Source organism: Trifolium pratense, linkage group LG5 (assembly GCF_020283565.1).
Source record: "Trifolium pratense cultivar HEN17-A07 linkage group LG5, ARS_RC_1.1, whole genome shotgun sequence".
NCBI lineage: Eukaryota > Viridiplantae > Streptophyta > Magnoliopsida > Fabales > Fabaceae > Trifolium > Trifolium pratense.
Genome location: NC_060063.1, coordinates 1,201,122 through 1,344,907, shown reverse-complemented (window position 1 = coordinate 1,344,907; position 143,786 = coordinate 1,201,122). Strand labels below are relative to the sequence as shown.

Below are 143,786 nucleotides of genomic sequence, written 5' to 3'. Positions count from 1 at the left end.
TCAAAATAACTTGTAACTTGTAAGAATAATGCAAATCATTAAATTGTGACAATTTTTTGGAACAGAGAGAGTATTTGAAAACAATTACTACTTGATAACTGACATATATTAAAAAATTAAAAATAATAATGAAAGTTTAAGATAGAAAATTGTTACATAAAATTAATCAAAGAAATTACAGCCGATGATGAACATAAAAATAAATCATGGTTCTATAAAGCAGTAGCTTCAACTCCATTAACAAGATCTCCGACAAAGAATATGGTGGCATGGTAGTAGGAACTAGGAAGAAGAAGGAGAAAAGAGAGGAAGAGATGGATAAAGGTGTAGAGATAGGTGATGGTAATAAAGACTGAGGTTTGGGGGTTTTATGGACAAGTTTTCGGGTGCAGAAATGTGTGCAGAAGAAAGTAGAGAAGAGAGAGGGAAAGGGAGTATAGTGTAAAATCAGATGTGAACTTTTGAAGGAGGTGTCACTTCTCATATTTCTTTCAACTTTTTCAAAGCATTCATATAAATAAATTGTAAATACAAGAGGACAAGACCAACTAAGATTGAATCTCGGTACAACGTTACAAGCATTATTAATTATAATTATAACAAGCATTAATATAATTTTTATACTAGTAGCTTAATATAATTTTTTTTGTTTAATTAAATTGCACTTTTGACCCTATATGTTTAAGAAAGTTGTGATTTTGGTCTCATATGTTTTAAGATAGCAATTTTGGTCCTCTATATTTACCTCATTTTACAAAAGGTCAATTTTAACCAAATAAATGCTAATGTGACAAGTCATTAAGTGACTCAACTACCGTCTTTTTATTTTTGTCACTTGTAATTTGAAAAAAAAAAAAAAGAGTCACAGGTTCTACTTCTCGGTTGCAAAATCACAGTGTCATCCATGTGAAATTCACTACCAATCCAAACATATTGTGAATGAATACCATCTCCTCCTGGTGCTAAAACTTTGGATCTTCCTCCCAAATTCAAGTTCAAAAAGACCAAAACCAAAGACCATGTCCTCCCAAATCCATCACTCAATTAGTTTATGACAATGAATATAACTAATACATGCTAGATGATCTCCCTCCTTTTCAATGAATATGAAATTACCATCGAACACTCGAAGTAAATCACCATACAGAAGAAGTGACTCTCCCTTTCCTTTTTTTTTTCTTTCTTAAAATTATAATTGACAAAATAAAGCTATTAAAAAAAATTGACAAAAAAGCTGATGTGGCAGTTGGGTCACTTAAGTGACTTGCCACATCAGTATTGACTTAGTCAAAATTGACCTTTTACAAAAAGGGGTAAACATAAAGGGTCAAAACTGCTATTTTAAAATATAGGGGGTCAAAATCACAACTTTCTAAAACATAGAGGGTCAAAAGTGCAATTTAGCCTAATTTTTATTATTAAGGCTCTGTTTGATAAGAGAGAGAAACAAAAACATGAAAACTAATGTATGTACTTGGCATTTCCGTGTTTTTATTTCTCTCTTATATTTTTCTCTCCTACCAAACAGATCCTATACTAGTTTACTAATTTATACTCCATACGTCCCTTAATATAAGTCCCCTTTACAATTTTTCACGATTATTAAGAAAAGTTTGTAGTCTAATAAATGTGTACTTTTTGAGTATTACAATTATTATACTGTCCTTTGTGAAAAGATGTATTTGTAGTTAACTTTACGTATTTTAATGCAAAGTAAAATTATGTTTGGAAAAGTAATAATAAATATGTCTAGGGAATTGAAAAGAGACTTATATTTAGGGACAATTTTTTTCTTTGAAAGAATGCTTATAATTAGGGACGAATGAAGTAAATTTTTTTAGGTGAGTTACCAGCAGTAAATTTTTCTTTAGTCAATCAATGTTTTTACTTTTTAGTCCATATTTTTAATCAAACTCTTGTATATTTTCACATTTTTTAATAATTTTTTGTATTAATGTTTATAATATTATAAAAATATCTCCGATAAAAATTTATAATTTTTAACGTAAGATTAACTATTTATGAATTTTTATGTAAAACAAACTAAAAAATCCATATTTAATTCATCTCTTGGTAAAAAAAAATAACTTTCGTAAGAGAGATTCATATAATGTACTAAACACGACCGCAAAAAAAAATTAAAATTTAGAATGATATGCACGAGATGAATGAAAAGTTGGGATTAAAATCACAGACGGAAAAAAATTTAGGTACTAAAAAGTGTAAAAAAAATCTTTAGAGACTAAAAACAAAATTCTGGAAAATTATACGAACCAAAAACATATTTAACTATAAAAAACTAAAAAATTCATATTTAATTCATCACTTGTTAAAAAAAATTTAAACTTTTGTAAGAGAGATTCATATAATGTACTAAACACGACCGCATGAAAAAAAATTAAATTTCGAATGATATGCACGGGTTGAATGAAAAGTATGGATTAAAAACACTGACGAAAAAAACTTTAGAGATTAAAAAGTGCGGAAAAAATCTTCAGGACTTAAAAACAAAATTCTGAAAAACGATACTGTCCAAAAACTTATTTAACCCAAAGAATTACTCCCTCCGTTCAAAAATAAATGACCTATTTTTGACACTGTGTACTATTTATATGATATATTTGACCATATTTTTCTATTAATATATAAATGCAAATATTAGCATATGGGATCTTTTTTGATTTGTTTCGATAAGTATTTTCAAAATATATAATTTTTATAATTTTAATATTTTATAATTTAAATTATTAACGATTAAAGTTGTACATTATCAAATGCGACAATGGTAAATTAAGTCATTTATTTTGGGACGAAAGAAGTACAATAAACAATTTTAGAGGGATGATAAGATAGCTTTGATATGGAGTAGATATCAACCGTGAATACTGAAGCTTCACTAGGTCACCAATTTACCATTATTATAGACTACTAGACTAGACTAGTTGTATTTTAGAGAAAAAAAAAAGTAAAAGAAGGATGAGACTTGTGAATGAGAGTGTCAGAAATTGCTTTGATAACATAAAAAATGTAATAGACAAAGCAAATTTTTATGCTGCCAAATAAATGACAATGCAAATTACTCCCACAGTATTAAAATGTGAAAAATGCTATACACTACAGTGTGTTTTTGGGAAGTGACACTAATTAAATATATTAATATTAATTTTTTTAAAAAAATTGTGAATACTTGAAGAAATCTTATGGATACTCGTTAACATTTTCAAAGAAAAATTACACACAATTTCATTAATGGTATGAGAAATCTCTAACTTGGTATACTGTAGCATTCAAACTTTTAAAAAGATCAAGTTAACCAACCCCATTTGAGTCCAATAAAATTTAAGAGATTCATCTTTATAATTATAAGAAGAGATTCCAATTTAGGAAAACAAAAGTATAAGAAAAAAATACAATTTCTTTTTTTAACACAATGTGATTGGACAATTTCTTTTGGTCTGACCGATTGAAGTGAAAGGACTCTGGCATAGGCATAGCTTCCAGCCGGAGATTTTGAAGCTACAATACAAAGATACGTAATACTCTAATTACTAGTACCTGACAAGACAAGATTGATATAGGGAATGAATTCTCTCAAGTGTAATCGACATTCGAGAAAATAAAGTGTGATCTCTCACCACACAAGACTTAATGGCCGCAACCATAAAAAATCCTTTACCAATCAAGCCAACAAACAGAGAAAAATCGGTTACTAAAAATTAGAGCCGAGCATCCGTCGTATTCTAGTTAAAAATCGGCAAATCAATAAAAATTGCAACATCTTAATTTGAATCCAATTACGATAGTCTACATCTTCGATTTATTTGGATATAGTGGATAGTTTATGTAATAACTAATAAAAATTAATTGTAAAAAAAAAACTAATAAAAATTAGTTACATAAAGTAAATTTAGTGAAATAAAAATTTGTTTGAAGGGTACTATTACACTCAAATCTATTTATTTAAATTATTTTTAAATAGAATTAACATATATTAGTATGGAAAATTAGCAAACCCCAAAAATTGTATATTTTAAAATTACTCATCGAGATAAATCCAACAATGTCTTATATAATAATATTTGTATTTATATATTAGTAAAAGAATATATTGTTGAAGTTAATTTTTTTTTTGAAGAATATATCGTTAAAGTTGATTATTTGAATAGTGCGAATAAAAGAAATAGATAATTTATTTTGGGATAAAATAAGTATGGAAAATGCTTGTTATCGCGAAAAGCTTTTCACGACATAATCACGAAGTGGTTATTTATTGAGTACTTGCATTTTAGTGGGCGGTAGATGGGGTCAAAGCATACTTCTTTTTTTGGTACATCCAAAGCATACTTCATGAAGACAAGTTTATGAGTTGAGTATTTTTTTATTAAGAATAAATTTGATTTTTACAATTTTCTGAGATGATCGGGTCTCAAACTCCGGCTTCCTACATATATAATACAATATCGTATATCAACTGAAATAAGTTCACGGAATGTTCTGTTACTTAATTTTAGTTTTGAATAATTTTAGTCTCTGTTGTTAAATCAACATGTCGTTACTTTTATCTTACACTTTTGGCTTTTAATAAAATTATATTTTTTTTGGTTGATAAACGAAATGAAAAAATCATTGAAAACTCACACACAAAGTGGAGTGACCGGGATTGACGTCCGACACTAGCAATTTCAACATTTCTGCCAGTTGAATTAAGATTTGTGGACTAATAAAATTATATTTAATTCATTTTTTTTTTTGACAATATATATCATCCAATTTTTTTTACAAAAGAAATCATCCATATTTAACCTTGTATTGTATGTATTATGCAACTTCCGTATATTATGCAGAAACGTGTATTTTGATTGGTGCGCCTATTGTCGTGATGAATTCGTGATATTTGAATTCGCTGTAAATAGCAATGCTGAATAAGTATTGTATTAAATTTATTTTTTTTTGACACATATTGTATTAAATATATGTAATTTATTTTGGGACAAAATAAATATCGAATGGTTTGAGCTAATAGTGAAAAGAGTTTTACTAGGTTTGATCTAGTAGTGAGGGAATTTAGTAGTATGTTATAGATTATAAGTTAGATTAACAGCTCATTGTAAACAAAAAAAAATAATTAAGAAGTAAATGTCGGTTCAAGTCCTCGCGAAAGTGAAAAATATTAATACTAACATTAAAACTTTGTATCAAGTTGATCCATTTGAGTTCCATAAAATTTTAAATTAATCTCTGTAATTACAATATGTGGATTCCTATATTTACGAAAAAAAATCTAAGAAAAAAATATGATTTCTTTTTTAACCCAACTCATATAACCCAATTGAGCATAACTCAATTGTTTGTATATTGAAGAAGTCCACCAATTTACAGCTATAATGCCATAAGCTAATTCTCTCCATCAAATAAGATCACATCAACACAATAGGGACAACAATAAAATATATGAATATTATTGCAATAGACAAACAAACATATCTTATTATTAACTTCTTGAAGAACAAGAATAAAATTAAATCACAAATTTTGTAACATCAAATAAATGGGACAAAAAACCAAAAAGACAAAAACACATACAATTTGAGGGCTAGCTTGCCATTCCATTATGTTTGAATGAACAATAAGTTTCACAAAATTACAATAACATCGTAATTTTTTAAAGCTCCATAGTATAATTTCCATAAAAATCGTAGCGGCTGACTTACCATGATTGTGCTATTTTCACCGTAAATTCAAACATACATTAATCTTCTCATTCTTAGTATTGTGCCTTAAAACATTCAGGAGGCAATTGTCCATTAAATCTTTTGGTATCACTACAATAATTATAGATCATATAATTATCCCTAACCCAATTCATCTGACCCAATTGAGCATAACTCAATTGTTTGTATATTGGAGAAGTCCACCAATTTGAAGCTATATTTGAAGCACATTGATTAATACTCACTTCTCCATGCCATTTGCATGCTCTTGCCCTAAAATGATTAAATTTGGCAATAAATGGTGCATTAGTCCAATTTGTCTTAATAAGTCCACCTCTTGTTGCCCAATCACCAGCATTCCATAAACTTGTATAAACCCTCATTCCTTGCTTGTTTGGGTATGCAATTCCCTCATTTTCATAGTTTCTGAACACCCTAATTGGTATGCTATCAATATACCACCTGAGATAAATGATATATACAAAATTAGAATGATGGATGTAACCAATATTATTTTAGAGAAACAAAAATAGATCAGGGAAGGTACATCCTATGTCGTTGTTACATAGGATGTACTAAGAAGTTTGTTGGCAAAAAAAGTAATTTGTGCCAATATTTAAAGAGGATCCTATAAAAAGGAATATACAAATTTTTTAAGATGAACGGTCAATTGTAGTATAGTTGTGAAAATCAGCACTTGGATCATGCTTTTCTATCCTCGCGGACGAACTATGGATTAAAAGGATAGTATAGTTGTGAATAATTAACTTTTACTATGAGTAGAATTTAGTATTATATCAACTTACACAATTTCAGTGGGGTTCCAATGGATAGTATAGTTGTGAAAATCAGCACTTGGGTCAAACCAAAGGTAAAATTGTTCCTCCCTATTTCCATTTCCTTGTGTGAATAAATTTGTATGAATAATGTAAGGTTGTCCTGAAATATTTCCTAAGAATTCAAAATCTATTTCATCATGTTGACTTCCTGTGGAGGATAGCTGCACAATTTTTTGTCAAATGAAATATTAGCATTCTTTTTTACCTTATGTACAATCTCATTTTCAAATTTTTATTGATAGAATCTAATGATGTTAGGGTGCATTTTGTTAACTTAAAAAAGTGGTTTTAATGGTAATTTAATTAAAATAGTAAAAGTTATTTTAAATACATCTTTTTATAAATTAAAATAGTGAATTTGACATCTGTTCTGGACTGGGCCAAAGCTGGCCCAATCACTTCCTGCCCGACATTTGGGGCACAACCTAATAAGGGAAGGCTTCCCAGACACGTCAGCCAATGACGTGTCCTCCCCGACATAACGTATAGGCAGCACGTTGAACACGTGCTCATCTATCCACGCATGTTGATCCATTCAACCACGCCTTCGTCAATGAGCTTATCCATTACCCGCGAATAGTGGAACGACTCCAACCAAGATAGAGGCGAATAACCGCCTCCCCTACGATACAGGGACTATCTTGGCAGTTGAGTCTATTTGGCCGGTTATTCCAGCCCAATAGACCAACCTTTGGCCCAGCGCCGGGGGCAACTATATAAGCTCTCCTAGACAGGAGAGTCAGGTATTCTGAATCATTCTACTCTCTACTTTCTCTCTCTTCTCTCTTGTATCTCTTGTTCTCTTTGCTGACTTAGGCATCAGAGCACCTACAGGTACAAACCCCCCCTCCGGTGGACGATTTGCTCAACGGACCAGCCATCAACCTCTTCTGATCATCAGATTAGATCAACATCCAATAACCTAAATATTCATGTTGGAAATTTTCACTTATTAAAAATCACAATTTTTTAGAAAACATATTTCTCAAAAATGATTTTTTTTTTGCGAAAAGCTATTTAAAATAGCTTTGTTTTTAGAGATTTCTTGAAATTTTATGATCCGAAAAAAATTATAGTAAAATGAAGAAATAGTTAAAATGATATTTTAAGAGAAACTATTTAAACCAATTTTTTATTTAAACTTTTATAAAAAAAATTAACAAAAATATAACCCACTATAAAAATCATTTTTTTTATTTAAAAAAAGGTAACACAAGCGAGCCATTTTTCTAATGGATATTTACAATTTTATTGGAAGAAAGAAAAAAAAATGGAGTTAATTGGATTTGCTTTGTAGTTGAACTTACATAGTAGGCTGTAACTGTTCCTGCAGAATCACCTGGCACGAATTTGATGTGCGATTCAAAGGTTCCAAATAAGAACGGTTTCTTTGTTTGAGCTGCAGATCCTGAAATTTAAGTGCAAAACCATATATTACTTGTTAATTAAGATGACACCAAGATGAATGAATATATTTTTTAAACAAAAAATGGGGAAGAGAAAAATATATTTTTAATCAAAGCTGTGTTAATGATTATTGGCTTAATTAGTTAAATGGTCCCTTAAAGACATTTTAGGTTTTACAATGGTCCCTTAAAGGAAAAAGAAGGTCTGAATTGGTCCCTTAAAGACATATGCCTTAACCATATTGGTCCCTTCCGTCTAATTTTCACGGAAAACGTTAACTTGTGATGACGTGGCAAGTCAAGGAAAGTTTTTTTTTTTTTTTTTTTTTTGCAGATCTTCATCTTCTTCCTTCCCCTTTTTCACCATTTTTGCATATCTCGCATCATCATCTTCACATAAATCACATTCCAATACTCCGATTCCAATTCATTCTAATTCCATACCGATTTCTGTTTTTTATTTATTTAATTGCTTTTATAATCAAAGTTTGAATTTGAATGTTAATCAGAGTTTTGATTTTAACTTTTAAGCAACTCCTATGAATCTAGATCCGAAAAATCAAAGTTTGATTTTTAATGTCAATCAAAAGTTTGATTTTAGGCAACTGCCATGAACCCCATGAACTCAGATCCGAAAAATCAAACTTTGAATTTTAACAACCCCGTGAATCCAAAACTTCTGGATTTTATGTTTTTTTTTTTTTAAGAAGCAAAATTTATTATCAAGGGAGGTGGAAAAGACACAAATACATGAAGGCTACAGCTGCATACCAAAAACTAACTACCCAAACAGCAACACAGTAGCCCGAAAATAGAGCAAAACAAATCTGCAGTAGCAGAGAAAGGGGAAAAAAACCAGCAAAAACCAAACCCCTCCGCGCATGCACCATTTCATTTTGTTGTTTATGTGTTTTTTGTGTTTTTCTGGATTTATTTGATGAATTTATGAACATGATGATGAAAATGAAGAACAAGATAAAGGAAGAAGATGAAGAAATAGAAAAGAAAATTAGTTGGTAATGGTGCACCATTAGATATGGTGGACATTCAAAATTTAATATTGTTTTTCAATAAGATCAAACGGCTTAAATTAAGAGATTTATTGAGATCTATGGTGGACCAAATGTAATGTTAGTCCACCTAATACATTTTGTGTTAAAAACTGACGGAAGGGACCATTGTGACTAACAATCATATAGTTAAGGGATCAAAGTGAACCTTTTTTTCTTTAAGAGACTAATATGAAACCTAAATCTCGTCTCTTAAAATTACATGGTCAAACTTTTATTATTGACCAACTATAGATTGTATGTTGTTTAGATTTGTCATATATTTTTTTGTCAAGTAGTCTAGTGGCTAGAGTCTCACACATTTAAATGTGAAGAATTGTGGAATCCGGGGTTCGAATCCCGGCCACTCCAATAATGTCCATGATAACTATCATTTGCGCTACACTTACAGGACTAAATTTGTTTGTGGTATTTATACTCGAAAGTAATTTAATTTTTTTTACAAACGAAAGTAAATTATTTTAGGTAACTATTTTATTGGTGCAAAATATTCAACGATTTTTTTGATGATTAATTTTTGTCAAAAAACTTAGTTGCCACCTTTAATGGGATCTTCCCTCACAACTACACTTTTTCTTCCATGAAGTTTTGAGTTGTGGATGAATTTTTTTTGGCAAATCCGGTAGATATTTCACAATAATATAATGGTTGCAAAAAAATGTCACTAATAAGATGGTCACTCAAATTTCATGATAGAAATTAGCTATTGGCAAATCCGGTAGAAACTTCACACTAATATGATGGTTGCCAAAAATAAAAACCTTTCATCAATATTAATTAGAAAAATATTGAAACATACTAATAAATTTTCCATTGACAAATCTATATCAAAGGTGGTTGCCAAAAATTAGTTATTGGAAATTCTACTTCACATTATGGTGGCCAAAAAAAAAAACTTCACTCATTAAAAGATCATGCTTGCAACTAAAAGTTATTTTCCTAACCAAAACATCGAACTTAAGTAGTTAATGAGCTTCCATTAGGACGAATCGTTCAGGAGAATCTGAGTTCATTCCTGGTAGGAATAGTTCTTCGCCAGACTTTATTTATCTTGCAGCCGAACTCTGGATTACCAGAGCTCTTTCCCCAAGAACCAGAGGTTAATTAAATTTTTTTTTTATCATATTTAGTGATAAGCTTTTCTCTTACCAAAATGCATATTAACAAAAGGATTATCTAATTAATTTTGATGCAAATTATAAGTACATATAATTGATTTATATACCTGAAGATTTATCCAACACAAGTTGGAGATCATCACCCTGAAGTAATGCATGTTGAGCACCCCAAGTAATATGCATGCTTTTGGAAAAAGAGGCATCTACTAGGACAATGCTAGGTAGCACAATAGCAAAGAAGAACAAAGTAATCAATTTTTCAAAATTTGCCATGTTTATAATTACCTTGATTAATTATATAACCTTTGCTTGTATAAATTTGATGTTTTATATATGGACTTGAAAAATTAGGATTGGATGGTTTTGCTTTTGGTTTGTAGTGTCTTTATATAGGACTAATAATGTGACAAACTTTGTATGAAGAACTAATTCCGCGTTAAATAAATATTTTAAAATATTTAATTATTTTGCTGTCACGTATATTTGACCTTTTTATTGAATTTGATAATTCTAAAACCTATTATTTGAAAGTGAGAGCCATTAAAATTTATGTCAACTAAATCAAAGTTTTTTAATCATGTAGTTAGAATTCGATCTAAGGAAAGAATCTGAGAAATAATTTTTTTAGCCACTCAAAGTGTATTTGTGGAAGACTATTTGAGGATACAATCAGTTTTTTTAAGTTAAAACCTTTCATCTATGTAATTGCGAAGTTTTGGGTTCAAAGTCAAATAAAAATGCTCAGTCTAATAGTAATAATATTGATATTGTCAATCGAGCTTTATAGATGTTAAAAATAATTTTTAATGCTTGTGTAAGTTATATTGAAAATATTTTGCTTAGATTATACCAAAAATGAAAAGTTATTTTGATTAAATTTTGAAAAATATATAATTTTTAACCGAAAAGTGGTCACATATATTTTATCCATGACTCTTGCATATGAAAAAAAATTCGGTTGAAAGGAAAGAACTCATTCTATGTATCCCACTTCCACATATTTCTCGACGGAGATTAATTACCACTAAACAACGATGAAAACTTTCTTCTTTTAATATGATAACATAAAAAGAAAAAAAAAATGCAAAATCACTTTTTATGAGTTTTTTAGTGTCTGATAAAACCAAAGGTAATCCTATTTGACGCATTGTCGGCCATTAAATGTGGGGACACCTCTTTCAACCGAAATTCAAACATTAATTTGTTACATTGCAGAAGTCTGCTCGTCTTCAAGACCCAATATATGTGGGTAAAATAATTTTTTATGATTTTAAGTAAACATAAAATAACTTATTTTTTTACACAAAATAACTTTTGTATCAAAATAACTATTTTAAAAGTCTTTAAAAAACAGTTTTTAAATTATTTTGTATCAAAATCACATTAAATAAAATTATGATTTTGACAAAAGTTATAATTTTAAAAAATTAAAATATCATTGTAATTTTATCAGAACCCTAAATAGAGGAAAATATTAAGGTGGTCACAATCTTTTTACTCACATCATTTAATCGCACACACAAAAAATGCATATAATTTATTTATTTTAAATGTACATATTATTTAATTATTTTCTAAGCATATTTATGTGACCAAATTATTGTCACCACCTAAATCTTTCACCTGGCTAAAGATAAAGGTTTTGAAAGTTGGGTGATGGTGGTGAGACTTGGCTGGAACGCGGAGAGAGAAAAAGAGAGTAGAATGTCGTGTGAAGGACTATGAAATAAGATGAATGAATTATCCTTAATTCCTTACAGCTTTAAGTGATTACTAGAAATAAATAATTTCATACAGCAACGTGCACACCTGATTGAGGAGAAAGCATTGGACTAGTTGTCAGATTCATATATTAGACAAATATTTGTTAGATTAAAATTAGACCATTTTTTAGCCACTAAATTTGGTCGGACAAATATTTGCATTTTTGGTCCTTATCTTTATTTTATGTTTTAAGTTGGTCCCTTATTTTTTAAAAGTTTTAAATTAGTCCCTTATCTTTTCTATAGGTTTCACGTTGGTCCTCCCGTCAAATTTTTCACTGTTACCGTTAAATTTGGACACGTGGTAAACATAAATCACAATTGGAAAAGATGACACGTGTCTAAATTTAACGGTAATAGTGAAAAGTTTAACGGGAAGGACCAACTTGAAACCTGCAGAAAAGATAAGGGACCTACTTAAAAAATTTAAAAGATAAGGGATCAACTTAAAACATAAAATAAAGATAATAGAGTAAAAGTGTAATTAAGCGACTATTTAAATTTCAATATAATTTAATATATACTTAAATCCTAATCCTAATCCTAATCAATCAAACGAACTTTTCCTCCGGATCTGCATCGTTGACGAACTTAGCCACTGTGTGAATCAGTAATTTACCAAAGTTGGTTTGCCAATTCAATCAAACGAACAACGCAACAAGATGGCAAAACAGACACCGCACTAAGAGACTGGACAACAATCACCAAGACGGAACAACGAAATCAAAAAAAAAAAAAAAAGAAGACAAAGGGAAATCCTAATATATGTTAAAATCACTTATTTAAATTAAATCAAATAGAAAAAAAATGCAAAGAGCTGATTTCAGATTAAAAAGAAAAACCCAAAATCATCTGAAAGAATATGAATAAACTTAAAGAGAAGAAATAACCTATCTCTCTAAAAATTAGGGCCGACTGTTATTTTTTGCAACTTGGTGTTCGTAAGAAACATACATGAAACATGCAATAAAATAAAGCATAGATGAAGCTATATAAAAATCATCGATGCGAAATATTTCTTAGAAAAATTGCATTATGAGTTATTCTTTTAAGAACATAGTTACATCATGTGCATGCAAGTGCAATTAGCCCAAAGTGTTTTTCGTGTGATATCAAAGCTAAAGATAAATCAGAACAAAAACATCATTAGTTAGAATTCAATCTTTCGCACCCCTAAATATTCTCGGCTACCCCTTAAAATAATCAAATTAACCCTCTCTCTTTCTATGATACAAGTGTTTTTTCGCACTATAAGTAGCGAATGTCAATATTTTTAGCTCAAATCTACCCCTTAAAATGAAAAAATCATGAAAAACGGAGTTCGCATTCTAGAAACGAACTCAGTTGGACTTTGCTATCTAGAAAGCGAACCCAACTGCAGTTTGCTTTCTAGAAAAGCGAACTCTTTCCCCCCAATTTTTGCTATTTACACACTCGCTTTATAAGTAGTGAGAATCGTAAATTCGAAATATCGGGGGGGGGGGGGGGTGCACATGTATGGCGGGGGGGCCAAAAGTAGGATTCCATTAGTTATGATTGGAATCGGGACAGATCTATATTAGTAATTGTTAAGGCCTAGTGTGGCCATGGCCACACCAAAACTTGGCTAGTCCACTAGAGTTAGGTCAAATTTATCTCTACAAAGACTACAATTCACGAGTTGGCTGCCTTGAAGACAAGTTGTCCAAAACTAAACTCTATAAAATCTTACCTATTTTGATTTAAAAGTCTTAATTGTATATTTGGTCCCTTATGTTTATTTTAGGTTTTAAATTGATCCCTTATGTTTCAAAAGTTTCAAGTTGGTCTTTTATGTTTATTTTAGGTTTCAAGTTGGTCCCTTATGTTTTAAATGTTTCAAGTTGGTCCCTCAGTTTTAAAAACTTGAATTAGTTAGTTCCTATTTAATCATTTTTATAGGACATACTAATTTAAATTTGAGAAACTTGAGGGACCAATTTGAAATATTTAAAAATTTGAGGGAGCAACTTGAAACTTTTAAAATATAAGGGACCAATTTAAAACAAAATAAACATAAGGGACCAACTTAAAATCTAAAATAAACATTATTGACCAAATATACAATTAAGCCAACTTAAAAGTGTACCACCTCTTAGCTTACTGAGATCTGACTCATTATATAACACAATATTTTTGCATCATTTCTACATACATGACCAAGTCCAATTATTAGGTTAATGCCCATCATATTATTGGGTTAATAGTCATAGCCACGGATACCCGCCTAAACCCTACATGCTTTAACGGAGAAAACTCGAGTTGATTGAGTTTGAGTTTAAATTTTTCCGATTTCAAAAGACGAGGTTAGGACAGGTAATAAGGAAATTGGTATCCACCCCAGTTGTTTCACATCCACCATCAACATGAGAGAAAAAAAAAAGAAAAAGAAAATTATAAAAATGTAGGAGATGGATTGAATGGTGGATATATAACAATCGAGGAAAATTGAGGAAATTCCAATGGAGAGAATTCATTCTCGAGTTTGAGGTTAAATTTTTTATGTTCGCTTAAAATTGGGATGAGTTTGGAAAAACCCAGACTTTATGGGTTTGATGGTGGGGAGGGCAAAAACCGCACCGCCCCGCACCATTGCCAATTGCCATGTCTAAACTGACTGCCTATCATCACAACATCTTCATCTTCTACCTCTCAACTTGACATCACCATCGACTCGATAGTCGAAATTCATACGAGCAAAACCCTAAACCCTCCTTGAACGTGTTTTCTCAATTCCTTTCCTCAAACTCACACTGCACCCATCTTATTTCGTTTTCAAAACCTAAATTTGTCTCTATCCAACGATAATCGAAATTCTTTCGTATTTCCCCTTCTTCTGTTAAGCGCATTATTTATGGCTTCTTCTTCGGTAATCACTCCCGAAGATGTTTTGGAATCGCTTATGAACGACGGAACAATTGATGCCCTCAGATTGAAGATCATCAACCAGCTCAAAGCCAATGTACTTTCCACACCGATTTTTATTCCTTTTTTTTTTTTCATTCTCTTTTAATTGGTTTACAAATTCTTGTTAAATGTTTGCAGGAGGAATTGAAGAGTACTACTATAAAAATGGCTGAACAGAGTAAGGTTCTCAACACACCTGGGGCTGAGAAACAGACTAAAAGAGAACTCTTTGACGCCCTTCGCCAAGAACTCGAGTAAGTTATAGTACATTATTAGCTTTATATTTCTGTTTTGAATTTTGGTCTGTTGCACATTGTTTGATAGAGTGTAGAAAGAAGATATCTGAAACCATCTTATACACTTTTGGCTTTCTAGAACCAGAGGCCGAAAGCTTTTAAAAAGAGTTCAAAAGGTCTAGCATAGTAATGTTGTGTCGCCTGGGTCGATGAATGTAGTTTTTCAAAGATTGAGTTTTGCTATACAAAAAGGTTTAGCGGCGCAGCTTGTTGTCCGTCTACCTTTTGTTCATATGTAATTATTATAATATATATATATATATATATATATATATATATATATATATATATATATATATATATATAAGGCTCACAAATTGTTTTGGAAACTATTTTTAAATATCTTATACCGGGCTGAAAGTACAAAAAACTATTTCTGTAACATGTTTGCTTTCTCAGCCACTCAACCCCATGAATATAGCAAAATATAGATTAAATCTGTGTGCTTAGGATAAATCTAATTCCAACTTTATAACTTGAGGGAAATGAAACTATAAGAATGTTCTATATGATCACTAAGTTTCCATGCTTGATCATGCATGGCGTATTTCTTTGGCTAGGTAATGTCTTGGCCGACTGATCATATCAAGGATTGTTGTATTTTTATTTTTTTGAAATGGATGTTAATATTGTTAGTACTTTGTTGAGAGCGGTGGGTATTGGACCCTCGACCCACTTATCACTCAACTCCTTAAGTCCTCACCCAAACCACCAAGCCAACCGAATATCCCCTTCTAGGATTGTTATCTTGATTATGCACTCTCAGAAGTAAAACTATACTGTGTTTAATATCTACAGTTTATTCTTTGCTATTGATTTCAGTTTGCCTCTATGCATCTACCCCATAGAACGAAGTAGAGTTCTAAACCTCCCATCAATAATATTTTCATGCTCTTAACCATCTTGCTGAAAATTTGAAGGATCTGTGGTGGTGCTTGACCGATACAATTGAGGGGACCAAAATAATCTTGTGTAGACACTGGTTGAAACCTTCATGAAAGCTAGGCATACTGTGTTCAATTCATTGAAATGTTATTTTGGTAGCAAATGTGCAATTATTTCCTGGTGTTAACTTCTGTCCAATGGAAATGCAAAAAATAGTTAACAAGGAATCAATATCGTGTCATGTTTTGCACATAAATCGACAAAATATTTGCATGAAGTGAGCTATTTTGTACAAACATAATATTTATAAATGTACACAACTAATGCGCCAATAAAAACATGGGAATGGCAAACATAATATTTAATGACTGGTACCTGAATACAACACACCCAATTTTACCTTTTACTATTTTAATGTGTCTTTACTTTGTATCCCTCCCAACCTGAAAAAAAACAACTTAAGCCAAATGCAAATCTGCCTGGCACACCAAATAAAACCCATCTTCTCCAGCTAGGGCTTGCTTGTAACTTAAAAGCAAGCTTGTAACCAACCATGTGCAATTTTTTTGCTATATTTACTGTTTCGTCCATTTGCGGAACTACTCTCTTTACTCTTTCTATGAACATATCTAGACTATGCTGTGCCTTGTATCTAGACTACTTAGAACTTAGATAAAAGGATGCTTCAAAACCCCTTCTTTTATTTAGAATTTTTTTATCTATATACTTTCACAGCCATTAAACCTCTTTATCTGTAATAATAATAGTCTGGGTAGAGATTCTAATTAAATACAAATCAAATCCTGTTAAATAAGTTTATCCTAATAATAATAGATAAATGGCAAAGTAGGATGAACAGTTTACTTGCTGCCATATGATTATCATTAAGATGTAAGAATAAATCATATTCCAGTCCTCCAAAGGTATAAGTGTCATGAAAATCATTATTCCTTATAAAAACAACGGCATTGAGGAACTAAGTTAATATTGATTGTTTTTTGGTTAGAAAATGGTGATTTTTTTAGTGATGTGTCACTTTCTAAGATTTTTTACTTTACTCTGTAGTTTCTGCCTCATATATTGGTTTTGCATACCGGAAAGTAGAAGATACTTGTTTGTATGTGTTTAACTCTCGATAAGCAGGCCTCCTTGGTAATTATGGTAGTACTAGTACCTCTTAAATTTTTGTGGCTAGTGCGCACTTCTTGAAATGAATTATTATAATAAAATAGACGTGCACTGAAAGGTTTGAGTTGTACTATGCATTTTTGGATCATTATGATAGGTCTGAATTGGTAGTCTGGATAGTTGATCACATGGTCACCAGAAAAACGAGTGCATTGCGTGAAATCATTTTCAGTTTTTTTAATGTCTACTTCGTTATGTTTCTTACTAGATGCTTGATGTGGGTCTGTATCATAGAAGAATTGTCCGAAGTCGTTAGTTCTGATTAGATTTTATCTTCACAAATATCAAATTATTTACTTTTTGCTGGAATTCTGGTTTCCTGGCTTTTTCTGATATCCCTGCCTATTTCATGCAGAGCTTCTGTACTTGAGAAAGCTTCAAAATCAGTTTGGGATTTAATTTTAGACAACAATGGCCTGGGAAAGGAGATAAGTGAGACAGTTGAAAGAGTGTTTTGCCGATTGAGTGGCCAGGAACCTCCTTTATTTCCGCTTCTAAATGGAGAACCACAACCTGATAAGGAGGCTGACAGCAGAAAAGAAAAAGGTAAAGGAAAGCAGAAAGAAAATGAGAATACAAGTTTGATCACTCCATTGAAGAAAAGAAGCTTCAGTGAAGTGAATTCGGATTGTGCAGATGAAACTACCACCAGGACCTCCGATCCTGCAGCAATATCAGAAGGTTCTGGCAAATCGCCTTTATTGATTTCAAAGACTTGACAAGTGAGTTCAACAAGTGGTGTAATGGAAGTGATCGCATCTGGTAAATATATTGTAGCAATTGTAGGACTTCACTGGAATTTTAATTTTAATATTTGAATTTACTCTTCTCTTCTTTTTTGTATTCGTCAAAACTTTTTCTCTTCTCAAGTCAAAAAACTAAACGGTTACTTGAGGAAAAAGACCAGAAAAAACAAAAACTAGGTACTCATATAAGTCAAAAAAACTAAAGGGCTTGATTGAAGTAAGTAGCATGAGTACGGCAAACAAACAAGCTTTTTGTGGTGACTCTTGGGGAAAGGATTCCGTGCAACCACTGGACATTCCAGCCATCCAAAATATAGTAAAAGAAAAAAGTTAGAGGGATGAACTTTAATAATTGAGATTAACACTTGACCGTATCTTGTCGAAGATCCACTGGAGAGGATCCATTTCTTAACTTGTGAGCAAACACGAGTGACGTTGGGAGGAAGGATGTGTCTCATTTTATGGTATAAAATGATTGAGCTTCTAGTTCATTGTTCCTTTAGTTTTCTAGAACAGAGCTAGAGAGCTTCTAGAAACATGTTTTTGAAAGTGTCGTCGTGATGCTTTTCCTCATCCTACCTTATTCTTCTCCCGTCCTCATCCCACCACCACCACCATCACCACCAGTAGAGCAAAAATCAAAATCAATCGATCATTGGTTCGATTATAAAAAAAAAATCGATCATTGGTTCTGGCAGGCCCTAAAAACTCTTGAGATTTCCTCAGGCTTTCTTCAAGCACTTATATATGTCATAAATTCGTGTGTGAAGCGCATGATTCAAAAGCATAGCTTGCATGCTTCGGCCTCAATTCCTATAGAGTTAATTTCGTAATTTAAGTTGTTATCTATGGATAAGGTATATAGTTAAGTTCGGTGGTGGCGGAGGTGGGAGGAGGAGGGATGAGGACGGGAGGAGGAGGTGGGATGAGGACTCGAGAGAAGAAGGTGGGATAAGGAGACTTGTGAAAAGTATCATTGCGGCTTTCAACATGTTTTCTACTAGAAGCTTTGTTAAGTAGTGTGAAAAGTATCACTTTTTTGTGTTTGTTTGCAGTACTCACGTCCCTCCAGTGTGCTTCAGTCAAACTCTCCAATCAATCTAAAACACGTGTCAAGCTCTCCAAGAAAAAATAGGTTTTTTTTTTCTTCACTTATATGGATTTTTTGTCCCTTTATGTTCTCCGTTTTTTGGAAAATCATAAGATACCTAAAAAAATATTGGAAACCTAAGATGGTGATCCATAGAATTCAAACCAGATAAATGAATCAAGTGGATTGAAGCTGCAAGGAAGGAAGAGGAGTGAGTGGAAATCAATCAGAAATTGATTTTTTTGACATTTTCACAAGTATAAATAATTTTTTTAAATCAAGAATAATAATTGTGATTAAGCATATATATAAATCTTCAATATTTATTGTATCGATGACGTTTTAATGGGTATAATGTAACGCCCCAAAATTTAGAACTATTTCTTTTATTGAAATTTAGTTAATTTTAATTATTTTGATATGCTAATTAATTAATGAGAATTTAGAGCACATGAGACGAGATAGTAAAATTAAATAATTTAGTTATAATGGAAAACTCAAGAGGATGCGTTCGAACTCTTTAACAACATAGAACACGAATTCCGATCACACAAGAGCACACAAATACAACAATATAATCATAACATAAGAATTCAATTCGACATAACATAAACAATAACAACTCGCATAGCAGCAAAGAAAAGGAAAGACCACACCCACATTATTAAAACTCACAAACTTAGATGATAGTTAAATCCCTTACTTGGATTTGCGGTGAACTCCCATGAGTTTTGGTCTTTCCCCTTTTTCCTTCCTATGTCTCTATGTTTGGTGACTCTCTCTTTCATCTCTTCACTTGTTTTCTAATTTTCTATTTTGGTAAATTCGTGGGCAATCCTAATTTGTCACAACAACTTAGGTCAATTTCTCTCCAAGTTATAAAAATTCTGTTTTTATTTCTAATTATTTATTATTTACTCCTCTTATTTAATTTATTTACTAAAGATCCTCTAATTATAACTAAATTATTTAATTTTACTATCTCGTCTCCTCTACTCTAAATTCCCTTTAATTAATTAGCACATCAAAATAATTAAAATTAACTAAATTTCAATAATGGAAATAGTTCTAAATTTCGGGACGTTATATAAAAGTTCTATCTTGTTTGAGTTACTATTTCATATTTTAGTCACCCATAGAGAAAAAAAATTCAAACATGGCCAAAAACATGGCCTTGACCTCTGAATCAAACATTGATAAATGGATTATATATATAATATATATAAGCCAAAATGTACAAGACCAAAAAGTTGCTCCACACCTACACTACACTAACATTGAGTTAAAAAAAAGATAAATAATGATTTTGGTCCCAACAGTTTTTGTGCTGCAAATTAACTTTACATTACTAATAGTTACATCAAAAATATTCTGTACATTAAAACAATTAAAAAAAACTACAATTCAATTACCTAAAAAATATACATATGTAACACAAAACTAAGTAAAAGTTTTGGGTAGTTTTCCAAAAAAAATACTATCAAAAAATATTTGTCAGTGCTTCAAGATGTTTGAATCATCTACACCTGCTGTATTATGCATCACAATGCGAAAATCATTACATCCGAGAAAAAACAAATTCTAAATTTATTTCTCTCCCTTTCTTAGATCTAATGATTCTGCGGCGTGCTATGCATAATCATTTCACTCAAAAATCTCTACTGGATGTGAACCCACATTCCCTTGCTAGGCACGCCACGGTGAACTACATAGAGTATGTAATATCCAGGAGGAGCATGTTGAGCAATCGGCGCCAATGATTCGATACTAAAAACCCCTTGCATATTTTTGAACATACCTCTTGTCTTGACAACTACAAGTCTTTGACTCATACTAAACCCATGAGTAGTAAAAGGTGGAAAATACATAGTAACCTTAATGTCATTCATAACTAACTCATTAGTAGTATTCACATCTTGAATTCTAAATAATGTCTCAAATCTATGACCATGCCTGAAATTTTTTGATGAATATATTTCATCAATTACTGGTCTAAATTGATCATAATTTGCATCCAAATAAGGTGGAGAAAATCCTTCAACTCTAGTCTCAGTTGGAAATCTATCTACATCTTTATATGTATCATGAGTGTTACTTCCAGCTACCCAAATTTTTCCATTAGGTAATAATGCTGAAGTTGAATGATACATTCTTGATATTTGTGATGGTTTCAATTCCTTAAACCTTTGACCTTGTGGTTTTTCTGGATAATATAATACTGGTGTTAGGTTTGGAGCATCAGCATCCCACCATCCAGCTGTTCCTTTTTGTGCACCATTGATGAATAAAAGTTGTCCATTAGGGAGGATTAGACAATCTCCCATTGTTCTTCCTGATGGCATGTATTCCTTTTCCCATTTTGGGATTGTATCTGTGATTACCATCCTGTTTTTAATGAAAACAAATATATAGTTATAATCTAAGAAACACCGCAACAAACACAAACATCAGAATTCAGACACATCGATATTGATAATAATTTAATTTGAGAAAATTACATGATCAGAATGTAATTATACATGTCAGTGTTTTTACAATCAGACACAGAACATACATTTGATCAGAAGTGTCAGTATTACAAATGTTATAATAAAAAAATGTCTGTCCTTAGGCGGGATATCAAGTTTTTTAAAAAATAATAATGTAGTAATGTAAAGAATTTAATAGATTTGTATATACAAGTCTTCGTTAAGAATAATTTAAATTTATTAGAGAAGTTCTATTTTGAATGAAAAGTAAGTGAATTCTATGATGCGCAAGTGAGATATGTATCATGCATAAGTTAATTTTTACTATTGGATCAATAAGTTTCACCATTATATCAGATTAGATACGATGATGATACTTATTGATCGATTCGAAAACATTAGTATATAATTTACACCAGAGATACAAAATTTCTATACTATATATAAATCAATCTATATGATATGTAAAATATTGGTTAAGGAAGATTGATTTTCAATTAATACCTGTTACAATCATTGAGAGCAGGATTGTAATATTTCTTTTGTTCAGCCATAAAGAAAGCATCAGGAGCGTTGCCACCACAAACAATGACCTCAGCCTTGACTACCGGATTTTTGTCGTCAGCGGTAGCTAGATTTATAGGGAGGATGGCAGACATGCCGGAAGCCGGATAATTTCGGGAACCTCCGATAAGGATCGGATAGGTTCGGACAATTTTATTTGTGGTAGGGTTAAGGAGTAACGAACGATTATTCGAGAAAATGAAAAGGTTTCCATCAGTTGAGAGATGAACAAAAGGATAAAGATTGTTTTCATCAATGTCAGAAGTTTCATAAAGGAATGGGAAGAAGTAGGGTTTTGTAGGTCTTTGGCCTTCTTGTCTTGGGATGTATTCATAGCTAAAGGCTCTACGTCCTCCTACTACAATGAATTCTCCAGTTGGAAGGATTACTTGAGTTCCATACCTATTGAAACAACAATAAAACAATGAAGCAACATTAAGTTTTATACATGCATCAAATCATATCATATTTTATCTCTTAAAATATGAGAGGAGATCCTCTTCAGGGCAATTTATCTTCAGCGCCATCTCAGCCACTCATTTCATTTTTGCAGTGGTCAAATTACTAAAAAAATTGGATGGGGGAGATCTAAACTGAGCTGCCTCTTGTGTGTAAATTGCGCCGTATAGGGACGGAGCCATAAATTTAGCTTAAGGGAGACCGAGTTTAAAAATATAAGTTAGTAAAAAAAAATAAATTTTGAAAGCATGATATATATACCAAATTGTAAGATAAATTTAAAGCTAATATTGTGAATCGCATTTTATAGACCATTTTTTTAAGTCGAACTTTTTGGCCTTTATTTTTATATGTATATTGTAATTTTGGTTTTAATTTATGCACTTTGCTATAAAAATTGCGACTTTTTACATCATAAAAGGCGAGTTCTAATCTCAAAAAAGATTTTTTTATTGTATTCATTATTAATTGGGGCAATAAATCACCTTTTTTGGTACAAAAATACTAGTATTTTTAGTTGGAAAAACATATGCTGAGAACAAATATACACCAAATATAAAAAAGAGCCAAAAATTTGAATAAAAAAAAGATCATTTTTATGAGTTTAATAAAATAGGGGGATCAAAAGTAAAATTAAGTCAATAATATAATAACATAGTAGTATCAAAAAAATATTCAAAAATATTTAGGGGGGACCATGACCTCTATTGGTCTCTCTTCTAGCTCCGTCCCTGGTGCCGTAGAGGATTTTGTCTCTAAAATATCTACATGGTGTAATGTAATTAGATGAACGTGTGAAATACTTTTGCACGGAGAAGGCGAGAATGCTTAACAATTAAATTTATTTTTGTCATTTGGTTCTATTTTTTGAGTTTTTTTCCTTTAGTTTTTGGACTATTGCTTATATTCCTTAAATTTTTATATTGGATTTATTTTTCGATTATATATTGATTGATTTTGCCATTTAAAAAAATAAAAATAAAAATCAATTTAATGGTACCGTTGTACTATCATGTCATTACTATTGGGTCATTTAAAACACACTTCATTTGTTCAATTTTACGTGTAAAAGGTTAAGAATCTTACATTAAAACGATAATATCTGAAAACAAGTTTTTAAGTATAAACATTTTTTTTTTTACAAATCGATGTTGTAACGATGAGTTAGACACAATATTAAAATTGTAATAGTATATGTACATACCATCTATCTTCATTCATTGCACCATTATATTCCCTCCAATCACAGTTGTTGTTGCCATTGCAAGCAGGACCACCATAGTATCTAATGGTTCTTATTCCATCTAGGAAACCACCAACACTTACGAGGGTCCCATCAGGTGCAAGCCCTCCACATGAGCACCATGGGTCTGCCGTTACCTGCACCACAGATTTCAACTCATCACATTTGTGGGCCTCCAAGATCAAATTGGATTCCATGCCACATTTCAGGCATTTGGGAGATTGCTAGTTGTTCGATAAAGATCAGACAATCTAAAAAACAAAGTTTATCCTTTATTTTATATTTCAAAATGCCACATTTGAATATAGTATCTGATCTCGATTAAACGACAATCAATGTTCTGAATGTGTGAATGCGACAAATTCCAATTGCAAAGTAGCCATACCCCTCTAATATGGTATAGCTACGATAAAAATGTCGCATTCACGCATTTGAGAGATTGTTAACTGTTCAATAAAGATCAGACAATCTAAAAAACAAAGTTTATATTTTATAATTCAAAATACCAAACTTGAATATAGAATACTGTTCGATTTCAATCAGATGACAATCGATGTTCTAAATGCGTGAATGCGTCAAATTCTAACGGCAAGGGAGCCATATCCCTCTAATATGCTATACCTATTTAATACTCACATGTTAAGGATATTTTATGTGTGTGTTTTTTATAACGAGGTTTTTCCATGAGTTCATTATGCTAGAGGTAATTTCGAGACACTGTCAGACATGAAATATGGAGGTTTTTTTCCATAATTCAAACTATTTTAATTTTTATAGTACTAAATAAAAATATATTCAACCAATAAATGACACCAACCTTGAGTGCCCTAGCTTGATTTGTAGCAAGATCATATTCCATTGAATGAGCAAAACAATCAATTTTATTTTCTTTTGTCCTATCATCTATGAAAGGAACACATGGTACCCCAGGTGGATATAAGAGTCTAGAGAGACGATAAATTGTAGCATCATATACAATAACTTTATTTGTTGGTATCAAATTAATTTGCATGGCAGATACACCTGAATTTTGTGAAAGCACCTCCCAACTTCCAATAGAATTTATATCAATATCAGGCTTTGCTATTCCTTGGTTTTGTGGATCAATTGGAATATCAAACTTTGGTTTATTTCTTTTTATTTTAGCTTCCACACCAAAGAACATTGATGTGATAATCACAATTGTAACAATCAAAATAACTTTGTGACATATTGTCATTTTTTGTGATGATTTTTTTTCAGCGTCTTTGATTATGCTCATAAAGACATAAGAGTTTTTGTCATGTCTAGTTAATTTATGTGTTTTAGGTTTGGTTTATGTGTAATAAACCTTTCATTTGGGCTTTAACATAGCCATTGATTGGATTAGACATTTGCTTAAATATAGGAAATTGATATTTTCGCCTTGTTTATTGGAGAGCCCCCCTTAATTTTCTGTTTAGGGAATTCTAGTATAAAGAATAGAAGGCTTTTTGATTTTGTGACAAAAACAATATGCACCTTCCAATTCATGTGGCAAATGTATAATGTATAGCTAGCCATATACATCAAACAATATTTGATAGCTACAAAGTATGCATAACATTGGAACCCACTTACTTCGTGGAGATCAATTAAGGGGGACTAATTGATTTTTTTTTAAAACTCGGTATCCGATCCAAAGACGGACTAATTCGTGGAGATCAATCTCACCGCCTACTTGCGGGGCCATTTAGCCAACTCGACTATACCAACCCAAGAGGATTTAAGGGAGAGTAATTGTTGATATACTTAGTGTATGTTTGGTTTCAATTCTGGAGCATCCAGAATTGATTCTGGACGTGTAGAATTGATTCTGACTTGTTTGGTTTCTCAAAAGTAGAATTGATTCTGCCTCCAGAATTGATTCTACTTGAAGCTAGAAATCGTAGCTTCTGATTCTAGAATTGATTTTTACACTCAAATTTTTTGTTCAACTCACTTTTTCATGAATATATCCAAACATAAACCACTTCAGCTTAAAATCAATTTTGGCCAGAATCAATTTTACAGAATCAATTCTGCCAAAATCAATTCTCTCCGCCGCAGAACCAAACACACGCTTAGTTCTTTAAAAGTCTTTTATTTTTGGGTACAAAGTTGTTTAATAGTCTTTATTTGCTTTAATGTATTTTTGGCTTTACTTAAGACATGTGAAAGTATAGGAAGGTCGTGGGGCAGACTATATATATATATATATATATGAAGGGCATTCACATTTTAGGTAGTGAACTGGGTGAAAGTATTCGCATTATAAGTAGCGAACACTATTTTATTTTCAAATTAATGTTATTTTGTCTGGAGGGCGTGACAAGTGCAAACATTGGAGTTGGGTAAAAAAAAACTACCACTTGCTATATACACAGTGAACTAAATTCACTATCTAAATAGTAAGATGAGTATATTTTAGTCATTTTAAGAGGCGCGTGAGAATCGGTGGTGCGCAAAAAATAACTCTTCTATTTTAGGCCTAATAATTTGTACGGAGAAATATGTATTTTTTTTATATTAAAATAATTAGGCCTCATTTTTTTTAGTGGAAAATTTGATTTATTTTCCTTTCTCAATTCACCCCTTCATGTACTATTGGGTTTGGGCCTTGGAGTATAGAGAATATGGTGTTGGTCCAAATTGATAATAAGCTAAAATATCATATTAAATTTTCATATTGAGTCAAACTTATATCGTTAATTACAAAATTAGTTCTAAAATTAAAATACTGGAATTAAATAAAAATTTTCAGCCAAAATAAAAGGAGTTTAATTGATATGCACCGACGGTGTAAAATAGTTTTACACAATCGTCCAATAAACAACTACCATTTTGCCATGTCATATCAAGAAAGTGGGGTGAAATGAGGTGATGTGGCGGAAAATATTGTTGGTATTGATTGACAGTGTAAAATTATTTTACACCATCGGTGTATTTAAATTAAATCCAAATAGAGTTTAAAGACTACGCACCGTCAGTGTAAATTAATTTTACATTGACAACCAATAAGAATGAAGGATTCTTCCACATCATATTAAGAAATTGAGGTTTAGTGGGGTGATGTGGCTGAAAACATAGTTGATATTGGTTGACAGTGTAATTTTACACTGTCAGTGCATATTCTTTTTTCTCGAATATATATATTAACCAAAAAGTCTCGTTTGCACAAAACGTGCCGAAAAGACCGGAAAAGATTATAAAATGTTAAAACCAAGTAACAACATGAAAGGCTAGATTGAAGCTAGATTGATGTTCAATGTCTTCAACCACCGACAAGAATATAATTTAACCTTGTCCAACAGTTGAGGTAGAAAACACTTTGAATTTCTAAAGGGTCTCTGATTTCTTTCACTTCATACAACCCACACACATAAGAGCCAAATGAGTTGCAAAAAAGATCGACGCTTACGAAGACCGCCTGATGAGTAAGTAAATTGAGTAAAATGGTCTGATAAATTTTGTGAGTCTACCGATGAGAAGCCAATCCACGATCGAATTAGCGATTAAAAGGAATCAAAATAAGTACAAGAGAGAAATAAGTGCTGAGCTGATTCAACAACTTCGCAGAAAAAAAAAACAATGATAAACCGATTCAAACTTATACTCTTAAGTACCGTTGAACCAATTTATTATTGGAAAATAAAATACTCTCTAATTCTTTCATTATTAAATTTGTTGGTGGAATGTACATTCTATATTTTCTGTATCTAAACAGTCCATAGTAATCAAGGAGCTACGCCCCTAAAAAATGTATTTTGTTTTAATATTCTTCTAATCCTATGATTTTTATGTATTATGTAAGATATTTGTGTTGGATTCATTTTGCTAAAACAAATATATTAGTAAGATGTTGGACCAGATGTCGCAACATGTGGGAACAACATCTGGGTACTCTGTTTTCACGTCATTAAGTGTTTTATTTTTGCGCGCAATATTTTGAGATATGGTTGAAGAATTGTTTTGTGCTAACTTATACACCAAGACACACGTGGTTTTGGAATCTTCAGAAGACGGTTTACATGGTTACTTGTTCCTTAAGATTTGCATAAAATATTAAGGAATAAAATATTTGATTTTAAAATATAAAAGATTTGTTTGAAGGATAAACTCCCGCTTGCTTGTGCGCCAAGATACGAGTCGTTCTTTTAAAGTGAGAAATTTTAGGATTGTAACTAGCTGTCAATAGAGCTGTCAAAATGGGTTGGGCTATTGGGCCGGCCTATTAGGCCTATCGGGCCAGACCTTATCGGGCCAGACTTTAGCGGGCCGGGCCTTATCGGGCCAGACCTTATCGGGCCAGGCTTTTTCATGGGCCGTCATGGGCCGGCCCATGGGCTTCTGGGCCGGCCCCTTAAAAAATTTAAAAAATATTTTAAAAAACTCTATAATTTTTTTATTGTTATATTTTGATCCTATTTTTACGCATAAATTATATATAATCTTTTTTATTAGTTTTGTCGTTTTATTATTTTTTTTAAAACAAATTATCGTTTTATTGTTATTATTTGTGTTTTGTTCCTATCTATAATCTGTTTTATTCATATTTCTAAGCATATCATGTTTTTATTGTATTTATCTTATATTCTTTCTATATTTTTTTGTTGTGAAATTACAATGAAGGATATAAAACTTGGAATATAGTTAAAACTACTAAGGATAAATTAGTAACTTTGGTAGTAATTAATTTGATTATATTAGAAGTAGATATAAAATACTGAGATACGAGGTGGAAATCTATACCTATGTATAAAGAGGATACAAAAAAATTTGGTGTGAACTTTTCATAATAACAACAATACCCTTAATTTTTTTTTTGGGCAGCAAAAAACTTTTATTAACAAACTCACCATAACATAATACGCGTCTTTTTTTTTAGCTGTAAAAATCTTTTATTAACAAACTCACCAAAACATAAGGCAAAATAGAAAATGTGGATCACACAAACTGACACTGGCCGCTAATAATAATAATAATAATAATATGACAAAAAACTTTTTGGAGTGAATATTCAGTTACTCTTTCACTTGGAAATGTTCTTGATCCAACATCAAAGTTGAACTTTTTGACATTTTGCTTTAAGAAACTTTACCCAAGTAATTATGAAGACAAAATTAAAAAAGTGAAGGATGGTTTGCTTGATCTCTTTGATGCATATAAACAAGACATGGTTCCAGCAAGCTCATCTTTAGCTAGTTCATCAAGAAACACTCATTCTCACTCAATTGACCAACCATTGAAGAATACATCGTTTATGAAGGTAAGGTTTATAAATTGTTTTAAATCCTTATGAAAGTACTTATTTCTACTATTGTAAGTCAGATACTTATTTCTACTATTGTAAGTCAGATAGTTAAAAGTTTAAATAATAGTAAATGTGTTAATTCTATAATTAAAGTCTAATTAGTAGTAAATGTATCAAATAAGTGTTGTGTTGGTGTCATTAATATGTTAATATGTTTCCCTTAGAAAAATCAAAATAAAAGTTACTATAAGTTAATTCTCATGTACCAAAAAAAAAGAAGAGTTAATTCTACTGTTGTATTTATTTCTACTGTTGTTGTTAAATAATTGTTGTGTTGCCTTCTTAGTACTTCTTGCATTTTTTTTCTTCATGAATGAGGCTGATTATATTCTATTTAAGTTTAATTTAAATATTTTTCGTATGTCTAATTCTAGGAATACCGTCAAGAAAAGATACAACAGATCTCAAATGATGGTAAGTCTGAACTTGAAATATACTTGGATGAAAAGTGTCTTCTGGATGATGATGTGGATATTCTTCAATATTGGAAGTCAAATAGTATTCGATTTCCTCAACTTGCAATAATGGCGTGTGACATTTTAAGCATCCCAATCACAACGGTGGCTTCTGAATCTTCTTTTAGTATCGGAGGCCGTATCTTAAATAAGTATAGGAATTGCTTACTCCCAGAAACTGTGCAAGCTCTCATTTGTACACGTAATTGGTTGCATGATTTTAAGGAAATCAGACCTTCTGGTAAGTTTAATTAATAATCTTTTTGTTTTATTTGCAATTTGCTTTTTAGTTGTTGACTTATCAAGTTATCGTGTATTATGAATTGCAGATATACCAGAAGTCGAGGAGATACCATTGTATGAAAAATCAAGTGTTCAAGAAGAGACTAAGGCCGAGAAGTTATTTAATTTATAATTTACGTTATGCATTTTAAATTGTTAGGTTAAAAGTTTAGTTTGTGATGTAAGCTTGAAATTTATTAGCTTTGAGGGTGCACTTTGTGAATTTATTATCTTTTGACTTTTGCGTGGATATTTTGCATTATTTATTATCTCATAAAATCATGATACCCATTTTATTTTATGAATACTAATTTGTGTGTCATTCATACATTTTTTTAAAAAAATTCTGCTTTTGTCAAAAAAAAAATGCTAAAAAATAAAATAAAATTAATGGGCCGGCCCATCGGGCCATGTAGGCTTTTGTTTATCGGGCCGGACATAACGGGCCGGGCCATAATGTTAACGGGCCGGGCCAGGCCAGACCCTTTAAATGTTCGGGCCTCCCCGGGCCGGGCCGGGCCAGACCAGGCCGGCCCATTTGACAGCTCTAGCTGTCAACAAAAGATATGAAACAAATATATTTTGATTTAATCCAAATTAACTCAAGGAAATTTGCGATGGCCAGCTGTGTTCTGTTGAAGCGCAAAGCCCGTGAAGTTCGTATTATATAAAGGAAAACACATAACCTATTTTACTCACTGAAATCGTCGTTCACAAATTGAGTATTTAGGGTTTTAGACTTTCAATTGTTCATTGTTAATTGTGGGCCTCTCTAGTATCACCTTGATGCTTTTGTAGGACTGTGTTTTATTGAGTTGTATCTTGTGAATCGCTCCTAAGCTTTGAAGTACGAAGTTGATTTGTTTCTCGGAGTGTATCTCCATACTGATTGTTATCGTTTGTAATCACGGGTTGTGTGATTGAGGAGAGTGAGATGAGATCTCATATCTAGGAGTTCCTAGGTAGAAGTTAACACGAGTAGTGGTTATGTGAGAAGTCGTAAACGGGAGTGTTTGCTGAGGGCTTTGAACAAACATTATCATAGTGGATTTCTTCCTGACTTGGTAGCCTCCAGAGTAGGTGACGTTGCACCGAACTGGGTTAACAAATAATCCGTGTTATTTATTTTCCTGTTGTTTATTGTTTTTATTGTTCATAGTGTTATGTCGGTCAGGTGTTGTGACATGTGTTGGAACATCGTGTGAAACATCTGTCTACAGTGTGTCAGAATTTCATATTATACATAAGATAATTACACGTGAACAAAAGGTAGATGGACAATAAGTTGTGCCGATAAACTTTTATGTATAGCAGTAGTACTCAATGTTTGAAAAACTACATCTATAGACCTATGCGACAAATTACTATGCATGATCCTTTGAACCCTTTTTAGAAGGTCTACAGCCTTTGGTGCTAGAAAGCTAAAAGTGTCAAATGCAAATGGTATAAAAACGTGTTGATTGTCGGAACACGTTTTCTCATGTTTAATCATTTTGCTTGAAGCCGCTTTGAGGGTTGCCTGTCAAACAGTAAAATCTCCGACTCTCAGTCCCACAAATGGAAAAACTCCAGTCAAATCTACACAAACATGTTTCCCTCCTACCCATCCTATGATTATATTTGGATGAATGAATATTTTGAGGCAATGAAATTTTTTATGGTAATTTAAATCTTTTTAAGTAATATTTATTGTTTCAATGATAAATTTTTAAAAAATTCTGAAATATTCTGTGAAGTTAAATTTATGGAATTTCAAGAATTCTTGCATATTTTATCAGTTTTTTGTGAATCCAATAGATTACATTCTTCGTTAGTTTATGGTCATTTGGATACTCATTTGTAATCTAGATTTTAGATGGTTAGAATATCCTTACATTTTTTCAGATACAACATAGTATAATTTGGACTAATTGTTCTTTTTGGAACAACAAAGATTAATTATATAGTACAAGTAGCCACTGCAGTAAAAAAAAAAAAAAAGAAAGTACAAAATCAACATAGCTCTTTTGCAACCCTTCTGCTCCAATCTATTTCCTGTAAGGAAGGTTTTAAAATGTGACAATGTACGTTATCCAGTGAGACCAACGACAAACCAAACCGAACGTTTATTCGACTCCACTCTGCCGCTATGTTAGTTTGGATGCTATGGAACAATTGGAATGACGCTCACGAAATGGGACGCAACTTAGGATTCAAGGCTCAACATCTTTGGGAAGAATGGTTTTCGATACAACATGTGCAGCAAGGTAGACATACCAAATAGCAGAAGCAGCAAATGAATTGGCAGAAACCGAGTCTTGGATGGTATATGTTGTGAATTCGGATTGAATCACACCAATAATCCTTGATGTGTGGAGCAAATCGAATAAGCAATCAAAACGTGGAAATAGCAATAATAATCACGAACAAAATATAAGCAATAAAACTGTAAAGAACACGAAGCAATTGTTTACCCAGTTCAGTCAAAACCGACCTACTCTGGGGGAGAGAGCCACTCTCCGTTCCACTATCAATGAAAAGCTTGATTACAACGAGATTCACTACAAAAGATTTGCAAGAATTAGACTTCAACCCTAATTCTACCCTTTTCCCAAATCTCTTCCCGTGACCAAGAGATTTCAATGATAAGTGATTACAAGATGAAAGAATCAACACCCAAAACCTAGAGATGAACCAAGAGTAACCCTCTTAACCCTAGCCGCCGTTTTGGTGAAAGAAACCCTCAAAACTTGCTCTGAAAAAACAGAAAACGTGACCCTTTAAATACCCTGCAGCGATTTCTGCCTGAGGCACAGCTTTTTCCGCCTGAGGCGTAATTTCCGCCTGAGGCACCAAGATTTCCGCCTGGGGCGGCAAAACAGTGAGCCCCCTTTTTCCTGCTTCAAATTTCGCCCGGGGCACAGGTTTTTCGCCCGGGGCGGAAAACAGCAGACTAGTGTTGTTTTTTCTTCACGTTTTCAAGGCAAATTTGCAACAATCTCCACCTTGCCTTTAAAACGATGGTGATGCCAATTTCCCATCAACCACCGTGTTGCTCTCTCCACTTGTTTACACCATACCCTCTTCGGCCCCCGGAGTCTACCTCTCCGTACTCCCGAAAAATGCCTGCCTCCAATTGCCCTTGGATTTTTAGGACAATACACAAGCTAAACCATACCCTCTTCAAACCCCGGATTGTAGCTTTCCGTACTCTTGAAGATATGCTTGCCTCCAACCAACCTTGGAATTTTTAGGTGGTTTCACAAGCTGCAACCTCAAACTCTCCTTGTGTCCAACTACCTCCAGCAGTCTAACAAGTTACCAAGCTTGATCACCGTTGCTTCCACACAAGGTCTCCATAGCCATACCACTTTGGTATACCTCCACCTCAAACTGAGATTCCTCCACCAAAGCCTTAAACCGGTATATCCACTATGTCTTCCACCTTGTAACTGAGTATTCTTACCACCGCCTCTCCAGGCTGATGTTGAGTATTATTTCACCGCATCTCCAGGCCGATGTTGAGTATTATTACCACCGCCTCTCCAGGCTGATGTTGAGTATTATTACCACCGCCTCTCCAGGCTGATCAGCAAGCTATGAGTGTCAACTGGTGACTATGAGTGCTCCCGCACTCTCATAGCCTTCCTCCTCATCAACGGCAACATGAGCTGACGAACTACCGCTGCCCCTTCTCTGAGGACAGTCCTTCTTGAAGTGACCCGGATCCTGACAATAGAAGCATCTGAACTTGCCACCATTATCACCTTTTGGCCTAGACTTTGATCCATATTTCTTCCCCTTTCCTCTACCGTCGTTCTCACTTCTATCCCTCATCACATTTAACCCTTCCGCACTATCATCAACCCTCAAGTCTCTCAACTTTGTCAACTCCTTGGTCCTCAAAGCCGATTGAACTTCATCCAATGTGATAGTACCTTCTTTGCCATAAAGCAACGCATCCTTGAGATTTTCAAGTGATTTGGGTAAAGCACACAACAAATGAAAGGCCTTGTCCTCGTCTTCCAAATTCACGTCAATGTTCGCCAAGTCGTCAATGATCTTGTTGAACTCTGAAAGTTGCTCCACCACAGGCTTGTTCTCCACCATTCGAAAGAAAAACAACCGTTCTTTCAAACACTGCTTATGTGCCAAAGACTTCGTCATATACAACGCATCCAGCTTGGTCCACATAGCCGCCACAGTTTTTTCTTTAGCTACTTCCCTCAACACATTATCCGCGAGGCACAAGATAATGACACTCAATGCCTTATCATTCATCTCGCTCTTTTCTGCGTTGGAGAGAGTATTTGGCATATTCGATATGCCCAACAATGCTTCAACACACTTTTGTTGTGTTAATATTGCCCGTACCTTCACCTTCCACAAACCGAAGTCATTTTTACCGGTGAACTTCTCAATCTCCCACTTAGAACCCATGATACTTAATTCGTTTGATCCTTTGCCCCATGGTGGGCGCCAATTGTTGTGAATTCTTTAATAATCACACCAATAATTTTTGATGTGTGGAGCAAATCGAATAAGCAATCAAAACGTGGAAATAGCAATAATAATCACGAACAAAATATAAGCAATAAAACTGTAAAGAACACGAAGCAATTGTTTACCCAGTTCAGTCAAAACCGACCTACTCTGGGGGAGAGAGCCACTCTCCGTTCCACTATCAATGAAAAGCTTGATTACAACGAGATTCACTACAAAAGATTTGCAAGAATTAGACTTCAACCCTAATTCTACCCTTTTCCCAAATCTTTTCCGCCTGTGGCACAGCTTTTTCCGCCTGAGGCGTAATTTCCGCCCGAGGCACTAAGATTTCCGCCTGGGGCGGCAAAACAGTGAGCCCCCTTTTTCCTGCTTCAAATTTTGCCCGGGGCACAGGTTTTTCGCCCGGGGCGGAAAACAGCAGACTAGTGTTGTTTTTTCTTCACGTTTTCAAGGCAAATTTGCAACAGTATAAGTGTAATGTTGATGCGGGATTCCACAAAGAGCTTAATAAGACCGGCACATAATGGTATTTACATGATCACATGGGTCGGTTCGTACTAGCAGAAACTACTTGGATGGATGGAAGTTGCCCCATATGATAGAAGGGGAGTCCATAGCCTTACTAGAAGCATTGATGACATTGGTGGATGCAACTCATCATTTATATGTTGGTAATTCCGAGTTTTGCTCTCTTATATGTAGTATTAATAATATATTGCTATGTAATCCAAATTTCATGGTTAAGTTTATTAAGCGGCAAACGAACAATGTTGCTCATACACTTGCTAGGGCGGCTTTGTCTTGACCTCGTCGCTGTATTTTTGAAACGAGGTCTGGATCAAGGGGAACGTAACTATACCACAATAAAATTTGAATATTGGCTAAGTGTATAAAAGTATATGCACAAAATACTTTTTTATGAGCTAATAATAACATGCATCCAATTTAATATTGGCTAAGTAAATATGAAGTATGTTCTCAATTCTAACTTCTTTCATATAAAATATCAACTCCTTCACACTTTTGCACATTATTGAAGATAAACTAATGCTTATAAAAAAATAAATAAAAAATTTAAAAAAGAAGATATCTTACCACTTTTGCACATTAACGAATATAAACTCATGCTTATCAAAAGATAAATAAAAAATTGAAAAAAGAAGATATATTCATGATTCTGCACACTAACTAACGTAAATTTTTTGCATTGTTTTTTCATGCAAATTGCAATATGAATCAATCTATATATATTTTTCAATACACATTGAAACTTCAATTAAAAACAAACACACTGACTTGTTCACTGTGCAAGCTTTTGCAATTCTTAATTAATTGTAAATAAAAGCATTACAATTACTAGAATCACCACTCTTTTCTATAATGGAAGATCAAAGAGCTAATCTTAGCTCCAAATCTGGTTCTTGATTATCACTTGATTCTGAGTTTTGACTGCTTGTGGAACCACTTCTATGCTTCTTTGTATCTATGTATTGTGAGTCCTAATCATATAGAATCAAATTTAATGAATGTTATTTGAATTTATAGGCACACTTTTTGAAGCTAGATATATTATTTATGTGTTTTATATATGATCGAGATATAAAATACTGTCTCCGGTCTTTTTTTTATAATAAACAACTTATTTTTTAAATTTTTTAAATAATTGATATATTTTATCTATAATAGATCAAATATATCAGTTATTCAATGAACCTAAAAAATTAACTGTTTCTTATAAAAAGAAGGCAGTACTAAAAAAATTGAAATAGTGACGGAAATAGAGTTAGAAAAGGACAAAATTCATCTCTGATTTTGCTGAAAATTAGAGACATCAAATTTGTAGACGAACTTTATATTTTTTGTCTCTATTTTTATTTTTCAATTTTTTTCTTCTAGTAGTAGCACTTAAAATGAATCCTTACATATAGGCTAAGTAATGGTTTAGTTGTGTTGGATTGAACAATGGCATTGGGATGTTCCCATGATCTGAATTCAGATAAAGAATTGAAACATATAAGTAAGAAATTCATCGTGAAAAATCATTGTATATATAGAAAAAGATTAGAAGAAACAAAAGTCATTATGATTAAGTCAAATTAACACATTTTGCTTTGATCATCAATGACAAAGGAACTATAATTGGGATGGAAAATTTTAAGTACCTTGTTGAATCAATTGGTTGAGAATCTCCAAATGCAATGGATGATCCTTCATATTGAGGTAGGCCCATCTACGCAAGAAACAACTTTTTAATGGCTATGTGTGAATTAACTCACTAAGATGTTATGCAAAGATACAATCTCGGTCATGGTTAACAGCGAGTTGAAATACACGGAACAAAATGTCTGTCAATATAGGTTTTACGGTCTCTACCTAAAAATTTTCGACCTTTATCAACAGAATTTCGCTGTCGCTATATGTCAAGTTTCTTGTAGTGATCGGATAATGTATCTTTGTAATCCTTTCAATTTTACTTTGATGATATTTCTATTCAGCTAGTATAAACCACATGATAGATTTCTTATATCTCTTAGGGTTAGTACTACACTAGCACTTTCAAATTCAACCAATATAGACCCATGAGAAATATAGTTCAGATCCAAAAACAATATTTTTAGGGTTATTGGATATGCTATATAAACTTTTGAATTAGATAATTAAGATGATAAATATCATGTCATTTCATATATATTACTACAAAGGAAAGAAAAATCAAGGGTTAGAAAAATAGTTACCTTGATTGGCTTTGGGGACTAGCAAAATAAATATACTGTTTTTGTAGTTATAGTAATTAGTACTAATTAAGAATAACACATATATAGTACTAATTATGAAAATATGTGCAAAACTACTCATCACAAAAGAATGAAAAAGGAAATATATAGTACCATTAAAAGCATAAATAAAAATTGGGATCCAAGAAAAAGCAAAAAATTATACATACCATAATGTTTGGTTGAAATCCATGTGATGTTGTATATGATGTAGATGAAGATGAATAAGAAAAAGAAGACGATGGTATTGATGAATATGGTGTTTGTATTCTTGGATCTTCCTACATAAGATCATCAAGAACAAATTAATTAAAATTCCATGAAATTAATGAATTCAACAAATCCAAGTAAAAAATAATAATTGTGAGCAAAATATACAAATAACTAAAAAATAATTTATAATAAAATTTCTAGACTATGTAGTTTGATTTTAGCAAAGGGAGAGAGAGAGAGAGAGAGAGAGAGAGAGAGAGAGGGAGAGAGAGACTTACATTGATAAAATTAGAAGGATAAGGGTTATGTAGAGGAGGATGATAACCATAAGCCATTTCACCATGTAATCTAATTTTTTCTAATTGAGCAACACCTAATCCTCTTTGTGGTTGCTTTGGTTTATCTTGATTGTTTTTCTTCCCTTTCTTTGAAGAAGATCCACTCACTCTTTCATTTCCCATGTTAGAATCTCCAAAATAATTGATACCATCCATGTTCTAAATTCTTCTATATATATATATCAAAGTTAGAGATATAAAGAGTAGATGGTGGATTTTGCTTTAATATGCAAATCCCTTAAAACCTTGCTTAGAAATAAGATCTCCTATGCTCTTTTTTAAGCTATTATTATCACAAAACTTAGGAATAATTGCATAGCTGGATCAGATTGTGTTTAGATTTCAATCTTAAGTTATATATATGCCTAGATTCTATATGATCTTTATCTCTCTTATTTCCTCTCCATGCTTCAATTATTTTTCTTGAGTCATGTGAGAGAGACTATATATAATTTCTATCTAGATATAATCACGCGTTAAAGACTAACTCCAATAAATAAATCCAAAGTGAAAATTAAATATTACCCCGCAACTGCGATCGGAGGGATCTGAAACCAATTGATGTCACTGACCTCCTAACCATATGAGATGATTCAGTTGGTCAGATATTGGTGGTGAAAAAAAAATTATTACATATTGTTAGCTTTATACATTATAATTTGTACTTCTTTTTCAAGAGAGTTTAGTGGCGCAATTCCTGATCACACAATAAGTAAAACAGAAAATTGAGAGTTCAAACTCGTGTCTTGACACAAACAATTTTTTTATCATTTAAATTGTTGTAAGAAAAATCATTTGATTTAGTCTAGTAATGAGAGGTTTGAGTAGTATGCATAAAGTCCTAAGTTCGATCTTAAGTTCTATTGTAAACAAAAAAAAATTGTTGTTAGGAAATTTTTGTACTATTGTATTATTATATTAATTCTTCTTTTATTGTTAAAAAGATTAATTAAAGATTACATCCTACAAAATCCAACCCTTTATGCTAAACTAATTCACACTCTCAAGTTTTACAATTTTTTAGGGTATAAATATAAATTTCATTGTGAATTTTTTCGTTCATTTATATATGATTAAATAGGTCGATTAATTTTTATAGTACATAGAGAGTATTATTTTAATATATGATCACACATGATTTATTAGCTATATATTATTGGGACTTTGGAGACTATCTTTGAAAGTGATTGTCTCTTATTAAAAAATGTTGCATAAGCTGTATTGTTATAAGTTTGTAGCCACGCGCCACAAGGTAGGCTGCAAGTGTAATTTTTTATAATTTTTCATCATCTTTATTTAATGTTCATATGATATGATATTGCTGATTGAATATTAATTTGCATTGTTTTTTGTAGATGTTTGCTCAAACCTTCTTTCTATTAAAAAATTTATTAATCTAATGCTATGATCGATGATGATGAAGTTGTCACTTTTATCATCAGTCTTTATCTAAGCAATCAGCATATATAATCTAAAGTGGCATATAAGTAATTAATTATAAATTAGTTGTCTCTGATTCTTGTCGACTTGGTGGATTTATTTTATGGTACTTTTATATAAGATTATATTTTTATTACACTGATCAAAGTAGATTACATAACTTCGTGTGTCTTTGAAAAAGAAAAAATTGATTAAAAAAATTAGCACGAAATTTCCATACTAAATATTGATATATATAGTTGCAGATTTTTATTTTTTTAAGTTGTTCAGTGACTATAATTTTTTTCTTTTAAGGTAAATAAATAAAAGTACTCTAATCCCAACATATTATATGTAATGTCCTCACGCAAACAACAAGTTTCAAATTTAAATCTGCATGTATTTTATCATATTAAATATTTATGCAACTATTATATTCGGTCTTTTTTTTAACAGACACTTCACTTTTCTAGATTCATTAAAAACTTATCTAATATATAATATAGACCGAATACATTAATTATTTAATAAATCTAAAAAAAATAAAAAAAGACACGAAGGAAATTTCATCAAAGATATATATTTACCGGAAGTAAAATTGTTTATTAGGTCAAAACAATATTTATAAAAATGATAAGAAATTAAGCCACGAGGGAGTAGGTTCCACTATGCATGTGGTTTCCTAGTTCTCGGTCAATTTGTCTCAGCTGATAGTACCTCTCAAGGGCCTCATCTAAAAAGGACCAGCTGTAAAATTTCATAAAAGTAGCTTATTAGGGAGGGAAAGTAGATCAAATTTTGTAGTGAATTTTTGAATATATGATTTGAAAATCCCAAAAATGTTTTTCATTTTAGTTGTTTTAATTAGAAATATACTTGTGTTAATTAAGTTATTTTTGATTGAGTTAATCCAAGTATTTGTTGGGGAGTCCGGAGGAGCTCGGGAGAAATAATGGGCCAATGCTCCAGGATCTCAAAGAGAGGGAGACGCCACATCTCCACTCAAAACTTTAAGGCATTAGGTTAATGAGTCATCTCTGTTATAAATCCAACATTCTTCCCATACATAGTCGATGTGGGACTTAACCACTCACACTTGAAATCCAACATTCTCCCCCCAAATGTGAGTTCCCCCACATACTATATAGTTGATCCAAACCAGGATCCACTCCCGCTCCCCCACCAAGCCGAACAACGGCTCTGATACCACTTGTTGGGGAGTCCGGGGGAGCTCGGGAGAAACAATGAGGCAATGCTCCAGGACCACTCAAGAGAGGGAGACACCACATCTCCACCCAAGACCTTAAGGTTAGGTTAATGGGCCACCTCTCTTGTAAATCCAACATTCTTCCCACACATAGTCGATGTGAGACTTAAACACTCACACTTGAAACCCAACATTCTCCCCCAAGTGTGAGTTCCCCCATATACTATAGTTGATCCAAACCAAGACCCCTCCTGCTCCCCCCCACCAAGCCGAACCTAGGCTTTGATACCACTGTTGGGAAGTCCGGAGGAGCTCAGGAGAAACAATGGGCCAATGCTCCAGGACCACACAAGAGAGGGAGACGCCACATCCCAACCCAAAACCTTAAGGTGTTAGGTTAATGAGTCATCTATAAATCAAACATTCTTCCGATACATAGAAGGTCATCTATAATTAATTTTTTTATGTGAAAAATATTTAACTGCCCGTACTATATATGAATGTTATGTTAAATGGGGCCATGTTGAATTCAACTATGAAGTTGGTGTCAAAAGGGTTCAGTGTGGTGGTATCTCCTAAAAAAATCTCTTATTCCAACCTGTTTTACACCAGCTTGATTGAAGAACTTTTATGTGTCATACTCAATTCCTATTGAGAAACTAATTAATGTGCAGATCTAATGCTAGCTATAACAAGTTGAATATGCATGTTTTTGTTGTTTTTATGTTATTAGATGATGTAATTATGAGGTCAGGCTTTTTTTTTTGTTTACAAATGATGACAATGAGGATCGAATCTAAGATCTAATGTATACTACTCAAATTCCTCGCCACTAAATCAAACCTAGTGACTTGTCGGAATTTAGTTTTCCACATTTCATTTAATAATTTAATTTTCTTCTTATAAAAATTTGAAAACCGTCAATTCATTATTATTAAACTCTAAGATTTTGCACTTATGTACACATACATTTATATGGTTTAATTATGTATTGTACAAAAATTTGTACAATACGATAAAATAACAATTAATTGATCCAAATAGTAAGAATCTGGAGTCTTTTGTCAATATCATAGTAATAAAAAAGAAAGAAGATATCACAATCTAGATATTAGATAGTATTATTTCCTATAACATAAAAATATTAAAATTTTAAAATGTGATTCAGTACATGAAAAAAATAATTTACACTATTATTTTAAAAAAAAAATAGTTTATAAATGCATATAATTATTTTGTCGTGTATTAAAAATTGAGTCGTAAGGCGAGGATTGTCACCATTTGTAAACATATTGTTAAATTTTATCTCATTTAATATAAGACTCTTAACACACTCATATACCCAAAATTGGATACTTGGAGCTTGACACGAGTAATTCGATAGCGATGACCTAATAGCAAAAAATAAATCTTAAATTCGCTTAAATATTATATTAATTTTTTTGAATTAGACGTAACTCAAACATAAAAAAAAAATTAATTTATAAAATGAAGATTGTTCTTTTATACATCACATTGAATATGGAATTGTGTTAAAATGTATATAAATTAAATTGTATGATTATATTTAATCTAATTATTATTTTTATTTACGATGGAACTGATGATCGAAGATAAAACTTTATACATATATACTACCCAAATTTTTACCAGTGGACTAAACATGTTGTTTATATTTAATGTAATTATTGATAAAGACATTATATATCTTCTTGAACTGTTGTGAAGAAGTGGGTCATATATTTTATGAGTTGTTAGTATGGTGGAATTAAGAATACCCTCCAAATTGTTGGCCAAAACATGTGAACCCAACAAATTAAAAGAAACCCCACAAACCCCAACAAAAGCATGTCATTTGTTTCTTAAGCGGTTGACAGATTGTAAAATATAAAATAGTGTCTTATAGTTAAAAAGAAAATTAGGATTTTGTTGCTTTACGTTATTTGGGGATCTTCCTACTTTTTCTTTTCTTTTTTCTTCTTCTATTCTTTCATTACATTTTTTGTTGTTGTTGTTGTTGTTCTTCTAATAATCTTCTTGGACACTTCGGTTGGGTTGATGGAAATGCTGACCAAAAAGGCACTACTTATTTATATTAACTTAGTGAATTGAAAATGCACACTTCAACTACACTAATAATAGTACTATTAAATAAATATATCTGATTTATTTTAACATTGTCTATTTAATAAGAAGTCCGGATCTTTTAAGTAGATGGACAGAGATTTGATCCCTGACTTCTGTATATGAAAAAAATAATTCGATTGAAAGAAGAGAACAAACTTTGTGTCTTACAAGTCCTCTAACAAAGACTAGTCATGCTAAACAACAGTGAAAACTTTATACGGATATTATTATGGTAAAAAAAAACATTTATTTGTGCATTGATCCATAACATATAAGCAAAATTTAGTTTTAATTTAACCCATTGTTTTTTATTTTTGAGATTCTATCCCATATATAACACTTTAAGATTCCATCCTATTTAGTGATTGAGATATCCATGTCACACACAATAGGTTGACATGGATGAAATCTGAATCACTCGACATTTCCACATGACATTGAGTTGTCATTTTATCATCCAATGGGTGACTGCCACATGATATGGGAAAAACAAAAGTAAACATAAATTATATATGAGATTGTAAAGGGACTGGACTCATGTTATGAGGCACAAATCATATTGTTGTTTGCTCCTTTCTCCTCTACTAAAATTGTACAATGTATTTGACACAATTTAAGGTAATAAAAGTCCGAGTCCATATGATTTTGACTCTATATTTATTAAAGTCTTTGGATTCTTCTTGTGTTATATTACTATATAATTCTAAATATATTCAATGTCTTTTCCCATTAGACTCATGTCAAATTTAGATAGTCTCATTCACTAGACCTAGGGTTTATTCTTGACTATCACAAGTTTGGTGTTTGCATTAGTTAGTGACAAACTCTCTCATCTCCCTAAGCAAATATATATGTATTTTTTTTGGTAAGCATTCATTTCAGAGAGGATGGTGTAGTGTTGGGTGTTAACAAGGTGGTTGACTAGAAAAGAAGGTATAATTTTAATGTTTTTTTTATAGGCAAAGTGTTAGTAGTTAGTATATTACAATTATGTTAGTATTTTTTTCTCCTTGTCAGGATTTAAACTCTGAACCTCAAACTTTTTAACACTTAGTTCAACTTGCTTAACCAGATGAGCTATTGATCCCACCCGTTTATCGATTAAAAATGACATCACTAAAAAAGTTTAAATAAAAACAAAAAACAATAAAAAAATAAAATTAATCATCAAATTTGACAACTCTAACATTCAACGACAATTTAGATGCAAAATTTCTCTTCCTATTGTGTGAAGTGTAAGGTGAATTAAGTCTAACATTGCTTAAAAAATTGGAGGTTGAATATTTTATAAGTGAGAAGACCCATAAATACTATAATGTCTTAAGGTTTTGGGTGAAAGTGTGGCGTCTAACTCACTTGCATAGTTGTTCCGAGCCAAATATAGATGATCTCAAGGCTGCCCCTTTTGACCCTACAATGATATCAGAGTCGATGGTTTGACGAAGGGTTCGAACGACTCCTTTTATCGAAAATCTTCCTGACAATGGTGGTCAGATGGTGAATCCTGTTGAACAGCGGCAACAACAAGTGCAAATGCATGTGGCTGAAAAAGTTTTCGCTTGAGGGAGAACATAGAGAATTGAATGACTCACACACTTGAGTGGAAGATTATTGTGACAAGTGTAAGATGAATTAAGTCCCTCATTATTTAGAAAAATAGAAGTTGAACACTTGTATAATTGTTCTAAATCCGATATAGATTATCCTCCAGCTGCCCCCTCCGACCATGACCCAACACTTTCGTGTCAAAATTTCTACTGCAAAATCGTTTTTTTTTTTTTTACTTGTTGGATTATGCCTTCAAATTAAGCAGAAAAAACAGAGTTTTGCATCTGCTGTCTGAGCTGGGCGCAGCAAGCCTGAGCTGGGCTCAGCAGAAGAAGAAAAAACGGAGCCTTGCTCTCTGCCATCTGAGCTGGGCGCAGACCCCCCTGAGTTGGGCGCGGGCGCGATATATAATGCTGTTTTTTGCGTTTTTTCTGTTTTTTAAGGTGATTTTAGGGTTTCTAAAGCCAACAAAAGACTAGAGTTTATTAGAGAACTTCTCTTGGGCATACTCTAGGGTTGGGGATTGATTCATCACCTTGTAAACACTTATTGATTGAATCTCTTGGTCACAGGGAGAGATTCGGGAAAAGGGTAGAATTTAGGAAAACTCTAAATTCTTGCAACTCTTGTATTGAATCTTTGTAATCAAGCTTTTCATTGATAGTGGAACGGAGAGAGTGGCTCTCTCCCCCAGAGTAGGTCGGTTTTGACTGAACTGGGTAAACATTTGCTTCGTGTTCTTACAGTTTTATCGCTTATCTTTTGTTCGTGATTATTATTGTTATTTCCACGTTTTTGATTGCTTATTCGATTTGCTCCACACATCAAGATTATTGGTGTGATTTTATAGAAGAATTCACAACAATTGGCGCCCACCGTGGGGCAAAGGATCAAACGAATTAAGTATCATGGGTTCTAAGTGGGAGATTGAGAAGTTCACCGGTAAAAATGACTTCGGTTTGTGGAAGGTGAAGGTACGGGCAATATTAACACAACAAAAGTGTGTTGAAGCATTGTTGGGCATATCGAATATGCCAAATACTCTCTCGAACGCAGAAAAGAGCGAGATGAATGATAAGGCTTTGAGTGTCATTATCTTGTGCCTCGCAGATAATGTGTTGAGGGAAGTAGCTAAAGAAAAAACTGCGGCGGCTATGTGGACCAAGCTGGATGCGTTGTATATGACGAAGTCTTTGGCACATAAGCAGTGTTTGAAAGAACGGTTGTTTTTCTTTCGAATGGTGGAGAACAAGCCTGTGGTGGAGCAACTTTCGGAGTTCAACAAGATCATTGACGACTTGGCGAACATTGACGTGAATTTGGAAGACGAGGACAAGGCCTTTCATTTGTTGTGTGCTTTACCCAAGTCACTTGAAAATCTCAAGGATGCGTTGCTTTATGGCAAAGAAGGTACTATCACATTGGATGAAGTTCAATCGGCTTTGAGGACCAAGGAGTTGACAAAGTTGAGAGACTTGAGGGTTGATGATAGTGCGGAAGGGCTGAATGTGACGAGGGATAGAAGTGAGAACGACGGTAGAGGAAAGGGGAAGAAATATGGGTCCAACTCTAGGCCAAAGGGTGATAGTGGTGGCAAGTTCAAATGCTTCCATTGTCAAGAACCGGGTCACTTCAAGAAGGACTGTCCTCAGAGAAGGGGCAGTGGTAGTTCGTCAGTTCATGTTGTCGTTGATGAGGAGGAAGGCTATGAGAGTGCGGGAGCACTCATAGTCACCAGTTGACACTCATAGTTTGTTGATCAGCCTGGAGAGGCGGTGGAATAATACTCGGTAACGGCCTGGAGAGGCGGTGGAATAATACTCGGTAACGGCCTGGAGAGGCGGTGGAATAATACTCGGTAACGGCCTGGAGAGGCGGTGGAATAATACTCGGGATTACGTTTGAAACAACAACTTTATTACTATGAGAATGCGGATGTGCTAGTGTGATGAAGTTGGGAATCAATGGAGTTGAAGTCATGGACTTTGGATGCTCCGATCACATGTGTTTTGAGGAAGGAGTACTTTGAAGCCCTAGAGCTAGTTGAAGGTGGAGTTTGTTCATCTTGGAGACGGGAAAGCTTATAAGGTTCAAGGTATGGTTGAATTTCTTTCACACAATGCGAGGTATTGTTCTTGAACTTTGTTACTAGTTGTGATTCTCATGGTGTGGATAAGTTGTGAAACTTCGGTTGGTTGTTAGTGACATTGGTTGGTTTTAGTTGTACTAGTGAAATGAAGTTTACTAGGTGGTGGAACTAAACCGGGAAGTGTTGGAGACTAACAATGACTTGATGTGTGTTTCGGAGTAGTTGAAAAGTTTTACGTTACAAGGTGGAGGACATAGTGGATATACCGGTTTGAGGCTTTGGTGGAGGAAACTCGGTTTGAGGTGGAGGTACACCAAAGTGGTATGGCTATGGAGACCTTGTGTGGAAGCAACGGTGATCAAGCTTGGTAATTTGTTAGACTGCGGGAGGTAGTTGGACACAAGGAGAGTTTGAGGTTGCAGCTTGTGAAACCACCTAAAAATTCCAAGGTTGGTTGGAGGCAAGCATATCTTCAAGAGTACGGAAAGCTACAATCCGGGGTTTGAAGAGGGTACGGTGTAGCTTGTGGGTTGTCCTAAAAATCCAAGGGCAATTGGAGGCAAGCATTTTTCGGGAGTACGGAGAGGTAGACTCCGGGGGCCGAATAGGATGGTGTAAACTTGGAGAGAGCGACATGATGGTTGGTGGGAAGTTGACATCACCATTAATTTAAAGGCAAGGTGGAGATTGTTGGATTATGCCTTCAAATTAAGCAGAAAAAACAGAGTTTTGCATCTGCTGTCTGAGCTGGGCGCAGCAAGCCTGAGCTGGGCTCAGCAGAAGAAGAAAAAACGGAGCCTTGCTCTCTGCCATCTGAGCTGGGCGCAGACCCCCCTGAGCTGGGCGCGGGCGCGATATATAATGCTGTTTTTTGCGTTTTTTCTGTTTTTTAAGGTGATTTTAGGGTTTCTAAAGCCAACAAAAGACTAGGGTTTATTAGAGAACTTCTCTTGGGCATACTCTAGGGTTGGGGATTGATTCATCACCTTGTAAACACTTATTGATTGAATCTCTTGGTCACGGGGAGAGATTCGGGAAAAGGGTAGAATTTAGGAAAACTCTAAATTCTTGCAACTCTTGTATTGAATCTTTGTAATCAAGCTTTTCATTGATAGTGGAACGGAGAGAGTGGCTCTCTCCCCCAGAGTAGGTCGGTTTTGACTGAACTGGGTAAACATTTGCTTCGTGTTCTTTACAGTTTTATCGCTTATCTTTTGTTCGTGATTATTATTGTTATTTCCACGTTTTTGATTGCTTATTCGATTTGCTCCACACATCAAGATTATTGGTGTGATTTTATAGAAGAATTCACAACATTACTCAATATCAATTTTTTCTAATAGTGTGGTGAGTAGGGTCAACAATGGTATTGAAAGTTGGCCCAATGATTATAAAGTTGTCAATCTACATCGGATTAATATCTATAAGAGATAATTAAGAAAAAGAGAAAAGAAAACATTTTATACCAAATCTCATAGATAATTGCAATGATTAATACAAAGTAAGGATTAAAACAAGGGATTATGTTGATCCGATTTGATTTTTGTGTAAGATTATTGACAGAGGTATACATAGTGATTGTTTGTGCATCTTTTAATTCTTTATGCATGTTGTAATATATAGAAATAAGAAAACGTTGACAAAAGAAAGTGGAAAGAGATGTAGGGAATATATGGTAGTACCTACCTACTATACATTTGTGTGAGCACATGCAATGCAAACATGCATGTTGCATATCAAAGTATTAGAAAAGGAAAATGATCCTTCAAAAATGTTGTTTGTTTTAGTGAAGCCTAAGTTTCATATCAACCACAACTTTATTTCCAATTTCTTTTATTTAGTCAGATATGCATGTATTACACACACGGGACTTGAGCCTAACAAAAAAAAATCTTTCTATTGATTTTGTTTTTAATGACAAATAATATTATATATAATATATAATAAGAATATAAGAAAATTAATAATACAAAGAATACTAGAAGTACACATCGTCAAACAACCTCTATAAAACACACACTTTCTTACAAGAAGAGACCATTAAATTACTTTTAGTTCACACTATACATATCCTTATTTTTATTTGTTTGAGGATTTGGGTTTGTTCTTAAATCTGTTTCAATCTTTCATGATTGAATTTAGACAGTTTGACTCGAAAGAGTCTTTGATGTTTGATGTGTTTTATTTGTCGGTATGTGACGTTTTGAGAGGCAGATGTTGGTTCTTGGATCAATTTCATGTTGATGATTGGTTAATTCACCTAAACATAGACTTTAATTAGTCTTTTTAGGATCATTTTGAAGTTGTTTGAGTAGCTGTCGTGCGCTTTTGTATGGACTCACTGATTTAAGTTTATGTCCCTGCAGTTCTTGTATATATAGTTTTTAACTTTTTAAAAGTAAATTACACTCCTCTCCCTTAAAGGAAGTTTGAATTACACTCCCAACCCCTCATATATTAAAATATACATTTCAGTACATTTTAACATAAATAAATATTTCCGTGATAACAATTAACTTTAAGCAACTATTTTATGTAAAAAAACTTTAAGTCTTCATTTAAAAATAATAATGAAATATATGCATTAGAAGTTTAACTATATTAAAATGAAGTTTTGTTAAAGGAGTAGGTTTTAAAAAAATGGAGTTTTGTTAAAGGAGGAAAATGTAGGTTTTAAAATAAGAGCGGAGGGCAATGAAATTCAAGTTTCTTTTAAAGGAAGATGGTATAATTTTCTCTAATATATTATGTATAAGAGCGGAGGGGAGTATATATTTTCGCATAAGACGGGAGGAAAGTGTAATTTAAGCATTTCTCAAAGAAGGAGAGTGTAATTTACTCTATTTTTATTAATAATAAGACGATATAAATAATATTTGAGAATGAAATCTGGTTTATCCTCTAATGGCTAGATGCTCCTTACTTATGAAAAAAGTATGTTGTAATCATTATTATGTATTATTTTTCAGTTGTAGCTTAAAAATTTGTTTTTTAATATTATAAATTTTTAGTTTAGATTTTTGAAAATAAATTTCTTCAATATTTTAAAATATAAACAATTTTATATAAGAAAAAATATCAACCCAATTCGACCGAAACAAACAACTCGTTTTTCATCTGGTTTGGGTTTCATGAGAAGAAATTGAAAAAATTAAATCAAATCAACTGCTCCGTCCGTTTTTTTAAGTGTCATTTTATAATAGTAACACCAAATTAACAAAGTGTATTTTTATACTTTATCTTCCTATTTTATATTTTTATTTTAATCCACCAATAAATTCTTATTTTTTTCACACACTTTCTCTTTTCAATAAATTTAATATATGATGTAAGAAAACAAAAATTTAATATGTTATGTACCAATTTTTTTTAAAAATAAACTTTAGTTTTTCAAATATATAGCAATAATTAATCTTATTGAAAAAAATAAGAGTAATTGACAATAAATATAATTGACAAATCATACCCTTAAAATACTAAAAGAACAGTCAAATATGAATGCTTAATCCAACGTTAAAAGATACTTAAGAAGGAACGGAGAGAATATTTTTTATTGGTTTGTATTTTTTTTTCGCCCAAAAACCAAACTAAACTCTCTTATGTAACACACTTACACCCCCTATAAACAATATTAAAGTGGTTCTCTGATCTATGAGTTTATTTTATTTGATTTAGGACAGAGAGTACAGATCCTTCGATCTGGCACAAGCATTTTGAGATGGAAAATTCAGCTCAAAGGATCTTCTAAAATTCTTTCAAGATCATGGACCTGAATCAAATTAAAATAATAGTTAGTCTTTTGGTATTAGTAATCTGATTTTCATGGAAAAAGTTCATGGTAATTTAAAATTCGGTTGCAAAATAAGTAAAGTTTGACTAATTCCTACTAATTAAAAAATCCGGATTCTTTCAATAATTCGCCTAAGGATAATTGATTAATTTTAGCCAATCACTTGTTTAATTTAATAGCTAGTCTAACATAGGGTGACATAAATGGAGTTAGCATACTCTTCATTTTCAATTCTTTCCATTTCCTCTATTATTATATAGTTTTGGGAATATAAATGCAAAAGTGTAACATTAAGTGGGTCCAAATATCTTTTATACACCCCAAAACATTTAAAAACTTTGGTAATGAGAGAAATGGAAATAATAGGAAATGGAGAGAATCACAACTCCATATAAATGGTAGATATTTAGACACCTTAATCATTTAGTCCTAGGTAGGGGCGTCTCCGAGTTTTAGGAGGCTTTGTGGAAAATATAAAAGTGGCCCCTTAATAATTTTTTTTTATAAAACATTAGCGTGCACAAGCATCACATGATAACTATGACATCCCAACTATGTTGGCACCCCATAATCATCACCTATCATTTGCAGCACTCTAAAAAATTTATTAAAAAGAAAGAAAAAAGAAACAAACTTGGGAGGACTAGACCAAAACCCAAGGAAACAAAAATACAAGGAACCTGCCACTGCCTCATTAAAAGTGGCCCCTTAATAAAAACATATAATTTTTTTTAAGAAAAAATTGTCGAGTAAATGCATATAATATAAAAAAAAATCATTCTTAGTCTTGTAAACATATAAATAATTAATATTAAACCAATTGCATTAAATAAAATGAGACAAGAAATACAAAATAATTATTTTTGTATATAACGTCAAAAAGTAACCTCCTAATATAAGGTTAAATTTTATGCAAAGATTAAAATGGACTAGAACTATATTTACTAGTATAGATAACTAATATCTATTGATACTCATATAATATTTCATGAACATTAAAAATATATAACTATTATTTTAGGGCTTAAAAATTAATCTATTAATATACATATAATATTTTATAGGTATAAATAATATATAAGTAATATTATAGACCTCAAAATTTTGAGTTGAGGCCATCAAAATTTTGAGGCTCGATGCCATCGCACATGTGTGCAAGCCGCCACTGGTCCTAGGTTCGATCTCTGATCGGTGCGTGTGAAAAAATATTTATTGAGAGAAATTAACCTTTTAAATGAATTAGTTACTGAGGATATAGTCTCTGCAGTTGCACGCCGATGATATCTTTGATTTAATAATAATTGGTCTATAGTATCTGCAGAAATATATAATAAAATTGAATTATGCACCACAAGGTCAAATATCTTTATTGGATTGCAGGGGTAATGCACCCAAATCCCAAGTGTGCTGTGCATGTGTGGTCGGATTTCACTCATCATTTCAATGAAGAAGTTCAATCATAAAATCAAATCTAAAATCCTTAATTAAAAAAAAAAAAAACAAAGCAAGAAGATCGAAACTAGGAATCGGTCTATTTTAAGATATTTTTATTTAATGTCAAGATCTATTTTGATTTCTGACAAACAACTTGGAGTCCAGACTAGTTTCGAAAAAACGACCGAAACTAGAAATCAATGGTGTAATTCAATGTTCGTCTGCGAATTAAGTAAAATTTGTCATCTCCAAGCAATGTGAGATATTTTAGTATATCGGAATAGTAGCTTCCTAGTCGCGGTTAAAGGGTGTGTCATCCATCTCCGATTGAGCGTGGAATTGGTTCCACCCCCACCAATAGCATGTCATTAGTATTATGGATTCAAGTCCACACTACTGAGTTTTTGAGGTATTGTCCGCTTTAATCTTTATGTGAGTCTTCACATTTTTGTCCCTTATAAAAAATGTCTCGTTGAGTTGTTGAGCGTTTTTTTTTTTTTTAACAAATGTTGAGCAATGTTTATAAACTACCATTAGACTTAATTTTTAAGCAATATGGAATTTTTTGGGTGTAAGGAAACAAAAACTAATACATGTTTCATTAATTATTGGAAGTCTAGAGCTACTGATTTTGTAAATAATATCGTTGGGGTTGGTGCTCAAATAATTGTGAATGAAATGAAAATCAAACATGTATACACATCATATAGTTGTGATTTACACAATATGCTCAATAAAAGTATTAGGATCCTGATAATTTGAAGATCAAACATGATTGCAATTTGAAACAAAAAGATGACTGTAATATATGTCTCCTATGATTGAGGGAGTGATGATTTTATGATATTTTATGATATTTTATGATATTTGTGCGAGCATTGCGTAAAAATATTTCCCTTCATGTGTGATCGTGATGCCAAAGACTTGGTTCCAAGTATTCCACTTTAAATTTGCGGCATGATCCGTTAATCCTTTCCATTGTGCATAGTTTCTCTCCACAAATAAGCTAGCTTATAGCTTATTATATGAGCCTATAAGCTTGTTTCAAAAAATTAGAGATGTTTGGTAACAAGCTTTTTATACTAGCTTATAGCTTTTTTTCAGATGCTATTTCAAGTAGCATTTGAGCTTATAGCTTATAGCTTTTTACACTTTATTCCATTTTTACCCTTTAATTTAATAACTACCAACTCTAAAAAATAAACTACCCACTATCAATTATGTAATTTTATATTTAATAACCACTTTAAAAGCTAATTTTACCAAACACTTTAATTTCAATAAGCTAGTTTTTCAGCTATCAGCTAGCTTATAGCTTATTTTTACTAAACAGACCCTTCCACAATTGTTCGTCAAAAAAAAAAAAAAAAGACTAGTGGCGTTATAAACATGAAACACAACCAAAAAGCCTAATTTTCGAGTTCTACCATATTTTGATTAAGTCTAAGGGCCCGTTTGGTGCACAGGATAAGAGACAGGATAGGATAACTGTATCATATCCTGCCGCAATCCAGTGTTTGATGATACAGCAGGATATGATAAGTTAATCCTGAAGCTTATCCTATCCTGTCTCTCTAGTTATAATTCTTATCCTGAATTTGAGCTGGGTTACCAGCAGGATAGGATAAGAAGAAAAAAAATTACTGATTTATTTTATAAACTATATTTTAAAATACATAAAATAAAATAAATAAAATATAAATAATAAAATAATTAATTTTTAAATATATATGTGATTTTCTCACAGGGATAATTTTGTAATTTATATATTCTAAAAAATCAAAATTTTACTAAAATTACAATATTTTAAAGTAAAATGATTATTTAAAAATTAACAAATAGGGATATTAATTTAAATTTTATAAAAAATTAAATATAATTATTTTGCAATAGTAGTTTTATTATTTACGTATGAGATATATCATATATTTATTTGGCTTATCTAACATGTATATATTATTGAGTTATTTATTTAATCATGATTCATATAAAAAATTAAACTTGATTATTTTCTCATAATTTTTATTTTAAATTATATAAAGTTATTTGATTACTTATTTATATTTTTTATTTATAAAATTCAAAGTATTACAAAATAATTTTTAAAAAATAATAATTGTTTTACAAGAGTAATTTTGTCAATTAAATATGTTATATATCTTATCATATTATTATGAGCAAATATGTATTAAAAACAAAATATAATAGTTATCATGTTTGTTATCCTGTGTGCACCAAACATAGGATATGATAACTGAGTATAACTGTTATCCTGCTGTTATCCTATCCTATCATTATCCTGTTTTATATCCTATCCTGTTACTATGCTATCCTGCGCACCAAACAGGCCCTAAAAGTCTTGCCGACCATAATAGACCCAGCAGGCTTGAGAAATATTCGGCTCCCTCATGTTTGGTTGGGTTAATATATACTCGCCTAAATATGTTATTGGTTGTGACACATTCGGCTATGTACCCTTTTAATCGTTTGTCTTGTCGATTTTGACTAACATATGTAATTTATTCTTAGAATTGTGAGTTGAACCTATAACTCAACCCTACAAAACTCATTTGTAAAGTAATAATTATTTTACTTACAAATTTATATTTAGGTCATCTCAGACTCTTAACAATACATCCAAAATGAACGAAAATGCATATTCTTTTAATCCTTCCATTGATCTTTGTCTTTCTATCTTTTATCAAACAAGTATATGTGATTAAATAAAGTGACGAGCCAAGAGTAATTTAAAAAATTGAGAAAGCTCAATACAAGAGATCCGAAGAGTAGTTTCCTTAACAATTAAAGAACAAGATAAAGAGCACAATGCAAGAATGTTAATTATAGTTTATGTCAATATCATTGTCAATATGTAAACCTGTTCTAAAACAATACTAGTTCGGCAAAGATAAGCTTAAAAATAGTTTTTTTTTTTTTTTTGACAATTAATTAGATTCGTAGTGTTTTTTATTAAATTAATTTTGGCACATAAAAATTAATTTAATAATAACATATAATTAATTTAATAATAATAATAATCTATGCATAATATAAAGAGGATACATTCTTTTTGGTGTGGACTTTTCATAATACCAACAATACCCATGATTGTTTTATCTTTTATTAACAAACTAACCCTAACATACGTGACATCTTTTTTCTAGCAGCAAAAATCTTTTATTAACAAACTCACCATAACATAAGACATATTTTTTGTTACACAAGTTAGACACAGGCAGGCGCGTTCCGCGCCTGTCTGGCCCGCTAGTAATATATAAATTAAAAAATAATTTTGATGAAAGAGGATATAATATGGTGTGGACACTTTATTATAATCTATAATAGACCTTTGTGATTTAAAGGGGAAAATTTATTTCTCACCATGGAAGACCTACATGTCTTTCCCATGCGGCCTTATTATTTCAGTTGTTAATGTATTCTTTCACTATCTGAAGTTGCCTAACTAATGTGAATACGAGTACATTACGCCTGCAAATTTAAATATTGAAAAATAATAGTAATAACTTAATTATTTTATGCACGTGTTGATGTATATATTATAATGTTGTCGACTTAAATGATTTAGGTTACTTTGCTATCTCAAAGGTTTTTGAGCTAACAAGCTACATCTCTCTATCATTGAAAATTTAATAAAATTTAGTTTTATAATTGATTATTTTCTATTAAAAATGTTTGGTATTTCTCCCCTTAGTTCAATCCATGTATTCAAGGCCTAAAGGCCAAAATTCTCTCTGTATTTTTTTTGTTGTGAAAAATAAATTTTTCCGCTGCAAAACCACTTTGAACTGCAAATCTAAAACATACTATATTTCCATTTTCCTTAAAATATTCACCCACTGCGAAGTTATAAGGATGACTTGGAGGCTGAGGTGGATGAGTTATGGAGTGAAGTGATAAGAAAGTTAGGAGTTCAATTCCCAGTCACATAATTTTCCATTTTTCTACATTTAGTGTCAGTTTCGCTTCGCTGCTAGACTTTTTAAAACCATATATAGTCACCACAAACATTATTTTTAAAAGGAAAATTCTTTGGTACTCTAAAACGCATTTAAAAAAACGGTGAGGGTATAAATAAAAACATGTGGGGGTATATCTGTAATAATTTTCGCAGGCCCAGCCCAACATATACATAGATGATCATTTGGGCTAAGCCCAACAGGCATAACCCAAACCTCAGCTTCGGAATTCGGTTCGGTTTATCAGAAAAACATAAACAAAGTTAAAAAACGTTGTCTCATCTCAAATATTAAGAATGAAGATAAGGATTTAAAGCTTCTCCATTCATTTCCCTCCTTCTATCATCACTACCCATTTCCACTTTCACCAAAAAGATTTCATTTTTACACTCAAAACTTCAAAAACCAATCTTCATCTTCATTGTTTTTTTCCATTTTCTGTGTACCCTTTTGAAGCTTTCAAGGTATAGTATAGATTATGTTTGAAACCATCAAGTGTTTTTGGTTTTTCTGTTCCAATTCTTAGAACTAATAGTGTTTAGTTTACTTTACTTTACTAAGTTGAAAATTGAATTGCTTAATTGAACTTTGTACTCAGTTTAGTATCATTAGTGTATTCTTGTTTCACACTGTGCTTGAAATTGAAACTCAATGCTCAGTTTTAGTTAATTAACTAAATTAATTGTGTCAATTATGAAACGTAATCTTTTGGTTTTATGGTCTCTTCCTATGAAGCACGGACACCGACACTTAAAATTACATTGAATTATGTCTTCTTAAATTATTATCAGTGTCCACATGTCAATGTCTGTGTCCGTGCTTCATAGGTCTCTCCAATTATCTGTGTGAAATGAATGCGATGTTTATTTTCTATAATTGAGTTTGAATTTTGAAAGTATGTTTTTTGTTTTTCGAATTTTTTGGGTTAAATTTGTAATTTTATTTTGTTGCAAAATTTGTTCATCTGTTATTATGTTACATAGTGATGATGGAAATGCCTGTATTTTGAAAATGACATTGATGACATAAAGGTGATAATTGAATTTGTCCTAGAGTTAGATTACGAATTCCAGACATTGAAATTCAATCCATTTTTTTTATTAGGAAATCCAGATATTGAAATTCAATGCATTTTTTCGATTTTGGTTGAAGCTTTGAACAATTTTAATACATCATGCGTGAATGAAGTGAAATGATGAAGTAGCCAATCATGTTTTGAATTTTAAGGAAAACTTTATCAGTTAAAGCCGCATTCATGAAGTTATGTAATGCCATTGCTCGTAGCATTTGTCTTGAATTTCCATTTTTTCATGTAATTATTTCTCTGCAATGCAGTCGTTGTGCATATTTTCTCATAATTTATAAAAATATGTGATTATGCTTGAAGTAGTTGTGAGGAAGTTGATGCCGATTTATGCAATGCGATGTGATTTGTGTATTTATACAATTTTGGTATGCAATACTGTGATTATGGTGGATATCTAGGTATTTAATTTATCACCGAGTTTGCACGTATTGATATTCTTCATATGTTTCTGAAGGTGACACGAGATGAACTGATCCTGAAAAATAACTAAGATTTCGCAATTCAATCTAAGATGAATCCCATAATATCATGTTCTGTTGGCAATTCTTCGATTATTCCTGGAGTTGCGTATTCAACAAGGAAGAACAACTCGTTAACTAGACTCAACTTTTCAAGAAGTTTTTTAAAACACGGATCATCAACTCGAAGATTTCTCTTTCCTTCATTTGTCGTCAACGGAGTGTTTCCACAGAACAAAAGGATATGTTCTTATCATAAAAAATCTCGAACCTCCTCCATATCAGCCACAGAAACAGAAGTATCTGTGGAGGTATCAGATTCAACTGTTGCAGATGAAGTTTCTACTGAACCTTCTTCAGATGAAGTTGGAACAAGTGAAGACTCATCTCCTAAATCTGATGCCAACGCTGGTTCTTTGAAATCCAAACGTACAAGACCTGTAAGGAAAAGCACGATGCCTCCTGTAAAGGAAGAGGATTTGGTTCCTGGGGCAGCTTTTACAGGGAAAGTAATGTCTATCCAGCCGTTTGGTGCATTTGTTGATTTTGGAGCATTCACGGATGGACTTGTTCATATTTCGATGTTGAGTGATGGCTTTGTAAAGGATGTTTCAAGTATTGTTTCTGTTGGACAAGAAGTGAAGGTGAAGCTGCTTGAAGTGAATGCTGAAACTCGGCGTATATCTCTATCTATGCGTGAAAATGCTGACACTGGTAAGCAACGGAAAGATGCATCAAACAGTACAGAGAAATCTGGTAGATGGGACTCTCCAAACTCCAGTCCAAGGAGAGATAGTACGAAGAAAACCACAAAACTTGTCGTAGGTCAGGAGTTGCAGGGTACGGTGAAGAATGCGGCTAGGAAGGGTAGTTTTATATCACTTCCAGAAGGGGAGGAAGGATTTCTACCGTTAGATGAGGAGGATGACGATGGATTCAGCAGTGTAACGGGAAAATCTTCGTTGGAGGTTGGTCAAGAAGTTAAAGTACGAGTTCTGCGTATCTCAAGAGGACAAGCGACATTGACTATGAAGAGGGAAGGAGCTGTTTCGGACAAGGCACCTGCACAAAATTTGGGTGTTGATGTTGTTGCAACAAACCCTTTTGTTTTGGCTTTTCGTAAAAATAAGGATATTTCTAAATTTTTGGATGAGAGGGAGAAACTTCAGAACGAAGTTAAATCCTCAACGACAAAAAAAGAGGAAGATGTTGAAGCTAGTTCATCTGTTGGTTCATCAACAACTGTTGCAGATGACGAAAGCAATCAAGAAAGTATTATAAATGGCGCCACTGAGTTGCAAACAGAGACGATTTCTGAAAATTTGGCTTCTGAAGGGGATTTGTCTGATGTAAATCCAATTATTGAGGAAGCTATTCAGACAGATACCATAACAAACGATGTAAAAGCCGACTCACCTGTTGAAGTGGCTGATGAGAGTGTAATAGAAAGTGGAATTGATCAAATTGTTGCCGAAGATGAAAAACAGTCAGAAACTGATGATGGAAAGGAAGAACTTGTAGCTGCGACACAGACAGATAGTGATGCAGTTGAGCCTCCCCCTGTTGTTACAGAATCAGACATTTCATCAAGTGCACCAGCTCCTCAAGAAACAGAAGGTTCTTGTTTTCTCTCTCACACTTTTTGTTGCTTATTGAATCTATATATAAATCATATTCTTAGAATCATGGGTTTGAGCCTAACTCGACCCTACAAAACCGGCTTGTAATGTGAGGATTGCCTCATGCCCAACAACACTATTGGGTTTGGTGCGTGGATATAAATGGTGGGTGGCTCGATAGCGGAAACCTGATAGCAAAGTGTCCCAATGGATCTCGGAGGAGACTCTGATACCATCTTAGAATCTTGGGTTGGGTCTAACTCAACCCTACAAAACTGACTTGTAAGGTGATGATTGCCTTAACTTATAAACTCATGTTCAGGCCATCTCACATCCGATGTGAGACTCTTAACACATGTATTACATGATATTTTACCCTTTTATTTCACATATGACCCCAATCAATCAATTGTATGCCACCGAAGCAATTGACGTCATCATAGTTAAACTTATTTGACAAACAGATTTTTTGTTTCTTTTGTTACGAAGTCGGTTTTCATTAAATGTGAATCCTCTGTCGACAGCTGTAACAGAAGAAAACGATCAAGTTCCCTCTCCTGAAAGTCCTGCCACCGAAGAAGTGCAAGAACAAATACCTGTAGCAGAACAAGTTGAAGAGGAAAAGGAAGAGGTTGCAAATGCATCTGAGACAAACAGCAGCTTATCTAGTTCTAATGAACAAACCGACATTACTGCTTTAGATGAAGGCTCGAGTAAAGGTTATGCTTAATTCCTTTTCGAAATTCTGCTTTGCCTGAATAAATTTTGGTCATTGAATTAAAATTGATAAAAAGTTTTCTAAGCGTGTTGCTTATTTGAACTTTATATATAAATCATATAATGCATGATATTGCACTCTTTCATTTCCTATGTGATCCTAATCAATCAATTTTATGAAACCGAAGCAATTGAGTAACATAATTATAGTTAGCTTATTTAACAAATGGAGGATTGTTTTTCTTCTTTTGTTTATAAAGGGTGCTTCCTTTAACTGAACTTTGAATCATCTGTCGACAGATGAAACAGCAGCAAATGATCAAGTTCCCTCTCCTGAAAGTCCTGCCACCGAAGAAGTGCAAGAACAAATACCTGTAGCAGCACAAGTTGAAGAGGAAAAGGAAGAGGTTGCAAATGCATCTGAGACAAACAGCAGCTTATCTAGTTCTAATGAACAAACCGACATTACTGCTTTAGATGAAGGCTCGAGTAAAGGTTATGCTTAATTCCTTTTCGAAATTCTGCTTTGCCTGAATAAATTTTGGTTATTGAATTAAAATTGATAAAAAGTTTTCTAAGCGTGTTGCTTATTTTAACTTTATATATAAATCATATAATGCATGATATTGCACTCTTTCATTTCCTATGTGATCCTAATCAATCAATTTTATGAAACCGAAGCAATTGAGTAACATAATTATAGTTAGCTTATTTAACAAATGGAGGATTGTTTTTCTTCTTTTGTTTATAAAGGGTGCTTCCTTTAACTGAACTGTGAATCATCTGTCGACAGATGAAACAGCAGCAAATGATCAAGTTCCCTCTCCTGAAAGTCCTGCCACCGAAGAAGTGCAAGAACAAATACCTGTAGCAGCCCAAGTTGAAGATGTTTCAATTGCATCTGAGACAAACAGCAGCTTATCAAGTTCTAATGGACAAACCGGCATTACTGCTTCAGATGAAGCCTTGAGTAAAGGTTTCAATTTCATCTTACTTGCTTCACATTTAAATTCTCAAATTCATTTTGTTTTGCTTCTGTTTTGATTGACTTATTTGAGCTTATCTATTGACATAAGCACTTGTGAGATTTGTTGGGAGAGCTTATGAAAACAACTTATAACATGTCCTTGATTTTAGCTTATTTTCGTAAACTTTAGGATAACTTGTGAAAACAGCCTATAACTTGTAAACAGTTCGACTTAATTTTATCTTCTGTTATAAAAATAGCTTATACATAGACACTAATATGATATAAGCGCTTATCCCATTAGCATTTGATCAAGTTTTTTAACGAAATACGGTCTTGGTTTTCCAGCATAGTATTTCTAATTGTTAAATGTCTGTTCCGCCACCCCTTTGGATTGCAGCAACTATATCACCAGCACTTGTGAAGCAACTTCGAGAAGAAACGGGAGCTGGAATGATGGACTGCAAAAACGCTCTATCAGAGAGTGAAGGGGACATTATTAAAGCACAAGAATTCCTCAGGAAAAAAGGCTTAGCAAGTGCAGATAAGAAAGCAGCAAGAGCAACTGCTGAAGGAAGGATAGGTTCTTACATTCATGACAGCAGGATTGGTGTTTTAATTGAAGTAAACTGCGAGACAGATTTTGTCTCCCGAGGCGACATTTTTAAAGAGCTTGTTGATGATATAGCCATGCAAGTGGCTGCATGCCCTCAAGTAGAGTATGTTGTTACCGAAGACGTTCCTGAGGAATTCGTGAACAAAGAAACAGAGATAGAAATGCAAAAAGAAGATCTTGCGTCAAAACCGGAGCAAATTAGATCAAGGATTGTTGAAGGACGGATAAGGAAAAGACTCGAGAATTTGGCCTTGCTTGAGCAGCCCTACATCAAGAACGATAAATTGACGGTAAAGGATGTGGTTAAGCAGACAATTGCAACAATCGGAGAAAATATTAAAGTTACAAGGTTTGTACGGTTCAACCTCGGAGAGGGTTTAGAAAAGAAAAGCCAGGATTTTGCTGCTGAAGTGGCTGCACAAACTGCAGCAAAACCAGTGACTACACTGGTGCAAGAGGAGCCTGCTGCTGCAGAAGCCAAGGAGACTGAACCAAAGTAAGTAGTTCTATGAATTCCCTACTTGTTATTAAGTAGTTATTTAATTATTAAATTATGGTGATTTGTTTCAAACAATTATTACAAATAATTATAAATATATGTTATTTACAACACTTAAAAGTATTAATTGACTCAGTTGTGTGCTAAAACGTGGAAGCAATGGCTTGCATTTTGTCAGTGTCCTATTAATGAATTATTCTTGGTATAGACAAAATTTATCCTAAGGTGTAACTGTGTGTGACGTGTTAGTGTCAGTCTATGAAAGGACAAACACGAGACTGACACGTCCACACCAGTAATAATTTGGGAAAATGCAAAACTGAATGTAATAACGACATATGTAGTTGTCAGTTGTACATAAGAAAAATTAAGAGGAAAAAAAAAAACCGATGCTTTAGCTGCAAGTCTTAAATTGTTCAATGTTGTGTTGCAGGAAACCAACAGTAGTGATCTCGGCCTCACTGGTTAAGCAATTAAGGGAAGAAACTGGTGCGGGGATGATGGACTGTAAGAAAGCTCTTGCTGAAACAGAAGGTGATCTTGAAAAGGCGCAGGCATATCTCAGGAAAAAGGGGCTGTCATCTGCTGACAAGAAATCTGGCAGGCTAGCAGCTGAAGGAAGAATTGGTACATACATTCACGATTCACGCATCGGAGTTCTAATTGAAGTGAACTGCGAAACCGACTTTGTTGGCAGAAGTGAGAAATTCAAGGAGTTGGTTGATGATATTGCAATGCAAGTTGTGGCTAGTCCACAGGTTCAGTTTGTATCTATTGAAGATATTCCTGAAACCACTGTGAAGAAGGAAAAAGAAATCGAGATGCAAAGAGAAGACCTTGCTTCAAAACCTGAGAACATAAGAGAGAAAATTGTCGAGGGAAGAATCTCAAAGAGGTTAGGGGAGCTTGCTCTTCTAGAGCAGCCTTTCATTAAGGATGACAAAGTTTTAGTGAAAGACTTGGTTAAGCAAAGTATAGCTGCCATTGGAGAGAACATTAAAGTGCGGCGTTTTGTTCGGTTCACTCTTGGAGAGACAGTTGAAAAAGAAACAATATCAGCATAGCCTAAGAGGTTGTTAAGACAAGTATATGTTGCATTTTCATAGGAAAAAGTATCCGGCGGAGTGAGATCAATTTTGAAAATAGCAATCTGATTCTTCATGATAACCAAATGTTGATTAGGCGCGGACACATTTTACTGATCTGTATCTGTATTGAAGATACATGAGGACTAGATTTTGTGTAATTCTGTGGTTTGTGTTGACATTATTAGCTGATGCATTTTTAAATTATTACAAGTTTCATTATGTTTTGAATTTGCTAGTTTCATTCATTCTTGACATTTGTTACTTCTCATGTAAATGTAATAAATAATCATCAATCTGTTAATCATCATGTAATAATCATCAATCTGTTTTAGAACTGTTGAACACCTTGTTGAATATTTCGTCCAATAAATAGATTTTTTTACCGATATTAAGTGGCAAGAAGAGGTTGGTTTTTCACTCTCGTTAATAAGGTCTTAGATTTAGATTTAAAGTGGTGTCATTCGAACGCTACAAACATCATATATGACACCGTGTGTGTTTATTTCTATCTCTCTTACTTTTTTTTCTTTTACAATTTACACACAGTTTAGACAAAAATAGAAATTGTTGATGAAGATCTTGTAATTTGTGGCAAGACTTGAATGCTTCATGAAGCTATTGCAACAAGATCTTATCTTATACATCTAGGTGTATATTAGTTAAACACCACCTTGAATTATATCCTTGAAACCAACTTAAGATGAACATGTATCCCTTGAAATCAAGTTAACTTAGCACTGTTGTTAATTCCTCAATGGAAAAAAGTTCCCAACGAGCTCAAGTGATTAAGATGCGACACACGAGTTGTTCCAATTTAAATCTTTTTTATTTTTGGTCAAGTAGCCAAAATGGCTAGAAATTCACCATTTGAGGTGAATAAATAGGAGATTCCGGGTTTGAACCCGGCCTTGCATATAAAATGCAATATTCCAACCAATTGAACTATGCTCACGGAGAAAATTCAAACCTTTCTACTAACATAGCATACTAACAAGTAGCATTTATAATAAAATAAAAACTATTTAATTCATAAGTTGTGCACTATTACCAAAGAGGAATCACCAAAGTCTAACACAAACTTGTAGTAATAGAGAAAAAGAGAGGGAAAAAAAAACATAAATATCTTTCTTATATAGGTACATAACAAGATTTCTTCTTTAACTTTAAATCTTAATATCTTATCATCATCTATTGCAATATCACAAAAATTCTGTCTTAACTAAATTCTTCTGCTTTGGTTACTTGCAGGTACAAAACGCCAGAGATCGACAGCAATATCTACCTCTTTCTTCTTATGAAATTTGTACAGTTTTGGTACATCATACCGAAGCTGCCAAAGCACAACAAACAAAGATTTCAACAATATGAGAATGGTCCAGAATTGTACTATGGTTATTACTCCACAAATATCAGGAATATGAAAACTAATATATCAACAATACTTAGTGCGTGTTTGGATTTGTAGTGAGTTTGTCAGAATCACGGTGAGCCAGCGTAATTGTGTACTAGAAGCTACACTATGTAGCTTTTGCAAAATCACGATAGCTCAGAGTGTTTTTGGTAACCTCTTTGTGATTCCAAACTTGCATTTAAAGTAATCTTGTGTTTGTGAATTGTGACAAGGATATGAATAGAGTATTATTATTTCATGCACAAATATTAACTTATACCATAGGACTTGGAAATATCAGATACTCCTATTATATATTGTAAACTGAACTCACCTCACAGATAACTTCAGCACTTCTAGCATTGAAATCCCTCAAGGCAGCACGTTTCACATGCTGCAATCATATAAATATTAACCAATAGTATTCTAACATATGAGCGAAATGATCCCTCATTTTGTTAAAAAGCTAAACAGATTTTGGTCTATTTGTCGCATAAGCTATTTTGTGTTTGTTTATCTTAATGAAAATCAAATTTTATATATATATATATATATATATATATATATATATATATATATATATATATATATATATATATAAAAAAAAAGTTATAAAAAATGACTATACAAAAGTTACTCAAAACAGTTTCTTATTTGAAGCATTTTTAATTTATTTTTTTCAGATTCCAATTTTTTTGAAATTTTTTAACAAACGAATGAAAACTTCTTAAAGTGATTTTTTCACGGTGAGTAAAACAAAACATATTGGTGGTTGTCAAAAACTATCTGATGAAGCTTTCAGAACTAATTACTTGTTTGACAAACTATAGAGTTTAAGTTGAAACTGACTTACATCTCTTGTTGAAGTCTTATGCAAAGAATATACAGCTTGAGAAGCAACCTAATGAAACGAAATATGAAACAAAGGTATTAGAGTTTTCATCAGCATATATTTATATTTATAACGAGTATCCATGTTATTGCTTACCTTCATAGCAACAGAAAGAAATTCCAAATCTGCACCCTTTTTCCGAGTTCCAAATGGAGGATTCATTATAACAGTATCAACAATTGGACCTGGCAAAAGTACCAAGATATTCATATTAAATGAATTTGCTACATAAACAATATTAGCTATGCTTCAAGACAAAAACTTGTACGGTGTGATGGTATCATACTATCTCCGCAGCACTAACATTTCTGATAGAAGGTTTGTCGAGTGTCCAACGTGTCGGTGTCAAACAACGACACATGTGATTACGTTCAATTAATTCATTTTTTAAATAATTTTTACGGTGTCAATGTTGTGTCCGGTGTCCATGTCACAGTGTCAGTGCTTCATAGCATACTATTGAAGGACAAAGATGACGTTGAAAATACCTCTCCAACGCAAGTCCATGATATTCGACTGAATAAAATCCATGTCCAGCTGCAGATTTAGTTGAACAACAAAGGAATGGTGTGTATTAGTTAGTAGTAGCCAACTTTAACATATCCTATTGTTCAAATAAAAACAACAACATTGGCCTGAATCTTTCGCGCTTAACATATGTACAATATTCAAAACATATTGAGCATTATTAATCTTTTCCTTTCCTACAACAAGAGACTTGGATATTATGAAACCTAAGCATTCATTAACCAATATAAAATCAGCAAAAGGACAATACCTCAAGTTCTTCAGCATTAAGAGATGCTATTTCAAGAGATTCTGGATCAATGTCAATGCTGAGAACATGTCTGATCAATGCTAACACAAATCAAAAGAATATTATAATAATATTAAAATATTATTTGATTGAAACGGCAAAAACATTTGAAGCACTAACTTAATGAACAATTAAACATGAATTTCAACTTCAGCCTTGAACTTAGTGTTTGATTTAGGAAGGAGGGACTAAAGCAACCAAGTACATGAAACAGTGTATAGTTTGGAAATTAGGAAATGCAAATTCATTTAAGACAGCTTCTACAGACGGATTTGGATTCCATGCATTAAATGTGTGACAAAGTAATTGATTTTGACAATCTGATTTGAAATCAATGGTATAGATTATTTAAATATGATTTGATTAAGGTGTAATTTGAGCCGACAGATCTCAAATCAATGGTCAATGAATGTGTATATTTGTTAATGCAGGGAATCCGGATCCTTCTGCAGACCGTATATAACAGCAGTTCAAAAAGAGTGAGAAAAAAAAAGGCAAACTGATGAAATCATAGAAAGCAGGATGCAACTTACTCCGCGCTCAAAAGGGCAGCTGCAATGCCTAAAGTACCGCAACCACATCCAAAGTCAGCTACTACTTTGTTGCTCACATCATCAAAAGAATTCTCTGCCTGATTCTCACGAATCACAAAAGAAACATGACTTTCACAATGTGGAATTATAATTAATATTCTTAGATTTAAAAAAAGATACACTCATCCATAAACTTTTTTTTTTTCCTTAGCATATCAACACATACTAGCACATCATTGGATTGATCTCATCACTACCTCCACTATTGAACCACCAATGTATCGTGCAAAGTTTGTGCAGCACTGTTTACAGTTAAGACCCGATTTTGAGACTTTTTTGTTGGTTAAATTATTCTTGACTATCTATTCAATAAAGTATTCCTAAATGATATATGTTATCTTCTTAAGCTTCCGCTTCCTGTCAAAATATTTTTCAGTTCTAGTGTTACTACATGGGTCACAACAACTACTAGTTCTATTTATAAGTTTCCCATACAAATCTAACAGTCCAAACCAGAGAGCAGCAAGGTTAGCACCTAGAATTCTTCCATCGACTTATGTATGTCACCTTCGTTTTATTCCTATATAGCACATCTTCCTATATATACATATACATGTGGTCCTAATTAGTATTCAAGTCTCGTCTCTTATGGTCTAGTCAAGGTATGTAACCAATTAATTTGACTTTGTGGAGTTGCGTATTGCATGTTCTTGTGCAAATTTACGGAAAAAAAGGTTTTTGTGCAAACATTTATATATTCACAAGGGAAATAGTCTTCCCTGCAACAAGATCATTACTTGAAAGAAGGAAAGTTTAAGAAATAGACCGTGTCATACAACATAGGTATTACAGTTGTTCTACTCCTCTTAAAGATATCATTTGGCAAAGATGGTGACATAGAGCTTTTACAATTCCATTTCTACGTACCAAAAGTAATTACATTCGTTATAGATAGAGCTAAAAATAATGATCTTAATCAAATCAAAATCGATGACTTTGGAAAATCTTTCGAAACAAAATTTTCAAATGATGCTACGAATCATTGGGGAGGGGTTACAAAAATGACTGTCATATACCATGGAATTGAAAATGAGGGGAATCTTGTTGTGGTGGAACAGAAGAGAAAGAGGGGAGTTGTTTTGCAGTGACAGTGGCACACTATTATGCTTTTAGCAAACAAACCTCTACTCGTCAAAAAATATTTGATGTTCGGGTAGATATTAGTGTTAAATAATGATTTGGATGTTTCATGGAAGGGTCCTTCTGAACACCCTTCTTTGGTATTGCTCTATATGTTTCAACAAGTATCAAGAACAAGGACTTGGAAATGGACGGAAAGCCCTCATTGTGATGCTACAACTCAGAGGAGGCAGCGCAGTTGTGTGATTGGGAAGCAGGTCGAGACTGAGACTGAGAATGATGAAGAAAGAAACTATCTTCAATGGCTTAGTCAAATTGAAGGAACTCTTCTTGCCAATCAAGGTGTGATTAAGGGAAACTACAATGGTAATTTCTTTGTGAATCAACTTATCATTAAAAGAGGGTAAGTAACTATGGATGTGTTTTATCCGCTAGAAAATAAGGGACGGGATAGAACAATTTCAGTTGTACCGTGTTTAATTTAAAAATTGTTTCTAGGACTCGACAAAAATTGAAATTTTTTCCCTCACCAAACCCCCAGGACAACACGTTGTACAATACCTTAAATGTTTGTCCTGTGCTATTTTGTGTCATTCTATCGGGTACTTATCTTTCGCAGAGCAAACTGACCCTATGTACTTTCTCTTACTAAATAATTGATGTGGATATCTATATGTAGCACAATGAACCACAAGAAAATATTCGTTGTCTAAAAATCCATCAACTGGCTCAAATTTCCAACAACATAGATTTGATCAGTAACATCAATATGTTACACATAATGGGGTAGTCAATTTCCACAAATAATAATCATATATTATAGAATTAAAAAAAATACCCATTAACAAGTACTACAAATTGAAAATGGGATAAGGCAAAAGAATCAAACTTTAATATATTTGAATGAAATAAACAAAGAGAATAAAGTAAAAAGGGGGTTGAAGAAGCAATTTACAGTAAAAAGCATTCGAGAAGCTATGTGAGGACCTGTTGGGTATTGTTCAAGCTCAATCTACAATCAAAATTCAGAAACAATGAATGATTCTTTCAAAATTGTAAAAGAAGAGTGAAATTGAAAGATAAAAGAGAAGAAAAAGTGAAACCTTTGGGTGAGAAAATTGGTCAAGAGAACCAAGGTGACTTTCTAACTCTTTCAGCTTCATTGAAATTTTGCTGCGAATTGGATTGAATGAATGAATTACTAAACTTTGTTTCTCTTTCACTCTCAATATTGTCGTCACTGTCACCATTTTTGTTGCTCTTTCAAATCGGTTCATGGGTCGGCCGGCCCACTAAAACCACCCGTTTTTATAATTTTTCAATGGCCCGTTCAAATTGACATTTCATGAGTTTGTTACTTAATTGGCTTAAATGCAATTTTATCTCTTCTGTTTTGAATAAATCGGAATTTTATCTCCTTCTTTAAAATCCAAAATTTTACCCCCTATTTTATGGTAAATTCTAATATGGACCATTTTATCAATGGTGAACTAGTCATGAATAACATTATAACGAATATGAATTTTACAAAATCCACCGTTGGATTGAAAGTTTATATCATACAGATCATCTATAGAAAAATTGAAAATCATTTGATATGTTATTGAGACCCATCAAGATTTACGTTATATTGAATAACGTAAATTTTGATGGGTCTCAATAACATATCAAATGATTTTCAAAAAATTTTAAAAAATTTATGGATGATCTATACGATATAAACTTTCAATCCAATAGTGAATTTCGTAAAATTCATATTCGGTAGATCACTTGTCCACGGTGGACCACTTGTGAAGGTGGTCCACCGTAGCATTAGCCCTATTTTATAATTCTTTGGATTTTGCTCCCCTCTATACATTACAAGAAAATCTGGAATTAGCTACGACATTCTTTGTCGCTAATTGGTAGCTATTTTCTAGTAAAACATCATTGTTGTCCAAAATTATGAATCTGAAAACTCTCAAAGCTCTCAAGTAAGTATGACTACAAATTTCATTACCATGCGTGTAATGTGCAGGAGCTAAATAGTTTTGTCATTTTATATTTTGATTTTAATCTCTCCTCTTTGGTACAAACTTGCCCGGTGGTTAGGATTTCGGTTAGTTTCCCCCAATAGTATTAGTAGTTTGTTTGAGTGGTTTCTAGGTCTAGGTGTAGGTAGGAAGTCTAGGTTAAGTTGGGTGTTAATTTGGCATGCTGCATTGTGGTCTATTTGGCATTCTCGGAATGATTTGATCTTTGCAAGGGGAACTGTCTCTGTCGAGTCTTTGGTTGATAAGGTGAAGAGAAGACTATATAAGGAGGAAAAGCGGCATACAAGATATGAACAAGAATATTAGATGCCATATTTGTTTTAAACGGAATTAGATGCCATCATACTTTTTTTTTATTTTACACAATCATACTTTATTTTTTTTAATATCAATAAGCATAATCTGTGTATTTATAAATGTTCCAAGAAAGCCTAACCAAGCAAACCAGAGAAGAGAAGAGTTAGCAGCTAGATTTTTTTCCACTGAATTATATATAAGTATCATCACCTTCATTGAACTCATATATTGCATATTAATTCTCCTTTATATATAGAAGATATGGATCATATGGTCCTAGTTAATATTCATGTCTCCTCCGTTAATTAAGGTCTAGTCAAGGTATGTAACCAATTAATTTCTATTTTGTGGATTTTATTTTCTCTTTATATATTTATTATTATATGCATACAAATTGAAACACAAGCTAATTAAGCGATTAATTTAGTAAAATGTGGCAGAAAATATTTGTGGAGTTCAGTATTAATGCAAGTTCTTGTGCAAATATATGCTCCATCCGAAATAAAATATAAGCAAAATTCACATGGGAAATAATCTTCCCAACAACGTGGAAACAAGTGTCGATATCACATGTGGTAAACAAGAACGATACTTGGAAGAAGGAAAGTTGGAGACATGGTATATGTCATATTACATAGGTTGGTCAAATATCAGATTCGTCTTAGAGACAACATACGACAGAGATGGTCTCGTCAAGCGCTTACAATTCCATTTCATCAAACCTGAATTTATTTGTTTAGTTATAGATAGAGCTGAAAACAATCTTCTTAATCAAATTAATACTGATGCATTCGGACTCTTTTGTCGCGGAACTAATTTTGTTAACGAGACTAAGAATCGGTGGGATGGTGTTACAAAAACGAACGTTGCATACAATTGGAGTGAAGATGAGGGGAGTCTTGTTGTGGTGGAGCAGAAGAGAAAGAGCGGATTTAAAATGCCTTGTGAAGTGACGGTAGCACACTACTACGCTATCAATGGTCAACGTCGAAATTTTATTCGTGAAAAAAAATATGATGTTGGACTTTCAATATCGGTAGATATTAGAGTGGTAGACAATGCTTTAGATCTTTTGTGGAAGGGCCTTTCCGAACACCCTTCTTCTGCATTGTTTAAAATGTTTAAACAAATCTCTAGAACATGGACTTGGAAGTGGACGGCATGCCCTCATTGTGCTGCTCAAACTCATATACAACAATTTCAGACCGAAACAGAGAATGATGATGAAGAAAGTAACTATCTTCAACAGCCTAGACAAATCGTGATGGGAGGAAATATTCTTGCTAATCAAGGTGTAATTAAGGGCAATAATAATGGTAATTTCTTTGTAAAGCAACTTAACATCCTTAGAGGAGGGTAACTCTAGGACGTACTTTTTCTTTCTTTCTTTCTTTTACTACATTACTGATGTTTATCAACAACTATGGATGTCCATGTTAGGTGTAATCTACCCTTCTTTATGCTTAGTGTGATTGAGCTCAATATGTGCTTATGAGTTAGTTGGCTTGCTTGACTTGTAAGCTAAGTCTTGTAAACTCCTATATAAGGGTTAGTCCTTGTATTGAATGAATAGAGATCACACTTTTACTCCTTACAAGTGGTATATAGGCCTGAAACGGTCCTTCATCAAACGCAGTTTGATTCATGTTTTTTCTGTTACAAAAGTTTGTTAGTTTGTTTCAAAACCGTTAACTTCATCTTCTACCTTGCATTGTTTCTTCTTTCTTGCTTAACCTCATCATGGCTGAACCACACAATCACCATATGCACCATGCAATTCCCAAATTCGAAGGCTACTATATGATCATTTGGCAATATTAAGAGGCTGCAACTTAGGGTGTTACATTAGACGCATTTAAGAGGCTGTTGGTGATGCAAATAATGCATTTAATAACGTTTTCCCTTCATTGCTTAGAAAAATTTAGGGTTTTGATGTAGCATGTTATTTGTATCAGGTGCTTTCGATATGTGTTTATTGCAAGAAACAAAAAGATCTACTTTTGACGACTTTATGATTCATAACTTGTGGGGTCATAAAGATGTTGAATGGGTGCTGAAAGAATCTATTGGTTTATCAGGTGGTTTATTGTCAGTTTGGAATAAGGAGTTATTCTCTTTTCAGTATAGCTTCACAGGAGATGGCTTTTTAGGTGTGTGTGTTGAATGGAATTCTGGCTTGCTGTACATTGTTAATATCTATTCTCCGTGTAGTATGTCAGGAAAGCGGAAGCTTTGGAAAGACTTGATAGATTTTAAATTGAACAATGCAAAGGGTGATTGGTGTCTAGGAGGAGACTTTAACGCGATCTTGAATTTGGGAGAAAGAAAAGGCAGCAGTGGAGGAAGGAGCCCGGTGGAGAGGTATGAATTTGATCAGTTTATTAATGTTATGGAAGTAATTGATATACCTGTTTTGGGAAAGAAATTTTCCTGGTTTAATTCGGATGGCTCAGCTATGAGTCGTTTGGACCGATTTTTACTATCTGAAGGCTTTATTGAGAAAGGAGGCATATCCAATCAATGGATTGGTGATCGTGACATTTCCGACCATTGTCCTATATGGCTTGTGTGTACTAATCTCGATTGGGGTCCTAAGCCTTTCAAGTTTAACAACTGTTGGTTAGAGCATCCGAACTTCATGTCTTTTGTTGCTGACGTTTGGGAAACGACGGTGATTAGAGGTAAAAAAACTTTTGTTCTTAAAGAAAAGTTGAAAGTTTTAAAAGAGCGCCTGAAGGTGTGGAATCATGAGGTTTTCGGTCTTCTCGATCTCAACATTGATAAAACTGTGAAGGAACTGAATGAGATAGAGGAATTGGCCGCTAACGGGATCGATGATCCTTCCTCTCACAATACAAAGGATTTGGTCAAAAAATTCTGGGAGCAAATTCATTACAAAGAAAGTCTCCTTCATCAAAAATCTAGAACGAAGTGGGTCCAGGAAGGCGATTCTAATTCACGCTTCTTCCACGCTAGCATAAAAGGAAGACGACGTAGAAATCAAATTGTAATGCTAAAGGATGGAGAGGAGTGGATACAGGGGGTGACAAGCATTAAAAAAGAAGTGAAAGAACACTTTTCCAAGCATTTTTCTGAAGAATGGAATTATAGACCTTTCTTGCAAGGCATTGATTTTTCTTCTCTTTCCGCCGAAGACAATGTTCTTTTGTTAGCACCGTTTGAAGAAGAGGAGGTGAAAGATACTATATGGGATTGTGATGGTAATAAGAGTCCGGGCCCAGATGGCTTCAATCTTAACTTTTTTAAGGCTTGCTGGACTATTGTGAAAAATGATGTGATGGCTTTTTTACGAGAAATTCATAACAACGCTATTCTCCCTAAAGCGGTGACAGCTTCTTTTTTGACTCTTATTCCAAAGAAGGACCACCCTCAAATTCTCTTTGATTACCGACCCATTTGTTTGATTGGTAGTCTTTATAAAATTTTGTCCAAGATTTTGGCTAATAGACTGAAAAGAGTTTTGGGCAAAGTTATCTCCAACTGCCAATCTGCCTTCCTTCCGCAGAGACAGATTCTTGATGGGGTGCTTATTCTCAATGAGATTCTCGATTTAGCAAAAAGAAGAAAAGATGAATGCTTGTTGTTTAAGGTTGACTTTGAAAGAGCTTATGATACTGTGAATTGGGGTTTTTTGGAACGCATGATGGTAAAGATGAGGTTTTTTGGAACGCATGATGGTAAAGTGGATGCGGGCTTGTATCTTTGAGAGTTCGATGTCCATTCTAGTTAACGGAAGCCCAACAGAAGATTTCAAGGTTGGAAGAGGCCTACGTCAAGGTGATCCTTTATCCCCTTTTTTGTTCTTAATTGTAGCTGAAGGTTTAACTGGAATGATGAGAAGAGCTGTAGAGATTGGGAGATTTAAAGGATTCCAGGTAAATGATAGTATTCAATTTCAGATCCTTCAATTCGCTGATGATACTATTTTAATGGGGACAGGCATATGGGATAATTTGTGGTCTATCAAAGTGTTGTTAAAAAGCTTTGAATTAGTGTCCGGTTTGAGAATAAACTTTGTGAAAAGCAAGCTTTATGGTATAAATATAGATGTGAACTTTTTGGAAGCTGGATCATCTTTTTTGTCTTGCAGTTCGGATTCTATCCCTTTTAAATTTCTAGGAATACCAGTAGGGGCTAATCCTAGAAGGAGAGAGACATGGAAATCGGTGGTGGATGTTATATCTAACAAATTAAGTTCTTGGAGTAGCCGTCAGCTATCTATTGGAGGGCGCATCACTTTAATCAACTCGGTTTTGGCTAGTATGCCACTTTATTTCTTCTCTTTCTTTAAGGCTCCTAGTTGTATTTTAAAACAATTAGTGAGGATTCAAAGAAATTTTTTATGGGGAGGCGGTCTTGAGGAGAAGAATCTATGCTGGATTAAGTGGGATCATATTTGTTTACCAAAGAACCAGGGTGGATTAGGAGTAAAAAATTTAGAACTTTTCAATACGGCATTGCTTAGCAAATGGAAATGGAGATTAATTGATGAAAGACAGGGGGTGTGGGCTGATTTGTTGCGGTATAGATATGGGCATCTACCTACTAAAATTTTGACTGGAACAACACCTCAGGTTGGGGTTAAGGACTCTATTTGGTGGAGGGATATTTTGAGCATAGGCAGAACGGCTGATGAGGATTGCTTCAAATCGAATGTGGGTTGTTGCGTTGGTGATGGTAATGATATCGGATTTTGGAAATTCAAGTGGTTTGGAAATAACAGTTTTGGTGAATTATATCCTAATCTGTATGCAAAAGAAGCTTTTAAGGATGTTTTGATCTCAGATAGGTTGAGTCGAAATGGAACAGATACCGAGTGGCATTGGCAGTGGTGTGAAGAACTTTCAGACAATGACGCACATCATCTTCGAGCTCTTAAGCAACTTTTACTTGATTGTCCTTTTGATCAAGCGAGGTCGGATAGATGGCGGTGGGTGCCGGATTCGGTTGGCCTCTTTACGGTTAAATCGTGTTATAGTTTGTTGCTTCAATATTCTAACACGGTTGTTTTGGAGTCAAATGTTTTGGATGCTATCCAAAAGCTTTGGAAAAACGATGTTCCATCTAAAGTTAATATTTTTGGTTGGAGATTGCTTCTAGAGAAGCTTCCTACGCGGGCAGCCCTTCATCATAGAGGTATATTGAATAATCGAATAATGCTAGCAACACACTCTTTAACAAACACACTCCAACACACTCTCTTTTATTGGTTGAAATTCACATGGGTCCCATAAAAAAATGTGGACCCATATAACTTTTATGGGACCCATATAAATTTTAACCAATAGAAGAAAGTGTGTTAGAGTGTGTTTGTTAAAGAGTGTGTTGCTAGCACTCCTCTTGAATAATCTGCATGATATTTCTTGTACTTTTTGTTATATGCAAATGGAAGATTGTTCCCATCTATTCTTCAATTGCTCTTTTGTTAAAGGTGTGTGGGAAACTATATATAGATGGTTAGGACAGAGTTTACCGACAGGTTTGGAAGGTTGGAATCACTTTTTATCCTTTGGTTCTTTGGTTAAATCAAGAAAAGGTAATCGGATTCGTCATTTGATTTGGTTGGCCACTACATGGTGCTTATGGAAGCTTAGAAATAATGTTGTTTTTAATGGAGACTTACCGGATGCTTCCAAACTTGTAGATGATATTAAAACTTTTTCTTGGTTTTGGTTTAAGGGTCGTTTTGGTCGTAAGTCCTCTTTCTCTTTTTCTGAATGGTGTTTAGATCCTATTGTATGTCTTCAAAGCATACTATAATTTGCTTTATATTGTGAGGGATTGAGTACCCCTTTATACTCCTTTATAATATATTGTTTGCTTATAAAAAAAAAAAAGATAGAAGTTAGACACATTTATGAGGCTGTTGGTGATGCAAATAATGCATTTAATAACGTTTTCCCTCCATTGCTTAGAAAAATTTAGGGTTTTGATGTAGCATGTTATTTGTATTTGGTTAAATCAAGAAAAGGTAATCGGATTCGTCATTTGATTTGGTTGGCCACTACATGGTGCTTATGGAAGCTTAGAAATAATGTTGTTTTTAATGGAGACTTACCGGATGCTTCCAAACTTGTAGATGATATTAAAACTTTTTCTTGGTTTTGGTTTAAGGGTCGTTTTGGTCGTAAGTCCTCTTTCTTTTTTTCTGAATGGTGTTTAGATCCTATTGTATGTCTTCAAAGCATACTATAATTTGCTTTATATTGTGAGGGATTGAGTACCCCTTTGTACTCCTTTATAATATATTGTTTGCTTATAAAAGAAAAAGATAGAAGTTAGACACATTTATGAGGCTGTTGGTGATGCAAATAATGCATTTAATAACGTTTTCCCTCCATTGCTTAGAAAAATTTAGGGTTTTGATGTAGCATGTTATTTGTATTAGATATAAGAAGATAAGAAGATACTCTTTAGTGGAAAGAAGACACTAACCACTAGCTAGGCATGAAAAGGTGAAGAGAAGACTATATAAGGAGGAAAATCGGCATACAAGATATGAACAAGAATATTAGATGCCATATTTGTTTTCAACGGAATTAGATGCCATCATACTTTATTTTTTTAATAAGCATAATATGGGTATTATATTTATAAATGTTCCAAGAAAGCCTAACCAAGCAAACAAGAGAAGAGAAGAGTTAGCAGCTAGATTTTTCTACTGAGTACTGACTTATATATAAGTATCATCACCTTCATTGAACTCACACATGGCATATTAATTCTTCTTTATATATAGATATGGATCATATGGTCTAGTCGAGGTATGTAACCAATTAATTCCCATTGGATTTTATTTTCTCTTTATAAATAATAAACTCCATCCGTCTCTAATCTTTGATCTTTTTTGATTTTTTTTTTTGATTTTTTTTTTATTGCATTTCAGAATTTGGTGGGATATCTTTAAACCCTCATGAAATATAGTGTTATATAAAAATACTTTTAACTTTTTATTTTTCTTTTTCACATATATTATTCTTAGCTATATGACTCTTTATATAGAGCCACCAGAAAAACAAATCATATTTTTTAACAAATAACAAACTAACCCTAAAAATTAAAGATATTTAGGTATTATTCTCAACAGTTTTACATCTAAATTAAGAAATAATAGATATTGATAAATTAAATTGTTTTTACCATTATTTTATTAAGAAACCGAAAATTCATTTAATAAATGATTTAATTTTTGTATGGATATGTTAAAACTTCATTAATTGTACCTTATTTTCTTAAAAAACCAAACTTTTGAAACAAAAATAAGAAGATAAAAGGATCAAAGATTACGGAATGAGGAAGAATTTATTTATTATTATATACATACAAATTGAAACAGAAGGATTATTAATTTAGTAAACTGTGGCAGAAAATATTGTGGAGTTGGTACTGCAATTAAGTTCTTCTGCAAACAATATATATAGTGTATATCTATTCACATGGGAAATAATCTTCCCAACAACGTGGGAACAAATATCGGTATCTCAATTACTAAAAAAGAACGTTACTTACAAGAAGAAAAGTCTGAGACATGGTATATGTCATTCTGCATAGGTTCGTCAGATGTCTTATCCTACTTACAGACAACATATGACAAAGATGGTCTCCTCAAGCACATATATATCTATTTCTCCAAACCTAGATTTATTGGTTTAGTTATAAGAGCTGAAAACAATCGTCTTCAACAAATTAATACTGATTTATTCGGAACTTTTTGTCCCGGAACTAATTTTGTTAACGAGACTAAGAATCGGTGGAATGGTGTTACAAAAACGAGTGTTGCTTACAATTGGAGTGAAGATGAGGGGAGTCTTGTTGTGGTGGAGCAGAAGAGAAAGAGCGGGTTTAAAATGCCTTGTGTAGTGACGGTAGCATACTACTACGCCATTAATGCTCAACGTCGAAATTACTTTATTCTTCAAAAAAAATATGATGTTGGACTTTCAATAACAGTAGATATTAGATTGGTAGACAATGTTTTGGATCTTTCGTGGAAGGGCCCTTCGGAACACCCTTCTTTTGCATTGTTTGAAATGTTTAGACAAATCTCTAGAACATGGACTTGGAAGTGGACGGCATGCCCTCATTGTGCTGCTCAAACTCATATACAACAATTTCAGACCGAAACAGAGAATGATGATGAAGAAAGTAACTATCTTCAACAGCCTAGACAAATCGTGATGGGAGGAAATATTCTTGCTAATCAAGGTGTAATTAAGGGCAATAATAATGGTAATTTCTTTGTAAAGCAACTTAATATCCTTAGAGGAGGGTAACTCTAGGACGTACTTTTTCTTTCTTTTACTACATACTGATGTTTATCAACATCCATGGTAGATGTAATCTACCCTGCCTTATGCTTAGTTAGTGTGATTGAGCTCAATATGTGCTTATGAGTTAGTTGGCTTGCTTGACTTGTAAACTCCTATATAAGGGTTAGTCCTTGTATTGCATGAATAGAGATCACACTTTTACTCCTTACAAGTGGTATAGAGGCCTCAAACGGTCCTTCATCACACTTTTACACTTGTTAGTTTGTTTCAAAACCATTCACTTCATCTTCTACCTTGCATTGTTTCATCTTTCTTGCTTTTCTTGCTTCAACCTCATCATGGCTGAACCAAGGTTTTAAATTGCGGTTGCGGTCGTGGATGCGGTTGCGGTTGCAGGTGTTGCGATTGCGGCTAACGCGGACACTGTGATGCAATTGCGGCCGTTGCAGCGTGAAATAATTTTTTATCCGCACAAACACAGAAAAAATACTATAATTATTGTAATTCCTTATATATCTTTTACTTATAATTCTATATAAATTTTAATTCATTTTAATACATTGTATCATGTTTATGAACAATATAACTTTGACTCCAATGGAAGAAACATTAACATATATAACATTCATAATTGTTTATGCAAATACTAATATAAATATATCACAAATAGATAAATTATCAATCAATAACATAAACTAACTAATAATCATCTACAAATTAAAATATAAACTAACCGTCTAAAATATTTTTTTATAGTTTGAACCAAAGGAAGCTGAAATTGATGAATATTGATATTCGGTGAAACAACTAATTGAACTCACACAACAACTCATTGAGACATAAGAAGATAGAAACTCTAAAATGAAGGGACATAAAGGAAAAAATAAAGGTGAGATTCTCTGAATTTTTACGAAAAGGAATATTGGATAGAACCGTTGCGGTCGTTGCGGTCAAAACTCCATTGTGTTGCGGTGAAATGCTGTTGCGTTGCGGTTGCGTTGCGGCATCACGTGTGATTTGAGTTCACACCGCAATTGCGGTATGATGCGGTTGCAGTGCCTACCGCATCCGCAATATTGCGGCCGCATCAGGTGATGCGGTCCGCAATTTAAAACCTTGGGCTGAACCACACAATCACCATATGCACCCTGCAATTCCCAAATTCGAAGGCTACTATGATCATTGGGCAATGTTAATGGAGAACGTGCTTCATTCCAAAGAGTATTGGAACTGATGTAGGAGGATTTCTTCTGTATATTATTATTTTAGTTAGATTTAGTTTGATTATATTTTAGGTTGATTTCTTATTTTTATATTTCACATAGGTTAGTTATTTTTATATTTTAGGTAGATTTGTAATTTTTATTTAGCTAGGTTTGTTGTTTTTATTTTTACAATTTTTAGGAGATTTGTTAATTTTATTTTTCACTTCTATTTAAGATAAATTATTGTAGCCTTGAAGGCAACCTTTTGATTCAATAAAAATACAGAGATTTCTCTTAAGTTTGGTGGATTTCAAATTACTCCTTCTGGTGGATTACAGAAATCTAGTGGATTCTAGATTAGTTACTCTTTCTGGTGGATTCCGGAAATCTGGTTGATTCCAGAGCCTTATCTGACAGGTTTGTCGCTTGCGAACCTGTGTTTTATTATAGGATTAGCGCTTGCTATTCCTTCACGCTTCCGTACTGCGTCAGTTGGCATCAGAGCAGGTTTCACCTGTTCTTTCGTGAATTGATCACCCATGGGAGATCAACCGGTGACGAGGGCAGACTTTGACGATTTAGCTACAATGGTCAAAGCTCTGTCGGATAAGTTGACGGCATTGACGACTAAGGGGGACGACGTTGCTAACAACAACCGAAACTACAACAGCAATAGAAACAATAACAACAACAGAACAACAGATTCCTTTAACTTGGGCTCTGTTTGGTAAAAATAAGCTATAAGCTAGTTGATAGCTGATAAGCTAGCTTATAGCTGAAAAGCTAACTTATAACTGATAGCTGATGGCTGGTAGCTTATAGCTGAAAAGCTAGTAGAATAAAATTAAAGTGTTTGGCAAATTTAACCGTTGTAAGTACAAAATGACATAAAAATACATGGTTAGTGGGTAGTTTTTTTTTTGTAAGTGTTAGTGGGTAGTTATTATAATTTATAAAAAATAAATAAATAAAATTAATGAGGGTAAATATGGAATAAAATGAAAAAGCTATAAGCTATAAGTTCATACGCTACTTGAAATAGCATTTCAAAAAACGCTATAAGCTAGTTAGAGAAGCTCGTTACCAAACACTTCACATTTTTTTCAAACAAACTTATAAACTAGTTCAATAAGCTATAAGCTAACTTATTAGAATTACCAAACAGTGTCTTGGTGTAACTTGAGTGACCGTAATGGTTGGTATGACTGTTGGTATGTTATTAATGTTGACCAATTAGTGATTATCTCACGTGATCTTGGTACCGAGACATATATGCAATTGTCCTTCCCTCGCGGTGTTGATGAAGTGCCGTATGTTGAACCAATTATTACTGTGTTGATGGACTGTCTTTGTTTTTCTCACAATCTCAAAGGAACTCATTTTGTTATATGGATAATGACAGAATTTGGAGCTCAACAATCTTGGACTCGATTCCTCAAAATCAGTTTTCTAAATCTTCAAGTTGATGTTACCTTTAGAACATTTTATAAATTGTTTCCGTTCTCTCTTTCCGTTCTCTCTTTCTAACTTCAATCATACACATTTGTAGAATACAAGACGAATTTAGGTTACAAGACAAGGCCTATGCTACTAGTTATCCTAGATCCAAGATGCAACATTATTTATCAAGTTAAAAGGAAAGGTAAATCTTGTTCACATACAAATTGCCATTATAGTTACTGTTGAAGTAAATGGTACTTCTCATTCATTACTAACAACAATACAAGCCTATATATAGGCAAAGTCCCAGACACACAAAACAGCTTTTGGCTTAGGCAAGGCAAGCCCATAATCAGGCTCAGCACGCGCGCGCGCAGGCAAGCTGCTGCAGGCCAAGCTGCAGGCCAGCCTTGCTTGAGGCCCAAGCTATCAACTAAAACACAATTACACATAACAATTGAACTCTACAACAATACAAGTGATCATCCTAACAATTGCTCCCCTAAATTGAACATCATTTCCAATCAATTTATCAACTCCAAAGTGCATAAGCCCAGCTTATCTCGATTTCTGCTGAAGCTGTCAAAACTCAATGGTTTGGTCATTATGTCTGCTACTTGCTCAAAGGATGAGCAGTGAACCAGCTGAATTATACCTTCCTTAGTTAAGTCTCTTAAGAAATGGAATCTCACATCTATATGCTTACTTCTTCCATGCATCACAGGGTTTTTAGATAGCTTGATTGATGAGCTATTGTCACAGTAAATGGTAATGCAGTTCCCTTTCCTTGCATCAATAGCAGTCAGAATTCTAGATAACCAAACTCCTTGACATGCACTACCAGCTGCAGCTATAAATTCAGCTTCAGTTGTAGATAATGTCACAATTGGTTGCTTCTTGGAAGACCATGACACAACCTTAGTGCCAATCATAAACACATAGCCAGATGTGCTCCTTCTGTCATCAATGTCACCAGCATAATCAGAATCAGACCACCCAACCAGCTCATCTCCTTTACCTCTTTCATACCACAAGCCATAGCTAGTTGTTCCCTTCAAGTATCTGAGTATTCTTTTCACAGCAGCCATATGAATTTCAGTTGGTCTTTCCATGTATCTTGCCACTAAACATACAGAGAAAGCTAGATCAGGTCTGGTTGCAAGTAAGTACATCAAGCACCCTACCATTTGCTTGTATAAAGTTGCATTACTGGCTTGTCCTGTCTCATCTTTCTGAAGCTTGCTACCAGGCACAATTGGATTGTTCACACTATTACAATCACTCATCCCAAATCTCTGCAAGATTTCAACTGCATATTTTTGTTGATACAAAAATATTCCATTACCATCTTGCTTTATTTCCACACCAAGGAAGTACCTCATCTTTCCTAAATCTGTCATTGCAAAATTTCTTTCCATGGAACTTTTGAACTCAGCAAACAATTTCTCATCATTGCCTGTGAAGATCAAGTCATCAACATACTGTTGAAAGTACAAAAGTAAGTATGTTTTTATCGTCTCCACAGGGACTGATGCGATATCGATGCCGTTCAACAATTAATATAATTTCAAGTAAAGGATTTCAAAGATGGTTGATTACGAAAGTTGCGAAAACATGAAAGTAGTAAAGATGATTAATTTGACAAAGAGATTAAATTGCTGGGATTAGCTTTCAATCACTCATTCATACATATTCCCCTAATCAGTTACACAGGTTCTAGTCATCTATCAATATTATCACGTATCGCTCGTCGAACGTTTCCGTGTCCAGATAACGCCGAGATATCTATTGTATCTATTAACCTCCGATGTCTCAGATCGTCAATCAATACAATAGCATTGAGATTCGATACTCTGAGTGAATATTAAACTTAAATCTATGTCTAGAATTTAGAGTTCAATAGATATTATCCTAGTTCTTAGATTCAAAAGGTATATGTCTATAACAATTCAAATCAAAGATTAAAACAACGAAAACAAAGATAACATCAATATTGAGAGACAACTAAAACCATATATAAAACCATGATCAATAGAAACACATACTAATAGAGTAATTTACACCTAATCCCAACAAAAGTGTCTTTAACTACTCATTATCATGATAGCTTTACACAAATGAGAAGAAAAGAGATGAAATAACAACACCGGTTGATTTCTCGAACAGTTGGTGTGCATCCAACTCGTTTCCTCCGTCGTTCTATGCTCACTCTCTTCCTTTTTCCTCTGTTTTTAACTCTCTGTTCTCTCGTCTGTGTGAGAGTGTAAGAATGAATGAACTCTTGCATGCCTCTTATAGGCCTTGTATGATTGTATCCTTCAACCTTAAGAAATTGATTTTGCCACTTGACTTCCACTTATGCACCGTCTCTGCTTCTTTTGTTTCTTTAATGCCACGTTTCCTGCTTTCTTTCTTTTTCTCTTTAAACACCTATTAATAAAAGACACGTATCTAATAAATAATTTATAGGCATCTATTATATCTAATATATCAACATATTTACTACAAAATAGTAAAAATACTAAGTTATTAGTAAAGACTAATATTTAGTAATAGTTGAAGTTTTTCATTGAAATAACTTACAAAACAAGCCAATAAGTGCCTAAATTATATATGTAAAATCACCGATTTTTGGCACTTATCAACTCTCCCCAACTTAAAACTTTGTTTGTCCTCAAACAAAAGTCCTATAAAAAATTTCAAACATGCTTAAATACCACAAAGTGCATAATCTCATTTCAAAGTTTGTGATCAATTCCAATTTTAACTGTCAAGTTTGCATAATTCATGAAATGCAAATTCAAAATCAAATCTCACAATTATCAATGAATCAAAGCATGAAGATGAAACAATTGCTTATTCAAAGTGTGATTTCAAAACAAGTTCAAAGAAACGGTTAATTAATCAGAATCATAATCTCACTATTTCACTCAAACAGGCGGTGTTTCTCTCAGTCTAGACAATGCATACACAACAAATCAATTTTGAAATACATCTCAGCAATATCACAGAATATGCAATCGGTCATGGATCACTAAGGTCTTTATTAAGCTTGTAATGGGGCCTGGCTTACAAAAAAAATCATTGTTTTTCTTTGGATTCAAAAGGCCTTACAGATAAGAGAGCATCTATCAACCATGTATAAGATTTACACTTCATCACTCTTTTTTTTTTTTCCACATATACCACTTCTGGTGATTCTTGTTTTTGACACTTTCTTATTCCTTTATTTTCTTTTCAAACACATTTTCTTTGATTTGTGACTAAGTGTCAACTGAATTTCAATCTTTTTCTTTTTCTTTTCAATTTCAATCACTACATTTTACTACTTTTTTCAATTGATTTTTCTTATTTTGATTCAACCTCCTTCTCCCCAACTTGAATAAAACCCTATATATACATAGATGCTCTCCAATCCTAAGACAATAGGACAAGAAACTGGTTTTTCTTTTATTGGCTAAGGGTTATAATTTAAAAAAAAAAAAAACAAAAATTTTCAATTTTTCAGCTCAAAGGGGTTATCAAAAAATCACTATCTCACAAGGTGGGTTAAATTTGGCCAAGTAGTTATCACTCAAAAGAAACATGGCCTTGATCCTTTCCATGACTTCATACACATCAAGTAATAGCAAGATTCATGCAAAACCAACAGAGTTATATGCAATTGTCAACACTCAATATATGTAAAACATGGAGGTGCACACAACTCACCAGCTAGGTCTAAAATGATTCTTAATCAATCAACATGTTTTCAAAGAACAAGTGAAATCAAACTTTAATAAGGCAAACATTTCATTTTCATGCTAACATTCAGAGACAACTACAAAATTCAATCTTGAATGAAGCATTTACTAGAATTGAATTTTCATTGTGTCATTGAAAACTAATCAAACGTAGACTTTTCAAATCATATGCACATGGTATTCAAAAATTCAAAAATGTGAACCATTTTTTCAATCAACCATCAACATGTTGTTCAGACCACAAGAGAAACATAAATTAAGATGTTCAAAATAAAGCATGAATTTAACCGAAAGCTATTTAAAATAAAGTTCACAGAGTTTTGGAGAGCTTTTCAGTCAATCTTTCTTTTGTCAGTTGTCTGGCTCTTCTTCACTTCTTTGTCTCACTTCCTTGCTACTAGCATCAGGTTGTCTCACCTTCTCCTGGTAAAATGGCCTTTCCACAGGCCATGCTATTTGCAGCATCTTGAGTTTTTCTGCTAGGTGCCATATCTGAAACAAATGTTCTTGAACCACAAAGTAGCATGTTCAAAGAATAGCATTCACAATACTAAGTGTCTCTAACAGTATTAAGAAAGTAAATATAATTTCAAGTTATTCAAAAAGTTATGACCTGTACTACTCAATTTTAAATGGTTCCAGAATTATAAATAAGTGACTAACTTAATCATTGATGACCATAGAGAAATAGAAAGACACGAAGGGATGATTACTAAGTTAACCTTTAACAGTTCATGTCTTTAGAAATTGCAAACATTATGTTCAAAGAAGCAACAATGAAAACACACCAGTGTCACATATAAAAGGGTTATGACAGTGCTAAATTATTTTATTTTTTGTAAGCTGTCCATCTTACATCACAATCAGATCTATCCAAAGACAAACCACTCCCTTAATCAAAGGCTATACCACTCCTTTGCAAATATGAGACACCAGCATACCAGACACAGAATGCAAAATGATAGTCTAGTAAACCAACACACCATAGCTAAGGTCAGACACCAAGCATGAAAAGTCAGCCTATGATAAAAGACACGGCTCATTCACTCCTTCACAAGCTTGAACCACCAACAAACAGTGCATATGTTCTTCAATAATCAGCTTTATACTCATAAGGTTCTAACCAACAATCAACATCAGATAAAATGCAGAATTTTCACATCAGATAAAATGGTCCAATTTTGGCTCATTAGAAACCTTTTCAAAACAACATGCTTAAGTGTACTAAAACATATAAACTGCAAAAATTAAATAGTAAAGATAGAAGATTGGGTTGCCTCCCAATAAGCGCTTGGTTAACGTCGGTAGCTCGACGCCTGATATGTTAGGGTGGCCAAAACGAAACGGAAAGAACATCATCCATAGTCTTCAATTTGTTCGGAAGGAACTCCATGAATTTGAAGTAGAGATGATGTGGAGTCCATGTCCTCCCGAGCTGATTTTGATTGAACAAGGCACGAAAGGATTCTACGACTTCATCAATTTCGGCCTTGTTAACTTTAACCCTCTCTTGGTTATTTTCTTCTTCTTTTTCAACTAATTTCTCTTTTTCTTCTCCCTCATCCTGATCTTTCACCTCAACAACAACTTTCTCTAATTTTTCATTTTCTTCAATGACTTTCTCCTCAATGACTATTTTCTTGGTAGGAGCAGGTGGGTCAGGAAGCTTTATTTTATAAGGACTATTCATACAAGTTCCTTCCTCACTAAATAATTTCTCCACATTGTGTTCAAACACCTCTTCATTTCCTTGTTCCTCTCCATTATCAACATTTGCTTTTTTTTCATTTTCATTTTCAACTAATTCTTCCTCTTTATTCTTTTCTTCTATTTCCTTCTCACTTTCTTCTTTCTCCCCCTCTGGTTTTTCTTTCAACTCAACAACATCATCTGTCTCGGTTTCTAAATTGTCACCAATCAATTTATCGCTCCTAGTTGAAATGGATTTGCAGCGTTCCTTCAGGTTAGTTTCAGTGTTGGCAGTAAATGTTCCTCCTTGCATATTAGCCATCTGACCAAGTTGATTCTCCACATTTCTCATCGCGGCATCATTGCAACTATGGTAATGTTGGTTTTGTTGAGGAGGATACTGGTTGTAGTTCTCATACTGATGTTGCATGTTAGACGGTCCAGCACCTTGCCTCCACCCCTGGTCATAATTTGAATTATTCCATCTCTGATAACCAGTGTTGTTCTGGTACTGTCCATGTCTCTGCTGATTTCCCATAAAGTTCACTTCCTCATTTGATGGAGGACAATGACCTGTTGGATGGTCTCCCGTACACGGCTCACAATATGCAACTTGCTTGGCTTTACTTGATCCTTCCTGCAAGGTGATCAGTTTAGACATCTGCTTTGAAAGTTCTTCCACAGTGTTTGTAAGAAGCTTGTTCTGAGCCAACATAGCATCCGATGTATCAAGTTCAAGGATTCCTGGCTTCCTTTGTGATGGATTCATGTTGTATTCACCTTGACGATCGCTAAGTGCCATTTTTTCAATAATAGCTATTGCGTCTTCAGCACCTTTTGACATTAAGGAACTACCAGCAGCTACATCTAAGAAAAGTTTTGATTGATGTTGAAGTCCGTTGCGGAACATATGAATTTGAGTAAGATCATTGAAATCATGGTTATGGCATCTTCTCAACATAGACTTGTACCGCTCCCATGCTTCGCAAAGTGTTTCATTGGACCCTTGGGAAAATACAACAATAGCGATCTTGGCTTCCATGAACTTACTATGTGGATAGAACCTGTTCAGAAATGTTTCCTCAAGTGCGTTCCAATCGGTCATAATCTGAGCCGGTTGGTCCAAGTACCAATCTTTTGCTTTCCCGGTCAGTGAATGAGGAAACATTCTCATGAACACATTTTCTTCTTCCGCTTCAGTTACTCCGAGCGTATCAGCGATCTCATAAAACTTGACAAGATGATTGTATGGATCCTCATGGTCTAAACCTGCAAAAGGGTTAGTATATAAGATTTGAAGGAGTCCAGGTTTTATCTCTATTTGTCTGGTATTTTTCAGAGGTCCGACAATGTGGGCTAGCCGTCTTGGGTTGTTGTGACAAGGCATTACACCACCACCTTTGTTGTTGTTATAACCATGGTCAGTCATGGTTTATGTCACTTTGGAGAATCTGAAATAGAAATAGCTAACAAGAACTACTTTGTCTAGCAAAGAGGGGTTAGGATAAAAAAAAAACACAGATTATATACAATATAAACAAATATGTACAAATACTTAAAAGAATATAAATTGTTGCGGTACTCCAATATCTAAACGCCAGTCCCCGGCAACGGCGCCATTTTGTTGAAAGTACAAAAGTAAGTATGTTTTTATCGTCTCCACAGGGACTGATGCGATATCGATGCCGTTCAACAATTAATATAATTTCAAGTAAAGGATTTCAAAGATGGTTGATTACGAAAGTTGCGAAAACATGAAAGTAGTAAAGATGATTAATTTGACAAAGAGATTAAATTGCTGGGATTAGCTTTCAATCACTCATTCATACATATTCCCCTAATCAGTTACACAGGTTCTAGTCATCTATCAATATTATCACGTCGAACGTTTCCGTGTCCAGATAACGCCGAGATATCTATTGTATCTATTAACCTCCGATGTCTCAGATCGTCAATCAATACAATAGCATTGAGATTCGATACTCTGAGTGAATATTAAACTTAAATCTATGTCTAGAATTTAGAGTTCAATAGATATTATCCTAGTTCTTAGATTCAAAAGGTATATGTCTATAACAATTCAAATCAAAGATTAAAACAACGAAAACAAAGATAACATCAATATTGAGAGACAACTAAAACCATATATAAAACCATGATCAATAGAAACACATACTAATAGAGTAATTTACACCTAATCCCAACAAAAGTGTCTTTAACTACTCATTATCATGATAGCTTTACACAAATGAGAAGAAAAGAGATGAAATAACAACACCGGTTGATTTCTCGAACAGTTGGTGTGCATCCAACTCGTTTCCTCCGTCGTTCTATGCTCACTCTCTTCCTTTTTCCTCTGTTTTTAACTCTCTGTTCTCTCGTCTGTGTGAGAGTGTAAGAATGAATGAACTCTTGCATGCCTCTTATAGGCCTTGTATGATTGTATCCTTCAACCTTAAGAAATTGATTTTGCCACTTGACTTCCACTTATGCACCGTCTCTGCTTCTTTTGTTTCTTTAATGCCACGTTTCCTGCTTTCTTTCTTTTTCTCTTTAAACACCTATTAATAAAAGACACGTATCTAATAAATAATTTATAGGCATCTATTATATCTAATATATCAACATATTTACTACAAAATAGTAAAAATACTAAGTTATTAGTAAAGACTAATATTTAGTAATAGTTGAAGTTTTTCATTGAAATAACTTACAAAACAAGCCAATAAGTGCCTAAATTATATATGTAAAATCACCGATTTTTGGCACTTATCACATACAAGCTCACTACTATAATTCTTCCATCTGTTTCACTCTTGACAAATAGGGTATGCTCATGAGGACATTTTTCAAATCCTTCATGATTAAAGTAAGCTTCTATCTTGCTGTACCAAGCTCTAGGTGCTTGTTTCAATCCATACAAAGACTTCTTCAGTCTGTACACCAGTTGTCTATTTTCTTTTTGATACCCTAGAGGCTGATCTACATATACTTCCTCATTGAGTTCTCCATGCAGAAAAGCACTCTTCACATCAAGCTGAAACACATACCAGTTTTTCAAAGCAGCTATGGCAAGAATAGTTCTGATAGTGTCCCACCTTGCAACAGGTGCAAACACTTCATTGTAGTCAATGCCTTGCTGCTGAGAATAGCCTTTTGCAACCAACCTTGCTTTATATTTTTCAATCTTGCCTTGTTCATTGTACTTGGTCTTGTATATCCATTTCACTCCAATCTTTTTTACACCAGCTGGTAATGCAGTCAATTCCCAAGTATCATTGCTTTCAATAGCTGAAATTTCAGCATCCATTGCTTTTCTCCAAATATCATGCTTGCAGGCCTCTTCATAAGAACTGGGATCAGTGCTAGGAGTGAAAATAGCAAGATTGTGCATCTCAGCATCATCTGTAACAAAATCATCAAGGTATCCTGGTCTTTTTGAAACTCTTTTATCCAAGGGAGGGTTATCTTCTTCATCACTACTCTCTGAATCTGGAACAATTTGATCACTCACATCATTGTGTTCTCCTTGATCATTATTATGCCCATTCAAGAGTTCATTGTGATCATCATAACCTTCATTCCCTTCTTCACTGTGTTTGCTTGTTGAACAAGCATCTGTATCAGGGATTACTTCTCTTCCCTTAATTGCTTCAACTATCTTACTTTCCCAATTCCATTGTTTTGTCTCATCAAATCTTACATCTTTACTCACAATTATCTTTCTTTTCAAAGGATCATACAGTTTATAGGCTTTGGATTCATCACTTATGCCTAAGTGAATGCAGACAATGCTTTTGTCATCAAGCTTTTTCCTCAGATTATCTGGTACATGAACATAGGCAATGGAACCAAAAACTTTAAAGTGACTTACTGAGGGTTTGATTCCACTCCAAGCCTCTTCTGGTGTAACATCTTTTACTGCAAAAGTAGGGCATCTATTGAGTATGTGGACTGACCAGTTGACTGCTTCAGGCCAAAATTTCTTTGGTACATTCTTTTCTGACAACATGCTTCTTACCATATTCATAATAGTCCTATTCTTCCTCTCAGAAACACCATTCTGTTGAGGTGTATAGGCAGCTGTAAGTTGTCTTCTGATCCCTTGAACATCACAATATTCATTAAATGTAGTAGATGTATACTCACCACCTCTGTCAGTTCTCAAGCATTGTATCTTGAGTTTAGTCTCATTCTCCACCATAGCCTTGAACTTCTGAAAGGCAATGAATGCTTCAGACTTTTCACTCAAGAAGTAAATCCATGTCTTTCTGCTTAGATCATCAATAAAGGTGATGAAGTATCTTTTCTTGCCATTGGATTCAGGATTGATAGGACCACAGATATCAGAGTGTACCAGCTGCAATTTCTCACTAGCTCTCCATAGTGTTTTCTTTGGCATGGATTCTCTCTGTTGCTTTCCCTTCATGCAGCTGTCACACTTTTGATCTGGTTCCTTCACATATGGTAGGCCTTGTACCATTTTCTTCTGGGCCAAGATGTTGATTCCTTTGAAACTCAAGTGTCCATATCTTTGATGCCAAAGCTGAGCATCATTGGATTGGGTAGCTTTGTAACAATTTGGAATCAACACTGGTGCTTTGATTATGTACATTCTATTCATTGACATGTGAGTGAACATAATCAATCCCTTCTCTTCATGGTACACCTTGCAAGTGTCATTCTTGAACACTATTGTGAGATTTTTCTGCTGCAGTTGACCTATGCTCAACAAATTGTTCTTCAAGCCAGGGAGATAGTACACATTTGTAAGAATTTGAACATACCCTGCAATGTATAACTTCAAATTCCCTTTTCCAACTACAGCCATTTTGGAATCATCTCCTAATTTTACTGAATCTTTAAAACTATCATCATAGTCAAACAGCCAATCCTTATTTCCTACCATATGATTGCTACATCCTGAATCTAGAAACCAAATTTCATACTTACTTTCATTGTTGCTTGCCAAGTCTTTAGTACCTTGAGCCATAAGCAAGATTTCTCCAGCCTCATCAAATTCAAACTCTGCATAGTTTGCATTATCTTCATCCCAGCTTGGACATTCAGACTGAAAATGGCCTAACTTGTGACATTTGTAGCATTCAACATTTTCTTTGTTGAATCTACCTCTGCCACGTCCTCTCCCTCTACCACCATCTCTTCCTCCACGCCCTCTCCCTCTACCACCATTGTTACTCACCTTCAAGACTTGCTCTTCATCTCTTTGGCCTTTCATTCTATGTTCATGAACAAGTAGACTGCTTTGCAATTGATCCACAGTCCAAGTAGTGACATCGTTTGATTCCTCAATTGAACAAGCTACATAGTTGAATCTTGAAGTTAAAGAACGCAAGATTTTCTCAACTACTGTACCTTGAGTCATGGTTTCACCGTGCATCTTCATCTTGTTAACAATGGTTAGGGTGCGTGAGAAATAGTCATCAATTGACTCACCGATCTTCATATTCAGAGATTCATACTCCTTTCTCAGGGCTTGCAGCTGAGCTCTCTTCACTTTTGATGATCCTTGATACTTCAATCGCATAGAATCCCAAATGTCCTTAGCTGTATCTCTAGAAAGAATGGTTTCAAGAATCGTGCGATCGATTGCTTGAAACAGATAATTCTTTGCCTTCAGATCTTTCAATCTACTTTCTTCAGAGGATTTCAATTGCTCCTGCGTTGCATTTGCAGGTGCTACAATCACACCATTCTCGATCAAATCCCAATATTCTTTAGAACGTAACAAATTTTCCATAAGCATGGCCCAATGATCATAGAAGCCATCGAATCTTGGTATAGAAGGTTGCATATAGTTGCTTGAATCAGCCATGGAAGCTAGAACCGAAGCTTTCTTGAGAAGAAGAATGGAAGAATTTGTTGTAACTGACTAACTGAATTTTGTTATTTTTGGTCTTTGTGTAACTAACTACGGTTATTGCACAAAGAGAAGGTTTGGATCGGTTCAGAAGGTATGATACCAATTGTTGAAGTAAATGGTACTTCTCATTCATTACTAACAACAATACAAGCATATATATAGGCAAAGTCCCAGACACACAAAACAGCTTTTGGCTTAGGCAAGGCAAGCCCATAATCAGGCTCAGCACGCGCGCGCGCAGGCAAGCTGCTGCAGGCCAAGCTGCAGGCCAGCCTTGCTTGAGGCCCAAGCTATCAACTAAAACACAATTACACATAACAATTGAACTCTACAACAATACAAGTGATCATCCTAACAGTTATCTCTAACCGCACCACTATTGGAGATAATACTTTTCATATTTTGACTAAGATCATAAACTCGTGGTGATAGAAAATCGTAACAATCTTCAGTCTCTGATTGCATATCGCTATCATCACCAACATCCATACTAGCACAATGAGGGCATTTTGTGGGCTTCCAAATCCCAGTTTTCATTACTTCAAGAAACGTCAAATGTAATGCTCTAGAAGGGTGTTGAACCGGGCCTTGCACGGTAATATCCAAACCAACTTCACTTGATAGTCGAATCCTAACGATCACAGAAAGGCCAATATCTATTTTATTTTGACTAAAAAGATTTCGACTATTATCCGAATAATAGTGTGCCACAGTTACCCTATGGGGCTTTTCGTCATCTCCACTCTTTCTCATCTCTTCTAACACAAGAAGACCTCTCTTGCTTCCATTCCCATAAAGATAAGCACAAGTTTCCATAACATAACCTAAATTATTAGTAGTCTTGTTATTCTTTTGCCTACAATTTTTGAACCCTCCATTTAATAAGAGGGGAGGTGTGGAAGAGCCAAGAAAACTTGTCTCTTTACCTATTGCAAACCAAATATTTCCATCCGAATACATTTCATCGCTGATTTGGAACGAAACACTATTGACTTTGCCATCTTTGTTTGAAACTCGTCTGAGATCGAGTATACATTTTGAATTTTCTACAGTGTAGGAAGCGTTCCACTTCGATATATCAAATACTTCACCCGTATGACCATTTATCGCCTCATGCTCTATTTTTGTCACATCAATAGCACCATAACTTCCCAATTGTGCATGATAGTTTGGAAAATGGCCTTTGTCGAGACGATTAAAACCTTGAAGATTGATTCCCATGTTGATATTTATGTATCACAACAACTTTAATAATCATATATATGAAGAATACAGTAGGGTGATATATAGATAAAAGTTAATTTAGAAAACTTACTTTATTGTAACTTTAGATTCATATGGAAAATTTATAAATATGGAATATTTATCATGCAACTTAAGCGTTATTCTAACGCAAAGCAATTATTCAATTATAATTATATATGGCATGCATATATCCTCTATTTTTTTCTTTTTTTTTGGGTTAGATATATCCTCTCTTTTTTTAAGATTCTATTCTTGTTGATTATATGCACTAAATCTTACGAAAAAGTTTGCCCACACGAAATGCAAGAATATGTGTATTTTAGAAACGTTGGAAACAATTCAGTCAAGAAAAATGTTATATTTAGTAAGAATTTTTTTAAACAAGAAAGAAAAGAATTTTATGTGACAACATTTAACACTTACAAATTATAATCACTCTCGATCTCTTTCATGTATGATTAGCTGATTTTTTATTGGTCAAATTTCCTAATTATGTGAATTTTTTTTTTCTTGTGTAAATATTTCTTACTAAATAGCAATACTCTTTGGTCAAAGTAGAAAACCCGAGGTGGGGTAGCCAATTAAGTCTTGCCACGACGATTCTTTCTTCCTCCCATCTTTTGTAATGTTCGGTCAAACTTGGAAACAATTCAGCATTTTTCTTTCCACTATGCTCATACATTTTGATTTCTAGCTAGTGTTTATTTTTCTATTAATTAATGTTGAACCGCACTTTAATTTTTTTTCCTTAAAAAGAACTATACATCGTTATAGAATGTTGTGAATTCATAGTAAAAATCACGTCAAAGAAAAACTTGATGTGTGGAGCAAAAGAATGACAACCAATATCAAGCGGATAAGTAATATTAATCATAGACAATAAAAACGATAAAGGAATAACACGATAATTTGTTTACCCTATTCGGTCTAACAATGGCCTACTCTGAGGAAAAAAGCATCTCTCTGTTCCACTAATCAAATAAAGTTTGGTTACAACAAGATTATATAAAATAATCTAAAAGGATAATTCTAACCCATGCACGTACGGCATAGGTTCTTAAAAGTTTTCCTCTTTGGGTTTGGTGTATACAATATTGTATCGAGTGTAGCTTTAGTTATTTGGGTTAGTACTTTTTTAAAAAAAAAAAATTATTTCGGTTAGTACTAATTGTACATTTTTTATTATATGGGATAAGTTCCTCTTATACTTTTTTTCTGTCCAAAACAAGAATATGGCACAAAAATAAAGCCGCATTATATATTAGCCTTTGTTGAGAATCAATTGGAAGACACGAGTAAAAGAAATGATAAAGAATTAGATGCCATCTAATCTAATATACTACCATCTAATCTAAATAACCTTTTCTTTCAATAATTCCAATTAATTAACCTTACGAAGAATAATGCTTTCTTTCAATAATTCAAATTAATTAATTAAATTATTATATGTTCAAAGGTTCCATTTTTTTTTGGCAAGTTTATAAATTTCCCAAATGAACACAACCTTAATTAAACTAGAGAAAACCTTTTCTACTAGTATTGTGTGTGTGTATTCACATGGGAAACAATCTTTGTGGTGAGGAGCATTGTTCTAACCATGTAACACTTGGAAATCTCATGCTTGCATTGACATGATAAAAGAATGAGAGTGATGATGATGGAGGATACAGCCGGGCATGGACAACGTCATACAAAGTATATGAGTCAAGTTGCACACTCTACCTTAAGAAATATGTCGATGATTGTGACGATGTCAACGAGGTACTCCTCAAACTTGAAGATGACATATGTTCTGGCGGCGGTATACGTGTGTGGGTAAGAAGAGTTCACACCAATTCTTTTGATTTACATTTTAAGTATGACCAAAAATTTGATGATGTTATGTCCTTCAAGTCCAATGAGACATTTGATCGTCGAGGTTGTGTTATGACGAGGGTTTATTGCTATGGGAAGGGAAGCAAAAGGGGCCTTATTGTTGTCGAGGGGAAGAAAAGAAGTAGTGAGGATAAAAACCTCTACGCAATAACGGTGGCACAGTATTATGCTATTAGTCATGAAAATATTTGCAATCAAAATAAAATCAACGTTGGTCTTTCTATGATTGTTCATATTCATGTGTTAAATGATAGCTTCAATTATACCGTGAAGGGTCCTGATCTGTTGAGAATAATTCAAAGTTAGTTAGTTTGGTTGTTGCAAAAGCTGTTACTTGCTTTACAAGTAAAACAGAATTAGTTAGTGTGTAGGTTAGTTAGTTGAGTTAACTGCTATGCTAATAAGTAACCATAGTTGGTTAATGCTAACTCATTGATTTTGTGTATAAAAACCACACTACACTATTGTAAAGAACACCAATTGATCATTCAATAAAATTACCCTTTCTCTCATTCTTATCTTACCACTTTTGTTCATTTACATTCATAGTTCATAGTTCATAGTTCCAACAAACTGGTATCTAGAGCCTCAAGGTTCGTGGCATTCAAGAATTGATCAAGATTCACTGCAATTTGATCAATTAACTCAAGAAGAAGATGACAAGCCAACTAGAAACACTCAGCAACAGTTTTGGTGGGAAATTGCCAATTCTTGATGCAAGCAATTGGGATCGATGGAATAAGCAAATGAAAGTGATATTTGGGTTTCAAGAAGTACAAGATGTGATTGAAACTGCTATCACTGAATTAGCAGCAGATGCAACAGACAATCAGAGGAATGCACATCGTGCATTGAAGAAGAAAGATTTCAAAGCAATGTTCTTCATTCATCAATGTGTTGATTTGGTGAATTTCCAGAAGATTGAGAATGCAACATCAGCTAAGGAATGTTGGGACATTCTTGAGAAAGCACACTCAGGGAATGAGAAGCTGAAGCAGGTCAGATTACAGACTTGGAAAAGGAAATTTGAACTGCTGCAGATGGAAAACAATGAAAGCATTGCAGATTACTTTAACAAGATCACAAGCATCACCAATCAGATGAGAAGTTGTGGTGATACTTGTGACAATCAAACCATTGTTGGTAAGGTTATGAGAACTTTATCTCCTAAGTTTGATTATATCACTGTTGCAATAATGGAAACCAAAGATTTGTCAACATTGACATTGGATGAATTACAATGTACACTGGAATCTCATGAACAAAGAATCATGGAAAGAACAAAAGATAGGGCCACTGATCAAGCATTGCAAGCTCATGCAGAAAAGAAAGGCAATGGCAAATGGAAGGGGAAAGATAAGTCCAAGAAGAATAATAATTCTCAAGATAACTCAAAGAAAAACAATGATCAAGCTGAACCTTCATCTCAAGGCACTACATCAAATCAAGATAAGAAAGGGAAGTTCAATTTGAAGAACATACAGTGCTATAATTGCCAGAAGTTTGGCCACTTTGCAAAAGATTGCAGAGGCAAGAAGGTTCCAAGGTATGGAGGAAAGAATAAGGCTGAAGCACATATTGCTCAGGAAGATAGTGACTCAGAGGTTGATCCAACACTGTACATGGCTACCATTACAGATATTGAAGATGATCAAGAACATTGGTATCTTGACACAGGCTGCAGTAATCACATGACAAGTCATAGAGACTGGCTAATCAACTTCAACAGTTCATCAAAAACTAAAATAAGGTTTGCAGACAATAGAACAATTCCAGCTGAAGGAGTAGGTGATGTATTGATCAAAGGCAAGAAAGGAAATCAAGCCATCATCACTGGTGTTTTATATGTACCAGACATGAAAACAAATTTACTAAGTATGGGACAGTTACTAGAGAAGGGATTCATTATGCATATGGAGAATAACATCATGGTTGATTCCAGAGCCTTATCTGACAGGTTTGTCGCTTGCGAACCTGTGTTTTATTATAGGATTAGCGCTTGCTATTCCTTCACGCTTCCGTACTGCGTCAGTTGGCATCAGAGCAGGTTTCCCCTGTTCTTTCGTGAATTGATCACCCATGGGAGATCAACCGGTGACGAGGGCAGACTTTGACGATTTAGCTACAATGGTCAAAGCTCTGTCGGATAAGTTGACGGCATTGACGACTAAGGGGGACGACGTTGCTAACAACAACCGAAACTACAACAGCAATAGAAACAATAACAACAACAGAACAGCAGATTCCTTTAACTTGGGCTCTGTTTGGTAAAAATAAGCTATAAGCTAGCTGATAGCTGATAAGCTAGCTTATAGCTGAAAAGCTAACTTATAGCTGATAGCTGATGGCTGGTAGCTTATAGCTGAAAAGTTAGTAGAATAAAATTAAAGTGTTTGGCAAATTTAACCGTTGTAAGTACAAAATGACATAAAAATACATGGTTAGTGGGTAGTTTTTTTTTTTGTAAGTGTTAGTGGGTAGTTATTATAATTTATAAAAAATAAATAAATAAAATTAATGAGGGTAAATATGGAATAAAATGAAAAAGCTATAAGCTATAAGTTCATACGCTACTTGAAATAGCATTTCAAAAAACGCTATAAGCTCGTTACCAAACACTTCACATTTTTTTCAAACAAACTTATAAACTAGTTCAATAAGCTATAAGCTAACTTATTAGAATTACCAAACAGTGTCTTGGTGTAACTTGAGTGACCGTAATGGTTGGTATGACTGTTGGTATGTTATTAATGTTGACCAATTAGTGATTATCTCACGTGATCTTGGTACCGAGACATATATGCAATTGTCCTTCCCTCGCGGTGTTGATGAAGTGCCGTATGTTGAACCAATTATTACTGTGTTGATGGACTGTCTTTGTTTTTCTCACAATCTCAAAGGAACTCATTTTGTTATATGGATAATGACAGAATTTGGAGCTCAACAATCTTGGACTCGATTCCTCAAAATCAGTTTTCTAAATCTTCAAGTTGATGTTACCTTTAGAACATTTTATAAATTGTTTCCGTTCTCTCTTTCCGTTCTCTCTTTCTAACTTCAATCATACACATTTGTAGAATACAAGACGAATTTAGGTTACAAGACAAGGCCTATGCTACTAGTTATCCTAGATCCAAGATGCGACATTATTTATCAAGTTAAAAGGAAAGGTAAATCTTGTTCACATACAAATTGCCATTATAGTTACCTCTAACCGCACCACTATTGGAGATAATACTTTTCATATTTTGACTAAGATCATAAACTCGTGGTGATAGAAAATCGTAACAATCTTCAGTCTCTGATTGCATATCGCTATCATCACCAACATCCATACTAGCACAATGAGGGCATTTTGTGGGCTTCCAAATCCCAGTTTTCATTACTTCAAGAAACGTCAAATGTAATGCTCTAGAAGGGTGTTGAACCGGGCCTTGCACGGTAATATCCAAACCAACTTCACTTGATAGTCGAATCCTAACGATCACAGAAAGGCCAATATCTATTTTATTTTGACTAAAAAGATTTCGACTATTATCCGAATAATAGTGTGCCACAGTTACCCTATGGGGCTTTTCGTCATCTCCACTCTTTCTCATCTCTTCTAACACAAGAAGACCTCTCTTGCTTCCATTCCCATAAAGATAAGCACAAGTTTCCATAACATAACCTAAATTATTAGTAGTCTTGTTATTCTTTTGCCTACAATTTTTGAACCCTCCATTTAATAAGAGGGGAGGTGTGGAAGAGCCAAGAAAACTTGTCTCTTTACCTATTGCAAACCAAATATTTCCATCCGAATACATTTCATCGCTGATTTGGAACGAAACACTATTGACTTTGCCATCTTTGTTTGAAACTCGTCTGAGATCGAGTATACATTTTGAATTTTCTACAGTGTAGGAAGCGTTCCACTTCGATATATCAAATACTTCACCCGTATGACCATTTATCGCCTCATGCTCTATTTTTGTCACATCAATAGCACCATAACTTCCCAATTGTGCATGATAGTTTGGAAAATGGCCTTTGTTGAGACGATTAAAACCTTGAAGATTGTTTCCCATGTTGATATTTATGTATCACAACAACTTTAATAATCATACATATGAAGAATACAGTAGGGTGATATATAGATAAAAGTTAATTTAGAAAACTTACTTTATTGTAACTTTAGATTCATATGGAAAATTTATAAATATATTGATAACGGAATATTTATCATGCAACTTGAGCGTTATTCTAACGCAAAGCAATTATTCAATTATAATTATATATATGTCATATATCCTCTATTTTTTTTTTTTTTTTTTTTTTGGTTAGATATATCCTCTCTTTTTTTAAGATTCTATTCTTGTTGATTATATGCACTAAATCTTACGAAAAAGTTTGCCCACACGAAATGCAAGAATATGTGTATTTTAGAAACGTTGGAAACAATTCAGTCAAGAAAAATGTTATATTTAGTAAGAATTTTTTTATACAAGAAAGAAAAGAATTTTATGTGACAACATTTAACACTTACAAATTATAATCACTCTCGATCTCTTTCATGTATGATTAGCTGATTTTTTATTGGTCAAATTTCCTAATTATGTGAATTTTTCTTTTTCTTGTGTAAATATTTCTTACTAAATAGCAATACTCTTTGGTCAAAGTAGAAAACCCGAGGTGGGGTAGCCAATTAAGTCTTGCCATGACGATTCTTTCTTCCTCCCATCTTTTGTAATGTTCAGTCAAACTTGGAAACAATTCAGCATTTTTCTTTCCACTATGCTCATACATTTTGATTTCTAGCTAGTGTTTATTTTTCTATTAATTAATGTTGAACTGCACTTTAATTTATTTATTTATTTTTTCTTAAAAAGAACTATACATCGTTATAGAATGTTGTGAATTCATAGTAAAAATCACGCTAAAGAAAAACTTGATGTGTGGAGCAAAAGAATGACAATCAATATCAAGCGGATAAGTAATATTAATCATAGACAATAAAAACGATAAAGGAATAACACGATAATTTGTTTACCCTGTTCGGTCTAACAATAGCCTACTCCGAGGAAGAAAGCATCTCTCTATTCCACTAATCAAATAAAGTTTGGTTACAACAAGATTATAAAAAATAATCTAAAAGGATAATTCTAACCCATGCACGTACGGCATAGGTGCTTAAAAGTTTTCCTCTTTGGGTTTGGTGTATGGATAAGTAATATTAATCATAGACAATAAAAACGATAAAGGAATAACACGATAATTTGTTTACCCTGTTCGGTCTAACAATAGCCTACTCCGAGGAAGAAAGCATCTCTCTATTCCACTAATCAAATAAAGTTTGGTTACAACAAGATTATAAAAAATAATCTAAAAGGATAATTCTAACCCATGCACGTACGGCATAGGTGCTTAAAAGTTTTCCTCTTTGGGTTTGGTGTATACAATATTGTATCGAGTGTAGCTTTAGTTATTTGGGTTAGTACTTTAAAAAAAAAAAAAACTTATTTCGGTTAGTACTTGTTCTGGGCCGAGCACAGATGCTCGGGCAGAAGAGGGTGTCGAACAATAACGTCCCGAGCTAGCCCACCATGAAGAGCCCGCGAGCCTTGCTCGACTCTCCAACGGTCTGATACTCTCACGTATCGTAACGGCCGTTAACCGGAATGATGAGCATTTGCTGCACATCAAGGCCTCCAAGTCGTTTTTCGGCAGCCACTTGATGGCCATTAATGCCATCAAGGGCCTTGGCCCTGCGCTGGGGGCTATATATATGTGACTCCACTCCATTCACATGGTACGCATATTTTTAGCTAAGAAAACCTTCACTCCACACTTAACTGACTTGAGCGTCGGAGTGCCTGCAGGTACACAACCCCCTCCGTTTCAACAGGGGCTTTGCAAATACAAACGCCGGCGCGGTCACACACTTCTGGTCAGCACGATCAGTACTAATTGTACATTTTTTATTATATGGGATAAGTTCCTCTTATACTTTTTTCTGTCCAAAACAAGAATATGGCACAAAAATAAAGCCGCATTATATATTAGCCTTTATTGAGAATCAATTGGAAGACACGAGTAAAAGAAATGATAAAGAATTAGATGCCATCTAATCTAATATACTACCATCCAATCTAAATAACCTTTTCTTTCAGTAATTCCAATTAATTAACCTTACGAAGAATAATGCTTTCTTTCAATAATTCCAATTAATTAATTAAATTATTATATGTTCAAAGGTTCCATTTTTTTGGCAAGTTTATAAATTTCCCAAATGAACACAACCTTAATTAAACTAGAGAAGACCTTTTCTACTAGTATTGTGTGTGTGTATTCACATGGGAAACAAACTTTGTGGTGAGGAGCATTGTTCTAACCATGTAACACTTGGAAATCATGCTTGCATTGACATGATAAAAGAATGAGAGTGATGATGATGGAGGATACAGCCGGGCATGGACAACGTCATACAAAGTATATGAGTCAAGTTGCACACTCTACCTTAAGAAATATGTCGACGATTGTGACGATGTCAACGAGGTACTCCTCAAACTTGAAGATGACATATGTTCTGGCGGCAGTATCGTGTGTGGGTAAGAAGAGTTCACACCAATTCTTTTGATTTACATTTTAAGTATGACCAAAAATTTGATGATGTTATGTCCTTCAAGTCAATGAGACATTTGATCGTCGAGGTTGTGTTATGACGAGGGTTTATTGCTATGGGAAGGGAAGCAAAAGGGGCCTTATTGTTGTCGAGGGGAAGAAAAGAAGTAGTGAGGATAAAAACCTCTACGCAATAACGGTGGCACAGTATTATGCTATTAGTCATGAAAATATTTGCAATCAAAATAAAATCAACGTTGGTCTTTCTATGATTGTTCATATTCATGTGTTAAATGATAGCTTCAATTATACCGTGAAGGGTCCTGATCAACACCCTTCTTCAGCATTGTTTTACATGATTGACCAAGTCTACAAAAGCGGGAGTTGGAAGCTCGCGTCATGCCCTCATTGTGCCGGTGAACCTCAAGGATGTCAGTCGATTGAGGTCAAGCAAAATGATGATGACATTCTACGGACTAACTTGGTTAGCTTTCCCACATACAAACAATTATCCAAATCAACAAATTATCAATCTCAACCATATGATTTTTATCAACGGTCAAGATCATCGCCAGAGTCACGTTTGTACATAAGAAATCTAAATTTTCCAACAAGTTCGGCGCCACATCATGGCCGTACGGAAAATAAGAGATTGGAGTTGATCGACAATAAAGACATCAACGGAAATGGAAATGGTAATAGAATTGAAGGGGATCAAAAGTTTATATTATCCATTCCATTATATTTTGGGAAAAGAAAAATCCTACAATCGAGAGCCAAAGCATGATGATGCAAGTGAACCTAGGACATCCAATTAATGATCTTGTGTTCAATTAATATATATGTAACCTATAGGAGATGTATAATAAACTTGTGTGTGCTTCTTAATTACTATATAGTTTATGAATCTATTACTCTCTTCTTAATTACTATATTTTTTATGTTTTAATTTAGAATTTCATGGTTTAATAGATTTAGCTTAATTTAAAAAAAGTCCATCAGCAAATCTAATACTTTTTTGAACTGAATTTACAGTCGATAATCATTAATCATGGGGTTTAAGTGCAATTGGTGCGGTTAGAAGATCAGAATTGTCTGATCAAGATCAAATGGTTTGAATAGTCTAAAACTCGCGGACTTCATGACTGCATCAGTTTTTGAATGCATGGAAATGGAATCCCATGAGGCTTTGACCAAACAAGAATCAATTTAAAGTCTTTAATCTTTATTGATAATCTCTAAACAATATTTTTCTTTTGTAATCCACAAAACGTGATTTTTTTGTTGCTTATATTGAATAGATGGAGTATTTCTTATATTAAAGCACAATGAAACTAAAGGGAAAAGTCATCAACATAGATAGAATAATTAATCCGATGAGAAAGAATTTCAACTTGTGGACTAAATGAAAGATAAAAGAAAATTAATTGAAAGAATGATAAAAAGGAGAAATAATTATCAACATGAAAAATTAATGGGAATATAAAGATACTATACATACTAGCCATGTCCAACTAGAATTAGATGCCATATAATCAAATAACATTGCGGAAGAATAACGCTTCTCTTCTCTTTTGAGTTGCAAGTGCAATCATTTTTCATCCCTCTATTTATAGATTTCCCATGTTAACACATGAGTGCAAAATAAAGAGCATTGATCAAAGTTACCAGGTACATTTATTTTCAATAATATAATATATATGTGTGCGCGCGCGTATTTATGCTACCATGTAACTAGAATTGAGTTTTAGGCCTAACTCAATGGGCTCTAGTTTATAAACACTTATTCAAGCCATATCACAACCGATGCGTGACTTCTTAACATCCCGCTCGCGCCAAGCACTATGGGCTTGAGGCGCGGATATGAATGGTGGAGGGCCCAATCAGAAACCTGATTGCACGCGGCCCGACGAAGTGGTCCAGCGAATTGTGGATAGACTCTGATACCATCTTAGAATTGAGTTTTGGGGTTATAACTCAACCTTACAAAACCGGTTTGTAAAGTAATTAACTTTATTATATTTTTACTTATTCATTACTTAATTATATTAGTAAGAGTAATATTGTTTTTTTTTTGTCAATAATATTAATATTGTTTATGTTTCTATAGATACGTTTATATTTTTATGTGTATGAATTTTATTTTTCTACTAGTTTAGAGACCCGTGCATTCGCACGGGTCATCAATATTAATTCGATATTTAAATTTATTATGATTATATTGAGTTAGAAAATTTATTTAAAATAAAATATTTAAAAATTTGTTAAAAAATATTGTTGGAATATATGTAAAATTATTTTGCTCTCATAAAATTTGTTAAATCAATAAATTTAATTTATTAAAGTCATAGTCCCGTGTCTATTTTTAAATAAATCATATTATTATTTTGGGTCAAGTAATATAATTTTATATTTTTCAAGATAAAAAAAATTATGTGTTCAAGATTTGAGCCCGAATTTCAATTTATGCATAGATTTGTTCAACTTTATTGATGTTATTAGTAACTTGGAACGTGGTTAAACCTACTGAGTGAAACAAAAAGACGATTATGATCATTAGTTGATAAATTTTATTAGGATTATTTACATTAATTTAGTAAATTCGAAAGTAATGAACTTTTTTTTGAAGAAACTAAAATAAGTAATGAACTTTATTATATTTTTATTTGTTCATTACTTAATTATATTATTAGTAGTAATATTGTTTATGTTTCTATATGTTTATATTTTTATGTGTATGTATTTTATTTTTCTATATTTTATTTCTATAATTTACGTTTTCAATGTGTACAGATTGCTCTATTTTGTTCCTATCTATAATTTATTTTTTTTCCTATTTTTAAGAATATCATATTTTTATTGTATTTATCTTTTCTTTTATTTTTTATTTTTTTATTCCTATTTTTAAGCATATAATCTTTTTTTTCTTGTATCTTTTTATATTTTTTTAAATATTTTTTTAGTGTAATTACGATGATGGATATAAATCGTGGAACGTGATTAAACCTACTGAGGATAAACTTGTAACTTTGGTAGTAATCGACTTTTATATATTAGTAGTAGATATTCTATTTCTATATTTTACGTTTTAATTGTGTACAGATTGTTCTATTTCGTCCTTATCTATAATTTAAATTTTTCCGGATTTTTAAGCATATCATATTTTTATTGTATTTATCTTATATTTTTAAATTTTTTTTTGTTTTATTCCTATTTTTAAGTATATAACTTTTTTTTTGTATCTTTTTATATTTTTTTAAATATTTTTTTAGTGTAATTACGATGAAGGATATAAATCGTGAAACGTGGTTAAACCTACTGAGGATAAACTTGTAACTTTGGTAGTAATCGACTTTTATATATTAGTAGTAGATATTCTATTTCTATATTTTACGTTTTAATTGTGTACAGATTGTTCTATTTCGTCCTTATCTATAATTTAATTTTTTTCCCGATTTTTAAGCATATCATATTTTTATTGTATTTATCTTATATTTTTAAATTTTTTTTTGTTTTATTCCTATTTTTAAGTATATAACTTTTTTTTTGTATCTTTTTATATTTTTTTAAATATTTTTTTAGTGTAATTACGATGAAGGATATAAATCGTGAAACGTGGTTAAACCTACTGAGGATAAACTTGTAACTTTGGTAGTAATCGACTTTTATATATTAGTAGTAGATATTCTATTTCTATATTTTACGTTTTAATTGTGTACAGATTGTTCTATTTCGTCCTTATCTATAATTTAAATTTTTTCTCGATTTTTAAGCATATCATATTTTTATTGTATTTATCTTATATTATTAAATTTTTTTTTTGTTTTATTCCTATTTTTAAGTATATAACTTTTTTTTTATATCTTTTTATATTTTTTTAAATATTTTTTTAGTGTAATTACGATGAAGGATATAAATCGTGAAACGTGGTTAAATCTACTGAGGATAAACTTGTAACTTTGGTAGTAATCGACTTTTATATATTAGTAGTAGGTTTAACCACGTTCCACGATTTATATCCTTCATTGTGATTTTACTAAAAAATATAACAACAAAAATAGAAAGATACATAAAATAAAAAAGATGATAGACTTAAAAATATGAATAAAACAATAATTATATATATAAAAAAAATAGAAAGATACAAAAAACAAGATATATGCTTAAAAATAGGAATAAAAAGCAACCATATATAAAAAATAAAGAAAATATATTAAAAAAAATATATAGAAAGATAGAAAAAAAATGACATGCTTAAAAATAGGAATAAAACATTAGACATATAAAAAAATTAATAGAAAAAAAACAAAAACAATAAAAGATATTATAATTTATTTAAAAATATACACGGGACTATAACTTTTAATTTTCTCACTTTGAAAAATGTGAAATTTCAACCCCTAGGTTACTTTACCTTTATTTAAAAATATACAAGAGAAAATAACTTTAATAAATTAAATTTATTGATTTAACAAGTTTTACAATAGCACAATAATTTCACTTATATTTTAATAATTTTTTTACCAAGTTTTTAATTATTTTATTCTAATTTTTTTTTTACCTTAATATAATAATAAACTTAAATATTGAATAAAAATTAATAGAGGGTCTCTTAACTAGTTAGATTATAAATTTTATTAGGAAAGTAATTAAATTTATTTTATTATTTATAGTAATTAAATTTATTATTATATTATTAGTAGTAATAGTAATTTATCAAAAAAAGTAACTTGATTATATTATTTTATGAGTATTTTTTTTTTTTTATCATTTTTGTTTTTTATATTCTATAATCTTTTTGGTGTTATATTTTGTTTCTATTTTTATGTATAGATTCATATATAATTTTTTTATTGTTTTTTTAATAACTTTTTATTCTATTTTTAAGTATATCATCTTTTTATTGTATTTATTATTTTATTTATAGTAATTTTGTTTTTTTGCTAAACTTTCCATAGGTTTCATTGTTGTTCTTTTTGTTTCTATTTTCATGGATAGATTCATATTTTTATTTTGTTTCTATCTTTATACGAATATTTAAAAATTTGTTTTTGTTTGTTTTTATAGTGAAATTACAATGAAGGATATAAAACTTATAACATGTTAAACCTACCAATGATAAATTAGTAATTTTGATGGTAATCAATTCTTATATATATATATAATAATAAGTAGGAGATGTTTGGGAATAAGAGGTATGGATAGTGGAGAAACGAGCCTTTATCCTCCTATAAATATGATGCATGATCAGAACCGATGGTCCTTTATTCGTAAAGTTTACTCTATCGTCGCCTTTCAGCTGCTTCTCACCGCTGTTGTTGCTTCCGTCTTTATTTTCGTTTCTCCTGTTGCTAATTTCTTCAACAACTACGTACCAATTTATGTTCATACTATACTCATTATATTTGGTACGTACATACATACATACATGTTCCCATCTTTTATCTTACTTTCTTCACTACTAGTATTATAATTAATTAATTGATTTGTTTAATTTTACTTGCAGCATTATTTTCAGTTGATTATTATCATCACAAGTATCCTCTCAACTACTTTCTCCTCGTAATTTTCACGATCTCTCTTGCTTTACGCGTTGGATTGTCTTGTGTCTTGGCTAGTGGTAATGGTAATTAACTCCTCTATTCCATTATATTCCATCAATTTAAACATAGTCATATTTATTAGTCCAACTCTTTTTTTTTTTTTTATTCTAATGAGGTTGCAATTTGGATCTAGGAAAAATAATTGTTCCAGTCATGTTGACTACTATTGTGGTGGTATTTAACTTGAGTCTCTACACATTTTGGGCTGCAAAAAGAGGCTATGATTTCAACTTTTTACACCCATTATTAGTTTGGGTTGGAGTTTTGCTGGTTATTATCATCTTTACCTCAGTCAGGTATTTTATTTATGTTTAGTGCACTTATATAATAAGTAAATAGTCTATAGATCTATGCATTCGCACGAGTTATTAATTTTTATTCGATATTTAAGTTTTATTAAATTAAAGGTAGAACATTTATTTAAAATAAAATATTTAAAAATTTGTTAAAAAAATATTATTAGAATATAAGTGAAATTATTGTGTTTTTGTTAAACCAATAAATTTAATTTATTAAAGTCATTGTCTCGTGTATATTAATTGTTAAATAAATTACTCCCTCCATTCCTTTTTTATTTGTCATTTTAGAAAAACAATTGTTTTTAAATTATTTGTCGTTTTGATAATTTAAGGTTATATTTTGTCTATTATAGTCTTCTTTCAATAAAACTAACTAATGCTATATATTTGGAAAACTATTATTTATTTTTTTAATTTTTTTTATACATAACATATTAAATTTGTTGTTTTTTTGTACACACTAATATATTAAATATTTTGGAAATAGAATGACTGTGCAAAAAAAAAAAAAACAAAAGTTATTGCTGGATTAAAATTAGGGTATAATAGGAAGATATCGTGCAAAAAAACACTTTCCTAAATTTTCTTAATTTTTCCTTTTTTTTTTTTTTCTTTCTCAAACTACAAATAAAAAGGAATTGAGGGAGTAGTATATTATTTGGATCAAGTAACCTAGTGATTGGAATTTTACCTTTTTTAAGGTGAAAAAATTATGTGTTCAGGATTCGAACCTCGATTCCACTTTTATGTTTAGATTTTTCAACAAATAAAAATTATTATTTTGAGTAAAATTACATTTAAAGGCAGAAAATATAAATATTATTAAAATTATGATGACAAATTATGTAACTTGTACTGTAGCAATTTACAAAACTATTTTATTGTTTGTTTCTTTTTTGTTTCTCTTTTTTTTTTTTCTCAATAATTTTGTTTCTATAAGATTTTTATTGTTTTTTTGTTCCTATTTTCACAGATAGATTCATATTTTTATTTTGTTCTTATCTTCATGCGTATATTTAAAAATTTGTTATAATTTTCTTGTTGGTTTATTGTTATAAAATATTTTTTTATATATGTTTTTGGGTAAAATTACAATGAAGAATATAAAACTTAGAACGTGGTTAAACCTACTTAGATAAAGTAGTAACTTTGGTAATAATTGATTTTTATATATTAGTAGTAGATAGGCACATCTACCCTTTTAATTAGGGGTGTGCAAATAAATCCGTTATCATTATCCAAATTACTATTCAAGTGATCCAAATTACTATTCAAGTGATCTAATTTTTAAATGAAAGTGATTAGTTTGGTTTATGAACCATATATTTGGTTCAGGTTTGGTTCGGTTCACAACCATGAACACCCCCTACTTTTTTTTTTTTTTTTTTTTTTTTTTTTTTTTTTTTTGTACATTGAACACCCCCTACTTTAATAGTGATTTTGATATATTATTTAATAACAATGTGATCCTTTTTTTGCAGATGATGTTTATTTTAGGAAAATTGTCAAATATGATCTTTGGTTGTCTTCTATTTATTCTACTTTGTGGCAACATTGTATACGAGATAGACAACCTTATCAAGAGGATCCCATATACCAAGTATATTTCGGCTTCTATCGTCTTGTATATATATGTCATGGACCTCTTCGGCTATCTCTTCCTACTATATTTAGTGCTGCAAATTTAAGATAATAAAAATACAATATCACATTATATATTCATATGATAGAAGTTTTCTGAGATGCAAGCTTCTCCATTATCAAATTTGGTGTTTTTCAATTTTTGTACAATTATATGTTGCAGGAATTAAATTAATACTACGTAGATACGATATAGTATGTGCAAATACAATCCATGTACTTTCTTTGAACAAAGTTACAATTCACATATTGAAGGAAATTGCATAGTAAAATCCAAAGGAAAACTTTTGAATCTGTAAGAACACCGCATGACCACCCAGGTCAGATATTACTAATCCGGAACGATCTTCTACAGGATAGGGTGATATCTCAAACTGAGAATCATCCAAGCCGTTAATCATACTTTGATCACACGGTCAATGTTCATCATCCAGATTTATGTTCCTGTCTCTTTAGAAATCAAGAATACAGTAGTACAATCCTATAGAACAACAGATCCTGTTCAAGTAAGGTCGTAAAATCCAAAGGAAAACTTTTGAATCTGTAAGAACACCGCATGACCACCCAGGTCAGATATTACTAACCCGGAACGATCTTCTACAGGATATATAGGGTGATATCTCAAACTGAGAATCATCCAAGCCGTTAATCATACTTTGATCACACGGTCAATGTTCATCATCCAGATTTATGTTCCTGTCTCTTTAGAAATCAAGAATACAGTAGTACAATCCTAAGCAATGCACTTTAAACTTGGTTTTCAATGTCGTTGTAATTGAAAAAATCTTTTAAATGGACAGTGGATAAGAGTTGGTGTATATATGATAAGATAATTAAGTGATAAGAGATGGTAATCTTTGGAACGCATATGCATTTAATAAAAGCTTCTCATATCATTTTGTTGTAGTTTTGGGTTTGTAGAGGAGATTTAGGTTCAAGTGCATACATACTTTTAATAATATTAGTTCAGTTGAGTAAGTCTACCGATTGGAGAGTTTGTAGAGAGGGCTTAATTAGGATCAAGTGTAGACCTTTTTTCTCATACCATTTACTAATTTTAAATAGTATTGATCAGTAAAGTAAGGCTACGTACATATTTGAGAGTTTAAGTAAGTAAGAATAGGAGGCAAGGTAGTGGAAGAAGCTAAGTGTGGGAGGAGAGGAGTTCAACTCCACTTGGAACAAGTCATTTTTCTTCTAACTTACATATATATAGCGGTAAAGAGTAGAAAAGAAACTTACACTGTTAACATCAAACTTCAATTGGTATGTCTCTAAAGAAGATGAAAGAAAACCCAAAGAAGTGGTATCTATCATCATAATAAATAACACAAAAGTTTGGAATAAATTTCACATAAACAAATTGAAGTAAACTTACTTTGGAAAATGCTAGTCCTGTCAAAATAGCTTGTTAGAGAAGAATGTATAGAGCCTATAAAGTCTTCATGTACATAATAATAAAGTGAACAAATCTACCTGTAGCAACACAATTTTAAAAGCCTAAATCTATAAAAAACACAGTTATAATCCAAAAAGAACTTGAGTGGTTTAAAAGGAATTTCACAAATAAAAGAAAAGAAGTCAATCAAGAATGTATTAATGGAGACAATTTGTAAAGTCTGTATCTAAAAAAACACACATTTGTAACCAAAAAGAACATGAGTGTGGTGTCGGTGAAATCCAATGATGCATTTAATCAAACATGTAAAAAAAAGTGACTCATCGAGCTTCAAATAATTATGTGATTATTTTACATGGTGATGCAAGTGAACCTAGGACATCCAATTAATGATCTTGTGTTCAATTAATATATATGTAACCTATAAGAGATGTATATAATAAACTTGTGTGTGCTTCTTAATAAACTTGTGTGTGCTTCTTATATTAAAGCACAATGAAACTAAAGGGAAAAGACATCAACATAGATAGAATAATTAATCCGATGAGAAAGAATTTCAACTTGTGGACTAAATGAAAGATAAAAGAAAATTAATTGAAAGAATGATAAAAAGGAGAAATAATTATCAACATGAAAAATTAATGGGAATATAAAGATACTATACATACTAGCCATGTCCAACTAGAATTAGATGCCATATAATCAAATAACATTGCGGAAGAATAACGCTTCTCTTCTCTTTTGAGTTGCAAGTGCAATCATTTTTCATCCCTCTATTTATAGATTTCCCATGTTAACACATGAGTGCAAAATAAAGAGCATTGATCAAAGTTACCAGGTACATTTATTTTCAATAATATAATATATATGTGTGCGCGCACGTATTTATGCTACCATGTAACTAGATAGGTTAAATTTTCTTAGAATTGAGTTTTAGGCCTAACTCAATGGGCTCTAGTTTATAAACACTTATTCAGGCCATATCACAACCGATGCGTGACTTCTTAACATCCCGCTCGCGCCAAGCACTATGGGCTTGAGGCGCGGATATGAATGGTGGAGGGCCCAATCAGAAACCTGATTGCAGGCGGCCTGACGAAGTGGCCCAGCGAATTGTTGATAGGCTCTGATACCATCTTAGAATTGAGTTTTGGGGTTATAACTCAACCTTACAAAACCGGTTTGTAAAGTGAGAATTGTCTTATAAAACACTTAGTCAGCCATATCGCAACCGATGTGAGACTTCTTAACAAATATTTTTTTAGGTGGATTTAAATTTTCAATACCATCTTGCTAGTCCGTGTCAAAGAACTCCATTAATCTTAATTTGTGTTGCAGGTACGTACTTATTAAACGTTGTAGTTGTGCGCAAATATTGATATGGGAAATATTCTTCACGGTGCTAGTAACGACATGCATCTTCCTTACAAAATACAACTGGGAAAGCATGCGACCATCATTATCATTAAGTCAAAAACATGTCACTCTAAATTACAAACGTTTGACCCGAATTTGTGTATGTCATACACCGTAGATGGATCGACATGTCGCCTCGCGTATGTGAGAAATTGCTCCGAAAATTATAAACTGATCAATAGCTTAACGTTCTTCATGACTGATGATACATTTTCAAAAGCTTCTGTTTATTTAACTATTGCAAATAGCGAAAACACTAATGGTCTATACTTTGTTACCGAGGGTCCAACCATTGACCAACCTATAGATGAAGAAAAGTTGAATTACGTTAAGTCCAACAGTACTACTACTAATATGTTGGGTGTTGTTACTGAAACTATTGTAGTAGCTTATGGGAATGGAAGCAAGGGGGGTTATATTATAACTGAGAAGAAGAAAAGGAGTAAAGATGAACCACCATATATGGCCACTATAGCGCACTATTACGCTGTTAGTAATGGAAATTTTTTTAGTCGAAGTAAATTAGATATAGGCCTTTCCGTGATCGTTAAGGTACGAGCGTCAAATGAAGCGGGTTTAGATCTTAAGATCGAGGGACCTGTGCAACACCCTGTTGCGGCATTATATTATATGTTTGAGGAAGTGACTAAATCGGGGATTTGGAAGCTGACATCTTGTCCTCATTGTGCAAAAATTCAGAAGATGCCGCGTAATCTCATGCCTTGGCAGCAATCTGAGAGTGAAGACAGTGCAAATTTTCAACCACCACGACGTAATGACAACAAACAAATCACAAGTTTTATTGCAAATGATGGTGCAATTAAAGGAAATCACAATGGAAATGTGATTGTGAGCAGTAGGCAATCATTTTTTGGAAGAAAATTTTAATTTGGTAGTGAACTTTATCTCTATGCTTAGATTAGATATACGTGTGCTAAATAGTGTAGTGTTGTACAAGAACTTGTATATATTAACTCGTTTCTAAAAAATGTTAATTTGTGATCAAATTAATATTATATGGATCACTCTCAAATCAATTATATCCATTATAGGAGAGCAACTTTGCTATATTTGTATTTGCTCCATTTATCATTTTCAAATTATGAAGGTGGGACATGTTGGAAAGACATAAGCAAAATCAACGTTATCAGGATGAGTGTGTGTGAGTGTTGGAATATACTCCCTCCATCCCAAAATATAAGTAAAAGTGGATCAAAGAAACATGATGTATTTGGTTGGTGCGCCCCTGGCGGCCCTTGAAAATTCGGCAGGTCAGACCAATTGATGGGTTTTGTGTGAATAAAACTGTAAGAAACGAAAAAGAGGTTTGTATTACTGTGAAAAGAACGGAATACAAGCAAAGGAAAATAGAATGTGTTGATAGCGACGACTATCAACCCTAAAAAGCTCTAACGGCTTCCCTATCACAAAGTGTGACCCTAATTCTCTTTTCTTGCGTAAAAACCAAGATGTGACCCTAATCCCCTTATATAGTAACTAACTCTGATTGTATCCATCACATATCTGCCACCTCAACATCTTTTATACTTCCTCTTATAAAACCTCCACACTTTGGGCTTATTATCATTCACATCAAGGCCCACTTCAGCATCTCTAACAAACTTTAGTTGACCAAATTTTGCACATATTTTGAGATGGAGGGAGTATGTCATTATATTTTTATATAATTTGTATTACTATATATGTTATCTTCGATGGACTAAATATGGCTTGTGCGAATACACGGATAACCAACATATAGTCTTATCTAATGCAAGATGTTATTTTATATTAAACAAATATATCATTCTCAACAAAATATTCTTTCAAAAAATGTAAAACATTTCTGTATTTTTCCTTCCACTAAAATCCTTCAATTACCTGCCCTCCAAACTCGCTAAAAAAACTTTAGAGGCTCATCCAAGCCATGACCTTGAGTACAAGATTGTTGCTAACGAATGTGTTATTGATACCCCTATAGATCTACTACTACTTCTTCTCGTGCCTCATGAGTCTCACACGCACTCTCGTGCTTTTCAATACTACACCCCTTATAATGTAGGATGCGAGCTTAAATAGCAAAAAGTGGGGAAAAAGATAGTCTGCATCCTAAAATGCGATAAAATTTAATATTTTTGTATCTCTCCCCCCTTCCTTCGCCCACTATTTTATAAGGTTCGCATTCTAGAATCTAAACAAGATCGTTGGTGTGTGATTAATTACTATGCATTTATGATTGTTATGCTTTTCATTTAGAGCAAAATTAATCACTGCTTTTCATAGTCATATGTCACCTAGGGGGTCAGACACATTCACTGTTCAACAAAAGCAATAATAAACCATTATGCAAAAAAAAAAAAAAAAAATAATAGACCAAATTTTTTATAATTTTGATATAAATAACAATATGAATGTTTACAATTAGAATCTTCTTCATCTTATGAATCTACCAACATTAATCCATAAATATACATCAATCTAGAGAGGGTACTCCATTATTCTAGAGCTACCAAAGTTTACATCGATCCATTATTCAATCAAATTTCTTATTGTTCATTAAATCATCAGCATATAGGCAATGAGAAGGTATACATGAATGCCTTGAAACTTTGATCAAATCTAGATTACCCTAAGTTACAAGTTTTGAGATTCCAACAGAAGAGGTGAGAGAGGGTCTGTTAGCAGGCCAGCAACTCAAAGGCCCAACAGGAAGAAATCCAAGCCTTATTGGGATGGAGATTTTGTTCCCAAGTGTTTTTAGTAATTTATTTTTATTTTTGAGTTATTTGAGTTTTCCTTCAAGAGGCCTTGGGCCCATTTAGTTTTTCCTTCAAGAGGCTTTGAGTCCATTTATCTTTTGATCCATTCAGCATCTAAAACCTTAGCTATATATAGTGACGGAGCCAGAAACTTTGAGAAGTGGGGGCAATATTTAAGTAAGTAAAAATATAATATTAAAAATATAACATATCATTTTCAATGTATATATACTAATATGTATCATAAATATTTTTTTGTAGTTTTATTATTCCAAACATTGCCAAAATTAAATAAGTGTTTCAAAAATATATTAACAAGATTTTTTTTTTAAAATTAATCTTCTAATTCACGGGAGAAGGAGTCATGGTAATATAGTGTTCGATTGCGATGTAACTAAAATCTGATCAATAATTGCTCCGCCAGAATTTGTTTTTGTTATTATTTAAAGGCAAATGCTAATAAGTGCCATAAATATATTTAATAAGAAGCTAAATATAAATATATAAAAATCATTTAAGAAATTGTGTATTCTAAACACCTTAAAAGTAAAAAAATTGTTCTTTTCAAGCGAAAAATCTCTTCTATTTTCTTTTTTAGAGTATTCACAATGGAGCTACTCATTTTTTAGTACTTAAGTGGGTCCCACATATACACATCACTCATTTATAATTTTTTTAATAATAGTACATAATAAGTACTAAATTCCTCCAACCCAAAACCTCTTCAAAAGTTCTAAATTGGTCCCACTAGTAGCACATCTATCCAATAACTCAACATCATTTTAAATGGGTCCCACAAAAATTATTTAGGTACTATGTCTTATTGTAGAACTAGTACCTATTAGGTACAATTTTATTTTTACTCCAATGGGAGTACCTATTAGGTACTAGTACTTAAAAATATAAGTACTACCATTGGAGATGGTCTTAGTTTCTTAATAAGAGACACTTGTTAGCAAGACCATTATTTAAAATATAAAAAAAAAATGTGCCAAACTATCAACTTAGATACTATTAAATTGTACACAAATACATTTGTTGTTGTGATAATAGTTAATTAAATTTATCAATCGTTAGTTGATTCAGTGGTGATTGGCGTTGAACTTGATATGAAGGGTCGCGGTTCAATCCCCCGCAACTGCGATCGAAGGAAGCAGAAACTACTTAATATCAGAACTGAATCCCGAACCAAATTAAACTGGTAGTAAAAACAAAAAAAATAATTAAAAATCTATGCATCACAAGTGACATGCACATATACATATTACATGGTAGTACTAGTAGTAGCAAATTATAATTAAAGTGGGGGTACATGGCTCCGTCCCTAGCTATATATATGTACAAGCTGTCTCCTTAGAGAATATGAATGAAGTATTTTATTTTCTCAATTTTATATTCCGCTTTTTTATTTGTCTTCTAGTATAACCCTCGTTTGAGATAACGTAGCGTGAACCTAGCATCATTGGTGCTTTCATCGATTTGAACCATGCCTAAAACCACAAATCCCACCAACAAAGATCTTGATGAATCCATTCAAGTAGCCACACAACAGTTCGAAGAAAACAACAACCACTTGACCGCAAGTTTGGGTGAGGTGAACACAGCCAATACAGACACAAACAACCGTTTATCTGAAGAATTGGGAGTTTTGCACAAAAAGTTTGACAATCAGCAGCAATCTTTCCAGTGAGATGTGGCTGCAACTCAAGAGTCCCTCAAAATATTCATTGCAGAAGCATTAAAAGCTTATGTTACTCCTGCAACAACCACAGCCCCCACGCCAGCAGCAACAGAACCAGCATCAGTCATCACGATAACCGCCACTGCGACAAACAACTCTACCGCCACCGTTCTTACAACATCAGGTAACCCCCTCTCCATTTGTACCACCATGTTATGAACTTATCCTTATTACCCCCTCAATCTCCTCTCAAACTCCTATCCACACCACAACCACCCCCCTCACCTTACGCATCACTCAAATTCCCCCTAATGTTTCCTCGACAACCACTCAAACATCTACTTAAACAACCACTATTCCACTCACCTTACCAGCCAATTCCAATTTTTCCCACTACACCCATTACTATTCCACTACAACCACCTTACCAAATTGGTACTTACACCCCCACCACCTTTTCCACCACCATCGCAACTTATGAGTACCACCACACCACCTTTTTTTCCTGATGAATCTCCATACTACGCACCACCACCATAATAATAGTTGCCATTTTATCCCATTTTTTTGCAAAATTCTTCCTTACCACAAACTCACAACAGCCCCCAACCTCATTTTCGTAACCCTAAGATTGAAATGAATACTTTTGATGGAACAAATGTTTTGGATTGGCTTTTTCATGCAGAACAATTTTTCTTATTTTATAATGTTGCCTTAGAAAATCGTTTGCCAATGGTAGCATTTTACATGAAAGGGGAAGCACTTAGCTGGTATAAATGGATGTTTCAAAACCAACAATTATCTGATTGGCATTCATTTTCAAGATATCTAGAATTACGTTTTGGTCCCTCAACGTATGAAAACCACCAGGCCCAACTTTTCAAATTAAAGCAGACAGGAACAGTATCATAATATCAGGTAAATTTTGATAAATTGGCAAACAGAGTAATGGGATTACCAGCTGATGTTATGCTTAACTGTTTTATCTCTGGTCTACACCCTAATATTAAAAACAAACTCGCCATACTAACTTTGGATCTACTTGCTTCAAACACTTTTGTTGCAAAATTATCTAAGTGTGTGTTTGCTGTTAATAAGGTTGATTATTTAGGTCATGTTATTTTTGTTGATGGTGTTACCCCGGATTCCGATAAAATTCAAGCTATTCTAAACTGGCCAGCGCCACGTTCACTCACGGCACTTCGTATTGTATATTTTTCAAATGAACATTGTTAATTGCTTGCTATCAGTACTATTATACTAAGTTATTTTTGTAACATATTACAGCACAAGTAAAACTTCAAATTAAAATCATCCTCTTTATTTTTTTAAGATCTACTTCCATATAATATTTTTTAGGCCCCCCAAAAATAGAGGTCCGGCTGTGTATCGCACCCTGCAATTGTGCAACGCCGACCTTGATGCTCACTCGTGAGGGGAAGCATGTGGATTATTCACATTGATTTTAAGAGCAATCGCACAAGTGAGTTGAACGCCATATTTTTATCCAAAAGTTTAAAAAATAGAAAAATTAGGTTTAAGAGTCATCTCACTTATAAAGTATTCGACCTCTATTTTTTCATATAATATAGAACTTAACTCACCTCACACTTACCACGTCATAAACTGTATATCCAAACAAGACTAAAGTCGATGGACATTTCTCATTAGTAATATAATTAAAAAAATGAAACAAAGTTACTAAAAGTGAGGAACACATGCTGCTATTTTTTAAAAAAGTGACAGAAGACATGCCATTGTAACCTCCTAGTAGTAGTGCTGCAAATGTAAATGTGATATAGTACATGTCTTGGCATGTTTAATAAGAGATACATCCTCATTTTAGAAAAAGGGTACCTCATCATTCTCTAAGAAATCACAGTATTTCAATGTCCACGTTTTGAACATTATTGTCGTCTTCTGTTCAAATGATTTCTTAGTGATGAATGAATATCAATAAAGATATCAATTTAATTTTTTTTTTTAAAATTATAGTATTATTATAACAGGTTGGCCATGTGTTAGATCTATCTCTTCCTGATGTCATATATGACGTGTGGATGACATCAAAATAAAAGAATTTTATAAATTATAGTAAAAATAATAAATAAATATATAAATAAATAAATAAAACAAGCATTAGAAACAATTAGAATGGAGGGAGGGGGTCCATTGCTGAATTTAGGTGTGGGGGATAGGTGGTCGGTGGCCCTTTTACTTTATAGAAAAAGAGACAAAGTGGGCCAATAAAAGGGACCCATCAACCTAGTATAGCCCAAATAATTAATTTATTTTTTATGAATATAGACTAAAAAATATTGACCAAATAAAGAAAGACTAAAAACTTATAATTAATTTATTTTTTATGAATATAGACTAAAAAATATTGACCAAATAAATAAAGGGGAGTGATTATGGTGCATAAGCTTTTTCCTTATGCACCATGCATAAATAATGAAAATTGCTTAACGCACCCCCCAAATTTCTTAGCGCCTCCCCATATACTTAGCACACCCCCAAATTTTCTCGCACGCCCCCAAAACCATTTTTGTTGTGGAATGGTTTCAGATTAGATTTGCTTATAATGCCAAAACCATTTTTACTGTCGAATGGTTTTAGAGGGTTGTAATCCAAAATCATTCTGCTTGTGGAATGGTTTTGTGTGTTATTTATGTTGGGGGTGGGGGTGTGCTTAGCAATTTGGGGGGCGCACAAAGCAATTTGGGGGCGCGTTAAGCAATTTGGGGGCACGCTAAGTACATTGGGGGCGCGATAAGCAATCTGGGGGTGCGCTAAGCAATATGGGGGCGCATTAAGTAAACTGGGGGCGCACTAAGCAATCTGGGGTAGTTATGCACCATAACTTATGCCTAAATAAAGACTAAAACTTTTAAGTTAGTTTTGTAAATAAAAGTAAAAATAAATTAAGTATAGGTATACCCGCACCTAATAATCATATCCCATATATATTTTTAAAATAAATTAGAACTCTCTTTTTAAAATATAATTTTATGTTTGAAAAGTTTTTTTTTTTTTTTTTTTTGCTTATATTTGAAACATGAGGGAGTATTATATAATTTTTTTTATGGGGTTTTCTAACTTAGACCCTAGTTAGGTCTAAGTTAGCAAGATGCACCTTTTCAATTGGACCAAAATACCCATTCTTTTTAATTAATTAACCAAAATACCCATTAATAGACGCGGATCCAGTGTCGCGCGCGTACCGAAGGACCATGGTTACAGACCGTTGATTTCCATCAGACAGCCAATATCTGATCTCATCAAGACTGTCTGATCAATCCGACAGCCCAGATCATCCTGATCCATTAGATTCCAGCGCGTGCGCCACACTGGATTACACCCCTGGAGAGAGAAAAATTTGCTTTTTAAAAGTAGGACACGTGTCACACAATGGTTGGCTGGACGTGATTTTTTTTCATTTAATACTTTGAACTCAATTATTTCGTTGTAAATTAATTTTTTATTTTTATTTTTTTATACCAAAATTCATAATTTTTTTTTTCTACAAATAGAGACTTGGTTCGTTTGATTTGGACACCGAAAAAAAAATGCAATTTTTCACTACCTTAATCTCATTTTTTGTCTACTAAATACGTTACTTGTGTGTTGTAATTTAACACGCACCACTCAACCAACTCACTGAAACCATTATACCAGGAAAATAGTAGATAATATTCTGGAACTTTTGGTATATTTTATGAAATTTTTGGAGACCTGAAACTATTTTTAGTTAATTAAATGAGATAAAACGGTAATTAAAAACTAATGTTTGCTTCTCAAACCATTTTACTGGTAGAATGGTTGCACATAGTTGTATTCTGAAACCATTTTACTAGTAGAATGGTTTCAATGAGTAATTTATTAATTGTGTTTGCTTCTGAAACCATTTATCTGGTACAATGGTTTCAGAGAGTTGTAATCTGAAACCATTTTGCTGGTAGAATGGTTTCAGTAAGTTGATTATTAGTTATTTGCTTCTGAAACCATTTAGCTTGTAGAATGGTTGCACATAGTTGTACTCTGAAACTATTTTACTGGTAGAATGGTTTCAGTGAGTAATTTATTAATTGTGTTTGCTTCTAAAACCATTTATCTGGTACAATGGTTTCAGAGAGTTGTAATCTGAAACCATTTTCCTGGTAGAATGGTTTCAGTGAGTTGATGTAAGGTAGTGAAAAATGAGATTAAGGTAGTGAAAAATTGGGTTTTTTTTTTCTGTGTCCAAATCAAACGAACCAAGTCTCTATTTGTAGAGAAAAAAAAATTATGAATTTTGGTATAAAAAAAAAAAATAAAAAATTAATTTACAACGAAATAATTGAGTTCAAAGTATTAAATGGAAAAAAATCACGCCCAGCAATCAGACAGCGACACGTGTCCTGCTTTTAAAAAGTAGATTCTTCTCTCTCCAGGGTGTAATCCAGTGTGGCGCAAGCGCTGGAATCTGATGGATCAGGATGATCTGGGCTGTCGGATTGATCAGACAGTCTTGATGAGATCAGATCTTGGCTGTCTGATGGAAATAACGGTCTGTAACCATGGTCCTTCGGTACGCGCGCGACACTGGATCCGCGTCTATTAATGGGTATTTTGGTTAATTAATTAAAAAGAATGGGTATTTTGGTCCAATTGAAAAGGTGCACCTTGCTAACTTAGACCTAACTAGGGTCTAAGTTAGAAAACCCCTTTTTTTATTATATTATTATTACTATATATGTTATAAATACAAATTGTTTACCGTTGTTTGACGATGATTAATCTTTGTCGGAGAACTTGTTGTGCATATATGGTAGATTATCTCTTTTCAATGAAATTTTCTTGCATGAGTTAGAAATCAAATTAATCGTCTTCTTAAGGGGCAAAACCGCAAAAGTGTTATACTGCTTTTTTTTTTATTAAATGTGTTATAATGCTTAAGAGGCCAAAGTATAAAATTATTCTCCGCCTAGACACAAGTTCAATCATTAACCTTTGCAATAATTTTATTTTTCTTTCATAAAGTCAAATGGAATTTTTTGTTTTATAAGACCTAACAAATAAAATTTGTTTTAGGCCTCTAACTATATTGAATCGGCTATGACAACATGAAACAAATGACTTTTAGAACTTATGTTTTTCGATTTGGTGGTATAATTTACTTAGTTTGATATCAGTTTATGAGTGTGAAACTTTACTATGATGATTTGTTATATTTTTGTTTTATAATTAAGTTGAAACTTTGAATTATTGATACATTTTTATTATATATATAAATTAATTTTATGTTAAAATATCTCACATCTATTGAGAGATGGCTTGAATATGTCACATGTTTATAAAGTCGAGACAATCATCACCTTACAAGTCGATTTTGTAGGGTTGAGTTAGACCCAACATCCAATTTTAAAATGGTATGAGAGTCTCTCAAAGATTTGTAAGGTCACCCGCTATTTCGGCCACCCACGATTTATATCCACGCACATCGGATGTGTAGCCTTGAACAAGAGTTTATAAGTAAGACACAAAGTTCACCTTACAAGCCATTTTTGTAAGGTTGAGTTAGGCACAACTCTCAATTCGAAGATTTTAATATTATTTTACTTAATATGAAATAAATTCACCAAATTTATATATCGAATTTACGTGTAGAATCTACTTAAGCAAAATGAATTTACTTAAATTCTCAGATTTGACAACCTTAATCGCAATCTTTTATTCCCTCGGTCCCTCGTTATTAGTTGAGATCACAATGAGTATTCTCAAACACGAATAATAGTCATCTGATATCCTCTATGATTGATACAAATATTATATTTGTTTGTTTTATATCAGGATAAATATCTGTTATACTGATATTTAAATGATTTTAAGGTATTCACATGTATTTTTAGATATCTACAAATATCAATATTTATATAAAAAAAAAATTGTAGATTTGTTTTGGATAATTATGTAGAATTTCTTCAACAAATAAAAAAGCATTATCACATAAAAGTGAACTGAGGCGTTCAGATGAAAATGCCTTGATGGTGAAAGTTCAGCTGGTCGGATTTGTGGTTAATGATGATTGTGATTTATGGTCTAAGAGGGGAAAAGTACCTGCAAAAATGTTAGCACTTCGATGCTCAAGTCAGTATTTGGATGAGGTAAAAAGAATGCTAAATTAGAGGCGCATATGACATATATTGGGATTGATGTATGAATGCTTATATAGAAGAATATTAAGATTTTAATGTAGTGGGACCCGCCATGTTTCGAGGATCAACCACATATATCACATGAAGTGTCTGTATGTACGTTGAATATAAGATTCGGTGGACCTTCAATCCGTGCTCGTTTCAGTCATTCTGTTGTCGTTTATGCCATGTGTATAGTTCTTATCCATTTATATTGGGTATTCATATATATATATATATATATATATATATATATATATATATATATATATATATATATATATATATATATATATATATATATATATAGAGGATGTATATTATGAGAATGGTAAAAATATATGAGAATATGAGAATGAATAATAGTCATTAGTTTAAAATGAATGGTTGAGATTGAAACACTTTTTAATGTATCTTTTCCACTCAATCACAAACCCTTTAACTTCTCTCTTCATTCTTCATTCCTTAGAAGAATCTTTCTCTCTCACGCGGCCGATGGATACATCAATAAACCAATGAATTCACCATTGACAATGCTATTAAATAATTAACAAATCAATTGCATCCTCTTAAAGATTCACATTCATGCTCACCGTTCTTAGTAGAAGAATGAAATTGAAAATCTAGAAGAAATTCTGTATCAATTTTACACCACCCTCATCAATTTTAAACAAAGGATCCCTAAATCCAGAAAAATTTAAATTGAAAAGAGAAGAAAGGAATACGTAGAAGAAGATAAATTGTCCTGTCATTGCTAAAATCATCAGCTTGCTTATGTACATTTGTCCGAAGCTAGATTTTTTTTTTTACAGATCCAGAACTAGTGGTATTGCAGGAATAACATACAGGGGTTTTGAGAAAGAAGAAAACCTCATGAGTTGAGAAAGAAGAGATGATTTAAATAGAAGTGAATCTAATTGATTGAAAAAGAAGTGAAACAGAAACGGTAAAAAAGAGGATTTTTGGCAGAGGAAGAGAAGGAGATATGAACATCTTGTGGAAAGAGAGTGAGAGAGACGACCGTCGGGGAGAGAGATGGGTCGCCGGGAGTGAGACGGTTGCCGGTGAGAGAGATGGCCGCAAGAAGAATGAGGGAGAATAGGAACAGTTGTGTTGTGATGGGGGGAGATAGAAGGATTGGATTGCATACACATGACTCATTAAAGTTATGTTTAATCCCCAGCCCTCTATTTTAATCTGATGGCTCTCATTTATTCTCATCATTCTCATATAAGAATGTCATTCTCATAATATACATCCTATATATATATATATATATATATATATATATATATATATATATATGGTCCATAACAGAAAACTATTAATGCCAAAAAAAAAGTGCTATAGTAGCCTTTTTCTGTGGTAGTGAAGTATCAATATATTTCACTTTTTTTTTTGTTTTTTTGGTACATCAATATATTTCACTTTAATAACAAAATTATTAATCAAACAATAAATATAAATTAGAAAATTAGACTAGAGTTCCTTTCTTGTAAGAAATACTTATACCACTTGATCAATTTACACTTTACTAATTATAGCGGGTGTGAATAAGCATACATTTACGTGAGAATGGATCCTCTCCATTTTTATCTCTCTATTTTTTGTAATTTTTATATTTTAATCTTTAACCAATTTCTCTATTGTTTTTTTATTATTATTTTATCAAATTTTAATCCTATTATCTTCTTACACATATTAACTGACACATTTTAACTGGTTTAAATTTCACATATTTTCTCAAATATTTTTTATAATTGAGAGAATTCATTCTCCATTTACTTCTACCTAAACATATATTTGAAATTTCTAATAATTTTAGTTATAAATTCATGAGTCTTAACTCAACTGAAAATTTTGTTATTAAACTGAACGACTTCACTCGAATTCGAACTCAAAACTTATAAATATTTGTGGTATTTACATTTTTCATCTACGGACAAAAAAAAAAGCAAACAAAAAGCCGAATCCAAGGTAAAGAAAAGTTTATCTTTTGAAACTGGTCAACTTTGTTATCATCATTGCAAATCACACAAACTTTATTTGGAAATAATTAAACAGAATCAAGCATGCTTACGCATACAGGCATGATATCATTAAGAAAAACATATTATATATAACTGTCAATTTATAGATAATGACTCCTAAACTAATTCATGCTTCTTGTATATTTTATTTATCATTTATTGACAAATGAAAGCGATGATTTTTTTTTAATGGAACATGATCGCAATAATTCAAACTAATTAGTATTAGTTATTAGTTTTTTTGTCGAAAAGTAGCATTAGTAAGTTTTTTTTTTTCCATTGCAAAGTGATATGATTTTTATATTTATATATATCCAAAATAATTACACATAAAAGTTAAACAGACAACAAGTTGCGCCGTTAATCCTTTTTTAATGGCAAAACCAATCATTTTCAAAACTATGCCCACGTACCTAAGTGAGACAACATTGTTATGCACGACCCTTTGGACTATTTTCAAAAGATCAACAACATCTGGTGCTAGGAAGCCTAAGTGTCAAACACGAACTGTATAAAAACATGTTGATTGTCCGAATTGTTAGAACTTATGAACAATGAATGGATGAATGTGAATGAACAAATTGTGAGAAAGAATGAGAGAAAAGGGGTAAATTCATTAATGATCAATTGATGTATCTTTACAATGGTGTAGTATGGTTTTTATACACAAAACCAAATGAGTTAGCATTAACCAACTATGGTTACTTATTAACATAGCAGTTAACTCAACTAACTAACCTACACACTAACTAATTCTGTTTTACTTGTAAAGCAAGTAACAGCTTTTGCAACAACTAAACTAACTCAATTTTAACTAACTTTGAATTATTCTCAACACACCCCTTTAATTCAAAGTCTCAAGGCTTTGAACATTCATCATTCTTCTTAAATCCTTGAATCTATCAATCTTCAATGGCTTAGTGAGCACATCTGCCATTTGCTTTTCTGTGTTGCAGTAAGTCATTTTGATCTTCCCCTTTGTAACTTGATCTCTCAAAAAATGAAACTTTGTTTCTATATGTTTGCTTCTTCCATGAGCTATAGGGTTTTTGGCCAGATTAATGGCTGATTTGTTGTCAACCATTAGCTCTACTTCCTGTTCAATATCAATCTTCATTTCCTGCAGTAATGCTAGCAACCAGATTCCTTGGCAAGCAGCATTGCAGGCAGAAATGTATTCTGCTTCACATGTGGATAAGGCAACTACACTTTGCTTTTTTGAACTCCATGAGATTGGACAATTGAACAATGTGAAGATGTATCCCATTGTGCTTCTTCTTTCAACTTTATCACCTGACCAGTCAGAGTCACAATAACCAACAAGCTTCTTTTGGTTCTCATCTGTTTTGGTGTACAAAACACCATAGTCAATTGTGCCCTGTAGGTATCTTAGGATTCTCTTCACTGCTTGCATATGTGACAGTTTAGGTGATTGCATAAATCTGCTAACAATCCCTACACTATGACATATATCTGGCCTTGAGTTGCAAGCATATCTAAGGCTTCCTACCATCTGTTTATAGTGAGTACTATTCACAGATTTGCCTTCATCATCAGCATTCAAATTTGATGCAGTTTCCATTGGAGTGTTAGCTGGATTACAATCCATCATGTTGAATCTCTTTAGTATATCTGAAGCATACTTCCTCTGATGTATCAGCATACCACTACTTGTCTTAGTGAATTCCAGCCCAAGAAAATATTTCAAACCTCCTAAATTGGTCATGTCAAATTCTGAGCTTAGCAGACTTGTTAGCTTCTTAACTTCATCTTTACTGCTGCCAGTTATTAGTAAGTCATCAACATATAGACACACTATGCAAAGTCTATTATGTGATGTACCTTTGACATAGATTCCATGTTCAACAGTGCATTTTGAGTATCCATTTTTGCTGAGAAACTCATCTATTCTCATGTTCCAAGCTCTTGGTGCTTGTTTTAGGCCATACAATGCTTTGTTCAGCTTCAACACATGATCTTCCTTTCCTTTAACTATGAAACCCTGAGGTTGTTCAATATATACTTCCTCCTCAAGTTTGCCATTGAGAAATGCAGACTTGACATCCAATTGAACAAATTCCCAGTCAAAGTGATTTGCAATAGCAACTACTAGTCCCACAGTTTCAATCCTTGCCACAGGTGCAAATATTTCAGTAAAGTCAATACCTTGTTTCTGTAGGAATCCTTTGGCAACCAATCGTGCTTTGTACTTTGCTATAGTGCCATCAGGTAGGTATTTCAATTTGTATATCCATTTGACTGCTATAGGCCTCTTGTTTGCAGACAGATGGACCAAGTTCCATGTGTTGTTCTTTTCAATTGAGGCTATTTCTTCCTCCATTGCTCCCCTCCATTCTTCATATTTTGCTGCTTGTTGATATGTCAAGGGCTCAGTGTCTACATATAATGCAAAATGCACTATATCACCATCTGGTGTGATCATGTCATCTGGGATTGTTTCATACCCTTGCAGATTTCTGTTTGGAATACCTCCTCTTTCTGATCTTCTTAGTACAACTGGCTCATTTGCAGTTGTTGGAGGTGTTAGCATAGTGTTTTCTTCAGTTGCTTCTTCATCAAGTAACTGAAATGGAACATACTTTTTATCTTGTGCTGTATTTCCATTCCAATCCCAGCTCTTATCTTCTTCAAAAGTGACATCTCTACTGCTGGTTACCTTTTTTGTGATTGGATTGTAGAGTTTATAGGCACCTGCAGTGTGATATCCTATCATGATCATCATTTCACTTTTATCATCAAGTTTCTTCCTCTTTTGATCTGGTATGTGTCTGTGACAAAGACATCCAAATACCCTAAGATGCTTCACTGATGGTGTGTGACCTGACCAAATTGCTTCTAGTACCTTATCTATTTGCTTTGTAGGACATCTGTTCAGAACATAGCAGGCTGTCACTACAGCTTCACCCCAAAAGCTGTGAGGTAGATTCTTTTCTCTTAGCATGCATCTGGTCATATTCATGATAGTTCTATTCCTCCTTTCAGCCATTCCATTGTGTTGAGGAGTGTATGGAGCTATTATTTCATGCTGAATTCCATTTTCTGAACAAAATGTCTTGAATTCATTTGAGGTGTATTCACCACCACCATCACTTCTTAGAATTTTAATCTTCTTTTCTGATTGCTTTTCAACTAACAGTTTGAATGATTTAAAATTCTGAAGCACTTCATCTTTGCTCTTCATTAAGTGAATCCACATCATTCTGCTGAATTCATCAATGAATGATACAAAGTACTTGTTTCCTCCTAAAGATAGTGTGTCAAATGGACCACATACATCTGTATATACTACATTAAGTACCTGCTTAGCTCTCATTGCAGTATTCTTGACAAAAGACTTTCTTGCTTGCTTGCCTATCAAGCAATGTTGACATATATCTCTAGGGATCTTAATTGCAGGTAATCCATTGACCAGTTCATTGTTTTGCAGATAACTCAAGCTTTTGAAGTTCAGATGACCATACCTCAGATGCCATAACCAAGCTTGGTCATTGATCTTTATTGTAGCCAGACATTGGGATTGATTTGCAGTCAAGGTGACTTGGAATGTTCTATTCTGAGATAGAGGAGCTCTCAGAATAGTGTTGTTCTGAGAATCATACACTTTCATGATGTTATTCTCCATATGCATAATGAATCCCTTCTCTAGTAACTGTCCCAAACTTAGTAAATTTGTTTTCATGTCTGGTACATATAGAACACGAGTGATGATGGCTTGATTTCCTTTCTTGCCTTTGATCAACACATCACCTACTCCTTCAGCTGGAATTGTTCTATTGTCTGCAAACCTTATTTTAGTTTTTGATGAACTGTTGAAGTTGATTAGCCAATCTTTATGGCTTGTCATGTGATTGCTGCAACCTGTGTCAAGATACCAATGTTCTTGATCATCTTCAATATCTGTAATGGTAGCCATGTACAGTGTTGGATCAACTTCTGAGTCACTATCTTCCTGAGCAATATGTGTTTCAGCCTTATTCTTTCCTCCATACCTTGGAACCTTCTTGCCTCTGCAATCTTTTGCAAAGTGACCAAACTTCTGGAAATTATAGCACTGTATGTTCTTCAAATTGAACTTCCCTTTCTTATCTTGATTTGATGCAGTGCCTTGAGATGAAGATTCAGCTTGATCATTGTTTTTCTTTGAGTTATCTTGTGAATTATTATTCGTCTTGGACTTATCTTTCCCCTTCCATTTGCCATTGCCTTTCTTTTCTGCATGATCTTGCAATGCTTGATCAGTGGCCCTATCTTTTGTTCTTTCCATGATTCTTTGTTCATGAGACTCCAGTGTACATTGTAATTCATCCAATGTCAATGTTGACAAATCTTTGGTTTCCATTATTGCAACAGTGATATAATCAAACTTAGGAGATAAAGTTCTCATAACCTTACCAACAATGGTTTGATTGTCACAAGTATCACCACAACTCTTCATCTGATTTGTGATGTTTGTGATCTTGTTAAAGTAATCTGCAATGCTTTCATTGTTTTCCATCTGCAGCAGTTCAAATTTCCTTTTCCAAGTTTGTAATCTAACCTGCTTCAGCTTCTCATTCCCTGAGTGTGCTTTCTCAAGAATGTCCCAACATTCCTTAGCTGATGTTGCATTCTCAATCTTCTGGAAATTCACCAAATCAACACATTGATGAATGAAGAACATTGCTTTGAAATCTTTCTTCTTCAATGCACGATGTGCATTCCTCTGATTGTCTGTTTCATCTGCTGCTAATTTAGTGATAGCAGTTTCAACCACATCTTGTACTTCTTGGAACCCAAATATCACTTTCATTTGCTTATTCCATCGATCCCAATTGCTTGCATCAAGAATTGGCAATTTCCCACCAAAACTGTTGCTGAGTGTTTCTAGTTGGCTTGTCATCTTCTTTCTGAGTTAATTGATCAAATTGCAGTGAATCTTGATCAATTCTTTAATGCCACGAACCTTGAGGCTCTAGATACCAGTTTGTTAGAACTTATGAACAATGAATGGATGAATGTGAATGAACAAATTGTGAGAAAGAATGAGAGAAAAGGGGTAAATTCATTAATGATCAATTGATGTATCTTTACAATGGTGTAGTATGGTTTTTATACACAAAACCAAATGAGTTAGCATTAACCAACTATGGTTACTTATTAACATAGCAGTTAACTCAACTAACTAACCTACACACTAACTAATTCTGTTTTACTTGTAAAGCAAGTAACAGCTTTTGCAACAACCAAACTAACTCAATTTTAACTAACTTTGAATTATTCTCAACACGAATACGCTTTTTCATATTAATTTGGCCACTTTATTTGAAGCAACTTTGAGAGTAGTTTGTCCCACAATAAAATCCCCCATCCTCGGTCCCACAAGTGGGGAAACTCCAGTCAAGTCCACACAAGCATACTTCCCTCCTATCCACCGTACACTAGAACATCTAGAGGTCTAAGCGTCGATCTTCCTTATTGTGGGTCAATTAAAAAATTCACAAGTGTCTCTTTCTTCACAGATATACCCGCATGCTTTAAAATGTCACGAAGAACATCCCTATAAAACGGGATAATATGCATGGACGAACCTAAGAATTTTAAGTTGTGTAGGCCACATATTTAAATTTGCAGAAATTAATATATAACATCTCATTTTTAAAAGCATAAATAAACATTATAATTGTTCTCTATGGCGTATAATTCTGGAAACTAATAATTTTCTCATTTTCAACGCCAATGAAAATATATCACTTTCAATATAAGTAATCAAACAATCAATTAACCATTCATCTCTCATGCAATTTCACATCCGATTTTCGATATATAGTAGGAAAAAACTGTCTTCTTTGCCACATCTTTTTTCTCTTAAAAAATTACATATTCAGGGTTTCCTGCTCCTCAGTGAAACGGATCAACCACGACGGCAGGGTCTACTTTTACTGGTCTTGGATTCTCCCTGCATACATCATCATCAACGACTAAAAATAAGGCTTATACTTTTATCTCCTCTGAATCTGCAATGCTGTAATCTTCAACTTTGCACTGTTGCCACATGTAATATTATTAATGTGTCTATATTGAAAATGTACCAACACTTTTATTAATGAAACCCTCTCATAAAAAAGAAAAGAAAAGAAAAGTATTTCATAAAAAAAAAAATGATCATGCTTGTAATATGCCTTTTTTTATAGATGTTGCCCTAGTTAACCATGGTTAGAGCATCGCAACCATAACTATAGGAGGAGCAAAATTTGAGCCATACAAACTAAAAGGAGATAGGTATAGTGGAACTCATATAGGATATCACAATTTAAATGAAGAAAAAGTAGGCACGTAAGTGTTTGTCTTTAATTTGTTTGTAATTACCTAAGAAGCTATCCAACTAAATTAATTGATACATGAATTCCTTTTATAGCTAACTTTTCTTTTTTGTGTCCCTTAAAGAAAGGGGAGGCATTAATCTAGGGTTGTCTTTTAAGAAAGAAAAGGAGGAAGAGGGCTACATCTAACTTTTGATGATATAATAAATATACTATCTTTTATTTAGTTGTTTCCACCGTCTTGGGATCATCAAGCTCAATTATATAGACTAAAAGGCTCAATAATATGAAATAATATTTAAAGAAGAAAAATGTTAACTAATATAATAAGATTATTGTTTAAGAAATTAAAAGAAGTTACATTTAATTGTTATAGAAATATATGATGTACTCATTGCTATAACAATTGTTACCGATGCGTAAAATTTTGTTTTTTCACGTGCAAATATTACTCTGCATGATTGGCGGGCTGTGCACACAGCTAGGACTGGTGTGAAGAACCAGCAGGTGCGACACGAGAGTAGTTGGAAAAAACCTTCTAGCGAACGGATGAAATGCAACATTGATGCTTCCTTTTCATCTCTAAACAATAGAGTTGGTATTGGTGTTTGTATCCGATATGAGTTTGGCGCTTATGTGTTGGCTAAATATGAACCATTTACACTTTTGTATTGGTGAAGCTCTCGGTTTACTTTCAGCTCTCAATTCGGTTCACGAGTTAAACTTAGGACCAGTTGATTTTGACCTCGACTCAAAGATAGTGGTGGATAGTTTTCATTCAAATAAGTGTGATGCTACTGAGCTCGGAGATATTATTTCACATTGTAAACAGCTATTCTTTAATTATTACAACAACTCTGGTGTTTAGTTTATTAGGCGACAAACCAATGAGGTTGCTCATAGTTTAGCTAAGGCGGCCACATATGCAGCTAGTCCCCGTATTTTGGTTGATATACCACATTGTATTGAACACCTATTGATCAATGAAATGTTATAAATTCCTTATAAACAATGTACATAAAACATTTGTTATAGTATGACCTTTAGAAGAAAAAAAAACAGTTGTAAAATATGATCGTATTTTAGGGTTCACGAAGAGAATCACTCTGGTAGGATTATGTTACCAAGATATTGGGCATAATCAATTGTGATTTAATCTAATCATTAAACTAAATTGAGTTATTTGTTAACATACATGAAATTATCGAGAGAAGTTGTAATTAGATGAATCAAAAAGGATCAATCGCTTTTCTTTTATTAATTTGAATCCTAAATTATTTCTAAAGTTTATGATTAAACTTCAAACTAAGCAACCCCCCTTTTATAATTATGTCAATTTTCTTAAGCATGTTTTCAATTTGCATTTGATTTACAACAATCTTTGAGAAAAAAATGATTTTTATTATACTACTTGACGGCAATTTAGTTCACTTGCTAAATTTCTATCACTACATGTTGGATATGCCTTGAAATCTCGGTAACAAGAAGTCAGAAGTTTTTTCTCAAGTTGTTGTTTTGGCACCCCAAGCGGAAGGATTTTCGCCCCAGGTGTAAATCTGTGTGCAGGAAATTCATAGTTTCTGTTTCTCCACCTTAGGCGTAAGTTTTTCCGCCCCAGACGGAAATACGCGGGTTTGTTGATTTTTTGTGAAAAAAAATCTTTTCTTGGGACAGTCTGACTTGGATTTGTTTTATTTTAAAATAGATTTTGTTACTAGTTTTTTGGCATATATTTTTTTATAAAGAATGCTTTAATTTATTCATAGAAAAATAGGAGAGAGAGAGAGAGAGAGAGAGAGAGAGAGAGAGAGAGAGAGAAAGTGAGTAGAGATGTACGTAGGAATCAATTAGGATTTGCCGCCGATACAAGACTAGGATTTTGGAGAGAAAAGAGAGAGGTTGTTTCTCGGATTGACTCTAGGGTTGAGCAAAGGGGATTGATTACACCTTGGGAAACACTTATCAAATTGAGTCTCTTGGCCATGGGAAGAGATTCGGGTTTTGGGTAGAATTAGGATTAATTCCTTGTAACCCAATTGAGAATTTCTTTGTAAAAGTTACTCTTTGATATAGTGGAATGGAGGAGCTGCTGATCTCTCCCCCATACTAGGTCATTATTGGACCGAACTGGGTAAACAAATATTGTGTTCTTTCTTCTCCTTTTATCTTGTTTATCGGTAGTTATTATTATTGGTTATCCTCTTGTTATTTGGTTGTCGTTCTATTGCTCCACACATCAAAGTATTATTTGTGTGATTTTAAGACGAATTCACAACAACTACATTTTATCATTTTTGGGAGTTTGTTATTACTACATGTTGGTATGTCAACAGGGCGGGGAATATGTGGAGGAAGCTTCCCCGTTCTCCGCTCCGAAGTGTCTGCGGGGGAGTTTAGGCCTCCATCCTCATCCCCATCCCCACAGATCCCCACGGTACTCGCGGAGATCCACGGATATGGAATATTAACAAAATTTATATATTTTCGGTCAAAATTATGACAATAGTATGACGTTATTTTTTCTGGTTTATTTTAAAAAAAACAAATATTTTGCATCTTTCTTTTTTAAAAATAAGAACAACACAAAATGCATTCATAACCAAAAAAACAATGCAAAAATATTTGGCTACTAATAATCATACAAAACTAATAGCCAAAATATTTCATAATGTATAGCAAAGTATGAATAATCATACACAAATTCATAACCAAAATATCTCAAAACTGTTGGTAATTTGTAAATATCAAAACCAAATTAGACAAATAAAATTACTTTTAACAAAATATTAAGCAATTATCCAAAAAAATCATGTCCAGTTTCCTTGCAATTATAAAGAAAAATTATGTCCATCTTTCTGAGTTACTTTTGACCAGTGGCAGAACCAGGAATTAAACTCCGGGGGGGGGGGGGGGGGGGCGCTGAAAAATTTATAATACATAAATTAAATAAAAAATTATATTTCATACAAAAAATTAAGTAATAAAAAACACAAATTTGATCATAAAAGATAAATAAATTGTATACCCTAAATAATATTTTACTTATGCCAAGTGACTTGAAATTATCGTTCTTTACTTTAAATTAGACCTTGCATAATTTTTTTTTAAGAAACTTGAATAAAGTTGATCACTAAAAAATTATATATTTCACCATATTACACGTATACTTAAAAGAAAATAATTATTTTTATTTAAAAATAGTTGTGTTGCTTTTTGAAAAGAAAAATAGAAACTGTCCATTGTTTGTATTTATAAATATCTAAAAAATTGTAACAAAAAGAAAATATATCTAAAACAAAAAAACACAAAAAATCAGAAAAAAAGAGGCTAGCAAGAGTAGAACTCGTGACCTCACCATATTAACTTGATTCATTATTAGACAAAATCACTGGGCTACACGTGCTTTTTGGCTAAAATTGTGCGCGAACATATATATATATATATAGTACACAGGTTTAATTTTATAAAAATATCAAGGGTATTATAGTAATTTCTCAATTTTTCGGGGGTGGCCGTGGCCCACTCCAGCCACCCCCTAGTTCCGCCACTACTTTTGACAAATTAGACATTAACTCCTCAGTTATTTTTTTTAATAATAATAATAATAGTAGTAATACTAATAATAATATAGTTAAGTATATATATGGACGGATTCGGAGAATCCGCGGGGATGGATGTTTCGTCGCCGATCCCCATCCCGAAGTGCCTGCGAAGGAGTTTTTGCCTCCATCCTCGTCCCCACGGGAAAAAATCTCTGTTTTTGGTACTCCGAACGGGGCAATCTCTGCGGGGATCCGCTCTGACGGATGCAAATTGACAACCCTAGTTATATGTTAGTTTTTGGGGTGGCTTTGATTTTAACTTTGGTTAGATGCATTGTGACTTGTAAGTATTTTGGCACTATTTTTGCCTTGCATATTTTTTTTCCTTTGAGATTCTTATTTTATTATTTGTAATTTGTAATATATAATGAAACCTTTTAAAAGTTATCATTAAAAGAAGGTAGCTATTATTCTCACATAAATTTTTGGAAATTTTTTTCCTCAAATTATAAGTCGCTTAAGAATATTAATAAAATATTTAATGTTACTCATCCTATTATTTCCCTAATATTGTATCTATTATTCTCTTTTTTTACTTCTTTAATTTATCTTTTTCGTATCATTAAAAAATGATAATTTTATAAAATAACTTATAATTTTTCTTTTCAATATAAAATGACTTATAATTTAGAACGGAAGTAGTAGAAAATATACGGGGTAAGTGTTCTGGACTGGGCCAAGAGCTGGCCCAATCACTTATGCCCGACATTTGGGGCACAGCCCAATAAGGGGAGGTTTCCCCGACATGTCAGCCTATGACATGTCCTGCTCGACATAACAGATTAGCTTCACGCTAATCACGTGCTCGACTATCCGAGCATAATAACTCATTCAGCCTTAGCTTAACGGCTAAGCAGCACGTTTAACACGTGCTCCATTATCCAACCGCATCTGTCATCGAGCCTATCCCTTACCCGCGAATAGCGGAACGGCTCCAACCAAGATAGAGGCAAATAACGGCCTTCCCCTACGATACAGGGACTATCTTGGCAGTTGAGTCTATTGGGCCGGTTATCCAGGCCCAATAGACCAACCTTTGGCCCAGCGCTGGGGGCACTATATAAGCTCTCCTAGACAGGAGAGCCAGGTATTAAAAACCATTCTACACTTTCTTTCTCTTTCTTCCTTTGTATCTCTCTGTTCACTTTGCAGACTTAGGCATCGGAGCACCTGCAGGTACAAACCCCCCCTTCGGTGTGGACGCTCGCTCAACGGACCGGCCATCAATCTATTCTGATCATCAGGTACGATCAGTGGCGCCGTCTGTGGGGACTGAGTTCTTCCCCATTCTTTAACCTTTCCTCAAAGAAACAAAGATAAAAAACCAAACCTCTCAAGAAACTTCATCATGGCCAGTTCTTCGCAGCCACTCAACACCGACGCCGGCGACGACAACGTGCTCAACGTTCCATCCTCTCCGCCGCCGCAGAATAACACCGTGCTATCACCGGTGCGTGACGATACCACCGTGACACGCGGTCCAGAAACCGACTCCCGCGACGGACGGGAGGCCTCACTCTCTTCCGATGAAGAAGACGTCGAGATCCTAACCGATCGTCGGATGGGCAAACGCCCGCAATTCAAGCAAGAAGCTCCGGCAAACAACGCCGAACAGCCCGCCGTCTTGGCCAACTCTGAGGTCGCAGCCTTGATCGCTGCCCTCAAACAAACAACGGAGGCCATGCAGGCTCAAAATCGTCGACTGGACGAGCAGAGCGAAAGAATCGCCGCGCTGGAGAAAGGCCGGCGTCGCAGAAAGACCAACTCTCCCCCGCGGAGACACCAGGCTACTCCTTCCCCTCCCCGTCCGGCGGCCGTCAAACATCGACGCCCCGACTTAGAGAGGGTCGAAGTTACTCCTCGGAAGAGGGATCGTACTCCTCCACATCGCGAGGGTAGGCTCTCCCCGGGCAAGAAAGGGAAGCACGAAGCCCCGCGCCGCCATTCACCTCAAGGGTTGGTGAACATGGCCAAGCATGGCGCGTCGGGCAGTTATCGTCCTCGCAAATCTCGCAGTCCAACGCCCATGCCCGGCGATTATTCTCCCCGGTCTTCCGAGGACCATTCTCCCAACGGGAGCGACGAGGGCGATCCCCGATGCCCTCTTTCCAGAGACATCTTAAAGAAACATATTCCAAAGGGTTTCGAGAGACCTCCTACGCTCCCCGCGTATGATGGTTTGACCGACCCCGACGATCACATAGCCAATGTCAACGCGAACCTGGATTTCAGGAACATTAGCGGTGCCATTAGGTGCAGACTGTTCCCAACCACGCTGAGAAAGGGAGCAATGGCATGGTACCAAAGCCTGCCCCCTCAATCCATCCATTCATGGAGGGATCTTACTGAACAGTTTTCCAGACACTTCACCGCTTCCCGCAAGCACCCAAAGACTGTGCATGCCTTGGAGGCCATATACCAAGCTGAAGACGAAACTCTCCGCAACTTCGTCGAGAGATTCAACAAAGAGGCTGTGCAGGTCGAAACGACCGACGACATGAAGAAATACTTGCTGCAGAGGGGCCTTCGCCCGGGCAGCGATTTTGCTAAAGCTGTGGGCATAGAAAAACCACCCACCTGGGACGACCTCCTCCTAAAAGCTCAAAAATACATCGACTACGAGGAGGTCCAGGCAGCTGATGTCGCTCGCCTTGCCCGACCTGGAAGCAGCCACCCTGCCCGTGAGCCCTCCCACAGGCACGACGACAGGGGAAGCGACCGGGGACACGATAGAGGCGGCGATCGGGGCGGCGAGAGGGGCAGAGACAGAAGGAGGGGCGACAGGCGTGAATCTCGTGGCCCTCCAAGCACATTCGCCACATACACCCCCCTCGTCAAATCACGGGGAGAAATATTTGCTGAGGTTCACATCTCTGAGTTTAACAGAGCGAATGTAAAACAGCCCAAGCCGACTCCCCTGAAGCCCGGCCAAGACAAGAATAGGTATTGCAGATACCACAAGAGTTATGGTCACAGGACCGACGATTGCATCCAGCTGAAGGATGCTATCGAAATATTGATAAGAAACGGACAGTTACGAGAGTTCGTAAAGAGAAACAATGACCCTCGACCAGAGGCCGCGGAGACTCGCGCCGTCGAGGAGGTAGTTCCCCCACCAGCCGGGCCGAGTGGCACCAAGCAGATCGCCATGAGCGTATCCCGGCCAGAAGATTTTAATATCCCCAGCAACTTTGGGGACACCTATACTGGTCCTACGCCTAGCACGGGGGACTACTTCACAGACTCACTCGTCATATCCGGCGGTCACATGGACAAGCACACCGTCGGATCAATAAAAAGAAAATTCGAGGATCTCATCAACACATCCTCAAATATGAACGCAACGCTGGACAAGGCGAAGGGGCGATCAATGCCTTTAGCCTTCTATCGAGAAGAGCTGCCCGGCGGGACAGCCAATTACCAAATTCCCCTCCTCGTCCGGGCAGACATGGCCAACATGGACGTTCGTCGAGTCCTCATCGATCCGGGGAGCTCCTGCGACATCATGTACGCCAGTTTGTTCAGGACCTTACAGCTGGACGAGACACATCTCACCCCGTACTTGGGCTCAGACCTCACAGGATTCAATGGAGCAACTACTAAGCCTTGGGGTTATGTCGACCTGATCGTCACTTTTGGCTCCGAAGAGACTGCCAAGTCGATCAGGGTGAAATTCTTGGTCGTGGACTGCCCTTGCCTCTACCAGTGCATCATCGGCAGGACGGCCATAGCAGACCTGGTTGCTGTCCCTTCTACTGCCCACCTGAAGATGAAGTACTATACTCATAAGGGGCAGGTTGCTACTTTACACGGGGACATTGAAGCTGCAAGAAGATGCTTTGACGCAGCATCCAAAGGCAACAACTTCATTGGCAAAGCTCCTGAAGCAAAGAAGCCAAAGCCATCCCCGGAAGCACCACCAAAGCCATCCCCGGAAGCACCACCAAGTCTGCCCGGTCCAAGTGTGAGCTCTGTTGATCTTGACAGCCGCACCTCCAAGAAAGAGCATAAGGAGGAGAAAAAGCTGAGGAAGGAGGAGAAGGAAGACGACGAGGCGAGCAAAGAGCATTATCGCCCCATTCCAGATGGAGACTTTGAGATAGTCCAGTTTGGCGAGGATCCAGAAAAAGGAGTCAAGATTGGGACAGGGCTCCCCGAGTTGGCGAGGAAGCAGCTGAAAGCCTGCCTTAGAGAAAATGCTGACTTGTTCGCATGGCACGCTGCCGACATGCCCGGGCTGGATCCAAACATCGCTTGTCATCAACTTACTGTCGACCCACTTGCTAGTGCCGTAGTGCAACGTAGGCGTAGGCAGTCTCCCGAAAAAGCGGAGGCTGCTGAAAAAGCTGTAAAAGACCTCCTAGAGGCAAATTTTATTTCTGAAGCCAGATACACTACCTGGTTGTCAAACGTTGTACTAGTTAAAAAATCTAATGGAAAATGGCGCATGTGTGTTGACTATACCGATCTCAATAGGGCTTGCCCTAAAGATTCCTATCCTTTACCTTGCATTGATAAATTAGTCGATAATTCTTCTGGCTTTAAATTATTGTCTTTTATGGATGCATATTCAGGATACAACCAAATCCCAATGGCTGTGGCCGACAGGGGAAAAACAGCTTTCATGACCGAGTCGGGCAACTATTACTACAACGTAATGCCCTTCGGTCTAAAAAACGCTGGTGCTACATACCAGCGGATGATGAACAAAGTGTTCCGGGCAGAAATAGGCGACATGCTCGAAGTCTACATGGACGACATGATCGTAAAATCCCATGAGGAAATCGACCATACCGCCCACTTACGTAAGGTCTTCGAGCAGGCCAGAAAACACAACATGCGATTCAACCCAGAAAAGTGCACCTTCGGGGTACGAGCAGGAAAGTTCCTCGGATTCTACCTAACAGAACGAGGAATCGAAGCCAACCCCGACAAATGTCGTGCCTTTACGGAGCTCCCAACTCCGAGCAACAAAAAATCCATACAAACCCTGAACGGAATGCTGACCTCATTGTCCCGCTTCGTAGCAAAATCTGCTCAACACGCATTACCGCTTTTCAAATTACTTAGGAAAGAAGCTGTGTTCGAATGGACGGACGAGTGCGAGCAGGCCCTTCAACATCTTAAGAAGGCCCTCTCCGAACCTCCAGTCCTCTCACGCCCGGATGTCGAGGAAGTGCTATACATCTACCTCTCCGTCGCATCTGAGGCCGTCAGCGCAGCCCTTGTCCGTGAAACAACGCAAGGACAAAAACCAGTGTACTTCACAAGCAAGGCTCTCCAGGGGCCCGAACTCAGATATACACAAATCGAGAAGGTGGCCCTTGCCTTGATCAACGCAGCAAGAAGACTACGTCACTACTTCCTAGCACACACAATCGTAGTCCGAACCGACCAACCCATCAAATCATTGCTTGGTCGACCAGACATGGCGGGCAGGATGCTCAAATGGTCCCTCGAGCTTTCCGAATTCGATATTCGTTACGAGAGCAGGAAAGCGCTAAAATCACAAGTCCTGGCAGACTTTGTGGCCGAAATGACGAGTCCAGCCTCCTCGACAAGCGAGGCAGACAAATGGACAATATTCGTCGACGGAGCGTCAAGCTCCACGGGGGCAGGAGCAGGAATTATCCTAGAAAACGAAAATGGGATCATCATTGAAGTATCCCTAGCACTATCCTTCCCGACATCAAATAACCAAGCAGAATACGAAGCCTTCCTAGCAGGGCTACGGTTGGCCGAGGACATGGAGGCAAAAGAAGTAAAAATTTTCACAGATTCACAACTTGTTGCCTCACAAGTATTGGGAGAATATCAAGCCAAAAATGATAATCTCTCTGAATATCTAGCATTAGTGAAGGAAAAAATCACTAAGTTCGAATCCGTGGAGGTACAACACGTTCCGCGCGAGCACAACAAACGGGCAGATATCCTGTCCAAATTGGCGAGCACAAAAAAGAAAGGCGGAAACAAATCCGTCATTCAGGAAGTACTCCCCCGACCAAGCATCGAGAAGGCGAGCAACGTCCTCGACATAAATGTCATTGGCGACCAAAACTGCTGGATGACCCCCGTATACAATTTCCTCGCGAATGGAACCCTCCCTGACGATCAGAAAGAGGCAGCAATAATTAGACGTCGAGCATGCGCATATGTCATCCTCGACGGAAAGTTATACAGACGAGGATTCTCAATCCCACTCCTAAAATGCGTCGACGAGGAAACAGTCGACTACATCCTGCGCGAGGTACACGAGGGGATCAACGCCCAGCACCTGGGAGGAAGATCGCTGGCCAGAAAAGCTCTCCGAGCAGGATACTACTGGCCCACCATGCAGCAAGACGCAAAGGACCACGTGAAGAAATGCGACAAATGTCAACGACATGGGGACATGCACCTAGCTCCTCCCCACGAACTCAAATCTTTGTCGTCACCATGGCCCTTCGCTTGGTGGGGCATGGACATACTTGGCCCTTTCACAAAGGGACTTCACCAAAATAAATTTCTAATAGTCGCCGTGGACTACTTCACCAAATGGGTAGAGGCTGAACCTCTCTCCGACATAACATCGTTCAGGATACTCCGTTTCTTCAAACGCGACGTACTCTGCCGGTTTGGGATACCACAAGCCGTCGTCACGGACAACGGGACACAATTCACGGACAAAGGATTCCAAGACTTCCTCGCTGCCCTGGGGACCAAGCAACATTTCACTTCCGTGGAACATCCCCAAACTAACGGGCAAGCCGAGGCCGCCAACAGAGTAATCCTGCGCGGCCTAAGACGAAGACTGGACCAGAATAAAAAGAAATGGGTCGAGGAGCTCGAAAGCGTCCTTTGGGCCTATCGCACAACACCACACTCCACAACCGGGGAGACTCCATTTAGAATGGTATATGGAACAGAAGCAGTCATCCCCGTGGAGGTGGGCGAGCCATCTCGCCGAACCGAGCAACCGCTCGAAGAAGAAATGAACGACGAAGCTCTCCGTGAAGAGCTTGATCTCGTCGAAGAGATCCGCACGGGGGCATCCCTTCGGGAAGCCACCCTTAAACAAAAAATAGCTGCCCGACATGACGTCAAAGTCATCAAAAGAGAATTTGAAGTGGGCAGCCTCGTCTTAAGACGAAATGCTAAGGACTCCCAGGATGGTAAATTGGCGGCCAACTGGGAAGGACCATATCGCGTCATTGACAAAACAGAAAATGGCGCGTATTATCTCGAGGATCTTCGAGGAAAGAAACTTCCTCGACCTTGGAACGCCCAAAAATTAAAACAATATTACAGCTAAGTTATTGCCGAACTAAAAAACATACTCTCAAAAGAGGCTGCTCGGATCCTCAAGCAACGAGCCCGACAGCAAGACAACGGAGAGCACGCGGGCACACGTGCTCGATCCAATTATTGAACAGGAGATACTTTGGCTCAGGAAGGGCATAGCATCTCCCCGACAAGGATGACCTTTAAGACAAGCTCCTCGTCTTTCGTGCCAAGGCTTAACGCCCAGCTCGCGATGGGAAGTTCAAGCCGCGGGGACGGGCACAACAACGTGTCGGCCTCCGTATTAGCCTCAGAAAACAACTCTAGGCGCTTAGTTAGTTCCCTAAACTTTCTAAGTTAAATCCGAGGACGAGCTCCTCGACGAAAGCGCTCGTAACAAAAAACTTGCAAATATAATAAAGGTTTTGTCGAGCAGGCATACAACAATGTCGAGCAAATATACGAATACCAAAACCAAAAATTTGTCAAGTTAAAAACGAGCAAGCATAAAGACATGCACATTACGAACAGGCATAACTTAGCAAGAACAAAGAGCAATAACTTAAACATACATACGAGGAGATAAAATAGACGAGCAGGATGAATAAAACGATCATTGTTATAAATACCGGGCATAAAAACCCATTTGTTCAGGTGTTACAAAAACCGGGCACGCAGGCCCCCAAAAATAAATTGTCATGAAACAAAAAAAAGACAAACAAATTACAAGTCATTGGCGCGCAGGCCCAAATAAAAAACCGGGGAGATCAGGAGCTTTCATCATGACCCTCTGGGTTACCCTCTGGTGCCCTCTCCTCCCCGACAACCTCCTCTTCGACATCCTCATCCTCCTCGTCCTCATCATCAACCACCTCCTCATCCAGCTTCTCCTCCTCAAGCTCCATTTCCCTATACTCTTCGGGAATAACGATCTGCCCGTTCTCAACCCGTTTGAGTTTGTGAATACCTTCAGTGATCAAGTCACGCTCGGCATTCACAACCCTAAGTTGGGCGATCGCATTCTTCCATCCATGGACCATACTCGCCAACATCAAACCACGCTGCCTCTTGATCTCCTTGACTAGGTCAGCCCGACTTACCATCTTGGAAACCTCAGCACCCTCATCGGCAGCAGGAGCCAGCTTGGACTGTAGGTCAGCTATCACCCCTTCCAACTGTCTTTTCTCCTCGGCACTCCGGGCCTCCACCTCCTCGAGGTTTTTCTTGGCAAGCTCCAACTCGTCCCGGCTTACCCTAACATCTTCCAACAGCTGACCGTAATTCTCTTGCTTTCCCCTCAGATCGATCAGCTCACCCTCCATCAGCACAATTTTTCCCTCCAGCTTGGCATTCCGGGCAGCCAGCTTTTCCATCTCACGAGTTGGCCCCCCTTCATTTAGCACCAAGGCTGTCTCCGCCAGACGGATGACAGCAGCAACATCCTCGTTAAGCTGCTTCTGTCGGGCAGATGCAGAAGCACCCAGTATAAAAGCCTTCTCTGAAGCGGGCACCTGGAGGGGATTCTTGTCGAAGTACTTCTGGTCGCTCAAACATGCGGGGAGAACGAAGCCACCGTCCCCTTCTGACAAGTCGACGATAGGCGTCATCTGCTCTTCCCGCTGCCTCTTCGTACGACCTCCCGGGGTCCCAGCTGAACTGCCTACCGGGGAAGATTGTGAGACGCTCCCCGAAGCTCCCTGATCACCCATCGAAATGGTTGGCTTGGCCCTCCTCGCCTTTTTCCTAGCCTTCTCTCCCTTCTGTTCAGCAGCAATCCTAACAAGCTCACTAGCAAGATCTGCCATCCTACCTGCAAAGTTAAAAACGTGGTCAGAATCACGGGGATAAAATCAAACATAAAAATACTCAAATTTATTACAAGTAAAAGACGGGCACGCAGAAAAACGGATACCCAGCAGAGTGTCCTCGGCTGAAACAGTCTTGCACGACAACAGTAGCTTGGTATTAACAAAACGAGGCTCGATCCTCGGTTTACCATACTTGTCCAATGCAACCTCCCCTAAGCTGGTCATGACCTTGCAAGGCTTAAAGCCATCCACATATGTTTGGAGCTTTTGAAAGCCCGCCATTTCGGCCGGGGTAAGATCCTCGGCAGCAGTCAGATACTCGTCGGTCCGCAACTCAAAATGCTCCGACGACCACGATAATGGAAACCGGAGAACCCACTCCGTCACCTGTCCCCCCTCCTCGTCCAACTGAGGAGTCCCATCCTCGTTGAATACAGGCTTCTCCAT

General features: G+C 34.2%; 14 protein-coding genes and 2 non-coding genes across 21 annotated transcripts; 9 read left to right on the top strand and 7 right to left on the bottom strand.

Annotated features, from left to right (window-relative positions):
* Window positions 1-5,675: 5,675 nt before the first annotated feature.
* Window positions 5,676-10,477, bottom strand: LOC123885185 (probable xyloglucan endotransglucosylase/hydrolase protein 26). Its single transcript, XM_045934452.1, has 4 exons — window positions 10,252-10,477; window positions 7,858-7,958; window positions 6,518-6,711; window positions 5,676-6,173 (listed from the first exon to the last, which is right to left on the bottom strand). The coding sequence occupies exons 1-4, from the start codon at window positions 10,415-10,417 to the stop codon at window positions 5,765-5,767; spliced, it is 870 nt and encodes a 289-aa protein (XP_045790408.1). The 5' UTR covers window positions 10,418-10,477; the 3' UTR covers window positions 5,676-5,764.
* Window positions 10,478-14,490: 4,013 nt separating this feature from the next.
* Window positions 14,491-18,029, top strand: LOC123884662. Its single transcript, XM_045933806.1, has 3 exons — window positions 14,491-14,887; window positions 14,971-15,086; window positions 17,557-18,029. Exons 1-3 carry the CDS (start codon window positions 14,780-14,782, stop codon window positions 17,918-17,920), a joined length of 588 nt encoding a protein of 195 aa, XP_045789762.1. The 5' UTR covers window positions 14,491-14,779; the 3' UTR covers window positions 17,921-18,029.
* A 2,201-nt stretch (window positions 18,030-20,230) lies between these two features.
* On the bottom strand, window positions 20,231-24,990 carry LOC123884630 (aldehyde oxidase GLOX1-like). Its single transcript, XM_045933771.1, has 4 exons — window positions 24,589-24,990; window positions 23,733-23,908; window positions 22,010-22,471; window positions 20,231-21,422 (listed from the first exon to the last, which is right to left on the bottom strand). Exons 1-4 carry the CDS (start codon window positions 24,988-24,990, stop codon window positions 20,696-20,698), a joined length of 1,767 nt encoding a protein of 588 aa, XP_045789727.1. The 3' UTR covers window positions 20,231-20,695.
* Window positions 24,991-28,912: 3,922 nt separating this feature from the next.
* LOC123885589 (zinc finger BED domain-containing protein DAYSLEEPER-like) lies at window positions 28,913-30,058 on the top strand. Its single transcript, XM_045934874.1, has 3 exons — window positions 28,913-29,037; window positions 29,457-29,778; window positions 29,867-30,058. Exons 1-3 carry the CDS (start codon window positions 28,945-28,947, stop codon window positions 29,950-29,952), a joined length of 501 nt encoding a protein of 166 aa, XP_045790830.1. The 5' UTR covers window positions 28,913-28,944; the 3' UTR covers window positions 29,953-30,058.
* Window positions 30,059-35,493: 5,435 nt separating this feature from the next.
* LOC123884690 (protein SPEAR3) lies at window positions 35,494-38,046 on the bottom strand. 2 transcript variants are annotated; one of them, XM_045933855.1, is made up of 6 exons: window positions 37,570-38,046; window positions 37,249-37,359; window positions 36,467-36,534; window positions 36,227-36,290; window positions 35,674-35,803; window positions 35,494-35,600 (listed from the first exon to the last, which is right to left on the bottom strand). In XM_045933855.1, exons 1-5 carry the CDS (start codon window positions 37,783-37,785, stop codon window positions 35,693-35,695), a joined length of 570 nt encoding a protein of 189 aa, XP_045789811.1. In that variant the 5' UTR covers window positions 37,786-38,046; the 3' UTR covers window positions 35,494-35,600; window positions 35,674-35,692. The 2 variants fall into 2 exon arrangements, with proteins under 2 accessions (XP_045789811.1, XP_045789810.1); XM_045933854.1 differs by having other exon boundaries at window positions 35,494-35,803.
* Window positions 38,047-54,907: 16,861 nt separating this feature from the next.
* Window positions 54,908-62,625, top strand: LOC123884689 (polyprotein of EF-Ts, chloroplastic). The gene is made up of 7 exons (XM_045933853.1): window positions 54,908-55,684; window positions 56,762-58,382; window positions 58,909-59,103; window positions 59,402-59,596; window positions 59,895-60,077; window positions 60,469-61,180; window positions 61,617-62,625. The coding sequence occupies exons 2-7, from the start codon at window positions 56,819-56,821 to the stop codon at window positions 62,245-62,247; spliced, it is 3,480 nt and encodes a 1,159-aa protein (XP_045789809.1). The 5' UTR covers window positions 54,908-55,684; window positions 56,762-56,818; the 3' UTR covers window positions 62,248-62,625.
* Window positions 62,626-63,292: 667 nt separating this feature from the next.
* On the bottom strand, window positions 63,293-68,302 carry LOC123884688 (rRNA N6-adenosine-methyltransferase METTL5). Its single transcript, XM_045933852.1, has 9 exons — window positions 68,147-68,302; window positions 67,999-68,055; window positions 65,904-66,001; window positions 65,332-65,401; window positions 65,042-65,090; window positions 64,650-64,738; window positions 64,515-64,562; window positions 63,996-64,055; window positions 63,293-63,601 (listed from the first exon to the last, which is right to left on the bottom strand). The coding sequence occupies exons 1-9, from the start codon at window positions 68,291-68,293 to the stop codon at window positions 63,491-63,493; spliced, it is 729 nt and encodes a 242-aa protein (XP_045789808.1). The 5' UTR covers window positions 68,294-68,302; the 3' UTR covers window positions 63,293-63,490.
* A 1,204-nt stretch (window positions 68,303-69,506) lies between these two features.
* LOC123884968 lies at window positions 69,507-71,219 on the top strand. Of its 2 annotated transcripts, none has more exons than XM_045934204.1 (2): window positions 69,507-69,694; window positions 69,814-71,219. In XM_045934204.1, the coding sequence occupies exon 2, from the start codon at window positions 69,897-69,899 to the stop codon at window positions 70,731-70,733; it is 837 nt and encodes a 278-aa protein (XP_045790160.1). In that variant the 5' UTR covers window positions 69,507-69,694; window positions 69,814-69,896; the 3' UTR covers window positions 70,734-71,219. The 2 variants fall into 2 exon arrangements, with proteins under 2 accessions (XP_045790160.1, XP_045790159.1); XM_045934203.1 differs by having other exon boundaries at window positions 69,801-71,219.
* A 4,503-nt stretch (window positions 71,220-75,722) lies between these two features.
* On the top strand, window positions 75,723-77,872 carry LOC123887506. The gene is made up of 2 exons (XM_045936831.1): window positions 75,723-76,158; window positions 76,761-77,872. The coding sequence occupies exon 2, from the start codon at window positions 76,831-76,833 to the stop codon at window positions 77,665-77,667; it is 837 nt and encodes a 278-aa protein (XP_045792787.1). The 5' UTR covers window positions 75,723-76,158; window positions 76,761-76,830; the 3' UTR covers window positions 77,668-77,872.
* A 7,504-nt stretch (window positions 77,873-85,376) lies between these two features.
* On the bottom strand, window positions 85,377-87,170 carry LOC123884330. The gene has a single exon (XM_045933412.1). The coding sequence runs from the start codon at window positions 87,168-87,170 to the stop codon at window positions 85,377-85,379; it is 1,794 nt and encodes a 597-aa protein (XP_045789368.1).
* A 13,849-nt stretch (window positions 87,171-101,019) lies between these two features.
* Window positions 101,020-102,239, top strand: LOC123884195. Its single transcript, XM_045933238.1, has one exon. The coding sequence runs from the start codon at window positions 101,443-101,445 to the stop codon at window positions 102,130-102,132; it is 690 nt and encodes a 229-aa protein (XP_045789194.1). The 5' UTR covers window positions 101,020-101,442; the 3' UTR covers window positions 102,133-102,239.
* Window positions 102,240-102,844: 605 nt separating this feature from the next.
* On the top strand, window positions 102,845-110,734 carry LOC123887534 (protein LIFEGUARD 4-like). 3 transcript variants are annotated; one of them, XR_006801549.1, is made up of 4 exons: window positions 102,845-103,016; window positions 106,852-106,971; window positions 107,082-107,244; window positions 108,729-110,734. XR_006801549.1 is itself a non-coding variant. In XM_045936868.1 (4 exons), the coding sequence occupies exons 1-4, from the start codon at window positions 106,543-106,545 to the stop codon at window positions 108,730-108,732; spliced, it is 492 nt and encodes a 163-aa protein (XP_045792824.1). In that variant the 5' UTR covers window positions 106,334-106,542; the 3' UTR covers window positions 108,733-110,734. The 3 variants fall into 3 exon arrangements, 2 of the variants coding, with proteins under 2 accessions (XP_045792824.1, XP_045792823.1); XM_045936868.1 differs by lacking the exon at window positions 102,845-103,016 and adding an exon at window positions 106,334-106,753 and having other exon boundaries at window positions 106,852-106,965; XM_045936867.1 differs by lacking the exon at window positions 102,845-103,016 and adding an exon at window positions 106,334-106,753.
* On the bottom strand, window positions 109,179-109,404 carry LOC123887849. The gene has a single exon (XR_006801839.1). It is a non-coding gene; the product is annotated as a small nucleolar RNA U3 (small nucleolar RNA).
* On the bottom strand, window positions 109,427-109,658 carry LOC123887851. The gene has a single exon (XR_006801841.1). It is a non-coding gene; the product is annotated as a small nucleolar RNA U3 (small nucleolar RNA).
* Window positions 110,735-110,972: 238 nt separating the features above from the next.
* On the top strand, window positions 110,973-112,825 carry LOC123887482. 2 transcript variants are annotated; one of them, XM_045936799.1, is made up of 2 exons: window positions 110,973-111,125; window positions 111,626-112,825. In XM_045936799.1, exon 2 carries the CDS (start codon window positions 111,668-111,670, stop codon window positions 112,589-112,591), a length of 924 nt encoding a protein of 307 aa, XP_045792755.1. In that variant the 5' UTR covers window positions 110,973-111,125; window positions 111,626-111,667; the 3' UTR covers window positions 112,592-112,825. The 2 variants fall into 2 exon arrangements, with proteins under 2 accessions (XP_045792755.1, XP_045792756.1); XM_045936800.1 differs by lacking the exon at window positions 110,973-111,125 and adding an exon at window positions 111,132-111,523 and having other exon boundaries at window positions 111,626-112,822.
* Window positions 112,826-136,237: 23,412 nt separating this feature from the next.
* On the top strand, window positions 136,238-138,249 carry LOC123884326. Its single transcript, XM_045933407.1, has 2 exons — window positions 136,238-138,045; window positions 138,159-138,249. The coding sequence occupies exons 1-2, from the start codon at window positions 136,238-136,240 to the stop codon at window positions 138,247-138,249; spliced, it is 1,899 nt and encodes a 632-aa protein (XP_045789363.1).
* The last annotated feature ends 5,537 nt before the right edge of the window (window positions 138,250-143,786 follow it).

What these genes read in the sequence shown, in the direction of transcription:
- LOC123885185 (XM_045934452.1), bottom strand. Translation starts at nt 10,417, where the DNA reads ATGGCAAATTTTGAAAAATTGATTACTTTGTTCTTCTTTGCTATTGTG. An exon ending in TGTGTTGGATAAATCTTCAG is followed by an intron (nt 7,959 to 10,251) that starts GTATATAAATCA and finishes CTTAAATTTCAG; the next exon opens with GATCTGCAGCTCAAACAAAG. An exon ending in TGGAACCCCACTGAAATTGT is followed by an intron (nt 6,174 to 6,517) that starts GTAAGTTGATAT and finishes CATTTATCTCAG; the next exon opens with GTGGTATATTGATAGCATAC.
- LOC123884662 (XM_045933806.1), top strand. Translation starts at nt 14,780, where the DNA reads ATGGCTTCTTCTTCGGTAATCACTCCCGAAGATGTTTTGGAATCGCTT. An exon ending in TCAACCAGCTCAAAGCCAAT is followed by an intron (nt 14,888 to 14,970) that starts GTACTTTCCACA and finishes AAATGTTTGCAG; the next exon opens with GAGGAATTGAAGAGTACTAC. An exon ending in GCCCTTCGCCAAGAACTCGA is followed by an intron (nt 15,087 to 17,556) that starts GTAAGTTATAGT and finishes TATTTCATGCAG; the next exon opens with AGCTTCTGTACTTGAGAAAG.
- LOC123884630 (XM_045933771.1), bottom strand. Translation starts at nt 24,990, where the DNA reads ATGACAATATGTCACAAAGTTATTTTGATTGTTACAATTGTGATTATC. An exon ending in GCAATGAATGAAGATAGATG is followed by an intron (nt 22,472 to 23,732) that starts GTATGTACATAT and finishes TTGTTTCAATAG; the next exon opens with GTATGGAACTCAAGTAATCC. An exon ending in GCTCTCAATGATTGTAACAG is followed by an intron (nt 21,423 to 22,009) that starts GTATTAATTGAA and finishes CATTAAAAACAG; the next exon opens with GATGGTAATCACAGATACAA.
- LOC123885589 (XM_045934874.1), top strand. Translation starts at nt 28,945, where the DNA reads ATGGTTCCAGCAAGCTCATCTTTAGCTAGTTCATCAAGAAACACTCAT. An exon ending in AGAATACATCGTTTATGAAG is followed by an intron (nt 29,038 to 29,456) that starts GTAAGGTTTATA and finishes GTCTAATTCTAG; the next exon opens with GAATACCGTCAAGAAAAGAT. An exon ending in TAAGGAAATCAGACCTTCTG is followed by an intron (nt 29,779 to 29,866) that starts GTAAGTTTAATT and finishes TATGAATTGCAG; the next exon opens with ATATACCAGAAGTCGAGGAG.
- LOC123884690 (XM_045933854.1), bottom strand. Translation starts at nt 37,785, where the DNA reads ATGGATGGTATCAATTATTTTGGAGATTCTAACATGGGAAATGAAAGA. An exon ending in CAACCAATTGATTCAACAAG is followed by an intron (nt 36,291 to 36,466) that starts GTACTTAAAATT and finishes ATCTGAATTCAG; the next exon opens with ATCATGGGAACATCCCAATG. An exon ending in AACCATTACTTAGCCTATAT is followed by an intron (nt 35,804 to 36,226) that starts GTAAGGATTCAT and finishes CTATATGATTAG; the next exon opens with GACTCACAATACATAGATAC.
- LOC123884689 (XM_045933853.1), top strand. Translation starts at nt 56,819, where the DNA reads ATGAATCCCATAATATCATGTTCTGTTGGCAATTCTTCGATTATTCCT. An exon ending in AGCTCCTCAAGAAACAGAAG is followed by an intron (nt 58,383 to 58,908) that starts GTTCTTGTTTTC and finishes CTCTGTCGACAG; the next exon opens with CTGTAACAGAAGAAAACGAT. An exon ending in GCCAAGGAGACTGAACCAAA is followed by an intron (nt 61,181 to 61,616) that starts GTAAGTAGTTCT and finishes GTTGTGTTGCAG; the next exon opens with GAAACCAACAGTAGTGATCT.
- LOC123884688 (XM_045933852.1), bottom strand. Translation starts at nt 68,293, where the DNA reads ATGGTGACAGTGACGACAATATTGAGAGTGAAAGAGAAACAAAGTTTA. An exon ending in CTTCTCGAATGCTTTTTACT is followed by an intron (nt 66,002 to 67,998) that starts GTAAATTGCTTC and finishes CGTGAGAATCAG; the next exon opens with GCAGAGAATTCTTTTGATGA. An exon ending in CATGGACTTGCGTTGGAGAG is followed by an intron (nt 64,739 to 65,041) that starts GTATTTTCAACG and finishes TACTTTTGCCAG; the next exon opens with GTCCAATTGTTGATACTGTT.
- LOC123884968 (XM_045934204.1), top strand. Translation starts at nt 69,897, where the DNA reads ATGGGAAATAATCTTCCCAACAACGTGGAAACAAGTGTCGATATCACA.
- LOC123887506 (XM_045936831.1), top strand. Translation starts at nt 76,831, where the DNA reads ATGGGAAATAATCTTCCCAACAACGTGGGAACAAATATCGGTATCTCA.
- LOC123884330 (XM_045933412.1), bottom strand. Translation starts at nt 87,170, where the DNA reads ATGACTGACCATGGTTATAACAACAACAAAGGTGGTGGTGTAATGCCT.
- LOC123884195 (XM_045933238.1), top strand. Translation starts at nt 101,443, where the DNA reads ATGACGAGGGTTTATTGCTATGGGAAGGGAAGCAAAAGGGGCCTTATT.
- LOC123887534 (XM_045936867.1), top strand. Translation starts at nt 106,543, where the DNA reads ATGGATAGTGGAGAAACGAGCCTTTATCCTCCTATAAATATGATGCAT. An exon ending in TACTATACTCATTATATTTG is followed by an intron (nt 106,754 to 106,851) that starts GTACGTACATAC and finishes TTTTACTTGCAG; the next exon opens with CATTATTTTCAGTTGATTAT. An exon ending in TGTCTTGGCTAGTGGTAATG is followed by an intron (nt 106,972 to 107,081) that starts GTAATTAACTCC and finishes ATTTGGATCTAG; the next exon opens with GAAAAATAATTGTTCCAGTC.
- LOC123887482 (XM_045936799.1), top strand. Translation starts at nt 111,668, where the DNA reads ATGGGAAATATTCTTCACGGTGCTAGTAACGACATGCATCTTCCTTAC.
- LOC123884326 (XM_045933407.1), top strand. Translation starts at nt 136,238, where the DNA reads ATGGCCAAGCATGGCGCGTCGGGCAGTTATCGTCCTCGCAAATCTCGC. An exon ending in ACTGCCCACCTGAAGATGAA is followed by an intron (nt 138,046 to 138,158) that starts GTACTATACTCA and finishes AAGCTCCTGAAG; the next exon opens with CAAAGAAGCCAAAGCCATCC.